The sequence below is a fragment of the Malus domestica genome, chromosome 15 (genome assembly GCF_042453785.1).
Source record: "Malus domestica chromosome 15, GDT2T_hap1".
NCBI lineage: Eukaryota > Viridiplantae > Streptophyta > Magnoliopsida > Rosales > Rosaceae > Malus > Malus domestica.
In genome coordinates, this window is record NC_091675.1 from 15,779,995 (window position 1) to 15,893,913 (window position 113,919).

General features: G+C 37.4%; 11 protein-coding genes and 3 long non-coding RNA genes across 28 annotated transcripts in view; 8 read left to right on the forward strand and 6 right to left on the reverse strand.

The window, feature by feature from the left end:
• LOC108169416 (NAC domain-containing protein 75-like) overlaps window positions 1–2,186 on the forward strand; it is a 9,024-nt gene extending 6,838 nt beyond the window's left edge. For 11 of the 12 annotated variants that reach the window (XR_011576364.1, XR_011576365.1, XR_011576369.1 and 8 more), the window contains one exon: window positions 1–2,186. This exon is cut by the window's left edge and continues 1,371 nt beyond it. Coding sequence is in view for 1 of the 12 variants with exons in the window: in XM_070814236.1 (XP_070670337.1) it covers window positions 1,534–1,538 (5 nt within the window). In the remaining 11 variants the exon portion in view is untranslated. The other variant, XM_070814236.1, reaches the window with a different exon arrangement.
• A 29,911-nt stretch (window positions 2,187–32,097) lies between these two features.
• On the forward strand, window positions 32,098–32,922 carry LOC139192272 (uncharacterized). The gene is made up of 3 exons (XR_011576315.1): window positions 32,098–32,236; window positions 32,587–32,657; window positions 32,791–32,922. It is a non-coding gene; the product is annotated as an uncharacterized lncRNA (long non-coding RNA).
• Window positions 32,923–33,350: 428 nt separating this feature from the next.
• On the forward strand, window positions 33,351–34,186 carry LOC139192273 (uncharacterized). The gene is made up of 3 exons (XR_011576316.1): window positions 33,351–33,504; window positions 33,862–33,942; window positions 34,099–34,186. It is a non-coding gene; the product is annotated as an uncharacterized lncRNA (long non-coding RNA).
• Window positions 34,187–42,497: 8,311 nt separating this feature from the next.
• On the forward strand, window positions 42,498–48,417 carry LOC103415853 (arginine--tRNA ligase, chloroplastic/mitochondrial-like). Of its 2 annotated transcripts, none has more exons than XM_070814103.1 (18): window positions 42,498–42,629; window positions 42,950–43,024; window positions 43,223–43,359; window positions 43,519–43,594; window positions 43,707–43,808; window positions 43,928–44,143; window positions 44,501–44,581; window positions 44,742–44,825; window positions 44,965–45,069; window positions 45,775–45,953; window positions 46,155–46,239; window positions 46,448–46,634; window positions 46,789–46,846; window positions 47,169–47,238; window positions 47,370–47,459; window positions 47,565–47,633; window positions 47,756–47,857; window positions 48,164–48,417. In XM_070814103.1, exons 2-18 carry the CDS (start codon window positions 43,016–43,018, stop codon window positions 48,272–48,274), a joined length of 1,761 nt encoding a protein of 586 aa, XP_070670204.1. In that variant the 5' UTR covers window positions 42,498–42,629; window positions 42,950–43,015; the 3' UTR covers window positions 48,275–48,417. The 2 variants fall into 2 exon arrangements, with proteins under 2 accessions (XP_070670204.1, XP_070670203.1); XM_070814102.1 differs by having other exon boundaries at window positions 42,500–42,629; window positions 42,954–43,024.
• Window positions 48,418–48,769: 352 nt separating this feature from the next.
• On the reverse strand, window positions 48,770–50,023 carry LOC103415837 (uncharacterized). The gene is made up of 2 exons (XR_011576317.1): window positions 49,334–50,023; window positions 48,770–49,218 (listed from the first exon to the last, which is right to left on the reverse strand). It is a non-coding gene; the product is annotated as an uncharacterized lncRNA (long non-coding RNA).
• Window positions 50,024–51,968: 1,945 nt separating this feature from the next.
• On the reverse strand, window positions 51,969–55,591 carry LOC103400733 (mitogen-activated protein kinase kinase 6-like). 2 transcript variants are annotated; one of them, XM_070814104.1, is made up of 8 exons: window positions 55,260–55,591; window positions 54,734–54,818; window positions 53,987–54,127; window positions 53,027–53,251; window positions 52,736–52,918; window positions 52,415–52,638; window positions 52,282–52,327; window positions 51,969–52,184 (listed from the first exon to the last, which is right to left on the reverse strand). In XM_070814104.1, the coding sequence occupies exons 1-8, from the start codon at window positions 55,343–55,345 to the stop codon at window positions 52,092–52,094; spliced, it is 1,083 nt and encodes a 360-aa protein (XP_070670205.1). In that variant the 5' UTR covers window positions 55,346–55,591; the 3' UTR covers window positions 51,969–52,091. The 2 variants fall into 2 exon arrangements, with proteins under 2 accessions (XP_070670205.1, XP_070670206.1); XM_070814105.1 differs by having other exon boundaries at window positions 52,415–52,583; window positions 55,260–55,579.
• Window positions 55,592–58,247: 2,656 nt separating this feature from the next.
• LOC103400732 (glucan endo-1,3-beta-glucosidase 13) lies at window positions 58,248–61,124 on the forward strand. The gene is made up of 4 exons (XM_008339388.4): window positions 58,248–58,545; window positions 59,280–60,566; window positions 60,658–60,688; window positions 60,784–61,124. Exons 1-4 carry the CDS (start codon window positions 58,488–58,490, stop codon window positions 60,917–60,919), a joined length of 1,512 nt encoding a protein of 503 aa, XP_008337610.3. The 5' UTR covers window positions 58,248–58,487; the 3' UTR covers window positions 60,920–61,124.
• Window positions 61,125–61,359: 235 nt separating this feature from the next.
• LOC103400731 (profilin-2) lies at window positions 61,360–63,220 on the reverse strand. Its single transcript, XM_008339387.4, has 4 exons — window positions 62,794–63,220; window positions 62,408–62,545; window positions 61,962–62,104; window positions 61,360–61,569 (listed from the first exon to the last, which is right to left on the reverse strand). The coding sequence occupies exons 1-3, from the start codon at window positions 62,914–62,916 to the stop codon at window positions 61,970–61,972; spliced, it is 396 nt and encodes a 131-aa protein (XP_008337609.1). The 5' UTR covers window positions 62,917–63,220; the 3' UTR covers window positions 61,360–61,569; window positions 61,962–61,969.
• Window positions 63,221–65,308: 2,088 nt separating this feature from the next.
• Window positions 65,309–66,921, reverse strand: LOC103400730 (profilin-2). Its single transcript, XM_008339386.4, has 3 exons — window positions 66,533–66,921; window positions 65,852–65,989; window positions 65,309–65,664 (listed from the first exon to the last, which is right to left on the reverse strand). Exons 1-3 carry the CDS (start codon window positions 66,659–66,661, stop codon window positions 65,530–65,532), a joined length of 402 nt encoding a protein of 133 aa, XP_008337608.1. The 5' UTR covers window positions 66,662–66,921; the 3' UTR covers window positions 65,309–65,529.
• A 581-nt stretch (window positions 66,922–67,502) lies between these two features.
• Window positions 67,503–71,053, reverse strand: LOC103400729 (derlin-1). The gene is made up of 7 exons (XM_070814106.1): window positions 70,857–71,053; window positions 69,722–69,857; window positions 69,565–69,638; window positions 69,222–69,315; window positions 68,476–68,604; window positions 68,204–68,364; window positions 67,503–67,825 (listed from the first exon to the last, which is right to left on the reverse strand). Exons 1-7 carry the CDS (start codon window positions 70,871–70,873, stop codon window positions 67,705–67,707), a joined length of 732 nt encoding a protein of 243 aa, XP_070670207.1. The 5' UTR covers window positions 70,874–71,053; the 3' UTR covers window positions 67,503–67,704.
• Window positions 71,054–77,059: 6,006 nt separating this feature from the next.
• On the forward strand, window positions 77,060–79,667 carry LOC103400735 (uncharacterized). Its single transcript, XM_008339392.4, has 2 exons — window positions 77,060–77,789; window positions 78,764–79,667. Exons 1-2 carry the CDS (start codon window positions 77,194–77,196, stop codon window positions 79,422–79,424), a joined length of 1,257 nt encoding a protein of 418 aa, XP_008337614.3. The 5' UTR covers window positions 77,060–77,193; the 3' UTR covers window positions 79,425–79,667.
• Window positions 79,668–86,327: 6,660 nt separating this feature from the next.
• LOC103431530 (acid phosphatase 1-like) lies at window positions 86,328–88,981 on the forward strand. Its single transcript, XM_008369695.4, has 3 exons — window positions 86,328–86,984; window positions 88,303–88,512; window positions 88,605–88,981. Exons 1-3 carry the CDS (start codon window positions 86,593–86,595, stop codon window positions 88,780–88,782), a joined length of 780 nt encoding a protein of 259 aa, XP_008367917.1. The 5' UTR covers window positions 86,328–86,592; the 3' UTR covers window positions 88,783–88,981.
• A 492-nt stretch (window positions 88,982–89,473) lies between these two features.
• On the reverse strand, window positions 89,474–91,147 carry LOC103431529 (leucine-rich repeat extensin-like protein 6). The gene has a single exon (XM_008369694.4). The coding sequence runs from the start codon at window positions 90,889–90,891 to the stop codon at window positions 89,689–89,691; it is 1,203 nt and encodes a 400-aa protein (XP_008367916.3). The 5' UTR covers window positions 90,892–91,147; the 3' UTR covers window positions 89,474–89,688.
• A 5,087-nt stretch (window positions 91,148–96,234) lies between these two features.
• On the forward strand, window positions 96,235–99,985 carry LOC103415839 (phosphatidylglycerophosphate phosphatase PTPMT2-like). Of its 2 annotated transcripts, XR_001787613.3 has the most exons (8): window positions 96,291–96,580; window positions 96,718–96,940; window positions 97,494–97,616; window positions 97,975–98,068; window positions 98,172–98,254; window positions 98,370–98,459; window positions 98,595–98,988; window positions 99,371–99,985. XR_001787613.3 is itself a non-coding variant. In XM_008354124.4 (7 exons), the coding sequence occupies exons 2-7, from the start codon at window positions 96,740–96,742 to the stop codon at window positions 98,859–98,861; spliced, it is 858 nt and encodes a 285-aa protein (XP_008352346.3). In that variant the 5' UTR covers window positions 96,235–96,580; window positions 96,718–96,739; the 3' UTR covers window positions 98,862–99,239. The 2 variants fall into 2 exon arrangements, 1 of the variants encoding a protein (XP_008352346.3); XM_008354124.4 differs by lacking the exon at window positions 99,371–99,985 and having other exon boundaries at window positions 96,235–96,580; window positions 98,595–99,239.
• The last annotated feature ends 13,934 nt before the right edge of the window (window positions 99,986–113,919 follow it).

A 113,919-nucleotide genomic window follows, 5' to 3' on the forward strand; every position in this document is an offset into this window, starting at 1 on the left:
TCGTGTGTTTAACTATTTTGGCTTCTTGTATACCACAATCATCATTTAATTAACAATCTTTTTAACCACAAATATGAAGTCGATTTAATTAACAAAGAAAAACAAAAATAATTAAACACGCAACCTTTACAGTTGATCCATAAAAAATGAAGTTAAAACCATTCTCGAGTGAGTCATCAGGCAATCTAGCTTGGTGAAGATGACAAGAATGCTTGTTTTCGTCTTCCCAAACTTATCCATCTTTGCTAAAAGACTGTATAGAAACCTACAGGGGTGGAAATGAGGCAACATTTCAAATACAATTTGAGGTTCATTGTTTAACAGAACAACTTTTTATAAGTTTCCAAAACAAACTGAATTTCAACTTCTTTGGACATTCCGTAAACAACACAGAGTGTTCTCCTTTACATAACTAAATTAAATCAACTTAAATTAAATATAAAAAAAAAACACAATTTATCTACTCAGCATTTTCTTTAAGCTTTGGTTCAGAAGAATCCACGACAAAAACAATAATATCGACTTGCTCCAAGTCAACAGTCGATAACTCAACTATGCCTATGTTGTTTCGCTCGGTGAAAAGGGATATCTCCATCTTAATTTTAAATGCAAAAGAAACAAATGAACAACCCTTCCAGCAATCAATCCAAAAATTTACAGACTAGTATTTTAATATAAGGTAAAAATTGAAGGCATACTAGTATTTTAATAGAGGATTTACCAATGCCTTGCATGCCAATAATAAATAGGTGAGTGTGCCCACACATATAGATTTCAGAATCATCTAGGGCTCTGTAATTAGATAGAGCAATGGCGGCTAAAAAACCCATAGTGCTCGTGGATCCTCCTTAGCAAGGTACTTGGTTTGCAAGGTGTCGTGAATATGTCTTCGGATGAAGATCATAGCAGTGGTTTTCTCGGCTTCGCCAACCGGGTTGTCCGTCTCATCTTCAATAGCAGGACGTAAATTCTTTGCAGTGAGATGGAGCTTCACATCTTAGACCTACTTAAGTTAGTGTAATGGAGAAAAAATCAATCCATTCACATAGGAATAGAACATTCAGTTTTTAAAGACATGTATTGGTTTAAATTTGGAAGAAAAAACTTCAGGTTTTCATGGATGATGTTTTTAAGGAAAACTTTATGTTTTCAAACAAGACATGTTTTTAGAAACATCAATTTTCGAAATAATTATGAACTTCAGGTTTATATATTCTCACAGACAAACACAAATATATATACAGAAATATGCAAATAGAACTTCAGGTATATAATTATACTTGAATTAATTATTTGGGCTTCGGGTCAAAATTAAAGTGTGGGTGAAAAAAGTATAAAACCCAAATTGTCTAAAAAAAAAAATAATGAAGTTGGGGGCCCAAAAACATGGCCCAATGCCCATGGGTGGGCTAAGCAAATTGAAGTCGTGTGTTGAGTACATAAAGTTATATTTATATGCTCTCTTTTACTTAGGTTTTTGACTTAAAATCTCTATGCATCACAAGGTATTTTGTTGTTTGTATTGTATTACAGGATGAAAGTAAGGGCTTGAAGAAATCATCTTATTTTGAATATTTTAAGAGCCTAGAATGGATAGTTTGAAGCCCAACTCGCCCAAGACCAGACCATGGCCCACAAGTGACCCAAGAATCGCCAGAAAAAGGCCCTTGCAGAACGGCCAATTTGCGAGCTTTGCCTCGAAGTGCTCAGAACGAATTAGAAAATGGGCCATATATGGTTGGAAAATCCTAGAAGTCTTCTTTCTGATGGTCTTTACAGCTTGTGATTTGGAGGTTTCGACAAGAAGTTATGACAGAATAAAGAGGAGCTGTGCAGTTACAAATTCTGATAACAACTAGTTTTCTGTTACTCCTATACTAAAAGCTGATCGTAATGAGCTATAACTGACAATCAATTTAAGGATGTGAATATGTCAGATGTTAGAAAATTCCTAAGTCTTTTAATAGGAGAAAAATGCATAGAATCAGAAGGAAAAAGAAGAGGTGAAAAAAACACAGTATCTGTTGAGAGCATGAGTCTTCAGCCTTGAGCAGTTTCTAAGTTCTAGCTTTCCTAACTTTTTATGTATTTTGTTATGTTTTTAATTTAGTTTATGGATACTTAAGGCTGGTTTGAAGCCCTAGACATGATTGAATTAATGTTATGATGCAGCTTTGGTTTATCAATTTCATTTGCAAGCTAGAATCAGTTTTCTGTTTCAATCTCAAGCACATATTTTCAAGCTTAGCTACCTTGTTTATGTTCCTTTCTGTTGGGAATGATAAAGATGACTGTCATATCTTCTTTCTGTTAGGAATGATAAGGATGGTTGCTTTAGTTTATCAAGTTCTAGGATAAATGTCATGTTCTAGGATTCATGTGATGTTAATAATCATCTTCGTTCTTAATTAGTTTCTAGGTGCTAAATTTGAGTATATGTCATGTTAGATTGCATCTATAAATATAAGTTTTATGTATATGACATGCAAAGTAAGAGAGGATTCATACAATCCAGTTATATGCCATGCTAGATATGTAAACATCTTAGTTGTGCATTTAAAAGGGATAAGTTAAAAGATCATATCACTGATTCAGAAATGTTTAGGGGAAGGCCTTTGTTTATTTGAAGTCAGATTTAAGTCCTAAAAATGTTTCTAACCTATTTCATGTCTTAGGTTTATTTTTAGATAGTTCTAATTTTTCCCTTTTCTTTCTGTCTTTATTTCTTTTCCAAAATTACTCAAACCCCCCATTTTAAGTCATAAGGAGTCTTTAACTAATGCTAATTTGTAAAAGTCAAAGGTTATACTAATTTGTTTCTCAGTCCCTGCGGTTCGACAGCTTTACTTGTACCGCTATATTATCCTTATATTTGCACTCGAAAGAAACTTCAACATCATGCAGCCCAGGCCCAAGAATGGGCTGGAATAGGCTCGAGCATAGCATGCAAGTAGGCCCAGCATCACAAAATTATTGGGCTGCAGGCGCAAGCCCAAAGCAGAGGCCCGAGAAGGGCTCTGATCTAGTGTGATGTGCGATGCTGGCCTGAGGGTTCGATGCCCAAAAACTGATCCGGTTAGTGTTTCATGGGCCGAGTAGTAAAGTCAAACAACAAGCCCAAAAAGGTGATGTGCGATGCTCGGCAATCCTCGAATCAGCACTAGCAACCCTTAGATCGAAAGTTCAGGGAGCCTTGAGAAAATTGATTAAGCAAAGGAAAAGTATATTATTTCTTAAATTTTATGTTTATGGTTGAGGGCAATGATCTATGTCAGGTTAGATAGTTGATTTACAATCCTTGGTGCAAAGTCATCGCACTTTGCCACATATACAGCTTTGTTATACTTTATACTTTCATCAACTCAAAATGTATAAACTTAAAGCAATAACCTCCCAGTTTTTCCATTGGATGATTACAATTATTTACATTTTGGTAATGCTTCTTTGAGGCATAAGTCATTGGGGATAAGTTTCTGTCACATTTTCTCAAAAGTTTAGTTCTCTTACCTCATCTGTTGGGGTAGTTTTTGAGCGGGAGATTCTTGGCTATCCTCAAACGAAACATTCCTCTCCTTCTATTGGATATGGGCCATGGTAGCAAACAACAAGCCCAAAAAGGTGATGTGTGATGCTGGCCCGAGGGTTAGATGCCCATTAAGGCTCGGGTCTGGAAAACCCAGGGCACCTCAACGATGTTAGGTGTTGGATTTTGAACCAGAAAACTCTCTGGTGTCGCTTCAGGCGACTTCCCTCGGTCGTCCACGACACGACGATGCACGGGGTTTCAATCAGATCCCAAAATTTGGACAGAAACCTAAGTTTCAATGTCCCGAAAGGTGGGTCTGAGAAACCTTGAGGATTCAAAGAATCCGTCGAAAAATTCACTAATGTTCATTGATTTTTCTGAGAAACCAATCGTCTTTGACGATGGTTGAGTCCCAAAAAGCACGACTTCAGGTTGTGGATATCCTAGTAAAACGGTGGTGAGGCCATGGACTACGGGCGGCACTGGGTGCTGGCTTCGTTGCCAAAACGGTGTCGTCTCAGATGGAGCATGGGTTCGGCTCTAATGCATCGCGACCCAAAGAAAACTCGTGTGAGCTTGGGTATGAGCCACATGTCATGGGTTCGAAGAACCCTAAGAGTTTTCCATTTTTTTCTTCTTTTTTTTCAATTAATTCAAAGCATATATAATTTTAATGAATAAACATATATTTGATGCAATTCATGACAAATATCAAATTCACATAATTCAACAATTATGAATAGAATGCATGCACAATTTATGTAGAATCTAAAATTCGAAAAACGTAAAGTTGGGTCATGCATTATGATGAATGTTCATGTTATCAGGGATGCAAAAATATCGAGATAAAAATCGTTGTTTTGGAAGAACATGATTACGTGATGATATGGATGAACTGGTTTAATGTAGAAAAGCTTCCTCGTCAGATTCCTAAGCACAGAGGTAGGAGCGTGCTGATAACGTGTTGTGGCCTATATTTAAGGGGGTCGACGACATAAAGAGATAATGGAAAGAGATGTGTTTGTAGGGATTTGTAGAGGAATGTGTATTATTCCCCCACATAATGCCTTTATTTATAGTAATAAGGAAGAGAATAATGTAGGCATGTAAATTTCGTTGCATACAAATTATGCATCACAAAACTCCATATGGCATATGACTCATTACAAATGGACAAGTCATCAATGACATGTGGCACAAATCAAGCAAAAGAGGTAGAAAACTTCCCAAAAACTCGGCAAAACAAGGGAGAATCCCTTTTAAATTCGGCAAGGGATCAAAATACTCTCGAAATCGAAAAGAAAGTTAAGGTATCTTCATAAAACAAGCAAGAATTGAAGATTGCTCACAAAATAGGCAACAAGGCCTTATAATTTCGGCCAAGGGAGTATAATGGCTGAAATTAAGACACAAAACATCCCTAAATTCTCCCATGAACGAATTAGGACATGAATCAAAGCCAAATCAACTCAAAGGCAAGCCTTGAGAAGCTTATAAATACAAGGTCCTCTCACAAGCATAAGGGTCGAAAAATCTCTACACATAAGAACCTCTACCAAACCTTTGAAAACTAATGCGCTGCTAAAATTCTCTTCGAAGAACATTCAACCAAAGCCGAAGCACTTCCTTGAAGAATCAATAAGCGGTCGTGCCGATTCCTTTAAGACTTTGTTGCAAGCTTATAAACTTGTAGCAACGTTCGTTTCAAGATCAAGTCGCCAAGACCCTTGAAGCAACGAAATCCCGCATCAAACACTACCCTTTACCGCACCCTTGAGGTGAAGATCATCCACGAGTTGTTTTCAAGCTCAAAATTTGAAGCAATTGTTCAACTGTTCGTCAGAGATCAAGTCATCACAACCCTTGGATCAACAATCACGTATCTACATCAAATTTGAAGACTGAATCAGAGGAAAATTGTAAATAGAGATTGTAACCTACAAATTCAAATCAATACAAATCTACTTTGTACACGTGTTTTTGTTTCATTGGATACATAATTTTTGTGTTTACAAATTTGGCACGCCCAGTGGGACATATCTGCCTTTCATCTTTGTCTTCAAAATCCGCAAAAAATAAATGGCACCAAGAAATGATCAAACTGTTCCCGCTACCAACGCGAAGAACAAGTATAAAAACACCTTGAGAGAGCTGGAGTATAAGACCTACCCTTTTCCAAACTCTGACATGGCTGCAATGCTAGATGACCCGTTGGAGAAAAAGGTGATCGAGCTACCTGAGTGCAAACGCCCTAAAGAGATGAATCGCGTTAACGATCCTAGGTATTGCAAATATCATCGTATCATAAGTCATCCTGTTGGCAAGTGCTTCGTCCTCAATGAGCTCATCATGAAGCTGGCACAACAAGGGTAAATTGAACTCGACCTTGGAGACACAACCGCAACACACACTACTGCAATGGTGTTTGGATCATTCAATCACATGCCTATCCAAGTAACGCATGCTTATTCTCATCTATACCCAAGCCACACGACACCTTCTACACAACCATCGATGGGGGCAAGTGACCAAAATGCACTTACCGACGATGAAGAAGGGTGGACACCGGTGACCTACAAAAAGACAAGGAAGCCAAGACCACAAGCCGTAAAGCTAAAGATGGAACAAGCGAGAAAGCACCGCCGCTGCAACAATAGGAAGCCCAAGAGAAACGTAAGAGCTGCTAAGCCAACTTACGATGGGGAACATATGGAGCAAGAGTCGTGCATTCCTATCTCATTGCACAAGTACTTCCGAAATGATTTCTTCCAACAATGCACTACCGCTGCTTGTCATATGGTTAAAGTAGAGATAGAAGAGCCTTCAAAAGGCAAAGCTATCGTCGTCAAAGAAGAGAAAACTCTTACGCATGAAGAAAGCATGGCGTTATACTTTAGCATTGATGAGACACTGCAATTGCCCAAAGAGATAGGAAGAGCACTAATAGCGGTCTTGGCGAGTCCCGACGTCCACAAAGCATGCCATTTGACAACGGTTGATGTGAAATATTCTAACACACAAATTAAACCCTATTAAGATAGTTTTAGTATATGAAAGTAGTGATCGTTCTAAGACGGGGATTAACTAGGGCTGCTAATCTACACAAATATGACTCAAAAACACAAAACTAGACTTAAAAACACTTAACTAGACTCAAAGAACTCAAAACAAACTAAAAAGACTCAAAACAGCAAAAAACAATCAAATAGACTCAAACTAGACACTAGAGGGTGAATTGGATGAAAATTGATTTTAACTTGACTCAAAATACTTAAAAACACAAATTGGACAGATTCTAACTAACTTGACACGGCAAAGTAAAGGGGATTGGGTTTTTTGACGAAATTTAAGTAAAGACAAAGTAAATTAAGGACTTAGACAAATTAGACACGAATTTGGGGGAAATATGGGTGATTGGCTAGTTAGAGGGTTCTTCTCCACACATGACACACTTGCATACAAAACGATTTCTAGTTGTTTTTCCAATAAACCATGAACCTCAACGCCCCAGATTAACCGTGAAAAGCACTAATTAACCCTCAGATTTTCCTTAAGTCGTTGAATTGGATGGACAACGCAGTGGCAACCAAATTATTCTTCAATAGTTCCCTACATGACAGCATAATAGAGATACAATCAAAGATCATTAAGCTTTGTGAATATCATAAGCATTGACAAGGCATCGTAACTACGAATAGCATGATACTCCTGCCAGGAATTCACTTAACGCGATCGTGACTAGCAACCTCCACTACTTATAAATATAAGTTCATAACTATTAGGTGAAACTCCCTTATATTTTAGCATCAAATCCCTGCATGCAAACTAAGTGTGCACCCTTAATCAACAAACAAGAATAAGTTCTTAATCAAACAGTTAAGTAAATTGCATTCACGATTCATGAAATCACAACTGGAAGTAATCAATTCATATTGCAAATATGTTCATGGCTTTGAATTTCCCCCTAGCTAAAACGAGTTTAGCTCCTCATGTTCGCAATTAAACAAAGACAATTAAATTTAAACATTAAAACAATGGATAGAATACACCTAGAAATGCTCCAACAATCCAACGTCTTGAATGGCAAGCACGGCTCCAAGGGTCTCCTCTCCTTTCTCCTTGCAAATCTGCGGCACAATGGGATGAATGTGTATGGGTGTATATGGCACAAAATTGTAGTGAATGGTGTAGAGAAATATGGTAGAGGGTGGTGATTTGAATTGTGGCAGAAAGGATGTATTTATAGGGCTAGGTGCGGCACAATTCCTAAGGATTAGGCTAAGTTTCTGAAATCAAATTGGGACAAGGATTGTGTAACCAAAACCCAAGTGGAATTGGTTAAAACAATCAGAAACCAAAGGGGATTAGGATTACACATCAAAAACCATCAGGAACAAGGATATAGGGTGCGGCACAACTAGGAAAAGGGGTTCTAGAAGGGGTTGGGGCGCCACTTTTGTAGGGAGATGAGATAAGGCTTCTAGAATCTGAAATATGTATTTTAAATGCATAATTATCCCTTATAAATGGCTAGAATTAAGGCACAAACTGATTTGGATAAGATAAGATTGGATAATGCTAGATTAGGAAAGGATAAGATAAGATAAGGTTAGTTTGGATAAGATAAGGTTGGATAAGGTTTTGGATAATGACTCCTTCTTTTGAGCTGATTCCTTATCTTCTTTGTCATTGATTTATTTCTTCACTCTTTTCAGCACATTCGTAGCCTCTTGAACTTCAAATTCGTCCATCCATCTTGCTCCACTCATAAGCTATCAATTTGGTGCCCAAAACTGCCTCAAAATGCTCCAAATTACATTTTCTTGCCAACTTTGTCATATGGACCTACAAACACACGAAAATAGCTTAAAACACTATAATAAACACACGAAAATACAAGAAAACAAGCTAACTAAGTCGCATAAATATGCTCCTATCAACGGTTGGATTCAATAATTTGTACAAAAAGCATGCCATTTGATCTCTGGTCTTGCATTCTATGATGGGCTCATAAAGAGAAAGAAGAACCCTAACTTTAATTAAGATAGTTTAGGCATACTGGAGCCTGATACACAACATATACTAAACATAAATGACTGCTCGGAAACATGAAGGCTATCCTAATAGTTGGGAAATAAATCCGAAATGTCATTTTCCGAACCTTGTTTTCGGATTATACCACAATGCATCACACAAATGTATATAATTTAGTCACATGCTCATTATAAAAAAAAAAAAAAAACAATGTAATGAGAACATAGGAATGTAAGGAGAAAACTTGTTATGAAATGGTCATACGGAAACAGTCCTTAACCTTCTTCTCTATTTTTTTTTTATTATCCTTTTTTAATTGGTTTATCACTATAAAAACAGTAATTTTCAGCACGCATATACATCTTATTTAGATTTTTTTTAATACAGTTTTTTTTACTAATTTGCCTCAAATTTTTTTTTTTTATTGTGAAAGAAATGAAGGGGCATTTTTGAAATTTCAGAATGCTTTCCCACATTTTTTTTTTTAAAGAAAAACTAATGAAAAGAGTTTCAATACTTTGAAAACTAACTAAAAACCATGTAATTTTTGTAGGCCTAATTTACTGAACTGTATTTAGAACTAGAGAGGGAGAGGGCCGGCAGTAAGAGAGAGATGTAATTCTAAGGTGTGTGTTGTATCACCCCATTGTGCTTTTATTTATAGTAGTAGGATAGGTTAAATCCTTACCCTAATAGGATTACAACTCTAATACGATATTAACTACTAAAGGGAATTTTCAAAGATATAACTAGATACACTAGGATTTATATAATCACATTCCTAATCCAATAGGACTGGAACACTCCCCCTTGAGTGTGTAAATACTCAAACAAAACATTGCATCAGATCTTCAACAGATGTGGTAGAACAGTTGATGAAGCCGTCGGCACAACGGGTGAATGAGAGTCTCTAATTTAAAATAAAGTATGCATTGGTAGTAAAACTCACAAAACTTCGCTATGGTAAAACCTAAGGTAGGTAAAACCCCATAGACTAAGAAGAAACGTGAGAAGTTTGCATAATGTCTAAAAGAAACATCAAACGGGACGAAACTAGCGAACTCAATAGAGATGATCATCCTATGATGGGTGCCTCATCAAGACCTCGTTAGGTAGCAAAACCTCAATGGGAAAAATGCTCTTAATTGTAGGGAAAAAAATACACTAAGATCAAGTGAGTATGCTTCTGGATACTCCCCCTAAGTTAGACATAACTTCCAAATAAGAGAACTACAAGCAATTCAACTCAGATAATTTACGCATACCAATTCCTTGAACGAGCTTCTAAAAAGTAGACTTGGGCAATGACTTGGTAAAGAGATCGTCCAGGTTATCTTGGGAACGGATTTACTTGACTTCAATGTTGTGATGTTGTTGTTGCTGGTGAGAATAAAAGAATTTCGGCGCTATGTGTTTGGTGTTGTCTCCCTTGATGTATCATTTCTTTAACTGCTCGATACATGATCATTGTCTTCAAAGATCGTCGTAAGAAGGTCAATGACTGAAGTAAAACCACTAGTGCTTCGAATATGTTTCATGACTGCTCTCAACCAAAAACACCCACGCGAGGCTTCATGTAGGGCGAGAATCTTAGCATGGTTCGAAGAAGTCGCAACCAGTGTTTGCTTGGTAGACCTCTAAGATATAACGGTGTCTCCAATGGTAAAGATATAGCCCGTTTGAGAACGTGCCCTATGTGGGTCAGATAGATAACCAGCATCTACGTAACCAATGAGGCGGCAGCTCTTCTCGAGGATTCATGGGTGTAGAACAAACCCAAATCCATCGTAACTTTAAGGTAGCGGAAAATGTCTTTAACACCATTCCAGTGTTTGCGTGTAGGCGCATTGCTGTATCTAGCCAAAAGATTAACAGCGAATGAGATGTCGGGTCCAGTGCATTGAGCCAAGTACTCAGGTATGTAACTTCAGGCTCCAAAATCTCTTCTTCATCCTTATTCGGACGGAAGGGATCTCGTTTAGCATCTAGAGTTCGAACGACCATAGGAGTACTCGAAGGTTTCGCTTTATCCTCATTAAAACATCGCAACACATTTTGGGTGTAGTTCGATTGATGTACTAGGATTGAATACGAACAATGCTCGATCTTCAGGCTGAGACAATATTGAATTTTCCCAAGATCTTTCATCTCAAATTTCGATTTCAAGTGAACGGCAATTTCCTCAAGCTATGTATGAGTTCTGATAAGGTTCATGTTCATGACTTCTTGATGAACACGCATAGGCATAATTCGTTGTTCACGTAACCTTGACTTGTCAAATATTCACTCAGATGGTTATACCACATCCGCCTGATTGTTTCAATACGTAGAGTAATCTCCTCAATCTAATCGAGAGAATGTTCCATGGTCAAGAACTATTTAAACCAGTCAATGAAAGTCATTCTGGAATTTTCATGTAGATTTTTGTATCTAGATCCCGAGATACATGGTTACCATGTCCATAAGCTGCATATTCAGTTTTTCAAAAAACTACCAAACTGATAAGGTAGCGGAATGTTATGACGTCCATTACGGGGGAATATGTCTCCTCATAATCAATCCCAGGGCATTGGGAGAAACCTTGCACTGCGAGGCGTGCTTTGTATCGCACCATTTCATTCCTCTCATCACGCTTCCTCATGAAAACCCACTTATAGCCCACGGGTTTCACATGTGGTGAAGTAGGAGTTACAGGCCCAAACACCTTATGTTTCGCAAGCGAATTGAGTTCGACCTGGATTGCTTGTTTCCAGTTTGACCAATCCGTTCTACGTCAACATTCATCAACGGAATGTGGTTCAATGTCATCACTAAGCATGATGTCAGAAGCAACTGTATACGCGAATGCATCATCAACAATCATCTCATTCTGATTCCAAACCTCATTCAAAACTGCTTAATGGACTGAAATTTCATGATTCTCGAAAGGCCGATTGGTCTCGTCCAAGTTTTTGAAGGACGTTTGTACAAAGAAAAAGAAGCTTGTGGATTCCGAAAAAGTGATTCTAACATAACAGTGCAGCGCGGTCTTATTGCATAAATTGCCCCCCAAGAAGAAAGATCCAGGGAGTTTTACTATCTCTTGCACCATTGGAAATTGTAATTTTAAGAGTACTGTAATTGATTTAGGTGCTAGTGTAAACTTAATGCCTTATTCTGTTTTTAAATGTTTAGGTGAAGGTGAGCTAAAACCAACCTCCAGCATTATTCAATTGGCTGACCGTTCAATTACCTATCCTAGAGGAGTCATTGAAGATGTTATTGTGAAGGTTGACAATTTATATTTACCGGCTGATCTGCTTGTTTTGTAGCAAGCTATCTGCTTGTTTTGTGCGCAGGCCAAGTTAACAGCAAACCCTTGTCTCATTGTCGTGAAGGTTAGCATCGAGTCCTATCTATTTTCTCTGCCTATATTTTTTCTTTATTTTTATCAATAAGTTATATTTGTTGTATACAATCAGAATCTGATGCATGTATAGTGGAATTGCTTACTTAGTAGCTCTTAGAAAGTGATGTTTCTGCTTGTTTGTAACTGGATAATATGAAAGCAACCTTCGAGCATGTAAATTGTCTTATAATATCCACCAACACGCACCACTAAATGGGATATTCTTACAATAGTTTCAGAGAAGGCGTTTCATTGCAACTTATTCGCGATTGGGTTGGAGAGTCTTCTATCTTAATTTGTTGGCTAAACCAAGAAATCGTTATTTCGGTTTCTGGTTTACAAAATTATCATTTTAATTTTAAGAAGGTATTTTGGTAAATGGGATATGATGTAGGATATTAGGGCTGTTCGTCTCCTAAAATAGGGCTCTTAATGAATGCAGAGGTTTGGGTGAGGCCATAGTCTGATATATCGATAATATCGACGAAATATCGAAAAATATCGATGTCGATAATTTCGCTCACACTTCAGCAATATTTTGTCAAAATATCGGTGTAATATCGCTAAAATATCGATAAAATAGGGCTCTTAATGAATGCAGAGGTTTGGGTGAGGCCATAGTCTAATATATCGATAATATCGACGAAATATCGAAAAATATCGATGTCGATAATTTCGCTCACACTTCAGCAATATTTTGTCAAAATATCGGTGTAATATGGCTAAAATATTGAAAATATCGATGTAAAAGGGTGAGGCCATAGTCTGATATATCGATAATATTGACGAAATATCGAAAAATATCGATGTCGATAATTTCGCTCACACTTCAGCAATATTTTGTCAAAATATCGGTGTAAGATGGCTAAAATATTGAAAATATCGATGTAAAAAGGGAGGAAAAAAAACACAAAGGGGATTTGAACCCCTCCCATTTTACTCCTCCAACATCGTAACCACCATATATCACTTATGTTTTAGTGATAATATGCTAAAATATTTATATTTATATGAGTGGCATGTTAACAATTACATGCAAAACTATTTTGGGGATTTATCATTTGATGAATACTCTTCACAATAAACTTACTCTACACATAGAGATGATGAAGATAATGAAAATTTTGAACCTCATAAGAACTTTATGTGGTACTAAATCACTCATGTATCTTACCATGCAATGTATAAAGTGTAAAATATTGTAGTAAATCATTATATATAAATGATTATGGTGTGTTTAATCTTTTTTTCATTAATTACTACATATTTTCTACACTCATAGTGTTTGCCAGCTCGCTGTATAATCAACTTAAATCAGTTAAATCCATCATGTAATGCATTTCTTTCTAATTTTTTTTGATAAACTAATAGATAATTGACTAAATAAACATTCTCCAAAGTTTCAATAAAAATTTCCAAGTTTTTCTTACAATTTCCGTGGTTTTTATTCAATTTTTATCGATATCAATACTATCCCGATATTTCCATGTTTTTTTACTACCGATATTTCCGATATCATCGATATTTTATACCATGGGTGAGGCTCAAAGAATGTTGGGTTGATCTTGAATGGAACGAGGGTCCTGTAAAGTCGTTTCTTGATTATGTTGAACGAGGGCCTTGGAACGATGGAATACAATTTTGAATCCTTTAAATTGGGAGCCATTTATTAGAATTTGCGCAGTTGATGAAACAGGAAGTAAGGTATGCTTGCAGATTATATAATACAAGTATGCTTTTCTTTATTTTTTTCAAATCTATCCCATCTTGGTTAATACTATAGGCACTTTTTGAAGTGCCTACTGCCTCTTTATCATGTCCTATTTTGATTTCCCTTTGTAATTCAACATAGTAATTAGATTAAACTATGATTTGTTCTATGTCAGTGTATATTTACACTGTAACTAATGTTTTTTTATTGCTGGATTGCTTAGGTAGCCATTTGTGGAGAGCTTATCCAAGTGCCCGAAACATGTAATGGTTGAGGACAACAAGATTTTCATTAACTTTTACCTTTTGAAGAACTCGACAGTGATATTCTGCAACAATATCAATTAGCGCAACTCTTCCCCAACATTTTTCGTTTGTTCCATATGCAACAATGAAAATAGTTACGTCACCATTTTCTGAACTACAACAACTATTTATGGAACTACATCAATTAAACTCACACTATTTATGAAATGAACCAAAGTAACCCACATTGTGTCTGGAAGGTAACAAAATAAACACTATTTCTGAATTTACAGCAAAATAACTAACACTATTTCTGAAAGTAAACCCAAATAATTTACATTATTTTTGGAACAACAATAAAATAACTAATACTATTTCTGAAAGTGAACCAAAATGACATATTATTTCTAGAACTACAACAAAACACTCACACTATTTATGAAAGCGAACCAAAATAACTCACACTGTTTATGTAAGAGAGCAAAATAAACACTATTTCTTGAACTATAACAAAATAACTCCAATTATTTTTTAAAGTGAACCACTAATTCTTGAATTATAACAATATAACCGACATTATTTCTGAAAGTGATCCAAAATAATTTACATTATTTTTGGAACTACAGTATAATAGCATACTGTTTTTTAAAGTGAACAGAAATAATCCACACTATTTCTAGAACTACAGTATAATAACCCACACTATTTTTTTAAGTGAACCAAAATAACTCACACTTTCCAAAAGTAAACCAAAATAACTCCATTTATTGTGGTTCGATTCGATTTTCGGTTCGACGGTTTTTATGCCCACCCCTACGAAAGCATACTCAACAGCCTTCAAATGTTTGGCAAGCTCTCGAACATAAAAAAAGATTAAACTTTCAATGGAAGCATCATATATTTCTTTACCATTTAGCATAGAGATGAGTTTACGTGAGTCAGACTCCAAAATTACTTGTTGGTATCCCTTCTCAACGCAGGCCCATAAGGCCTCCCTCACCGTCATAGCTTTGATGGCTAAACTGGAGGCTGCCCTCACTCCACCACGAACTCCTCCCAAATGGAACCAAGCACCGCTGTTTCTAATCACTCAATCTCGTACCACCAATCGCCATCTCTTCTCTCCATGTACCATCACAATTAACCTTCAACCAACCAAATGTCGATTTCCTCCACACATCTATCTCCCTCGTATTCTTTTCCATGGTGACCTGCTCCTCTCCACCCTTCTTTTATCCTGATGCAATTCACTCCTTCCATTGGAGGTCTAGACTGTTGAAAGCTTCAAATGGGATAAGTTTCTTGTTTATTAAATTGAATTTGAAGAGTAATATTTTTAGTTTGTGAGAATTGTGGAGAGGAAAAATGGAAGTAGGGATAGAGAGAGGAAAAATGAAAATGGAGATGGTAGTTCTTGAATTAATTATGTCATGACATGAGTTTTAATTGGGAGAATGGTTGGTTGCAAGAAAAAGGGAAAACTTGGAAATATTGCCATTTTAGAGATCACCTATTGAAATATAACCTACATTTTTCATTTATTATAAAACTAACCAAAATTGAAGTTAAAAAACTTATTGCCCTTAGTTTAAAACCTTCCATTGCTTCCAGAATCGTGGTGTTTCTTTTCTAAGTCTTTGTCCCCATTGTTTTTTTTTTCTTAAACAAACTTTCCTCCACAAAACGCACCAAATTAGTCTTGAATAAAATATAAACAGTCCTAACACGGCAAATATAGATAAAGTAAAAAATATGATCTCATCACTTGTCTGCCTTAGAGACATTTGCAGTAACTTGTCCTTTGAGACCACCAGTCCCCCTAGCAGTAATGAAACCAACCTTCTTCCCAGGAGAAGCGTTACGCCATACTCTTGTAGCCAGTCCAATAAGTGATGATTACCTCCTCCATGAGGATGCTCGACTGGGTTCATAGCCACACCACGAATAAGTTTTCAGAACACTTTTGTTAGTTTTGACTGTTTCTTCATCTAGTATTGTAGTTACTGCTTGGCGTGATCACTTGGTTCAATTACATTTGGGTAAAGAGAAGTTTGTTGGTGGCGTTTCAATGGAGATGAGGAGTCTAGAGACAACATAGGAGTGTTAAGAGAAGGTTAAGGGTAATTAAGTCTTTTTAATTCTAATTTTGGTTAGTTTTATAAAACGAGAAAATGTAGGTTATATTTCAACAAGTGATTTAAAAAATGGCTATATTTCTAAATATCCCAAGAAAAAGAGTTGAAAATTAAATTAGTTTTGGTTTTATTTGACTTTTTGAGCTTGATGGTGTTCGTGGCTGGAATTTCCGCTGGGGATGTTCCCTAGCCGACGAGTACACAGCTCCCCGAGAGGTTGGCACCGATTGATACTTTCTGTCGGGCTTCTGCTTCACTGGCGGGCTTATCGGGCAAGGCTTGTCGAGCAAAGCTGAAAGAGAATGACAGAGTTAACTTTGAAATGTGCCTTTGTCGGGCCTTAGGTGTAGGCCTTGAGGCTCACAATCAAGATTAACTTTTTAAGTGCTCAGGCGTGCCACTACCATCTTCAACATGGCAGATGTAAAACAGACGTCGAGTTTTATTTGTATATATGCCCGAGAGGCCGTGTTAGTCATGACATGTGCCTTTGTGGGGCCTTAGGTATAGGCCTTGAGGCTTCCCGTCAATAACTAACCTAGTACTCGAATATATAATGTTTGTTTCATTGTCGCACAAAGTATTATGACCGTTATACTTTTGATCATCGAGCCCGAAGAGCAAAATGAATCCAAATATGTGCCTTTGTAGGGCCTTAGATGTAGGCCTTGAGGCTTCCTATCAGAATTAATTCTATACTCAAACATTCTAGCCCGAAGAGCAGAATGAATCCAAATAGGTGCCTTTGTAGGGCCTTAGATGTAGGCCTTGAGGCTTCCTATCAGAATTAATTATATACTCAAACGTTCTAGCCCGAAGAGCAGAATGAATCCAAATAGATGCCTTTGTAGGGCCTTAGATGTAGGCCTTGAGGCTTCCTATCAGAATTCATTCTATACTCAAACGTTCTATGATAATCATAATATAACAGAGATAAAACTAAGGAATTAGTCGATTACTTGCGCCCCAAGTAACTTCGGACTTCTTGTTATCAAAGACTGTCGTGGATGGGTTAAGTCCACATAAGGTTCTTTTTTATGCCTTGAGACCAAAGACTTTTGAATGATCAATCTTACATGCCCGAGGGCTTAGAACTTAGATCTGATTTAAACTGTGAAGACATATTCAGATCGGATCCAAGAGCTGAGAAGTCTTTTAATCATCAACTTACTAGAAATAACTTGGATACAACTGGAAGTATACAACATACTGCTAGATTAATGAATGAAAAGACAAAAACAAAGAAGGTCGGGCAAGGTTTCACCTTGTCGGGCAAGGCTGATCGTCTTGCAAATTCCTATCTTTGTGGTTTTATCAAAGGGGTTTGATAGCTTAGAAATAGGGGTAGGGATATGAGTTTACAGAAAGAAATCGATACTACAACAGGTTTTTAACAAGGTAGCAGAGCTATTACAAAGGCTTTTAGTGAGGGTTTATCCCGAGAGGGATGAAGGCTTGGTGCTGACTACAGCTTCGTATGCAAATCTGGCTTGAGCAGAGTTTGTGTATTTGTTTGTTTGATTGAGTGTCCTTATCTCTGATTTCTCTTTCTTCTTTTATAGACACTTCGGCTTGGCCTCCTGTAGGGGTCATCTTGCCCGAATGCAGCTTGAAGGGTAGTGACTCATCAGCTTTTTACTTGTACTGCCATTGTAAAGTACTTTTGGGCTGATTAGATGGCTGGTCTACACCACTTGGCCTCTGAGTAAGTGAGCAGGTAGTCCAAATGAGCTGCACCAAGTCAGAAAAGAGTCTTTCCTGCCTTCTGGGCTTTGGCTCGGCTTCGGCCATCTCTCCTTCTAGGCCTCCCTTTGGGCCAGCCCCTTCTTGAGCCCAAAGTTCAAGTTTTAATCCAAACAGATGGTAATTTCATAAATACTGCGAAGTTGTATTAACAGATTTGAGTTAACATCAACAGGAGCAAAGCTGGAAGAAAGATTTGATGTTACAAGTTGGGTTTTGCTTCAGCTCGTGGGATTCAATTGATTTTGGCATGTTGTATGTTACTTTTATCCTTTACATTAAATTCCAAGACTTTTTTATTAAATAAAAGTTGTAGATGGTTTTTGGTTAAGAAAAGATTGGCTCAAGCCCTTTTCATTAAAGTTATGCATCTGAACTTTTGAATTACGTCCCAAAAAGAAATAAAGAGGAAAGGGAGATGGCCTTGTAACGGTCAAGAATGAATAGAGCTTACCCTGATATATGGTGGCATCCAATTGGCTAAGGTGATTTATCTGTAGGATAGATGAGGATAGAATAATACAAAAAATATTAATTATTAAATAATATCTTAAAATTATCTTAAAAGTATTCTTGATTGGACATGATTGTGATTCTTTATTTGTTTGAGTTGATCGGGAGAGTGTTAATGATAAGATTTGGTAATTAATCATATATTTAATGTTTTGACTTTTCTCGAGCTTTTAGGTTGTTATTCTCAAAATATGTGTGGCTTTGCCCATTTAATGAGGGTATTCTCATCTTTTTTGGGCTCCATAATTTTTCTAATTATCTTTGGCTCAAATAGTGCATTACTAACTGCTTCGTGATTAGGTGCACCTTTATTTGAGCTTGTTATTTGTGAGTGACGAGTACGATAGATATCTATTATAGTTTAGATCAAATTAATTACTCATCACTTAAAAGGAGAATATTGTTTTAAATAAATAGAAATAAATAATACGAAAACTGAAAATAAAAAAGAATCATCAATTAAAAATGCAATCCAAAAGGAATATTAACACTATGTTTGGATGTAAAAAATTTTAAATGATGGAAATTGAAATGACAGGATTTGATTTTCTAAAATTTGTGAATTTTATTATTTGGTTAACCTAAAAGAACAATGGAATTGAATACATAATTTGTTATTTTTAAACTCTCAATCATAGAAATTGGGGAATGACACATATTTACATGGAATTTAAACTTTGGAATTGGAGCTCCCAAATTCCAAGTTATTTTTCCACACGGAAATTCTAAATTTCTATGTTTATGAATTCAAACAAGGGAATTTGTGCATGTCAATTTATAATTTCTGACTTTTATCCAAATTCCAAGTTTATTTTCTTCATTCAAACAAAGTGTTAGAGTAAGATCCTTAATGAACAGATGAAGAAATATATACTTAATAAGCCGATCGGGACAATATTGAATATATAATGGGTAAGGCAAGGTGGGATTATACGAGTAAGAATCCCGATTGAACCAGGAATCAGGAAAGTTATGAAGATACTTACCAGTTTGAGAAAATATACAATTTGAGTGAAGAAAAAAGTAACATGAATTATATGAGTACATATATATATATATATATCAGTATAAATACTAATATATAGATATGCATCAAAGCAATAATATTCAAAGCATTACGTAAATTTTGCTTTCTTTGTTCTACGGGTGGTACTAGTACTGCAAACTTAATTTGTTTATTATATACAGATTACGTAGCGTCGTAATTGATGTTTGATTTATATAGATTTTGCAAATTTATTTTCTGGAGATTAACGATATGCTTCATGTTTGATTGATTGCAGAGTGGTAAGTAGTTGATCAGTTATACGGAGAAGAATATGTTAGAACAATTCTTCGTAAACTGCTCCGTTCATAATAGATTATCAACGCTGTGGTCATAGGCTGTTGCGGCTCCAGGTCTACTGTCCTCTTTTGTGTGTCTTCTTTATGTCTCATTGCTAATATTTTGACACATGTCTTCTAGCTTAACTTAGTTTCTATCTTTGTTAACTTTTTAATTAACATTTAAAAGTAAAAAAAAAAATCCAAAATAATCTGACTGTTGGGTTATCGAGGTCTGCAAATCCAAAAATAGAATTCTTTATGTGGCTGTCGGGTTACCAACGTGAGCAAACTTCTTCCCAATTTTTCTCCATCGTTGTACTGCTTCTTCACTTCTTTCCAGGCCAGCTCTGGTTGAACTTGGATTATGTCCAGTTGAAACTTGAAAACAAGCTTACCATGAGACCCCATATCATGCCAGTGCCAACATTTCTCTACCAAATATGCCAAAAGTTGTTGGCTGAAGTCAAGGAGAAGATCACGGAATATGGATTTGCTAAGAGGTGGTAGAGTGAAAGATTTTTCAGGTGTGAAATCTCATTGTATTCTAGGAGTCAAGGATTCTCTCGGAATTCTGGATCGAAGAAGAGGTAGAAATTGTTTAGTGAAGACGAAAACGATTCGAAACAGTGGGACAAGCATACTGGGTGAAGAGTTGAGTAAGCGAATGGAGGAGCTTTATTCATTATCAATTGTGTGTATGTTGCTGTTGTTATTGTCGTGCAGAAAATCTCACTTTGAGGTGACTGAGATTACAACAAATATGAAATCACCCCTCACAGTTATAGTGCTCTGTGTTAGAGTATATAGTCAAATAGATATGGCAGTTAGGATTGTTGCTAAGTGTTAGATTAAGGTAATCTTCTATATAACTGTATCATTGTAACCATTGAATCAATCAAGAAAATACAAATGAAATTCACACATTCTCTCTCTCTCTCTCTCTCTCTCTCTAAACCTTCTCTATTTTCTTCTTCTTCTTCCTTTGCGACCTCTCTATTCTCTTTCTGCATATTGCTTAACATGGTATCAATCGCCCGAATAGCTTCGACCGCTTCTTCGATTCTGGTTTTCTGTGCTTTCGCTTCATCTCTTATCTCTCTGTGATTTTCTGGGCGTTTCTCTTCCTTCCTTGGTCCTTCACTTCGGTTGGCTGGTTCTTGCACACCAAGTGTTTGGTTTTATTCCTCAGTGAAAATTCTTCACAATGGTTACTGCTTCTCAACTGCAAATCTTGCAGTCTCCGATTACTGGGTTGATTTCTTCTGTCTCATCCTCTGTGTCGGTTAAGTTGGATGCTTCCAATTATCTTCAATGGCATTTTCAGATGCAATTGCCACTCGAAGGTTATGGGATCATGAATTTTGTGGATGGTTCGAGTTCATGTCCTCCTCAATTCTCGTCTACCTCTTCTAGTGATTCTGACATTTCATTTACTGGATATAATTCAAGAGTTGAGTCTGATGATTACAAAGTATGGAAGATGCATGATAGGGCACTTATGCATCTCATTACTGCAACCCTATCCTCTTCTGCAATTTCTTGTGTTATTGGTAGCACAAGTGCACGGGATTTATGGGTTAGGCTTCAAGATCAATTCTCTGTCGTGAGTAAGATTGCAATCTTTCAAATGAAATCAAATCTTTATACCATCAAGAAAGGCACTGATTCTATGACTCAGTACCTGCAAAGAATCAAGGAAGCAAGAGATTTTCTTGCTGCTGCTGGAGTCACATTTGCAGATGAGGACATTGTTATTCTTGCTCTTAATGGCTTGCCATCTGAGTACAACACCTTTAGATGTGTGATCCGTGGTAGAGAAAATGTTATTTCTCTCAAAGATTTTCGATTCCAATTGCTTGTAGAGGAAGTTTTTGTTCAAAACAATTCATCAATACCATTCCTCTCTGCTATGGTGGCACAGGATCAAGGACAGGGTTCCAAAGTCTCAATACCTGCCAATTATAGTCATGGATCATCTGCGTCAAATGGCTCTACGCAAAATCTGGGTTTTAAAGGCAATGATCATTCTAGTTTATATGCCAGTTCTGGATGCAATGGAGGCACTGGACACAATCAATTCTTTTACTCAAAATCAAAGGACACATGCAAGTTTCAGTATAATCAAGGCCAAAGGTATTCTAATCCTAAACATGTTGTACATGATTTCACTTCACAGTTTAACAATGGAGTTTCTTATTCTACAATCACTTGCCAATTGTGTGCTCAACAAGGTCATAGTGCAACTAATTGTATTTACAGAATCACTGATTCACCTGAGCCATGTCAAATCTGTAATAGAAGGAACCATAGTGCTGTCACTTGCTTGTACAGAAATATGACCTATTCATCTACACCTCCATCTCCATATCCTAGTTCTCTACCACCTGAAATCACCACACATTAAATTTGTTCATAGAATGATCATTTTGATGCTGATTGTCTCTCAGCTTCTAGTAATGTAGTTGTGGGATTTGTTGGATATCCAAATGTGGGAAACAGCTTATCTGAGCAGCATAAATCAGACTTATCTGAGACTGAACACTTTGTAGATGATGAAGGTGAAGACGAGCTAGAGCTTGATCAGGTCCTCGAAGACTTCAATTCATTTGACTTAGCTAATGGGCTGGCTACCACAAAGAAAGTCACTGTCAGACAGCCCCATGCGCCCTATAAACAACACAAACATCATGAAACTCCTTTACAGAGCAATTCTAATGTTGAAATTCATACAGCTTATGATCGCGAGTCTGGTTTTCTTTCTCACTTCATTGTTTCAGAAGATGACATGTGTTTAGATGATGCAGAAAAACAAGTTTTGGAATGCATTGACAAGGAAAGCGCAGACTCTCAGTTGATTTCAGTGGGTTTACAATTGTGTATTCAAGTGATATTTCCAGTTCTTAACTCTGACAACAAGGCGAAAATTGGTGTTCATACTCAAACTGTTGTACATGAGTTTCGAGGATTTTATGTACTTCGGTTATGCAAAGGTGGAAGTATATTTGATATTCAGTTAGGCTACCATATGAGAATTTCTGATAAGGGTGGGGGCACCAAGTCTACACTGATTTGGTTACTATGGTATACACAGTATAATGGTAAAATACAAGGATTGTTCAGCCACAAGCTTCAAGAAGGATCCCACTTGATCAGGTCTGGAGATGCTACATGGGAAAACTTGGAATATTTTGCTATAGCTATTACAATTGTAGTTATTGCTGTTCCAGAAGGTTTGCTTTTGGCTGTGACATTGAGCCTTGCTTTTGCCATTAAGAATATAGCCAAATAGATAAGGCACTAGTCAGGCATTTGGCACTATCAGCAGTGAAGAGATACTCTACTCTCTAATTGCAACAATCTCATGCTTGAACCACCATGAGCTTACGGGGGGATGTTAGAGTATATAGCCAAATAGATATGGCAGTTAGGATTGTTGCTAAGTGTTAGATTCAGGTAATCTTCTATATAACTGTATCATTGTAACCATTGAATCAATCAAGAAAATACAAATGAAATTCACACATTCTCTCTCTCTCTCTCTCTCTCTCTCTCTCTCTCTCTCTCTCTCTCTCTCTCTCTCTCTCTCTCTCTCTCTCTAAACCTTCTCTGTTTTCTTCTTCTTCTTCCTCTGCGACCTCTCTATTCTCTTTCTGCATATTGCTTAACACTCTGTATGTCCTTTAAATGCAAGAACTGATTTGTGACTCGAAGAAAGCTCTTGCAGGGTTCGTTTGCTTGGTGTCAAACGAATTTCACTCTAAAAACAAAATAAAATTCTTTCTATTCAGTCAAACTATTTTATGAGTCATCAGAAAATCACAAGAATTGATAGTCGCTACTACTTTCCAATCATCAAACCAAATAAAATTAATCTTTAATAAAAAGTATTAACTGAAACTTTAGTCCCAAATCAGAGTAAATTCGTTGAGCATTTTTCTCATAGCATCTTGCACTTTCATATCATTATCATGAGTCTTTATGGTGCTTGTCATTTGAGAGCTGATCCAAGCCTAAATCCTTCTTTGGTGCTTTTCATATGCTTCGGTTCCATTGGCTTCACATGGATTATTTTCTCCGTCCATGTCTTTGAGGAAAAATGAAAAATACAATGAGAGTCAAATTTATATATGAATAAGAAGCAAGAAAACTATAAATGATTCAAATATATATACACATATATATATATGTATATATATCCTATACCTGATTCGTTGCTTAACTTCTCAAGGATAAACTATAGAGAAAACGCAGTACAACCATGGAGAAAACGAACTCCTATAAGAGCTTGTTTTCAAGTTTCAACTGGACAGAATCCAAGTTCAACCAGAGCTGGCTTGGAAAGAAGTGAAGAAGCAGTACAACGATGGAGAAAATTTTGGAAGAAGTTTGCTTATGTTGGTAACCCAACAGCCACAGAAAGAATTCTATTTTGGATTTGCAGACCTTGTTAACCCAACAATCAGATTATTTTGGATTTTTTTTAACTTTTAAATGTTAATAAAAAGTTAACAGAGTTAGAGATTAAGTTAAGTTAGATGACATGTGTCAAAATATTAGCAATGAGACACACAAAAGGGGACAGCAAACCTGGAACCGTGGTCATATAAAGAAGCGCCAACATATCGGACCTTTGGCCAAATCGGATGTTTTAAGGAGAATCTGCCTGGTGCTCATGGACCATATACCAATTATAATGCCCCGGGGGGGGGGGGGGGGGGGGGGGGTTCGCTTACAGCTTCAAAGAGTATAGTTTATCACCCGGCAAGGAAGGGCTACCGTGATTTTGACGAAACTTTTAGACAGCTTAAGGAGGAGTTAGAGTCGAAACAGGTGCAACTTCAGGCTCGAGGACTACTTGGAGGATACAGGAAAATTAAGGGGTGGTGTTCTTCTATGTTCCCCAGGTTAGTTATTTTATTTTATTTTTGTTTTTTTGGAGAAACCCCAGGTTAGTTAGTTAAACTATATATAATTCGAATTAATTACCTTAATTAGTTTGATTCTACCTATTTTTTTAATCAATACATTCGATATTATTTACACTAAGGATTGGGGAGTGGGCTAAACGACACAATGGATTAGCCATAATAATTTGATTCAAATTCATATTTGGCGATAATTGAATCTAAAGTCTCTCAATTACAAGTGCAGAAGAATAGCACTAGACCGTAGTACTAAGTAGCAACTTGATTCTACTCTTAATTTTGTACTAGCTAGTACTCAAATGTACAATTAAGTAGCTGATTAATACGATGAATTTATTTCTTGAAGGATGCCACTGGAGAAGACAGATATGGAGCCACATTTAAAAGCTCTCGAGGAAAAGTTCATCGCCAAGGAAGTGGTATATTTTAATTTCATGCACGCAGCTCTTCTAGTGCTATATATGTATATAGATGTAATTAATGTTTCTTTACTACTATGATTAAATTCCCATGATCTTATGCTAATGATGCCCCGACCGATCGTCAAGTCTTTCCTCTCCCTCTCGTATTGATGATATAATTGAGACATGCTGATGAAATTGGGGTTTCACCATAAAATTAATTGGTAATATGGGGAGTAGCCCAAGACCATATAAGCACATAGCAAACCCTCACCGATGTGGGACAACTCTCAACACGTCCCTGTATGTGTAGCGGATTTTCAAGCTTACACGTGAACAACAACTAGGTGACGTGGAGCGCGTGTAGCCGTTTGGCTTCACACGAGGACAATCCGCTCTGATACCATGATGAAATTGGGGCTCCACCATAAAACCAATTGGTAATATAAGGAGTAGCCCAAGACCATATAAGCATATAACAAACCTTGTCCCTCACCAATATGGTACAACTCTCAACGCATGCATCTATCTATTTAGTCGAATTTGAATCTGCTTAATTAATCGTCTTCAAATCTGTTTAATTATTTTTTCTGATTAATGGCTTAATAATTTCCTAGGCCAAGAACATAGCTGAGGAGCTTCGTGAATCAGTGGAAGCTATTCTTGAGGGTAAAAAGTTGGCTAGGTGTTAAACAATATCTTCAGCCGTGAGGGTATATATGTTTTCTATTTAATTAATTAGTGCTAATCTTCATTCCTTCGATTAATCAACCATGCACTACTTAGTCATTATTTTTCTATCTAATAATCAACATACTGTACCTGTATGCACGTTTTACATTTACGTGTGGTATATGTCACAACTTAAAAATGTTGGAAATTGGAATCAAGAGTTAATTAGTGAGTTGATTTATTTACTAGATTTACTTTCCTAATTTTGTGTCGGTGAAATATGATTTGCAATCAGTTTTTCTTTATACTTCTTTGATTTGTTAACAAGAAGACTAATATTATCAAGTATAAATAATTACTACAGGTAACGATGGAAGAAATTCTTGTTCACGCTTTAACTCCTAAACGATGTTACTCTATAGTGGCGCTACACCAGAAAAATTATGTGCCTACCACTTCAGATATCCGGAAAACATTTTTTCCGACTGTCCCGCAAGTTTTCATCGACAGTGTTGTAAACCATGGTGTAAAGGGATCTACCACTTCGGTTAAGTGAAATTATTTTTCTTGTACTGATTAATTAAGCTCATGCATGAACCTTTAAGTAGTTTCCTCAATGAAATGGTTTTATTTACAAATTGTACTTGATTAATATATATGCAGGGTCAAACGCAAAGATGTAATCTATACAGCTGGTTTAAAGCATCCTGAAAATTTGATAAGGAAGCAATCCATGAGGCCGTTATAGGCGGGGAACTTCGGTAATTTGTGTTGTCGTATCCAGTCCAAAGCAGGTAATTAATTATTCTCTTTTTATTTTAATCAGGCAGCGTATTGATTAATTATTTTTTTAATACATATTAGTATAAAGAATTAATTTCAATACAGTGTCTTGTTCGCTTTTGGTACATAGTTACGATGACGTTAATTGAACTCATGATCTTGCATGCATTGTTGTGGTTATGGTGTAGGCTGCAGTTGCACTGTTGACGACTTACTTATCTGGAGCAGAGACTTTTATTGGTGGCAATTTGCAAGATATTACAAGTGAAGGACTTGAATATATAACATACCGCCAAAAAGCTGGTGATCAATCTCAAATTACTAATCAAGAAACTCCTGAAATAACACGCGACGGCGATTTGTTTGTGTTTCAGTATATTACATACAATGTTGGTTGTTAATTTAATTTGTATTTTCATCATATTCGACTAAACTTTATCGTGCATGTTTTTGGAAAATTTCGAAAGTAAATTTGTCAAGTAGTCGTTAATTTCGACTTTGCTTTAATATCATCCTAGTTTCTTGCCACGCATGCGGCAATTTTCTCTTTAATTTAACGTGTTTACTTTGCTCTTTAATTTTGTTTTAAATATTTTCTACTTTTTTATTTTAAAAATTTAAAGAAAAAAATTGCCAACTAGTGGTAATTTATTTTGTTATGTTGGATTTTTTTAATTAAATATTTAATTTAAGAACTTCATTAAGGAAGTGTACTTTTGGGATTCACCCTTCCTCCTCAATTTGCCGTCTTGGTTCCAAATTTCGCTACCCCGACTTACTCAAAATCCCTGAAATCCCAAAACCCAATTTCCTCCGGCCAAAGAAATCGCCATCCCCCTTCAACCACAAAAAAATTCCCGACAAAATTCGGAACAGAAGGTCCTAATTTTCTCAGAAAAATCTCAAATGGGGAAGACCGGACCTTTTGATCTCAAAAAGCACTTTGCTTTCTACGTACAGAGCTTACCACAGCAACCCAGTCAACATAGCGATTTGCATGCTCTTCGTCTAGCCGATCCTTTTCACCTCTCTATTCATCCTCTATTTCACGCCCTCGCTACTCAATTTTGGGGTTTGCCATCGACTATATGTAAAGTTATCTGAATGGCAATGTTGGTTTACTGGAGGAAGAAATTAACTAATAAATTAATCCAACAATTTTCCTCTGTTACTAATGGAATACAAGAAAAGACCTCTTGAAGCTTTCTTAGAAATAATAGCTTTTGGAGAAAGATATGGTGATTTGTGACCATCAAAACCGCCACCAAAGCTCTTGCATGCCTTCATTCTCTTCCTATAAGGTGCCACCCTTTTTGCAAGGCGTCACACTTGCTAGGGTTGTGAAGGATTATGACTTTCCTTCATAACATTTTGATAAACCTCTCCTGCATAAATGTAAGAAACCCTAATAAACAAACCATATAATAATATGGAAATTTATATAGTACTAAATGGAAAATCATCAGCGTAAACAGAAAAACCATCTGCTCGGCTCCTTACTTGATAGGAAGATGCATCATTAGGTCAGATAGTTCGTAAAGCGGCCCGTTCGACGACGTACGATGATGTAGAAGAATTTGAAGAAGCATCCTCCACCAAGTCAGATGAAGATGATGATTCCATTGAGCTCATAGAATTCTCCATGGAAGAAGGTTCAAAAGATCTTGAGTCATCACAAATATCTTCTTCGTGTTCTTCGTTGAAAACCCAAAATTCCTTTCTAACTTGATGAGCATGATTTTCTTCTCTATTTTGATCCTGATGCCCTCATTTCTCCTTCACGACGACCCATTTCTTGCAATCTTAACGTTGAAGATTCTGCAGAACGATACAGTACAATTTTCCAATAGGTTTCTGTTCAAGGGAGCATATATATATAAGCATCTCTGTGAGTGTGTGTGTGCGTGTATATATATATGCCAAAAATCTTCCATAAAAGACTTGGCGGTGTTGCGTTTATTAATGAGGAGATGGATAACACTGACTGTTCTAGTTATATTTTTGTATTAATTTTAATTAAATATAAGGCTTTATCCCAGATTTTGTCATCACATCCTTGAGGAGGAAGGAAACATTCCATTTTTGGTTGCAACCCCTGCAATGCATGTCCCATGTACTCTACCTCTAATCTAAGTAAAGGGTAAAAAACTTGCACCAAAGGTAAAATCATTTCATTGACCAATTTCAACATCGTTGAATCTTCATAGACTATAGCGTGTGCGAAATAACATCTCCTTATTTTAAACAGCCAGAATATTGACGGGAAAACCAACACAAACATGCACGTATAGTACTTGTTATTCAATTTTCCATTAGGAAAACTTTATTTGACCCAATACTTGTTTCTCTTACATGCAACCAACATTCTCTCTACGCTACTTATATTAATTTATTATTATTGGTGAGACTAAAATTTATCTCTGAACTCAAACTTTCATACAATAATTAAGCTTTATCTCCGTAAGTGAAATCGGTTTCTTTCATGGTAAGCAGAAAGCACTGCATACACAACTCACAATCGCGCATGGAATCACTTTCCCAACACTTGATCAGGGAGAAGTTTGAGGAGCACCATTCTATTTTGGTTCTACACATCCCATGCACCCTAAAGCTAATCTAAGCAAAGGGATGAAAAAAGTACTAGAGGTAAAAACTAAAAAGTATATGATTCTCACAAAACAAATTTCAAAATCATTGAATTCGCAGACACTGAAAGAGGCTAAAAGATATACACTTGTCCTTGTGCTGCTGAGGCTTTCATCTCTAATAAATTATTTTCTTTCTTATGTCAAGAAAAAAAACCTTAATTATTTACCCAAAAAAAATAAATAACCAAGATTTATTTATATATTACATTTTACCATTTTAATTTTGAGTCATCTAACAAACTCGTTCACCATTTTTAAAATTACAATATCAACTTAAGGTCATATAATTCAACTTATGAGAAGAGAACCAAGTAACTGGATTCCATCCATGTTGGTCCTCAAGCAATTTTTTTTTTTTTCTAGTAATCAACAAGCACCAGATGACAACATGGACAACACACAAGGAATCACTTTTCAGACTTTGCAAGAAATTCACATAATATTATTGGTGAGCAAAACAGTCGATCAAAAGAGTGCAGTAGATGTGACTCCCCTAAATGACTTTCTCCTTGGATCTGCAGATGGGCCGTCAGCAGTGGCCACCTTACGGACCCTTTCAGCCTCAAATGAACGACACGTCGGATGTTGTGCTGCGGCAGCAGCTTCAGCTTGTTGAGTCATTGTTTTCTTTGGCTTTTCTAACCATTTTAGCCTCTGCTTCTGCTTGTGATGCAGCTTGTGCTTCTTGTGCTTCAGCTTCTGCTTGCTGCTCCAGTGAGGTTGCCTACCTTGCCTCTCTCTCTCAATAGCATTAGCAACCAATTGATTCTTCGTCCATCGGAGTCCTATTTGACTTTGAATACAATTTTTGTATGCGTCCATGCATATGTGCTGCTCGCTGCTGAAATTTAGGTCCTCCTTTTCCAGCTGCATAGAAATGGTAAGTTAGAATCACGTATATTCACAACAAAAATGAAATAATTAAAAGCATAACATATTTGTTAGCAATTGAAATGTGTCAAATTAACTTATCACCGCAAAATTTCGGAGCAGGGATACCTTTAGAAGATCATATTGTTCGATTAAAATTTTCAAAGCTTCATGGGCACCATCCATGTTACCCATTCTGATAAAACCCTTTAGCCTGCTAGAGTATTGCACCATTGCCTCGGCACCTAAATTATTGGATGCTTTTAATAGCACCTTTGTGTGGTGCTTTGCTGATGCAAGGTCCGATTCATATAAGGTATGAGTCTCCTCTGCAACCTTAGCTATTGAAAACTTTGAGGTGGCAATGAAATCCTTGGCAAGGTCAAGGAATTCCTTTTTTAGCACATTACTGCTAAACTTATCATTGATAAGCACCTGCCCAAAACACATAAAAGTATTCAGTATTTAGAAAATCAAACCACGGAAAATAAGTAATTCAAGTGAAGATATATACAAAGGCCATAAAAAACACTAGCTACAGCTTACATTGTTCTTCATCTCTTTCATTAAGTTAATTGATGTAGCAGCTACTTGATCAACAAAATTGAAAAGGGGATCCTAAGTTGGATCGACAACTTGAATTTCGGATGTCGACATAGAGAGGACGAGAGAACAATAGAGAGAACAATAAGAGAGGGAGAGAGAGAGCAATTGAGAGAGAGAGAGAGAGAGAGTGTGTGTGTGTCAATGTAATGTGATATATGAATATCATGTGTTAGGAGGAGAAGAAGAAAAATTTGGATTAATTACCATATAAAAGTTTGAATGAGAGTTCAGATATATATATTAGGGAGTTGTTCGAGGAGGAAGGAAGCATTCCATTTTTGGTTGCACAAAAGCCCTGCATGTCCCATGCACTACCAAATTTCCAAAGCAAGTGAGCAAGATCTTTTCAACCGTTGACCAGAAAACTGAAGCCATTATCAAACTTCGATAATTCTACTATGCACTATGTAATCATTAATTAAGCTCATTCATGCATGCCTGCACTCATACCTATACGAAGTTAGTGGGGCTAGCCCACCATATACGTGTATGAGTGCACCATCTAGTTCTCTTGGCTGCCTTTGTGGTCTTCGACAAATTTTTCGATCAGATCCTAGTCAACGGTGCTGGTGACAATCGGAGGCAGAGGCTCCCCAACCACAACCAAATTTTTAATGTTGAAAGAGCAAACGATCAAGAGTTAGACAAGTTGCAATATAGAGGAGGAGGGGAGAGTTTGGAGAAATAGTCAGATCGCAGTCGGCTGTGCTGGTTATAACTGGAGGCAGAGGCTCTCCAACCACAACCAAATTTGTAATGTTGAAAAAGCAAACGATCAAGAGTTAGACGAGCAGCAACACAGGAGAAGGGAAGAGTTTGGAGAGAGGGTGAGTCCCGCATCTGACACGTTAGCAATTAATAGATAAATTGACATATAAGGAGGAGGAGGTATGACAATGCAACGAATTTAAAAGTTGATATATGACATTACAATGTTCAAAAAATGATATATGAGTTTGTTATGTGACCCAAAATTGAAGTGATAAAATATAATTTACCCTTTTATTTATTATTTGTGGGTGCGTGGAGGTTTTTGATTGGTTAGAGACAATCAGATAAGGACAATTAAATGTTGTATTTACGCTTCGTTTGAAACTGCTTCTTTAAAAAAAATATTGTTTGTAAGCACTTTCAATAAAAGCACTTCTATTAGACGTAAATTCGTAAAAATTAAAGTGCTCTTGAAATGCTTCTTAGAAGAAGAAATAATAAGTTTACCCCCAAAAGTACATCTAACTTGTTCTCCCAAACATGGGTGAAAATGCTTGTGATGATCTAAAAGTCCTTAAGTTGATTAAAAAAACCAAAAATTGTACTTGGGCTACAAGCATAAACAAAAATACATCTGAACTTTTTCTAGGATTGCAGTGTACCCCAAGTCCAATTTCAAAGTCCACACTCTAAATTTCAGTCCAAGCAGCTTTACTTGCCAAAGCCCATTCAACGTGTGGGACCATAATCTACTGTTTACTGACTTGGCAGCGTCCCATTGGCCAAGCAAAGGGACTTTTTCTCCCAACTTGTAAAAATTCGGCCACAAAAAAGACGAATATATAAACAGTAACACAGAAAATAATCGAGGGAAAACAAAAAGAAAAAGAAGAAAAAGGAGTAATATGTTAGGTACTCACTTAAACCTGATTGCGCCGATTTCTCCTTCCCTCTGTCGACTCTCTTGTCTCTACCCCTCTCCTTCCCTCCCCACCACCGGTGAGACCTCTTCTCTCTCTCTCTCGCTCTCTCTCTCTCTCTCACTCTTGTTTCTATGTATGCGGGCACTGACAATATATGTCTCTGTGTGTATAAATAAATAAATAAATATATATATATATATATATATATAGGTTATGTAAAGATTGATGCTTTTTGTTTATTCTACTCTTTCATAAGTTCATGAATACTGAACCCAGTTTTGTGCTTATCACAAGATTTATGCTTTTAATGTTTTTAATTAACCCAATTTTTCTTTGGTTTTTTTGGGTTTTCATTAATTTGATTTGAGAAGTTCGAAATTCATAGCTTTTGTTGTAATTTGATGTGGTCATTGTGAAACTAGACAGACTTATTGAAGGTAGCATCTAGAAAGCTTATTTTTGCAGCAAAGTCCCACTCAGTATCGACAATGGCAACTGTAAGTTATTCTTTTTACTCATAACATTTACTTTTTACCAATTTTTCTTTAGCATTTTGTTTGTGTGTTTGTCTGTGAGAATATTCTTGCAATGTGTAGCTTGTATCTGAGTTGTGGCTGTTTTTTGGCTCAGGAAGAAGAGAATGTGGGAAATGCAAAGCAACAGTTGGCAAAACTGTTTGAAGTATCGCTCAGGAGAATAGTCCCCGACGAGCAAGATGTCGCGCCAGTGATTGCTGCTTCAACTGGGAAGTTTGGCGATTATTTTTTTTTTTTTTTTTTTTTTGAATCTAGTGTCTCCGGGTCTTTGACCCGACTACTCACTAGGCCACCCGTCTGACCCCACAACATTTGGTAGGTAAGAAACTCTAGCAATTGCTAGGTGAGTACCTTGAGAGGTGTCGAATCCCAGACCTCTTGGTAACAAACCAAGGGCCTGACCATTAGACTAAACACTCTTAGGTAAGTTTGGCAATTATAAATGGTACATTATAGTCTTTAATTCTAAATTGTAAACATTAGATTTATTTTTCAACTGTAAATTATACTAAATAACTTATTTATTCAATTGTTTTGGTGTGGGCAAAGTTCTTACTTTATTGGACTTAACTGTGAATAATTGTTGGTGCAGAGAATACAAAAGATGCTTATTGATGGTATCGAGAAATGGGCGCCACAGCTACCAATCAAAAAGGCTGCGGTTGACTTTTCCTCGCCTAATATAGCTAAAGAAATGCATGTGGGTCACCTAAGGTCAACTATTATTGGGGATACGCTAGCCCGTATTCTCGAGTTTTCAAATGTAGAAGTTCTTCGACGAAATCATGTTGGTGACTGGGGGACACAGGTGATGTATTCATTTTAGGTAATGCAGTATGATAGCATATGTAACTAATTCAGATTCCAAGAGAAAAAAATTGCTAAACTTGGACATTTCAAGTTTCCCCACCATCTAACATTTGGCACTTGCCTTTTCTATATACGCACCCAGGCACACAGACACATGTTATGTTCACATACACGCATCTAGGTGTTTTTATACCCTTCATTAGTGTAACTATCACAACCTTCTGAAGCTGGGAATACAGCCAGTAGGTAGATATTATTATGTCTTTCTAGCTCATCGTTCAATGTGCTTGGTAGAGATGCACTCATTTTTCCAAGCACTAAGATGTGGCTCAAGTAAGTTCTGTGTCTATTGCAGTTCGGTATGTTGATTGAGTTCCTTTTTGAAAAGTTCCCAAGCATAGAAGATGTTAATGAATCGGCTATTGGTGATCTACAGGTGAGGGAAAGTTTTCTCCTTACATTTTAGTCATTTGAATGCTTATGTTGTATTATTTTATCATGTGCATTCTTGTTTGGTAAACTTTGGCATTATGAATCAGAAAATAAAGTGAAAATGATTGTTAGTGACTTTAAACGAATGGTGTTTTGTTAGGCATTCTATAAAGCATCAAAATAGAGATTTGATGATGATCCTGCTTTTAAGGAGAGAGCACAACGGGCAGTGGTTTCCCTTCAGGTGAGTTATGCATTTTTAGATGTACAAAGAACACGAGGTTGATCTCTCTATCCATGATGTTAGAAAAAATTAAAAAGTTCTATGAATGGGTACATATAAGATTAAAAAATTTCTAATTTTTTATAAAAAAATTAATAGCTACAAACTTATTTTAATTTAATTTTTATTTTTTGGAAATGTTTTGAGTTGAAAATTAATTAGGAGTTTAATAAGGATGTGAGTACAAAAAAACTAAATCAATTACTAATTTTTATTTTAAAAAACTATGTAATTAACATGTAGTTCATTAAAATATTAATGCTAGGGACTTTGATCAAAATTTAAAAACTAATAAGGTCTCAGTAAAAAAACGATAGAAACTAGAAACTAGAAACTGAATACTAATTTTTCCTTAAATTAAAATGCTTTTAGTTGAGCTTAAGGGATTTTAGTTGGCTTGTTATTAGCCCTAAACCCTAGAAAAAGTAAAAGGAAAATAACAAAATAATATACTAGCACCTTTTTTAGCACATTACTGCTAAACTTATCATTGATAAGCACCTGCCCAAAACACACAAAAGTATTCAGTATTTAGAAAATCAAACCACGGAAAATAAGTAATTCAAGTGAAGATACAAAGGACTTAAAAAACACTAGCTACAGCTTACATTGTTCTTCATCTCTTTCATTAAGTTAATTGATGTAGCAGCCCCTTGATCAACAAAATTGAAAAGGGGATCCAAAGTTGGATCGACAACTTGAATTTCGGATGTCGACATAGAGAGGACGAGAGAACAATAGAGAGAACAATAAGAGAGGGAGAGATAGAGCAATTGAGAGAGAGACTGTGTGTGTGTGTGTCAAATTGTCAATGTAATGTGATATATGTATTGAAACCGGTTTGTATGGATGGGTTGTATGTATGAGTTGTCATCTTCACTATAGCTTGTCATTCACCAGTCACTTTTCATAGTTTGTCATTCACCTTACATCAACCTTTCTCCATAACTTGTCATTCACCAATCACTTTCCATAGCTTGTCATTCACCTTACATCAATATTTCTCAGTTGCTTGTAAAAGCTTCTTTACTTGTAATTTGGTTTTTGCTTTTCCACTTGTTAGGGCAAATTTTAGGGATTGTGTTTGTGTAGTTATCCTACAATCTATTGTAGCTTTCTTTTGGCTCTCTATAAGAGTTGTCTTCACTCTCTTGTAATCTTTATAATAAAATATACAACAAATATTGAAACCAAAACTCAACATGGTATCAGAGCAGGAACCATAGGGTCCTAACTCTGTTCATTTTTCTTTATTTCTTCATTTGCTCATCATCGATAGAGATGGCAGAAGAAAATGTGTCTAGTGCCGACAGTGCCTCATCCTCCTCCCCAAACTTAACCCAAAGGGTTGAGAACAATCCAAATCAACGACTTTGCTCAGTGCTACTGAACGAGTTCAACTACCTTCCTTGGTCAAGAGTTGTGTCACTTGCTCTAGGAGGAAGATCGAAGCTAGGGTTTATCAATGGAAGCTCTGAGCCCCCAGAATCCACTTCACCAACTTACGATGCATGACATGCTACTGATCAGCTGGTCATGTCCTGGTTACTTAACTCCATGGAGCCAAAACTGTCTAAGCTTTTCAGCTACTCAGAGTCTTCCCTTCTCCTATGAGAGTCTGTCAAAGACATGTATGGCAGCCAAAACAACTCGTTCGCATCTTTCAATTGAAGAAGAGTGTGGCTAGTTAAAGCAAGGTGATCACTCATTTGTTCAACACCTTGGAAGTATGAAATCCATGTGGAATGAACTCGATATGTATCGTCCACACACGACTGATTCCGCTGTGCTACTGAAGAGGGCTGATAAAGACAAGGTGTTTCAACTTTTAGCAAGCTTGGGAGCGGAGTATGAAGACCTGCGTAGTCACTTGTTAATGACTCAAGAGCTATCCTCTTTTACCAGTATGTGTCATGCAGTCCAGAGAGAGGAAACTCGATGAAGGGTGATGAACGTTGAGCCCAAATCCAACTCTGAAGCTAGGGTTTTCACAACAAATCACAAAGCAACTGGTGATAGGGTGCTTGGCAAGAAAGCAGACTAGAAATGTTCTTATTGCAACATGAAGGGACATTTGAGAGAAAAATGTTGGATTCTTCATCCGGAGTTAAAGCCTAAGTTTGATAGGGAATGCAGGATGATAAAAGATGGGAAGGGTGGAGTCACTCCAAAAGCATTTCATTCAGCTTGTTCCTCAACTGATGGGATGGCCAATTTCTCAACAAATCATGTGTCCTTGATCAACGAGTTTGCTATTTTTCTTCAAAAGAAGTAAGGAAGCATTGATCATGATGAAATGACACCTGAAAACCCTACTGCAATGCTAAGGAAATTTGCTAGATTCTTGGCTGACTCGGAGAACACATCGAAAGGTAATATTCCAGGTATTATCAGTGCCATTTCCACTGCTCTTAATGCAAATGTTACACATGATTTTTGGATTATTAACTCTGGTGCCACTGATCATATAACTAATAAACCCTTTAGTCTCCACGATTTTCAAAGAACTATTGATCCAATTCATGTATTTGTTGCAAATGGGAAAGGGGAACCTATTCTAGGGAAAGGAAAGATTAGATTGCTAAGTGAGCATACTGATTTCACTGCTCTCTATGTACCTTCTTTTCATTTTCAGCTCTTGTCAATAGGAAAAATCACAAAAACCTTAGACTGTCTTGCCATATTTTCCCCTCACAATGTTGTGTTTCAGGACCGAGTTACTCAGAAGAAGATTGGTGAAGGGTTCTTCTTGAATGGACTCTATTATCTCTCAAAGGAGTCAAATTTTGTCAAAAAACTCAGTGTCAACTTAAGTCAAGTTCAGGAACACCAACTCTGGCATCAATGCCTTGCCCATCCCTCAGAACATGTGATGACCAAGTTGTTTCCCTTTTTTTGTAAAAACACACTAGAGTGTGAAACTTGTCAAATGTTAAAAGCCACTAGACTTCCTTTTGTTTCCTCTAATTCTAGAACTAGTAAACTTTTTGAGCTTGTTCACTCTGATATTTGGGGTCCTTCTTGTGTAGAATCCTTTGATGGGTATAGATATTATGTTACATTTTTTGATGACTATTCTAGAGTAACCTGGTTGTATCTTTTAAAACTTAAAAGTGATTTGTTTGATGTTACTTTCACAACCTAATCACCAATCAATTTTCATCTAAGTTATATATGTTAAGATCAAATAATGGTACCGAGTACACTTCCAATAACATGAGTAATTACTTGAGCAATCATGACATTTTGTATCAAACTAGTTGTGTTGGTACACCACAACAAAATGGTGTGGCAGAGAGAAAGAATCGAGACTTATTGGAGAAGACTCGATCATTTATGATCCAAATGAATGTTCCTAAGAAATTTTGGTCTCAAGCCCTACTCACTGCCATGTACATCATTAATAGACTGCCAACTCGGGTGTTGAATACTAAATCTCCTTTTGAAGTCATGAAGGGCAGGTTTATAAACTTGTCTCACCTCATGACCTTTGGTTGTACTTGTTATGTGCACATTCAAGCTCTCCATCGGGACAAACTCGACCCTCGAGCTGCCAAATATGTGTTTATGGGATACGCCAGTTCTCAAAAGGGTTACAAAGTATACAACCCTAACACGGGGAAGCTGGCAGTCTCTAGATATGTGCGATTTGATGAATATTCACCTTATTTCCACAAAGGGTTGGGGACTAATGCTAATATGGAAGATCTTATGGACCTATTCACTGAAATTCATGAAGTCACTCCTGCTCATATCAGCACTGATAATTCTCAACTCACTGAGAGTGTAATTGATGCAGTGCCAAGCTCCTTTGGACCATCAGAAGCTCAACCAAATCAGCAAGCTATAAGTGCACCAAGAAGAAATCCTATACGAGATAGACATCCATCAGTGAGGTTACAAGAGTATGTTACTTACACTGCAATGTATCCTATCTTTGCAGCCATTTCTTATCATAGATTCTCATCTTCTCATACTTCTTTCCTTAACAAATTGTCCCACACTTTCGAACCAAGGAATTTTCATGAAGCCATATGCATGCCTGAGTGGCAAGATGCTATGACTAAAGAGCTTCAAACTCTGAATGACAACCAGACATGGAGTGTGGTGGATCTTCCAAATGGCAAGAAGGTCGTGGGAAGTTGGTGGATATATAAGACCAAATTCAACTCCAATGGAAGCATTGAAAGACACAAAGCACGGTTAGTAGCTCAAGGCTTTACTCAAACCTATGGCATTGACTATAAGGATACCTTTGCTCCTATTGCCAAAATGAACACAGTGAGGGTATTGTTGTATGTGGCAGTCAATAATGCATGGCCCTTATTCCAAATGGATGTGAAGAACGCATTTCTTCATGGGGATCTTGAAGAAGAAGTGTACATGAAGTTGCCTCCTGGTCATCCAAAAGAAAATGAACCCAACAAGGTCTGCAGACTTCACAAAGCCATATATGGTCTCAAACAGTCCCCTCAAGCTTGGTATTCGAAGCTTAGTTCAGTCTTTTGAAGCTGCAGGGTTCAAAATGAGTCATGCTGATTCTTCTTTGTTTGTTCGAAGTAGTATTGCTGGCAAATTGGTTGTGCTTATATATGTTGACGACCTAATTATTACAGGTGACAATATAAGTGAAATCAAGACGCTTAAGCAGTCACTTCACCAAAAATTTGCCATTAAAGACTTGGGGCCCTTGAAATACTTTCTTGGAATTGAGGTGGCCCTTGAAATACCTCTTCAAAGGGATTATTCTTGAATCAAAGAAAGTATGTTCTCGATCTTCTAGATGAAGCTAACATGATGGAATGTAAACCAGCTCGGACACCCTTAGCTAGCAAACTTCAGTGGCATGAAAAAGGTGAACCTCTCTCGGACCCTAGTGTTTATCAGCGAATGGTTGTGAAACTTATTTATCTCACCATTACTAGGCCTGATATCTCATATTCAGTTAGCCTAGCCAGTCAGTTCATGCACTTTCCTACTCTAGTTCACTGGGAAACCGTCAAGAGAATACTTCGATATCTTAATGGCTCAGTAGGAAGAAGGATAATTATGAAGAACAATGGCTCAAATCACATATTGGCCTACACAGATGCTGACTGGGCTGAAAATACCCTTGATCGAAAATCCACAACAGGTTTTTGCACATTTGTTGGAGGGAACCTTGTCACTTGGAAGAGCAAGAAACAAACTGTTATTGCTCGATCTAGTGCCGAAGCTGAGTATAGGGCTAAGGCAGCAACAGCCTGTGAACTCATATGGTTGAAAAGTCATCTTTCCGAGCTCGGATTCACAAGCATGGCACCTATGTCCTTGTATTGTGATAACCAAGCTGCCATGCACATTGCCTACAATCCAGTATTCCATGAAAAGACCAAACATATTGAAGTTGACTGCCATTATATTCGTGCTCAAGTTCAATCCAAGGTGATAGACACCGTGTTCACACGCAGCCATGATTAACTTGTTGATTTATTCACAAAAGCACTAGACTCTACTCAGTTTCAGTGTTTGTTGTGCAAGCTTGGATCAATCAATCCCCTTGATCCAGCTTGAGGAAGTGTATTGAAACCGGTTTGTGTGGATGGGTTGTATGTATAAGTTGTCATCCTCACTATAACTTGTCATTCACCAGTCATTTTCCATAGCTTGTCATTCACCAGTCATTTTCCATAGCTTGTCATTCACCATACATCAACATTTCTCCATAGCTTGTCATTCACCAATTACTTTCGCTTGTCATTCACCTTACATCAACATTTCTTAGTTGCTTGTAAAAGTTTCTTTACTTGTAATTTGGTTTTTGCTTTTCCACTTGTTAGGGCAGATTTTAGGGATTGTGTTTGTGTAGTTATCCTACAATCTATTGTAGCTTTCTTTTTGCTCTCTATAAGAGTTGTCTTCACTCTCTTGTAATCTTCATAATGAAATATACAACAAATATTGAAACCAAAACTCAACAATATGAATATCATGTGTTAGGAGGAGAAGAAGAAAAATTTGGATTAATTACCATATAAAAGTTTGAATGAGAGTTCAGATATATATATTAGGGAGTTGTTCGAGGAGGAAGGAAGCATTCCATTTTTGGTTGCACAAAAGCCCTGCATGTCCCATGCACTCTACCTCTATTCTATAGACAAACCAAATTTCCAAAGAAACTGAGCAAGATCTTTTCAACCGTTGACCAGAAAACTGAAGCCATTATCAAACTTCGATAATTCTACTATGCACTACGTAATCATTAATTAAGCTCATTCATGTATGCCTGCACTCATACCTATACGAAGTTAGTGGGGCTAGCCCACCATATACGTGTATGAGTGCACCATCTGTTTCTCTTGGCTGCCTTTGTGGTCTTCGACAAATTTTTCGATCAGCTCCTAGTCAACGATGCTGGTTACAACCGGAGGCAGAGGCTCCCCAACCACAACCAAATTTTTAATGTTGAAAGAGCAAATGATCAAGAGTTAGACGAGTTGCAATACAGAGGAGGAGGGGAGAGTTTGGAGAAAGAGTCAGATCGCAGTCAGCAATGCTGGTTATAACTGGAGGCAGAGGCTCTCCAACCACAACCAAATTTGTAATGTTGAAAAAGCAAACGATCAAGAGTTAGACGAGCTGCAACACAGGAGAAGGGAAGAGTTTGGAGAGAGAGTGGGTCCCGCACCTATCACGGTAGCAGTTAATAGATAAATTGACATATAAGGAGGAAGAGGTATGACAATGCAACGAATTCAAAAGTTGATGTATGACATTACAATGTTCAAAAGACGATATATGAGTTTGTTATGTGATCCAAAATTGAGGTGCGTGGAGGTTTTTGATTGGTTAGAGACAATCAGATAAGGACAACTAAATGTTGTATTTATGCTTCGTTTGAAACTGCTTCTTTAAAAAAAAATTGTTTGTAAGCACTTTTAGTAAAAGCGCTTCTATTAGATGTAAATTCGTAAAAATTAAAGTGCTCTTGAAATGCTTCTTAGAAGAAGCAATAATAAATTTACCCCCAAAAGTACGAGTAAACTGTCGGTTTACCCCCTGAACTTTCACCTCACTTTCGATTTCCCCCCTGAACTTTTCCATTGGAAAATTAAGGACTCAAACTAAATTTTTTAGCCAATTTGCCCCCTACCGTTAGTTTTTCATATATTCCATCCATATTTCCGTTAAGTGAGACCATGTGCACAACATGTGAGGGTAGTTAAGTTATTTCACTCTTAAAAATGATTAAAAAACTAAAAATAATAAAAAAAGCAAAACTTTCCCTCTATTTTTTCCCGCTAATTCCTATCCTCGATTTTATTTTTCCCTCTCATTCCTATGCATGAGAAATGACATATGGTGTTATTGTCTACCATTTTTATTTTCTCTAACAAATTAATAATTTGACAAATGATAATGGTGCTATTGTCTCCAAAACAGTGCATTAATATAAGAAACCCTAGTCTTTTTTATGGACATGTTTCTTATATTAATGCACTGCTTTGGAGACAATAACACCATAAGCATTTGTCAAATTATTAATTTGTTAGAGAAAATAAAAATGGTAGTACATGCTTCAAAAAAAAGATTAACTTAGCTACTTATGAAGACAATAACACCATATGTTATTTCTCATGCATAGGAGGAATGAGAGGGAAAATTAAAATTGAGGATAGGAATTAGCGGGAAAAAATAGAGGGAAAATTATTATTATTTATTTTCAGTTTTTAATCATTTTTAAATTGAAATGACTTAACTATCCTCACATGTTATGCACATGGTCTCACTTAACGGAAATATGGATGGAATATATGAAAAACTAACGGTAGGGGGCAAATTGGCTAAAAAAATTAGTTTGAGTCCTTAATTTTCCAATAGAAAAGTTCAGGGGGGAAATCGAAAGTGAGCTGAAAGTTCAGGGGGTAAACCGACAGTTTACCCCCAAAAGTACATCTAACTTGTTCTCCCAAACATGGGTGGAAATGCTTGTGATGATCTAACAGTGCTTAAGTTGATTAAAAAAAACAGAAATTGTACTTGGGCTACAAGCATAAACAAAAATACATCTGAACTTGGGCTTTTCTAGGATTGCAGTGTAACTCCAAGTCCAATTTCAAAGTCCACATTTTAAATTTAAGTCCAAGCAGCTTTACTTGCCAAAGCCCATTCAACGTGTTGGACCACAATCCACTGTTTACTGACTTGGCAGCGTCACATTGGCCAAGCAAAGCGACTTTTTCTCCCAACTTGTAAAAATTCGGCAACAAAAAAGACGAATATATAAACAGTAACACAGAAAATATTCGAGGGGAAAAAAAAAAAAAGGAGTAATATGTTAGGTACCCACTTAAACTTGATTGCGCCGATTTCTCCTTCCCTCTGTCGGCTCTCTTGTCTCCACCCCTCTCCTTCCCTCCCCGCCACCGGTGAGACCTCTTCTCTCTCTCTCTCTCTCTCTCTCTCTCTCTCTCTCTATGTATGCGGGCACTGACAATATATGTCTCTGTGTGTATAAATATATATATATATATAGGTATATGAAAAGATTGATGCTTTTTGTTTATTCTACTCTTTCATAAGTTCATGAATGCTGAACCCAGTTTTGTGCTTATCACAAGATTTATGCTTTTAATGTTTTTAATTAACCCAATTTTTCTTTGGTTTTTTTGGGTTTTCATTAATTTGATACGAGAAGTTCGAAATTCATAGCTTTTGTTGTAATTTGATGTGGTCATTGTGAAACTAGACAGACTTATTGAAGGTAGCATCTAGAGAGCTTATTTTTGCAGCAAAGTCCCACTCAGTATCGACAATGGCAACTGTAAGTTATTCTTTTTACTCATAACATTTACTTTTTACCAATTTTGCTTTAGCATTTTTGTGTGTGTGTGTTTGTCTGTGAGAATATTCTTGCAATGTGTAGCTTGTGGTGCCGCTATCATGTTTTGCGCAGTAATCGAATTTTCGGGACAATTTAGCTGTATACTTGTATCTGATTTGTGGCTGTTTTTTGGCTCAGGAAGAAGAGAATGTGGGAAATGCAAAGCAACAGTTGGCAAAACTGTTTGAAGTGTCGCTCAGGAGAATAGTCCCTGACGAGCAAGATGTCGCGCCAGTGATTGCTGCTTCAACTGGGAAGTTTGGCGATTATCAATGGTACATTGTAATCTTTAATTCTAAATTGTAAACATTAGATTTATTTTTCAACTGTAAATAATCTATATTATTTGTTTCTGTCACTTGAAAGATATTTCAATTTGTAAGTCATGCTTTATACCTACTTCTATTTGATGGGTAAGTCCTTCTTTGGTGCAGTAACAATGCCATGGGTCTATGGTCTAAAATAAAAGGAAAGGGGAGTGAGTTCAGGGGCCCTCCATCTGTTGGGCAGGTACTAACGTTCACCTTTCCCTTACTTCTCTACATTGAACTTAGATAGTTAGGGTTTCTATTTAGGCTTTGAGTTGATAGCATTGAATAATGGCTGGGGTTTCATTTTATAGGCAATCATGAAAAATCTTCCTGATTCGGAGGTCATAGAATCTTGTTCTGTAGCAGGACCTGGATTTGTGAATGTTGTCTTGTCAAAGAAATGGTTGGCTAAGGTATTGTTTGAACTTTTCTGTGACTGTAAATTATACTAAATAACTTATTTATTCAATTGTTTTGGTGTGGGCAAAGTTCTTACTTTATTGGACTTAACTGTGAATAATTGTTGGTGCAGAGAATACAAAAGATGCTTATTGATGGTATCGAGAAATGGGCGCCACAGCTACCGATCAAAAGGGCTGTGGTTGACTTTTCCTCGCCTAATATAGCTAAAGAAATGCATGTGGGTCACCTAAGGTCAACTATTATTGGGGATACGCTATCCCGTATTCTCGAGTTTTCAAATGTAGAAGTTCTTCGACGAAATCATGTTGGTGACTGGGGGACACAGGTGATGTATTCATTTTAGGTAATGCAGTTTGATAGCATATGTAACCAATTCAGATTCCAAGAGAAAAAACTTGCTAAACTTGGACATTTCAAGTTTCCCCACCATCTAACATTTGGCACTTGCCTTTTCTATATACACACCCAGGCTCACATACACATGTTATGTTCACATACACGCATCTAGGTGTTTTTATACCCTTCATTAGTGTAACAATCACAACCTTCTGAAGCTGGGAATACAGCCAGTAGGTAGATATTATTATGTCTTTCTAGCTCATTGTTCAATATTCTTGGTAGAGAAGCACTCGTTTTTTCCATCACTAAGATGTGGCTCAAGTAAGTTCTGTGTCTATTGCAGTTCGGTATGTTGATTGAGTTCCTTTTTGAAAAGTTCCCAAGCATAGAAGATGTTAATGAATCGGCTATTGGTGATCTACAGGTGAGTGAAAGTTTTCTCCTTACATTTTAATCATTTAAATGCTTATGTTGTATTATTTTATCATGTGCATTCTTGTTTGGTAAACTTCCTTTGGCATGATGAATCAGAAAATAAAGTGAAAATGATTGTTAGTGACTTTAAACAAATGGTGTTTTGTTAGGCATTCTATAAAGCATCAAAACAGAGATTTGATGATGATCCTGCTTTTAAGGAGAGAGCACAACGGGCAGTGGTTTCCCTTCAGGTGAGTTATGCATTTTTAGATGTACAAAGAACACGAGGTTGATCTCTCTATCCATGATGTTAGTAAAAATTCAAAAGTATGGGAGAATGTGTTTTGTGTTTCTCTTCATAACTTGGTTGTGGTTCAACTCAATTTGCAGGGTGGAGAACCCAAGTACAGAAATGCATGGCTGAAAATCTGCGAAATCAGCCGTAAAGAATTTCACAAGGTCTATGAACGCCTTGGAGTTCATTTAGAGGAAAAGGTATGTTCTAACTTTGCAGGATATTCTTATGGCAGGCTATTGATATTCTTGTATCCCTTTGAATAAGAAACAACAAGTTTACTGAAATTAGATGCAAAGTAAAAAATATGAGACGGCCATGTCTGTAATTTGCATACAGAAGCTTTTATAATAGCACTTCATCTTTTGCACGTAAGCTTTTCTAATGAGTGAGACATTTGAAGATTAAGTACTATTGCTTTCCTCCTAGATTGTGCACTACAGGAAAACCTGGTTTGGTCCAGCAAGTTGGTTGGTACTTGTAGTACTACGTGGTTTCAAGTTACAACAAGATGATGCCATATTGAAACATTATTATTGCAAGACACTAAAGATGAATTTCGTTTATATTTTGATTGGCCAATAGCTGTGATGAGAATAATATTTAATAACATTTTAAAGTTTGCCCTTAGCTGTGCATTTGCAGATGCAACGTTGATTATAAAGTGTGCATTGCTTCTGCTATTGTATACAATCTACTTGTGATATAATGTTTACTTTTGTGCCCTGAATTATTGAAAACATTGGAATCATTTATATTGAAATGTGGTTGAAAACATGGATTATTTTTGTTTGTAATAACTGTATATAGTATAGAATATTTGTTGGAAATAATTTTGCATCTTTAGGTGCTGAGAGTAAGCAGTAAAGTCATATATGTTCGTTTTTACTTTTCGTTTTTGACAGGGAGAGAGTTTTTATAACCCATATATTCCTGGGGTTTTAAAAGAATTGAGTGATAAAGGCTTAATTGAGGAAAGCCAGGGTGCTCGTGTAATCTTTCTGGAAGGGTTTAACATCCCTCTTATTGTTGTCAAGAGCGATGGTGGTTTCAACTATGCTTCAACTGATTTAGCAGCTCTTTGGTATGGTTTTTTTTTTTTTTTTTTTTTTTTTTTTTTGATAATTTTCATGGATTTTATGAGTCAAAGCTATTACGTTATGGCCAGTCATTTAGCCTTGTTTCTTTGCTATAGTTCTTCGTGATCTTCATACTGTGCCCCTTTGAGAGTAAGTTGTCATTCTTAGTTTCTTACTGACGTTTCTACCTGCAATGTGTTGTATAGGTATCGCCTTAATGAGGAGAAAGCGGATTGGATCATATATGTTACTGATGTTGGCCAGCAGCAGCATTTTAATATGTTTTTTGAGGTACGTTGCTAAAACTGTGACGTGTCTCTGCATACCCTGATTTGTGGTGTTTCGTTCATTTTCTGGTCTATGTTATTGTTGTAATTATTTATCACGTAGCATAAATCCTCTTATGTGGTTTCAAGTTCATGTTCTCGCTTCTAAGGCTTACGGTAATAGTAATACGATGCAATTATATGGTTGGACATAATTTGATGTTTTGTTTCAGGCAGCTAAACGTGCAGGTTGGCTCCCAACTGATGGCGCCTTAAAACCAAAGGTTACCCATGTTGGTTTTGGTCTTGTTCTTGGAGAAGACGGAAAACGCTTTCGTACTCGCTCTAGTGAGGTGGTCCGATTGGTTGATTTGCTTGATGAAGCCAAGGATCGTAGCAAAAAGGTTCTTGTTGAACGTGGTATGATATCCTATGACCTATGTTCAAACATATTCTGAAGGGATGTAGAACATATCCTGAAGGGAATTGTATTTATCATCTTATCATAGATTAGTATTCCGTATCTCCTAACCTCTAAATCTTCTGAAGTGGGTAATTATGTTTTAAAATTCAGGCTGGACTGAGCAGGAGCTTAATCAAATTGCTGAGGCTGTTGGTTACGGTGCTGTTAAGTAAGCTGCCTAAACTCTTCCAAGTTTCTCCTGGTTATGTTGTAATTATTATCTTCATAATGGATGGGGTGGGATAGCCTAGGTAAATTTTACGATAACGTATAAACTGTGACTACTGCCCCAGATTTTCTGCATCCTGAACGTGAATGGATATATCAATGTAGTATTTCTTGAAGAAGCTTAGGAATGGTTAAAAACTCCATGGTATCCATTTACAAAAACAATTAGAGAGAATGTATATGAATAATTGCATACTTAGTCCAGCCCGTAGATTGTTCCTAGAATGGGACTTAATTCTTTTATATTCTTAATGTTTTGACAGGTATGCTGATCTGAAGAACAATAGATTAACCAATTACACGTTTGATTTTGATCAAATGCTAAGTGATAAGGTGCGTCAACTAGTATTTGGCGAAGGCTTTGCATTAAGATTGTTCCTGACTTGTTCTAATTACTAGTCCTATATGTATTAAACTATGTTACTAATGCTTTCTGTCCTACGGTTCGGAAACTACTTGAGCAGGGAAACACTGCTGTTTACTTACTCTATGCTCATGCTCGGATCTGTTCCATTATAAGGAAATCTGGCAAAAACATAGAAGAATTGAAACAAGTAAGTTCAGCTGCATTTTTCCACATCGTTACCTGTGCTTATTTATTCCTATGCGCCACTGGAAACTGGTGGATGGGGTCTGATTTTATTTTTTATTTGAAACAGACGGGGGAAATCGTGTTGGATCATGACGGTGAGCGTGAATTGGGGCTTCATTTGCTACAGTTTTCAGAGGTATGTGCATGCAATAATTAAACTGATTGTTGTCTTCCTCGTGTCCTTAGCTCGAGTCTTCGTTGATTACTGCTGTAATGCATGTGGAATTCAGAGTTGTATTTTTCCTCTTCACTTTTCAGAACGTGGAGGAGACCTGCACTAATCTATTGCCGAATGTTTTGTGTGAATACCTATACAATTTATCAGAAGTCTTCACCAAAAAATTCTACTCCAATTGCCAGGTACACCCGTCTTTGTTTGTCTCATGCTTTACGCTGATGAGTATTGATAATGTCACATTTCTGGGATGAACTGAAGCCAACTTTAAACTCAACGATGGATCATTATTTAGCACCAAAACCTGAGAGCCTACTACGTAATAATATAATGAAGTAACCAAATCGTTGTTCATTTGGCTTGCCTCACTAGGCTAGGAAAACAGTACATGCCTAAGCATATACAATGAAATTTGGTGAATGTACATGATGTTTTGTTGAATACAATCCTGACAATCTTATTCATCTTCATTGCATTCTAAAACTTTGCAGGTTGTCGGGTCTCCCGAGGAAACGAGCAGGCTCTTGCTCTGTGAAGCAACAGCCATTGTGATGAGGAAATGTTTTAATCTGCTCGGTATCGAACCGGTTTACAAGATATGATGGACCAAAATAGTGTTGTAACCATTTTAGTTAACGGGGATATTTGAATGCTTGTTTTCCGTTTGCACTGTAAAATTGTAATCAGATCTTCAGTTGATAACATTTTTGGTGAAAAGTGTTAATGTTATTTTCTTTAAATTACATTTCTATCTTTCCAAATTTCAGAGTTCAAAATTTGAAAAGAAAAAGGACTAAGTGTTGAATTGGAATTTTCTTCTCACACACGACTTGTGGTTTCGTATCTCACCAGAAAAATACAGCAAAACGTCATCATTTGTAATTTCGTATAAAAATAGATAAAAATCGAAGGCTATGATTGATTTGGTACGAATCATGTGACTCCCATAATTAAACCTTTGCATTAAGTTTCATGCTTCCATTTTTCTTATTTTAATTTCTCTTGTTATTTTGTGTAGTTTGATTTTTATTTGATTTGTTCAATTTAAAAACTACAAAAATAAAGGAGTGCAAGATTTAAAAAAAAAAGAAAAGAAAAAGAGCATAAGCATTACTTCTTTAAAACCCAAATCGAAATGCGAGTCATTTTTTTTATCGGTTACAAGATCAAATCCTAACTCTTGAATACAAAAAAACCATGCCAAATTTCTTATATGTTTTCGCATAATTAGAAGAAAAAAAATTCTGTACAGAGATGGATAAATTAAATAAAGCTTAATTAACTAATAAATTAATCCAATAATTTTCCTCTGTTGCTAAGGGAATACAAGAAGGATCCTCCTCCTCTTGAAGCTTTCTTTGAAATATTAGCTTTTGGAGAAAGATACGGTGATTTGTGACCATCAAAACCACCACCAAAGCTCTTGCATGCCTTTATTCTCTTCCTACAAGGTGCTACCCTTTTTGCAAGGTCCTCTAAGCTCGTCACACTTGCTAGGGTCGTGAAAGATTGTGACTTTCCTTCATAACATTTTGATAAACCTCTCCTGCATATATATAAGAAACCCTAATAAAAAAACCATATAATAATATGGAAACATATATAGTACTAACTGGAAAATCATCAGGGTAAACAGAAAAACCATCTGCTGGGCTCCTTACTTGATAGGAAGATGCATCATTAGGTCAGATAGTTCGTAAAGCGGCCCGTTCGAAGACGATGTAGAAGAAGATGAAGAAGCATCCTCCACCAAGTCGGATGAAGATGATGATTCCATTGAGCTCATAGAATTCTCCATGGAAGAAGATTCAAAAGATCTTGAGTCATCACAAATATCTTCGTGTTCTTCGTTGAAAACCCAAAATTCCTTTCTAACTTGATGAGTATGATTTTCTTCTCTATTTTGACCCCCAGAAGCCCTCATTTCTCCTTCACGACGACCCATTTCTTGCAATCTTAACGTTGAAGATTCTGCAGAACGTCAATACAATACAGTTTCCAACAGGCTTCTGTTCAAGGGAGCATATATATAAGCATGTGTGTATGTGTGTGTATACGTGTATATAATATATATATATATATATGCCAAAAACCTTCCATAAAATACTTGGTGGTGTTGCGTTTACTAATGAGGAGATGGATGGGAAGAGATCCCCTCCGGATCTCTCCCACCAAATTCTAAGGATTCGGAGATCCGAACCTTTTAAATTTGATTCAACCGTTATAATTAATATAATTTTTAGAGGATTCTTTGTTTGTATTCATTTGATCAAATTTCAAGGATCTGAATCTTCGAATTAAATTTTAATTTTTCTACATAAGGCTTTATCCCAGATTTTGTCATCGCATCCTTATGGTCTAAATTTATTTGCTTTCCCATACTACAAGAAATAAGGATAAGCTCCAACTTGGTAGAAATCCAAACCTGAGTCACCATCTTTAGGGCAACTTTTGCCTCTTAAAGTCATGACAGATTCCCTATTTACCCGTTGTTAATTTCGAGTTTATCTTCGATACTCCATAAGAGATGAGTCAAAATTTAAAATTCAAACAAAAAAAGAGAAAAGATAAAGGGTTAAATTTTTTTCAAGACAAAGTGAGAATATTTTTTATAGGTTTGACAGTAAAAACGTTTAATTTGCATTCAATTTAATGGGGGTAGAGTCCAAAGATTTCAATTGTCACACTTTAATTTGTCTTGGACGCAAGTTTTTACTAGGGAAAACCCTTGTTTCTCCACATAAATGGGAAAAAATTCTTGCTTCCTTCTCTTGTACTTTGACCTTGAAAATTCTGTTCTCTAAAATTTCTCCTACCATGCGTAAGGACGATACTTACCTGTTTTGGAGTGATATGAAAAATATTCTTATTGTTTTCGTCACGTAACAATTCACACGATAAAAAGTAAGTACAAATTTTTCGTAATAAGTATTTTTGTGAGCTTAATTATAATAAAGAATTGTACGAATATATTTTTATGATATATTATTTGAATGAAAAGAAGGAAGACTCTAAGTTACCTGAAATAACAAAGTATAATGTTTTAGCTAACTTTATTGCAATTTTTAATGATAATAAGGGATAAAGTCTAATTAAATTATAAGATTGGTTGGTTTTTTAGTGATTTTGTTTTGTTGACAAATGATAAATTTTATTAAATTAGTTATCAACAGATCTCAAATCTATGTTATCATGTAAAAATTTAATATTCTTTTACCATGGTAAATCACCACTGATTTTTTATTGATGAAGTTAATAATTATGGAGAGTTTTGGGGTTTGGTAAAGAAAGGGAATGAGGATAAGGACCAAGGGAGGTTGACTAGGTAACAGCTCATGCTGATTGGATGTGTGTTTTGATGGGCACTCAATCTCCCACCACATGCTTCTTCTGCTTCTGCCAGTACCATGTTTATCATTCTTCTTTATCTTATCCATGTCACTTGTAAATCTCCTTATCACAAATAAAAATAAAAAATAAAAAACTGAAAAAAAATTTATTTTGGGTCAGGATTGCCAAATCTGTTGGACCTAAAAAGCCCCTCTATAATTTAATGGTTTTTTTTTTTTATATAGAAGCCCACAGAAAAACCCTAGATTGGTGGCATTGCTGACTTATCCCCATCCCCCCACCACGGCTTCTACCTCATCTATCCGCATTCTTCTTTTCTATTTATAGAAGAACGGGACTTTGGCTGCTGAAAAATCAGCAGCAGTCCTTATTGATGATCAATTACAGTTGGACACGTGTTCAGATTGTTTATTTTTTAATTCAACTTGAACACGTATCCAGTGCTTGATCATCAGCAAAGGTTGCTACTGATTTTTTCAGCAGCGAAGTTCTTTCCTTTATAGAAAGGGTGTTTAAGTATGAAAATATGAATGAGGAACTGGTGTGACATCATCTTGTTATGGTATGGTGAAGACATGGAGCTTTGGTCTCCTTTTGTTCATCATACTACCTACTTTTCCTTGAATCTTGATTGAAATCATGGGATATAGCATGATATTGTAATTTTGGAGACATTATATTAAATATAATTATATTAATATATGAGAAGATTTTGAGGAAGACATTCCAATCACGTCATCTACAAGCTAGCTCGAATAGGTGAGGCTACGGAACCCAATTGCAAGAATTCCTACTTTTTGTGAGAGCTGTAGTTGCCCTACGGATAACGTAATCATGCTTTCTTGCTAAAGGTTTTCGTGATGGGCCTCACAAGAATATGAACCAAACAATGGCAAGCAAGGCATCTGCCAACTGAAGATTATTCTCAATATGCAAGGACAAATATTTTGAATGAAAAGCTGTAGTTACTGCAGGAGAATTCATGTAATGGTTTGATCAAAACTGAACACTGATACGTATGGGGGAAAACAACGTTGTTATTCTCAATTGTTACATTGCAGTGACATACTATCTAGCAAAATTTACAGGAGGTTCTAAGCTGCCAACCAGAATCTCGAGATCAATGTCTTTGTCTTCGAACTTCTTGATGAACGGGTGACTCTGAAAGGATTAAGTGAAATCTCTATCAAAATTATGACCGCGAAAATAAAACCCAAATTTTTTCAAAACAAGAAAAGAAAAACAGCGGCTTACTAACCAAAAGGTCCAAACATGATGATCTGTGTTGAGGATCCTTCTGTATGCTGCAAATCGAATAAGAAATATAAAGAGTCACATTGCAGTGGATTTGATATGTAAAAGGTGAATAGTGCAAGTAATATGTTAATTACCAGGCAGACACAAAAGAACAGAACTCGGGGGAGAACTGATCCGGAGGAGCTGAAGGTGGTGGACTTTCCACAATTGCCTCCAAAAGCTCATAAAAGCTTGGCCAGCTTTGTTGATCTTCAGATTGCATGTAAGGAAACCTCCCGATAGCACACTCCAGTACCACCAAACCTAAACTCCAAATATCACAGCTATAGTCATAAGTACTCCCGCTAATTCTCTCCGGCTGAAAGACAATGTAATGTCATAGTTTCATGAGTCACGTTCAATGGTTTTGGGTAATTACATGTGAAACAAAAGGTGGGGAAAAGAGGATTACTTACCGACATGTAATTGTAAGTACCAACAAATGTGTCTCTTAGACCCATAGAGCTAGCTAGTGAAGCACTCACACCGAAATCAGTAATCTTTACCTGCCCTTCATGGTTTACAAGCAGGTTGGACGGTTTTATGTCTCTATGTATTACATGCTTTTTGTTATGCAGATAGACAAGACCTTGTAAAACCTGATGCATAAGTATAGATCTTTGAGCTAAGGGTAAAACGGGACTTCTTCAAAAGGGTTCCGAGTGATTTAAGAACTGACATATAATTTAAAAGATACGCTCGTATACCTGTTTACAAACGACTGCAAGATATGGTTCAAGAATTGTATTAACTTGTCCGATCACATCTGCAAGAGATCCCCGATTCATGTATTCTAACACAAGAGAAATGGCCCCGTTGTGATAGAATGAGTGGTGACAAACCACCACATGTGGACATTGTGCTGCTTGGTTTATTTTTAGCTCCTGCACAATCTGTTTACGAATTTCCTCTTGTATGTTCATCTGGATCACCTGGAGAACAGAATGAGAAAGAAATCCTAGTAAAACAGCTATGAGAGATATAACTCCACAAACTAAGAGCCGCAATGTCCTAATTGCATCTGATACTCATCGCATCAACTTTTTACTCGGAAGGACCAGCCACATTTATAACCAAGATAAGAGAACGATGCCATGCAAGTATTAGGGTGAGAACTGAAATAGTTAACGAGGATCACAGTTCTAACAAGCAATAACTAAGAGGTAGATATAACTGGACAGAACGGTACAGAAGAATCTCATGCTCTTCTTTCTGGGAAGGGAGGATTAAAAAAATCCTATTGGTTGCAATTCCCCCAAGTCTTTGCTAAAACGATTTTCATAAACATCAAAATTTCTTTATTTATTTCAAAGAATTGCCAAAATAAGTGAATGAACTATAAAGTGCTTTTTTCCCCTCTGTTCATCACTAAATTGTTCTGGTATGCATAACACATCAACTCTCTTAAGTTAATATCCATTCCACTTGAATCCTTAACTAAATCAAACCTTTAGATTACAGAGCAATGTTAAAACATCTATTACAACTGTAATCTGCACATAAGCCTTGTGGTTCAAAGAGAAAATTTCTTCTCATACCTCATGTGAGACCAGACTATATCAATTTGAATCACAAAAGAAACAGATCAAATATGACATAACACGATAAAGGCAAGTACATAAAGGATAAGAGAGCAGTTGTCTTTGCTAGACTGCTAGTCCACTGACCTTCAAGGCGAATAGTGTTCCGACCCATTTATGACGAACAAGTTGTACTACACCACCACTTCCCTTCCCGATAACTTTGATAGTCTCAAGGTCTTCCAATGTAATTTCAAAGTTGAGCTCCTTACTGTCAGAAGATTGATCCTACATACCAAACAGGCAATTAATCATATTGTGTCTATACACCATATAGTAAACATGAAAATTTATTTATTATGAAAACATTCAGAAGGGCATTTCTGTGCAGACAAGAGCACATATGTACATCAAAATACAAGAACACCGAGCGTGTGTTCATGGAAGCATGCAAAAACACACACCAACATAAAAAGTCAGCCCTGATAACTTAGGATGCAAAATCAATCCTCGGAGATTTAAAGCATAAGCATAGGACTTGTGAACTTTCATACTTATAAGTTGGACATGTTCTGGATGAAATCAGAATCTCCATCCAAGAACATTAAACTCAAATGATGATGTTGAAATAACTTGGAATTCAAAAGCAGCTCCTTATCATCGCTGTAAATTCACCAATCATGCTTCTGCAGTGGGAAGCTTAACAAGATTAAGCCTAATTTTTTCCGGGTGGAAACCATTAAGGTCTCCGAATTTCATCACCCCTAACTACCAAATTTGGGATGAGAAACATATCAAATGATCATAGGTAACTTACAAACAATCAAACGGTTCAACATCAATGTAAGATCAAAGATAAAAAATAAAAACATGGAAATCTGAAATTAAACTTACTGGGGTCTCCTTCTCTTCAGATATAAGCCGCAATCCTATCTGGTTCAGAAGCAGATCGCCGTCATGAAATGTGCCACTGGCAGTCCTGAAATTCAACAAAATACAGCATTGTCAAAGCTGGGAAATTTCATAACAAACCTAAATACAAAGAGGACTTTCCATTCAAAGGGGGTCAATTTAAGGAAGTTAATTTATAGCATTAGGTAATCAAAACTTATAAAATCCCAAATTATGAATTTTTCCAGTTAAACCCAGAAACCCAAATTATACATATTCCCAGCTGATACTGAAAGACCTAAACTTTAAAGTGCAAAAAAATTTCAAGATTTCTTTTCTTTCTTGAAAAGCAACTTTCTTTGCAATTCCCTCCATTCTCTCAGAGAACCCAAATGAAAAACCTAATCAAGAATTGAAATTTAGGACAAGACGGATGAAAGATGCAATCTTACACACAGAAGAGAGAGAGAGAGAGAGAGAGAGAGAGAGAGAGAGAGAGAGAGAGAGAGAGAGAGAGAGAGTGACTGACAGAAAGGACTTGATGTTGGCTTCTTGAGCTGGGACATTGAGCTTCAGCTGCTTCAAGTTCAAATTCAATGGCGTCTTAGTCTTCATCCTTGGTGCTATTGGACTTTGAACTGGTTGCTAGCTCGGATTTCAGGCAGAGACTTGGATTTTTTCAATTTTGTGGAGATGGCCCAGATGGGTTTAATTGAATGAAAGTAGTAGAGAAATTCAAACGATCAGACCGCGAAAACTATATGAAAATTTGTTTACTTTTTGTTTTTCTTTCTGTTGTAATTAGTCTTGGAAATTCTATTATATGTTGTGATGGTATTAGCTTTTAAAAACAAGAACTATACTACTGTCAGTTGTTCACGTGTTATATACGAATTTGAATATCATTTTAATTACATTCTTATTATATAGTCAATTATTCACGTGTTATGTATAAGCGAATCTTACTTTTATCACATTATCTTAATTACGCCCTTAAGTTTTTTAGTGTTGTGTTATAATCAACAAAGTACAACTAAAATTTAAGTTATAGAATATTTTTTTGTCATGTTATGGTCAGTCACTCACTGCGATGTTGATAATTTTTACACTCATTTCTTTGTCAAACCAACAGTAATAGTAATAACCTTAACAAATAAGTTTGAAACCCAACTTCTTAACGAATTCAGTAAACAATACAAATTACAAGTACAAATGATAAACGATCAATTCCAAATTTTTCTTTATTTCAATATCCTTTCTGTGAGATTGCAACTGAAACATCCGTAAGAACGGGACGAATAAGAACGTACCTTTACCTAAATAATGCGAAACCTTAATTTCATCCTTCCAGCCTAAGAAATGGTAATTGTCTTCCAAAGTTGACGTTCAATTATACAAGAAAAAGAAATCTTTAGTTTCAGTCATGGATGTTCACTTGTTTTTGAAATACTTAGGTAAGAACTAGTTTCAAGCCATGAATGTTCATTGTTAAGTATCTCGAAATATCTTAAGAGACCTCCTCGTTTTACAAAAGACCTCCCACTTATAAATTAAGCAGAAAATAATTCATTAAAAACCTAATTAAATTAGACAATCAATGACTGATTTTGAGGTGTAAAAAATTGAACATATATCATTGTGGATCGATCCATGTCGAAGAGATGGACACGATGATTCCATATATATGGTACCCGGATAAGTATATCGCCTTAGACGAGGAGCAGACATAATTAATTAACCAACAAAAGAAACAAACTATCAAGAAAACTTAATATGCTAAACAACAAAGCTTGAAGATGGTGAAATAAATTCACTACATATAATACGAAAATGATATCCGAGCTACTACAGTTTCTTTTTTCCCTTTCTATTCTCCTTTAATTCATTTAGTTCAAAATCCAAAAATTAAAAGAAATGTATATAGTAGGCCATTTCTCTTTAATTTAAGAAAGAAAAGTTAAGAAACCTTACATAAGTTTATAACGAATTTGGTTATTTTTTTATCGCTAATTAATTTTGAGATAGAATCTGAATTATTGTCACGGTATGAGAGTGATCGAGTTTGCTTACATGTGCCTCATGTAACTCATTTAAAGTAATACACGCATTAAGCATAAAAATTTATTACACATAGTGAGGTGTGCCCCCGTGGGGGGAATTATTCTTTTTTATATATATATACAAATAACATATTATAACGTAAAAAGAATGCTAGCAACATTCTCATTTGGATATTCTTGTTCTCCCTCTTAACTCTTCTTCTCATCTACAATGTTGAAGGATTATCTAAACCGTCTATTTCTTGGTTACCATTTAACGATCATCTTTGCCAAAATTTAATTAAACCCGAAATTGTTTAGTCATATAGACAACCCATGTTTCTCATTTCAGTACTTAGATTTAACAACATTAATCAAACGGTTAAAGGATTTATGATTTGATTGATTGAAGAGTTGATATATAAAGGATGATATAGAAAAGAGATGATTCTGATCATCAAACAACATAGCATAAAAAAGTCAAGAAAGTAAACGAAAGGTTCAAGCAAAAATGTTATTAACATTTCTCATAACATACGTGTAGAAAGAGGACTTTTTTTATTAACATTGTAGGAGAAACTTATAACGGTATCCGACACTTGTGCCAAATGGTTTTTCACCAATAAAAATTTAACGTTTAAATATTATTTTCTTTCTTTTTAATCAACTAAATGTTAAATTCGCAAAACCACCCGACACATCTTTAACCGTAGGTTGAAAATCTAACCGTAGGTAGGTAGATAGGTAGATAGTTGATAGATAAACTACAAAACTTGTAGTATATGTATAGTTCTCCTAGATTTACCTCTAGCAGACCAAAATCCAAAAAGCAAGAGACAAAGATATGTTTTACCAGCAGATATCACTTTTAACATTCTAATATTCTATATATACTGGAAGTAAGCAGAATCCCTTGCTGGAATGGGACCGTTTGTTTGGCATTTAGCAACTACATACAGAAACCCAACAGTAGCAGCTTAGCCAGCATCAGCACTACATTTTTAAGGATTAAAATAAACCGTGGGAAACAGAACCAACCACACAGACATGCAAAGTTACTTCCGGACCCGATGCCTTTGAATTAAATGGATTTTATACTCAACTGCCAAGTCCGGTCCTTCTGCTGACACAAGCATTAATAACCCTGAAAAGCTTCTTCCCCTGCTAATAACTGAGCTCTAAACCTATACCTAATAATAAAGAAAATTCCTAGGTTTTCCGGAGTTCGGTTATATTTTAAGGAATTTTAACGAAAAGTTTATAGTGCTGTTCATTTTAATAAAAAATTATATTTTTATATTAAAAAGTTAATCTTGATACTATTTATTTTACTTTTTATTTTATCTTTATTGTTAAATTTAAAATTTTTAAATCTTTTTTATTAATTTTTCTTATATTTTAACTGCTAAATTTTTTTTTTATATTTTTAAACAAAAATTTAGCGGTTAAAATATGCGTTGTAACTCGAGAAAGTCCCTACCTATACATACGTAGAAGCGAAAGTGCTTGCTAGCTTACCTTAAGTTGATTCTTAGGTGCTTTCACTATTGAGCTCTGAGAAAACACACGGATAGAGAAGAGGGTTTTGGGAAAGTGGAAAAGGACTAAGGTGCCGTTGCCATTCACAAGAAGGAATAAGAACGTTGAAGAGATTGCTTGGAGCTCAGAGAGGAAGGAGAAAAGCAGAAGCCGTTTGAGAAAAGAAAGAAAAAGAGCAAATGGGAAGAGGGTTCTTCCGGCTTCTCTTTGCAACTTCACTGCTGCTTATACTTTTGGGTTCGTTTTTCTTTCTCGGTTCTTCTTATTTATCTCTGTCGTTTTTTGCTTTCTTTCTCTTTTGGTAGGCATTGATGATGGTGTTTGAAGTGCTTTCAGCTGGGATTTCTTTGTTCAACAAGTGGTCTTTCTTATTTGGCTTCTTAGTCATTGGATCTTTGTTTTCACAAAGTGCTTTAAGAGAAAATTCACACACATTATGCACAAACAAAAAGGAAATATTGGCCATTTAGGGATCTTTTTTCTCATTTTTCGCCATCGTTTTTCAATAGAGTGTAAAGTTCATGTAGGAGCTTAAAATAATGATTTTCTTTTTTATTTGCTCTGTTTTTATCCTTTATTCAAGTTGTTGGGGGTTTTGAGGACCCTATCTTGTTTTGGTCATTTACAATACGATCTGATACGAACAAGTATATAATGTGGTATGGTCACTTGGAAAATATTCAAATTTGAAATTTGACAAGTTGAAAGGGTTCATTGCTGATGAAGCATTTGTTCTTGAGAGGAAGCGATTATTCCGTAAAATGTATGTTGACATTGTTTAACTATCACTAGGAATTGGTTAAGGGACTTGGGAATACTGTTTCGGGTTTAATGGTAGACGTTGGCTGCTAGACGACTATCCGTTGACGGCCATACAATCTTTCAGTTGGTGTTTGTATATTTGTGTTACCAGACATTTCCGAAGTTGAATGAATATTCGTTTGTTTGAATCTTGTTGATCTTCGTGACAGATGTTTGCTGGGGAAGTACTATTGGAATCTGCTATGGAAGAAATGCTGATGATCTTCCTACGCCTGACAAAGCGGCGCAGCTTGTCCAGCTTCATAACATTAAATATGTTCGGATTTACGACTCCAACATACAAGTCCTCAAGGCCTTTGCAAACACTGGCGTTGAACTTATGGTTGGGGTTCCGAACTCGGATTTATTGGCGTTTTCACAGTTCCAATCCAATGCAGACACCTGGCTCAAGAACAGCATCCTTCCTTACTACCCAGCAACGAAGATCACATACATAACGGTTGGAGCTGAAGTTACTGAGAGCTCCAGTAATTTCTCCGCCCAAGTAGTGCCGGCCATGAGAAATGTCCTCACAGCCTTAAAAAAAGTTGGTCTGTCTAAGAAGATCAAATTATCAAGCACACATTCCCTTGGTGTTCTGTCCCGATCATTCCCTCCCTCAGCAGGGGCTTTTAATAGCAGCCATGCGTCTTTCCTGAAACCGCTGTTGGAATACCTCGCTGAAAACCAGTCGCCCTTCATGGTTGATATTTATCCATACTATGCTTACAGAGATTCTCCAAGCAATGGCACTTTGGATTACGCTCTATTTGAGGCATCGTCAGAAGTTATTGATCCGAACACTGGTTTGCTATACACTAACATGCTCGATGCTCAGATTGACGCTATATATTATGCGCTGATGGCCCTGAATTTCAAAACAATCAAAGTCATGGTCACTGAGACAGGCTGGCCTGCGAAAGGATCGCCTAAAGAGACAGCTGCAACTCCTGATAATGCCCAAACTTACAATACCAATTTGATTCGCCATGTCATCAACGATACTGGTACTCCCGCAAAGCCTGGAGAGAGGCTGGATGTGTACATCTTCTCTTTGTTCAACGAAAATAGGAAGCCAGGGTTGGAATCTGAGAGGAACTGGGGGCTATTTTACCCGGACCAGACTAGCGTCTACAACCTGGATTTCACTGGAAAAGGTTCGGTGGATATGACTACAGGGACTAATGTTACCAGTTCAAATGGAACAACAACAACAACAACATGGTGCATTGCTTCGAGTAAGGCTTCTGAACTCGACTTGCAGAATGCCTTGGATTGGGCTTGTGGTCCTGGGAATGTGGACTGTAGAGCTATTCAGCCTAGCCAGCCTTGTTTCGAGCCAGATAATACAGTGGCTCACGCATCGTTCGCATTCAACACTTATTACCAGCAAAATGGGGCTACTGATATTGCTTGCAGTTTCGGAGGCACAGGGATCAAGGTCGATAAGAACCCAAGTACGTGTTCACGGATCCAAACCCTGCTTTTAAACCGGATTTCGTTTACAGGTCTCGCTGAAAACTAACTAATCTTCCTCCGCTTGTGCAGGCTATGACAACTGCATCTATATGACTACTGGGTAAGTTTTATACAGACAAAAACCCCACGAATTCAGTTTGTCAATTTTGCACTCCATATATACCAAGCTTTTCTTCTTTTGCAACTTTCGTACAGGAGCAACAAAACCGTATCAAGTAATACGACTGCAATATCTTCTACTTCCTCTTCCACGAGGAACGGAGTTCAAGCATGGATTTTTAGTTGCCTTCTGGTGACTTTGATGTCATTCCTTTCCGCGGAGACCAGATAATGGCGATCGGCGACTCTTGTGTTCCGGTGATTAGCGTAATGCAGGGAGCGGTGTTGGTTTGAAAGTTGTTGCCCCGTTTTCAAGGGAAAGAATTGTAATTGCTGAACATCAAACTGCTCCCTAAGTTTTGTATGATAGCGTTTGTCGTCTGAAGATGGGATGACGTGAATCGCATATTTTTGCAGAGGCTTAAGTTTGAACTAAAGATGTTGCATCTTATGTTTGAACTTCACACCTCGGTTGGAGAGGACGAGTCGATGTAGCTACGATATACATCTGCAATGTGTCAAGGCAATACCAAAGTTTCATGCATACACTTCGGTATTGCCTCGACACGTTAACCGTGCCTGTAACTTATGCCACCACCACCTCAACTGAAGCCGGAGACTACACTGGAAACTAGTATCTTCAAATCATGCAAATCAATTTTCTATAAATCATGATAAAAATAAATTTTCTATAAATCATGCAACTCAATTTGCAATACTGAAATTCATTGGGCAAGTACCTCGCTTGAAAATCATACAATACAAATCGTCAAAGAAGTACAAAGACAATAACACAAAGACCATAATCATCATTTCTCAAGCACCAAATATCGTTTCTGCACGAGGTTCCAAAGCTAGCAATACAGGTAGTTTTTCTTCTCACTGCAGCAAAACATTTTCGGCAGCCAGTCAGGATGAGTAGATGAAAACTTCTATAGAAATCAAGAAGATTTACCTAACCAAAAGCATAAGAACTTGCCTAAACTAGGATGCACCATGGTCGTATTACCACTCTTAAGTTGTGAGCATTACCACCATGTTAAGCGTCATTGGATGAGTTTAAATTTCCAGATTTATGTGGCAAATATAGTAAATCAAACTCATCTAATGGTTATTAATGTGATGAGATGAAATGTTCACCGCTGCTTAAGGGCGGTGAGCAAAAATGCACATCCAAACAAGCACTGCATCTGCATATATTTTATATTTTCCAATGGAAGATCTTGATTGGCTTGTCGGCAAGTTTCTCTCAAGTAAAAGAACAAACAACATACCAAGGTAACTAGAGACCCTGCTCAACGAGATAATCCCCAAGCCTCTCAACAACCATGTTGCATTGGCCAGGAGTCATCGGCTCATCATATATGCCGATCAGCAAAGCCATAGTGCTCTTCTTGACAGTGACACCACCAGGGCCCTGCAATTAAAGTGACACAAACCCAGATCAAAAACCATGAAAACAAAAAATGAAGGGAAATACGAACAATTACTATAAACTTTCAATAAAAATAGCAATGGAGCAACAGGAACATCCAATAACGAATCACTTGTTATATACCCGGGTTACAATGTTGAGGATCACAAATTCTCATCTCCATACATGTTATGTAACCAGTTCAATTTGTGCGTATTTCCCGAAACCAAAAGACATAGGCATGAATCATGCATGTGGTTTGTAAGTACTGGAAACGCATGGATCAAATTAAGCGATAAATAGTACCTTCTTTCCTCGAATCACAACTCCTGGTTCACCCTGGATCACCATGTATTTGGTCCCTCCAAGATACAGCCCGGTCGGAGCAAGTGAACCCGGTTCATTGAAGTCATTCATAATGCCAGTCACCTCCTCAGGCTTCAACTAATTGTCCCAAACAATAACAACCAAAACACTAATCAATCAATAATCAAGCACTAATCTTTATCAAATTACGGCATCCAGCGATGTGATTATATAAAAACCCAGATCAAAGATCGCACAAATCGATTTGTTTACCGGATCAAACTTTGACTTGCCCACGAAAAATCTAAGCTTTAAGCAAGATGGGATTATAAAAATTGACATTTTGAGGTGTTTTATAGGAAGAGAGTGAAAAAAATGATGGGTACCTGAGGGAAGGTGGCGCTCTGGGCCCAGACGCTGCCGTCGTGGCCGATGATGGCTGCGGCGGAGAGGTGGTTGCCTTCGATTTCGCACATCAGATGGTCGTCGACGTACGTTTGCCAAGACATGTTGTTGCTGTTTTTTGAGGTTTCTCGTAGGTTTTTGTGTGTCTGGTGGGATTTGCTGCTGATCGGAGGTTTTGGGGTGTCTGCGGAGGAAATTCAGCCCTCGTTTCAACCCTCAGTCTTCTCTACTCACCAGCCAGCGCACCCAGTTTTTAAATACTTTTTCTTTTTCTAAATTTTCTTTTATTTTTATTTATTTTTTGTCCGAAGGGTGAATCTCTTTAAATTCTGAATATTTTTACCTTTTTTTCTTATAAAAATATTAAGAATGTATTAAATGATTTCCCCCCTTAAAAAACAAATTTAGGAGATATTATGTGTTCAATATAACTTGTAAATATAGTTGAAATTTGTGTGATTATTAAGGACTATATTACTTCTTTTATCTCTGATATTGTGCAAATTATCTCATTTGTAATATAATTGCAACTTCAAAAGTTCTATATTTCTTAGAATTTAAGAATACGAGAGCTCTCAAATGTGGGATGGAAGATACATAATTAATGTCAGGTGAGACGACGCTCGAATGTTAATTAATTATAGAGTTCAAACCATATACTCACATGACAATGTCTCGTATCTTTCATATGATATTTTTTTTAAATGGACCCGTTGATAATTTTGTTACGACAATCCATTTTTTCGGAGGTCGGGAAGACTCACACCCTGACCATCATCGTGTAATTCACCAGTGTCATAAATCAAACCGATGACGTGTCGTGTTGAGTCTAGGTCTGAAATTTATCCTCAACCACTGGGTAATCCCATGATAATTAGTATCTTTTATGATAATGTGCATTTTTTGGGTAAGTTAGATGTCATATCCGTTTCATATCAACCCCACATGCATGAATAAATGCATGAAATTGATGTAACACACCCACCCTCTTGTGTGCATTTTGCTTATATTTCTTTTGCAAATGCAAAAATAGCACATAGGAAATATGCCAAACAAATTGATCCCATTGGCATGAGTATGAAATTTAGAACATTAAACTAGTTTAGGTTCTCTTAGAGCATCTTCAAATAAGTTGTCTATTTACTGGTTTAAAAACAATAAAAACATTTGAATATACTATGCATTTAATGTAAGGCAGGTTGAGTGCCTTTGGTAAAAACAAATAATTGATTTGGCCCCTATGCTTCATGGCGTTAATTTTGACGTCTAAAGTCCAGTCTTCTTTTACACGTGAGCTTTTGGTAATTTGGTTGAAGTAAAAGAATACGTCATTTTTTATTATTTTATGTTTATGTTATATATATTTTTTTAATACATCGATATTTTTACATTAAGGGGAGAGAGAGTTCGGCTAAGTCACATAATGAGCAACCTAATTTGGTATCGAATTTGTCATCTACGAGATTCGAACCTAAGACCTCTCACTTTCAAGTGAAAAGTAATACCACCAGACCGTAGTACTGGGTGGCGTTTATGTTATATTTTTTAACATCTTCTTTGCTATTTTCTCTCCAAATCTATTCATTTTTTTTTTTTTAAGAAATGCTTCACACCAATTTGCTCCTACAATATAAAAACCATGATCTTTGTTCTTTCCCACCGACGAAGCTTAAAGCTACAAAAGGATAAAATAAATTATGAAAAAAGGCCAAGCTTAGGAGAATCTCAGTCCATCCTAGTCTTACTCTTGTTTGTTTCTTTCTGGTAAAAATACTTCTGATTTGTTCATCTTTTTCTTAACCCTAACAGTTAACTTAGATTTTCTGTTTCCCGTCACTTTCCCAAAGGAGAATTCTTTCTTTTTTAATTAGCTAGGAGATATTCCCTATGATCTGTGAGGACATGCAGCAACTTGCAATATCTGAGGTCCTCTTATTTCTGAGGAAAGCATGGCAATCCATGATGGTGGATTTTCCCACCGTTAAAATAAAAAATGATGATAAATATTCCCTTGCCAGCAAAACCATTAATCAAAAGCCAAAATGGGAGGATTTATTCTTTGAAGACCATTGGTTACCAACTAGCAATGTGACTTGTAAGTGCATCAATGACTAAGAATTGTTTTACGCAATTGGGATATCACATCTGCAATATATTAAGCGTATGACGTATTGTTATATCAAAAAGTTAACATGGTTGACGCATATTATTAATTTAAAAATATTATTAAAATAATATTTATGTTATAAATAAATTTCTTTCATCTCGTCGACGCGTCCTTCTTTATATGCAATGCAACTAGTAGTTTGATTCATTATTGTACCAAACATGTCGAGCACATCTCATGACTTTTGTGAGAAAAATAAAAAACCAAATCATAAATTCACAACCAGCGATTCAAATATGTGCTGGCAAGCTTTTGCCAGATAAAGATTCTTTAAGAAAAACCACAAGAGATTAAGGGAAATACGGAGGGAATAAAAGGATACAAAAATATATCATGAAAATATAGAGTTTATGCAATATTCAAACAATTTCAAACATCAAACTGCTTTTAGTCCTTGTCACATGGTTTGTCTGCAACAACTTCACCACCAGTTTTTAGGGTTTTGGATGAAGGAGATGCAAACTGGGAACCAAAACCCCAAAACAAAAAGAAAAATAAGATCCAAAATTGAATGCTAGGAGATCATGAACATGGTAGAATATTATTTAGCCTACAGGCCCTGATCAACAAGGTAATCGCCCAACCTCTCAACAACCATGTTGCACTGCCCTGGAGTCACTGGTTCTTCATAGATTCCAAATACTAGAGCTTGCCCAGTTTTCTTTATGGTGATTCCTCCAGAGCCCTAAAAAAACCAATTACAAAGGATATCTTAGTTTAAAAGTTGTGCAATAAGTATGTGTAGTCCGATTATGGAACCGACAAAAGAACAAATTGTTGATATGAAATCGATGATGTGTTGACATCATTATAGTTTACAACATGTATTGATACGTTATTGATACATTATCGACAATATGGGAGGCTCGTACCTTCTTTCCACGAATGACAGCGCCAGGCTCTCCCTGGATTACCATGTACTTTGTGCCTCCAAGGTGCAAGCCAGTTGGAGCAAGGTGGCCCGGTTCCTCAAAATCCTTGTTGATACCAGTCATCTCCTCTGGCTTAAACTGCATGTGAAGAATGATATATAATGAACCCTAATTAAATCCACAAGCACATGCATTTCTGTATGAAAAAGATCAACCACAGATTCACAATGCTGCATGTGTAATCAGCTACATTGAACACCAACCAGCATACAATAAGGACGGCCATATAAGTATATTACGTTGTCAAATTGTGAGCACATACTATTGATCATGACAAAATATGCTTGAATGTGTGTCTCGCTTCACATTAGGACAATATAATCATATATTATGTGGCAATAAGAAATCAATATCTTATGATATTTTGAATGTATGGATCAGATGAAGTAAAGCATGTAATGCAACTATGTTGAACACCAAACAACATACAACAAAAACGATGATAATATACTATGTTGTCAGATTGTGAACATGGATTGTTGATCATGACTATGCAAGCTTCGAGATGGTCTCTATTCACAGTGTGACGATATAACCAAATATTATCTAGCAACACAAGTCCAAAAAGAAAGCACAAGGGAAGGCACGCAAATAGTGAAAGGTAAAGAGGTAGGGTTGGACCTGGGGGAAGGAAGAGCTCTTGGCCCAGACACTGCCATCAAGACCGATGATGGCAGCGGCAGTGAGATGCTGTCCCTGGCCGTCAATATCGCACATCAAGTGGTCGTCCACGTAAGTCTGCCACGACATTTTCGATTACCTCTGATGTTGTAGTGCAAGAGTCTGCCTTGTGTTATGCTTGTGTTCTTGTTTGTTGGTGTACAGATAGCTGTGAGAATTTTTCTGAAGGAAGAGGTGATTTGTTTGTTTGGTGGAGTTATTAATATTGTGGTTTGGACTCCATTGGGGTTGGCTTTGAGAAAGCAAATTATAAACAGAGGGAGGAGAGAGAAATGTGGGGGGAGGGGAGAGCCTTGAAAGAGAGAAACATGGATCTCATCTGATGGCTCACCTCCATTCTCTCTCTATCCTTCATATTTCATGCTGCCACGTGTCACTTTATCCTTGGTCTTTGCACTGTTTTGACCATTTTTCCTCTGTTTCTGTTGGAGAAATATTGCCATTTATCCCAAATCTCCTCTCTCAAATCCATCCATCAATTACCCTGCCAGAAATTGGCAACAGAAATGCTTTATTCCCTCTCTCTCAAATCTCCAAACTATCCCAGAAAATTGTACAACCAAGAACCAAAAGTTGTTTAATGTTGTAGTTCGACTTTGGAATATACGTATGTTCTTCAATCCGTCAATATAACATAGATAACACATAAATGTCATTGTTGCTACTGAAATGCGTAAACACGCTGTTGATGCATTTTCAACAACATGTCTATTCTTTATTGAAGAACGAATATTTTGCGCCAAGAATTTCTAATAAAGGTTGATAACAAGATTATCACATATCATCTGTTGGATCAATTGATATCAAAAATTTGAGGCCTCGTAATTAAATTCAAACATATGGTGCACCGAGAACGAATTAAATTGGTAAAAAGATTTGTAGCATTCGTAGCAACTCAAACAATCTGTAGTTTGTTTGAAATATTCTTCATTTCTCTTCACAAGTTCAACAAACTATGAAAATGTATCCTAATGGGGAATTTTTACTACAATTGCAACAGTTAAGGCCTTTATGACCAAATTGCTTCCTTTCTGCTTGTTAGTTTCGGACTCCACAAAAAAGTGAGAAAGTTTAAATGATCTGAAAAATCTCAGCCCCATTACAGGTCGCAATCATTCGCTAAGTCGATAAGACCTCCCTCTGAAAGCCACACCAGCAGCAGCTGGGGCAGGTTCTTGGGTTCGGCTAGTTGGTGGAGGAGCTCCTATCCTCCATCTTGCGACTATTTTACGTCTGTGCAGTATCAGTTAAGGAAATCTTTATGTGCAAACTACATTCAAGTGAGTATGATTAGTTGACGAAAGTGAGAAATCAATTACCATGTGGTAGACTGCCATTAGTTTTGAAACAGTACCGCTAAAGCATGGCGATGACCCAGAAAAGAGAATGACAACTAACACTGCCATACGAGGATGATTATGATACATTTACTTAGGTATGCTAATGTGGATATCTGACTACAAAACTAAAAACTTGACTACAATGAGCTACAAGTAGAATGCAATAGAAACAGATAATATGTGATAGAGAATGAATGACAATATGATAGCTTCGCTTTTGCATGAATTTACTTTGCAATTTTAAAAAGTAGATGAATAAAAGTAAGGATACACCCATCTTGGAGTCTGTAATATGTTCTTTCCACCTGCCAATGGATGCAACACAGTCAAGAAGTAAAACAGATGTCCGGCAATGATTCCCAGCAGATCTGGCATAATTGGGGAACCAAAGATGACGTCCAAAGCAAGCATTGCCCAAGGTAGATAAAACGCCTGCAATCACAATATACAGATTGCATGCACCATTATGAATACGGTAGATGTAGATAAATTATAAAAGAGAAGCACCCAAGAGAAACTTTTATTGTATACCAATGTGCATACCTTAAGTTGCACGAGACCATATATGTTGATGTTGGCATTCGGAAATTCTCTACTCCAAACATAAACAAGCATGAACACGAGAGATACCCCCAAGAAAGGAGAATAGAAAATAGGGATAGCAGATAAAACCTAAAATTTCAAGACAAGAGTAAAAGGTGAAAACAGGATATATGATTGGCGTACAATTCAATGACAATAAGATCCTATCAAGCTACACTATATGAGACATTATCACATGAGCAGCAACTTCCTTAAGTTTCAAACTTTCAATAGAAGATTTCCCTATCATACGAAAGGTTGTAATAATAGACTGAACACGAGAGATACCCCCAAGAAAGGAGAACAGAAAATAGGGATAGCAGATAAAACCTAAAATTTCAAGACAAGAGTAAAAGGTGAAAACAGGATATATGATTGGCGTACAATTCAATGACAATAAGATCCTATCAAGCTACACTATATGAGACATTATCACATGAGCAGCAACTTCCTTAAGTTTCAAACTTTCAATAGAAGATTTCCCTATCATACGAAAGGTTCTAATAATAGACTGACACTGAACAGGAAGATGAAGAGTAAAAACCAAGTAAATCGGCCTTTTGAGTTCAAAAAATCAATTCCACTTTAAATTCTAGACAGCTTTTGAGATTGTAAGTTAGCCTGGACACCACAGAAAACCGTATTTGACCTTTTCATTCAGAAGAAAGAGATTAAATTGCAAAATATGATGAAGATAACTCACGCACCAACAATGTCGTGGCTCCAAATACCATCATCCACAAGAAATCTGCTGTTCGTCGATCAAATGGTCCCTTTTCAAGTTGAACCCCATATCTTGCTCTGTAAAATCATTAACATTTTCATATTACTGCATGATTAATTAAGTTCCCTTATTGAATCCATTGATCCAATACTTAAAAGAAGAACGAATCTATCTCCTATGCTGCATAACAGGGAAAATTGTATGCTTTCTAAAAGGAGAGGTACCACTTTGCTGCAAAGGCACAAAAAAAGATACAAGAGTATAGACTGTGACAAAGATCTATTTTCAATTCATCTGACTAGGTATCCTATAGAACTATAACTTACATCATCAGAAGGCGGATTCCAAAGTTGACGGAGAAGTTTCCAAGGAAAAAGAAGTTTGTAAACAACCTCCAAACCTACAAAGAATGGTGAAGTTAAAAATCCAATTGATATCTTAACAACTATGCACAAATCTTAAATTATCTGATGGGATACATACCTGGAAATGCAAGAATACTAGTTTATGTACTAATGCAATACTTTTCCAATCATAAAACCCCAATTGAAAGGCTGTAGTTGCAATTACACAGAGGGTACCATAAGCCTTGCTTATGGGTGGGAGTGACCGATACCATCTGAAAGAAGCAAACAATATATGGTTGTAACTTGTGATTGGAGCAACTGTATCTTCAGGAAAACAATAAGATGCACAAGATAGCTGGATGATCGTAATCAATCATTGTGGACAGGAGCGGAGCCATTCATATGAAGATAAAATCATACACAATCATACACTATATTGTTATCAAATGACTAAACCACTTGTTGATATGCTAATTTCAGCCGGAAGTTATACACCCATAGCAATGCCTAATTCAACTCATCCAAAGAACAATATACGGCTAAGGTGATATATGACTTTTGCTTCAACATGCTGCCAAGTAAAAGAAAATCTGAAGTTGGGTTCTTTTTCCTATACCCTAGTTTTACTGTTTTGAGGGAAAACAATAACAGATGCTGAAGCAAGCTCGATTATGATAATCCATCATTGCAAACCGGAGCAGAGCCATTCATATCAAGATAAAATCATACACAATTTATCAATCATACACTATATTGTCATAAAACGACTAAACCGCTTGTTGCTATACTAACTTCATCTGGAAGTTACACCACCCACAACAATGCCTAACTTATATCATCTGGCCAATCCGCAATCACAAAACCCCGATTTCTTCGGGTAGCAACTCAAAGTCTTCAAGGCCATGAAACCAGTGCAAACACACTAACAAATTTAGTATAACCAACACTAGCATCTCAAGGATTCCATTTAAGAATTGGGTTTATCAACTTTCCAAAAAAAAAAATCTGGGTTTATCAGATTGTACATTAACACAGTTGAATTCAAGTCTAGGGTATAAAATTGCTGCTAAATCATAGCTAAACAAAAACACCATAAAATGCAACCTGAAGCAGGCTAGTACAATGTAACAGCACCAAAATCAAAACCCAATATATTAATTCAAGTATATTGGCAGAGAAATATACATATGTATACGTATATATCACAAGAATAATAATCCATGAATCTGAGAACGAGATAGAAAGAAGAAAGAGGAGGGTATAAGTATTACTCGGCAGGAGAAGACATGGCTGACCCAGAAAGAAATTAATTTGAACGGTTACCCAGTTGAGATCTCTCCTCTAATTCCTAATTGCTCGGTTCGACCAAGTAACTTCGAATTGAAGGAAAGGGAAGAAGAGGTTTGCTCATACAAGAACGACGACCCCAGAAACCAGAAGCTTCTCTAAGGCTATCGCTTTCGTGCACGTTTTTTGGTACTCGCCGCACGCGCGAACAGCTTGCAATTGGGCCGACTATGTGCATGTTTGGGTTAAGGCCCTATGGGGCTGGGCACTGACCCAAAGGTTACCGTCTGGATGTGGGTATCTGGGCTACTGAGTCAAAAGGTTACTAACCCAAAAGTTGGGTTCAATATGGGGAAAAATAAAACAAAATTTACGTACATAATAAGATTTGGGGTGTGATATCTACACTCCATTTTTTACTTCTCACACACCTTTTTAATTTCCGGTCGTTGGATCGGATGAATTGAAGAAGATCAAGAGATAGAAATCAATAAGGGGTGTGTGAGAAGTCAAAAACGGTGTGTGGATAGCACACCCCTAAGATTTAGTGGCGGATTCAAAAAAAATTACTTGGTACAGATATGCATCTTGGTCTCGAGTTCTTGCCTAAATTTCTTGATGGGTGGATTTTAGCAACGGTGGGGTCAGAGACATCGAGGAGGGAAATTTGGGTGAAGTGAGTGAATTTTGTGAAATGTTGTTGAAATGGAAGAGAAAAGCCGAAAATGACTACTGGTTTAGGTAAAAAAGAGGCTACGCAACCTCACGCCACCCTGCCTTGCCCAACTGATGCGTGGGCAAAATGTAGTCATCTACGGAGATTTTTCGAAGTCTGGGTGGGTAGCTGCGCACCCTTGCCATTGAACGGGTCCACCCTTGTGTATCTACATTAGAGCGAGTGAAGGCTATTATTACCCTGCTCGCCATTTTACTACTCATGAAGTTGCCCAGGACTACACTGACGTACGTGGTTGTTATGGGAAGCAAGGTATTGGGCAAAATACTTCCGCAAGGGCCGAGGTAAGGCAAAGAAAGAAGTAAAGTGTTGTCCAGACTTAGGCATCTGTTCTAGCTTGAATTAATCATTCCTCTTCAAAGTCAAATTTTGAAAGCTTATTACATCTTACCCCAGATACTGTTCATGAATCCGCCACTGATAAGATTTGATATGACAATGCCATTTCTGCTATAAATTATTGACTGACGAGAGAAAAGTTGCATGAAATATTTTATATGCACGTACATCTTCATCATACGTTTCACCTAATTGATCATTATGCAGAGGGTTCTAGAGGGTCCTAATTCATCGTTAAGAATTAGTTAGTGTTAAATTTCCATAATTTATGGTTTGCTTTTGGAAGAAAATCATCACTGCACCAGTCATGGTCCTGGTGGACCAAACCAGACCTGCCCATCTTCCTAATAGATTATATATATATATATACACACAGAGAGAGAGAGAGAGAGAGAGAGCCCAAATGACCTGTCTGCTGCTGCTGCCAACTTCTCATACATTGATACCTTCTCCAGCAGCACCATGCCGCTTTGCTCAAATGCTTGCCTGGAAATGTTACCAGGAAAAGACCCCTGAGTTGGTTTTTAAATATCTTGATCTGTGTCCTTTGTGGATTCACCAAAACTTTGTTTTGTGTCAAAAATACAACCAAATGGATTGTCCCTATGTGCTTTTATAACGTTATCAAACATCGATTTACATGCCAGATTTTTTTATGCTTAGGATCCACCATACAGTGCGTTTGATTTTCATGTACTACACGTTTAATGTACACTAGCTTGCTAGGCCATGCGATTTTCACACTTTTATTTTCTTCTTCTGCACTCTAATTTTTTCCATCTCCACTTCTTCGGGTTCTCTTGTTTTTCTCTCTTCATTCTCTATTAAATTGTACAATTCTAAATCTAGGAACAAAGGAATGAATGGTAAAGAAGTAAATAGGAGGGCAAAAATTATGACTTCCGTGATAGTGTTACCTACTGATAACGTCAAAAGTAGTTATTGTAAAGAATTTGTTTTCCTTTCCATGATGAGAGTTCAACTTTCGTTCAGTTTCACGCTTAAATATAAGGAGAATTTGGTTTTAACATGCATTGATATTCAAGAGAAAAGTTTTATTACTCTTGCGTTGCTTTGGACATGATGGTAACTCTAATGCATGATACAATATCTACTCTCACATTTTGGTGATAGTTCGACTCACATATGATTTCACACAACTAAAACCACTCGATGCTGACCTTCACAATCACAACAAAAGTTCGACTGGTCTTGCTTTGGACAGATTAACACCCGTAACTTCTATGAAGTGACAAACCTACTACCTAGTTCGCTTAAGTAATTACCCCTTGGATCTTAATTAGTGGATGAAATTAATTTTGTAAACTCAGAAGCCTCATGATGCTTCTTGTCGTTGCAACACAAAGCAAAGCCAGCCGACAGAGTGGTACTATATTGACAAACATTGTCGTTGCTATTGCCTATTATTTTTGGCTAATAATTAATTAAGGATGTGGGATTAAAAGTTAATATATGAGGAGAAACCATTATTATATAGCTTTATCGGAGTGAAACATTTGGTAGCGTAGCAATGCAACAACCATCATGGTTTGAATGAGACAGTGCCAAGCAATCAAATGTGGTATGCCTACAAGCTTGCTCCCCACAGATTTAAAGTGTGCCCACCCGTGACGAATTAGATAAGGTTAATTACTAGTGAAAATTAATAAAAAAAAAGTTTCATTAATCATCTATTTAATCTAGTTATTTACCTTTGTTATTTCTATTGTTTGGCAGTTTGAAAATGAATTAAAAAAAACACTTTTGTTCGTAAACGCGATTGTTAGAAGTGCTTTTTGAAAAAATATTCTAAAGTGTTTCATGAAGAAGCATCATCTCTTAAAAAAAAAAAACACTTCTACTTATATTAAAAGGACTTTCAAAGAGTTAGTAATGGTTTTAGTGTACTAGTGGGATTATGGTATTTTCCAGCGAGTTCTCTCTTATTGTTCTGAACAAAAAAAAGAGTGTGTTTAATGAAGAAATAGTGGTTGATGATCGAAAATTGATGTGTTGTTTTGCTTGCTTAAATTTTTAATGCACGTAACAATTAATTCCAATAATATATAAGTTTTTTCAAACCAAAAAAAAGAGTTCAAATCTAGAAACCTCCCCCACTAGCAGTGGTGAAGCCAGAATTTATCGGAGGGAGGGGCGAACTTCCGGCAATTTGTAAACCCAATCTCAGTGAAGACATCACTTCGGCATTTCCCTCTTCATCAAAATCACACTTGAATAGATAGCAATAACGGCAAAATGCGGTATCTTTTACTATACTATACTCCAACCACTTAAAATTATCAAACCAACGGGTGACAAAACATCGATTATTGCTAACTTTTATGGGCATGATGTGATCTTTAGGTTGACAAGGATTGTTTTGGAGATAATGTCGGCGAATTGCTTCACGATAATTAGGTGAATAATCAAGCATTCAATGTCTATGTCCAGGGTTTACATGAAGATTAGACAGTATTTCATCCAACTCAGTGACCTCACTTTGTTGGGAACTACCCGGAATACTCGAAGAAGAAATATTTGGAATATTCGAAAGAGGACTACTCGGAATATTCGAAGAAGGACTAGCCGGAATATTTGAAGGAGGATTTAAGCTGTTTCTTATAGTATCGTTCCATTGTTTAACTGTATATGAAAAAGAAAAGAAAAAAGTCTTAGACTCTTAATTCTAGAGTAAGCTATACTATAGTCAATATGAGTACTAACTAATTAAACCAACAATTCAATTAATCAATACCAATATTCATATAAATTATTTAATACACAAAAATTCAATTAATAGATTATATATCAATAATCAAGAATTCAATTTTTACTCTAGACAATAATTTCATTCATCAATAATCATTCATAGGATTCATATTTATATGCAAAAATCAATAATCAATAACTATATTAGTGTATTACTCTATGATTCTATATTAATTAACTAAAATTTTGTATTAATTAATCAATTAGCGTTAGAGATAATATAAATTAGAAAGTTAAAAAATTTACCTAAAATTGAGAGAGAAGTGGAAAACCAACCCATCAGGTTGGCTGCTGTGCTGAAGGTTTTCAAACAGTGGGGTGGTTTTCAAAAAGTGAAGGTCTACTTTGAAAAATGGAAGGCACGGGGACAGTGGTCCCCTTTAAAATTTTCTATTTTTTTAAGCAATTAACGAAACGGCATCGTTTGTTTAAGGATTTTTCTTTTTTTTTTAAATACTAAATGAAACGGCATGAGGGATTTAAAAAAAAATTCCATAAGTTGCTGCTGTGCAGCAGCAAACCCAGAAACCGATCCACAGATTACAGTGCAGCTATTCATTCCGACGAGACCAGAGGGGCGGAACCACTTTCATGGGCTTAATTTCCGGCAAGGGGAGGGGCGGCCGCCCCTCCCAGTCCCTCTGTAGCTTCGCCACTGTCCACTAGTGACAAAATGGATTAGAAGAAAACATTCCAAGATACACGAAAAACATTGCCTATGACATTTAATTAAAATTGACAGTGGAGAAATTAATTGTTTTTTGGGGCCATGCATGCACCTTGAATAAGACTTAGTAGTGTCCACCTTTTAATGTTGTGCACCGATTATAATTTTTGTTGTGAAATCCCACCAATCTTTTGTCCACTTGTTCCAATTTTGCTGAATTGGGGAACTTGATTTTCTTCAAATTGTCTTTGAATATAACCAGCCACCCTGTTTTGTCCAAATCCCAATCAGAAAATATTCTTAATTCATGATATATTAGAAGAAAAAGTTAAAAATATGACACAATATTTATGACATTTAATTGTCATCATACTCGAATACACAAATAATTCAATGCGCAATTAACGGTTAAAAATGTTAATCACATTAAAAATGAAATGATTTATATGAAACAAGAATATTAAACTTACAGCATTTCACTTCAATTATATATCTACACTGTGCAAGTTTATCTCTTCGACCGTCACTTCGATAGCATTGTAAAGATTATGTCCGTACTATGTAAACTGCTTTCGTCATAAACAAGTGTCCTGAGCGCCGATTAGACGGTGCCAACAAAACCAAAGGCCACGTGGGCAGCCTTTACTGCTCGTTTATTTACGGCGCGTTGTTGTCCAATCCAGGTAAGCTTTTGAATGACGAGGTGGTGTGACAGCCTTTACCAAGCTGTGCCTCTGACCCCACTTGACTCTCTTGTGGGATCCATTTCTTTTTCCTTTACTTGCTCATTTGCATTTTTTCCTTTACCCCGTCGGGCCCGTCCTTCTTTTCTCTTTTTTGTATCATCACTTTTTATGTCTTGGTCAATCGCCAACTCAACTTCAATTGTCGCAACTCAATGTTAATCCAAAGGCTTTTTCAAAAGTCGGATTTTTTATAAATTCTTGTCATTTTTTAATTTTGATATAATTTTTATAATATTAGCGTAAAAATTAATGTTAAATTTTGAAATGATAGAAAGTTTATAAAGAATCTCATTTTAAAAGAGTTTCTTTTGAATTTGGATAGTGCTAGAGAAACTAAATTGGTAGACAAAATTTTGTAAATTAAGGGCTAGTTTGGTATTGCTGTATTTTGAAAAAAAATTGTTTCTGCTGTGTTGTGAGAATAATCTCATTTTGCTTCTTCACGTTTTCAGCTTTTTTCACCTAAAACTGTGAAAATAAGTTGTTTTTAAGTGTTTACCAAACACCTTTTTTAGCTCAACTTTTTTTATACCCATTTTTTATAAAAGCATCTCAATATCAAATCAGTACTAAATGACATGGAAATTGATAATTGAATTATGACTGAAACGTTGGTAAACGTGTTCATTTCTATTAATAATACATCATTAATTTGTAAATTTTATTTACAAATTTAGTGCATTTAGCATTATCCTTAGCATTTCTCTGATATCCAAGACAAAGACTTTTAGGAAGCAAAATAATCCACCAATTGTAGTATAAAGTATAATTAAAAGGAAAATTGAAGTAGAAAAACATCTCCTACCCCTCTCCAACCCCTCCAACCCTTCCAACTACGACCTCACCTGGCGACAATACAATACAGAGAATATCCACTCCACAATACAAACATAAAGATAAAACGGAAACCAAAAAGTGAAAAGTTAACAATGGTTAGTTGGTAACATGCAAGCAATATAATCCCAACAACACAACCTCCACTTTTCAGTCCCCTCACTCCTAAAAGCTGTCTCCTCCTCCTCCTCCTCCTCCACTCCCACTTCTCAAAAACTCTTAAACTTTCAATGGATCCGTGTCCCTTCGTACGGCTCAATGTCGACTCTCTTGCTCTTAAGCTCCCCCACGCCACCAGACCCGCCGGTCCGGGAGTCCACTCCTCCACCACCCCTTGCTTCTGCCATCTCAAGATCAAAAACTTCCCTCCCCAAACCTCCATTGTCAACCTCTCCACTTCCACCGGCGACTCCCCGCCGGAATCCTCCACGTCCGCTCCCGGCTTCCACGTGGATCCCACCATGCTCAGGAGGCTGGCCGGGAAGACCGTCGCTCTCCGGGTCTCAGTTTATACTGGTCGGATGGGCCAGACGTGCGGCGTTACTAGTGGGAAGTTGCTCGGTCGAGTCCAACTTAACATTGACTTGAACTCGGCCAAGGCCCACTCAACCGCGATACACAGCGGGTGGGTGAAATTAGGGAAGGACTGCGACAAGCCCTCCGCCAGGCTGCACTTGATGGTTCGAGCTGAACCAGACCCCCGGTTCGTTTTCCAATTCGGAGGTGAGCCGGAGTGCAGCCCGGTGATTTTTCAGATTCAAGGGCGGGACATACGACAGCCCGTTTTTAGCTGCAAGTTCAGTGCGGACCGTAACTCCAGAAACCGGTGAGTTTTCCTTTACTTGCGGTTCTGGCGCACTATAGTCATGAGTGATTGACTTGAGCTAACGTGAGCCCTGAGTAGTGGTTAACCTGAATGCGTAAATTATTCTCTTTTTTCTTTTTCTGTGTTTCTTTTTTGGGTGAGTTACTTTTTTATCTGTGTCGTTTTTGGCGATTTGGGTTTTGGATTACGCATTTTTGGGGTGGCAGTATTAGGTGGCGTCCAAGAGTCACATGCCCAGTTGGTTCAATTTTTAGGATTTTACGTTCTTTCTTCATGCTAGTTAGTGCCTCTCCATGTGTTTTCTTTTTTGAATTACTTTCTTTTTTACTAAATTGAGTTAGTCGTCCTGATAATGTTAACGAGAAATACTTTAAAATAAAACGATTGAAAAAAAATACGCAATACTTGTAATGGAACATTTCACCTGGTTTGGATATATCTTCGTCGTTCTTGTTCAATCTTAGCAGACTGACTGTATATATGGTATATTGAATTACTTAACAATCACTCATTAACGGTTAAATATGGCCGTCAGATGTCATTCCAACAGATCTGACAAACCGAACAAGAACATGGATGTATTGTAGCCAAGTCCATGAATGTCTGGTAAATTGGTTGCTTGGCTTCAAAGATTTTGCTGTTAATTTTCCTGCTTCCACCAGCCGAGAATGTTAACTGAAGCAAAACACCAACCAAATGATTTGAAACAACTTGGAAGTATTTTCGAACTATTAGCGGTAGTTGCGTTGCATATCCAGTCAAACAGAAAATCCTCAAACTGTATCTTTCATAGTCTGATTAGATTCCCTCCCATGTGCCTATGTATTTGGTCTCAAATTCTACATGTTCTGTTTAAGATTATATTCCTGTTTTTGATAGTTTCCTTCCTCTGCCCTAATCCCTATTAAACAAATTAATTAAACTAATATGATCATAATGATTAATTAATTCTTGATCTTGTGTGGAATCTGCAGATCTCTCCAATCAGATTATACCACCATTAACAATAATAGAGGATGGATGAGAACATTATCTGGTGAAAAGCCATGGAGGGAAAGAAAGGGGTGGATGATAACAATTCATGACCTATCCGGCTCGCCTGTGGCGGCCGCTTCCATGATCACTCCCTTCGTACCCTCTCCGGGCACTGACCGCGTATCCAGGTCAAACCCTGGAGCGTGGCTCATCCTCCGACCCCATGGGTTCTCAATCAGCAGTTGGAAGCCATGGGGCCGTCTTGAGGCATGGCGCGAGAGAGGGCCTATTGATGGCTTGGGGTACAAGTTTGAGCTTGTCACTGACAATGGGCCTAGCAGCAGCATTACCATTGCCGAAGGTACAATGAGCGTCAAAAAGGGCGGACAGTTTTGCATCGACAGTAGGTTAAATAGAGATTCAGGTTTGAAATCGAGGTCACCCGTGAAAGGTTTCGTGACGGGGTCAACCGTGGAAGGCGTAGGAAAGGTTAGCAAGCCGGTGGTACAAGTCGGAGTGCAGCATGTAACTTGCATGGCTGATGCTGCTCTTTTCGTCGCGCTTTCTGCCGCCATTGATCTCAGCATGGACGCTTGCCGGCTGTTTTCTCATAAACTCCGAAGGGAGCTCTGCCATGATGAGCAGAATTGCTTCTCCTAATTAAAACTGGTTTAAATCTTAATTTTCTTACTAATTCATCCTCTCTGCCGCTGTAACAACCAATTAGTTTTTACTAAGTTTGAGCACTGAAATATGCATTTTTTATTTTATTTTTAATTTCATTTTTTCTCCACATTCTTTGATTTGATTTTCCTGGTTTTGATTCTGCCAGTGGTTTTGGTGTTGGTTACACCTAGTAAATGTATTAGGGAAATTTATAATATTACATCGTTCTGTGACCTATATACAAGAAACTTTCAAATAATATAGGCAAAAAAAGAGAACTGTTTGTAATTTTATGGTTTATTGTATTTTCCAGAGGAAATTGTAGCAATCCCTCAACTTTAACCTAATTTGAATAATGATCCTCAACTAAAAATCCGTGACAATTGGTTCTCTAACTCATCCAAACATGCAATTGTGGTCTTTTTCGTCAACTTCGTCAGGATTTCCGTCGAAATGAGACACATGTCATGCACGTGAGGCTAAATCAAGGGCCAAATATAGAAACCCAAATAAGAAAGTTGTAGCAATGGTCCTTCAATTTTAATTCAATTGGAGAAATTGTCTCTTAAATTTAATCCAATTATAGCAATGACCCTTTCACCATGACTCATTTTGACGGAAGTTCTGACGGAATTGATAAAAATGACTATAGATGCATGTTTTAATAAGTTAAGGTACCAATAGTCACAAAGTTTTAATGAGTTATGGACAAACGATTTCCTATGAATCTTAAAAACAAAAAACAAAAAACAAAAAACAAAACTCAAATATCATCTACATCACCTCGGTATCCAAATCTATATATCCACATTACTAACACAAAATCAATATCAAATCCATCCACATTACCTATACATTTGGTATTAAATCCGTCTACATTATCTACATATTTGGTATCAAACTCATCACATTACATACACGTTCAATATCAAAATGAATAATGAGAACCTTAGCTATTAATTGAACCCATCAGCTCAATATGATAAGTTTTTAATAAAAGATCATATAAGGGTGTATGTATTTTTCCTAAAATATTATAATGCAAGGGGTTGAAATCTACTTTTCTGTTTAAATTGCTAGGCTATAGAAATTAGCTTAGGATTGTGCTAAGTGTCATGTATTAGATGTGTGCCATGTGTTACAAGTGTATTAGATTAGTTAGTTATATGGGGATGTATTTATATATAAACAAGTGATGTAATAATTCATTAATCAATATAGTGAAATATTGAAGAAATACACTATCTCTCTCTCTACTTTCTCTCTCAAAACTCTCTATAAGATTTGTTAACATGATATCTTCATCGGTGACGGTTAACTCCTCCTGTTGACGACGATCCTTATGCTTTTGCTTCTGCTTGTATCTGTCATTGTTGGTGTTTCTGTTCACGTCTCTGTCACTCGTTGTTGTTGTTTGTACTTTGAAGCTATGTCGGTGCTAAGTCGGTGCACGAAGTCGGTGAATGAAACCCTAATTTCTTTGGGTTTTCTGTAAGTCGGTAGTTAATTCCTTGATTCTTGCTTCCTTCGGTGACGATTGTGTTACTATTTGTTGGAATTGTAGTTTGTTGGTATTGATTCTTGATTCTTTGATTGTCGATCTGTTGGTTTCTTCTCGTTGAAGCAAAGTCTCTCGTTGATTGGTTGTGTTCATATACAATGGTTACTATTGCTCAGTTAGCGCTCACTCAGTCACCGATCTCTTCGTTGATTCCTAATGTTGGAAATACTGTGACTGTGAAACTTGATGATTCCAACTATGTTACATGGAATTTTCAAAATGGAACTCTTGTTAGATGGCAATGGGAATTCTTGGGTTTGTTACTGGTTTCATTCCTTGTCCAAATAAGTATGTAGATTCTGATTCTGCAGATGAGATTGTCGAAAATCCATCAGTGATTATTGATGTATACAAGGTTTGGAAGATTCATGACAAATCTTTAATGACTCTTATCATTGCCACATTATCCACTGCTGCTTTATCTTGTGTTATTATCTATTAAAGTTCCAGAGAAATGTGGACTAATCTCAAAGAAAGGTTCTCTAATATGACAAGAACTAGTATTGTTCAGATGAAAATTGATTTACAGAATATCAAGAAATGACTAGAATCTATTGATTTGTATCTGCAAAGAATTAAAGATTGTAGAGACCAACCTGTTGATGTGAGTGTGCTGATTTCATATGAAGATATTGTAATTGTAGCTCTTCGAGGTCTTCCTCCGAAGTATAATACTATTAAAGTTGTCAGCAGGGGAAGAGAAAACCTTGTTTCTTTTAAAGAACTTCGATCACAGTTAAGAGCTGAAGAGTCTACATTGGAAGAAGTGATTAAGCAAACTCCTGCGATGACTGCCATGTTTGCAAATTCTCAAAACTCTGGTTTTAAGGTTGGTAGTTCTTTTGGATCAAAGCCATATCCTGAAGTTGGTACTCAGACTGATTGTCATTTTCAACAGATGCCTCAACTTCACCAGATGCCTCAATTGCAACAGATGCCTCCATTTCAACAGCTGCTTCAATTACAACCAGTTCAACCAATGCAATTTTCCCAATTGAATGGACCATTTGCATATGTGACTCAAAATGGTTCAGGGACATATAACAACTTTCGAGGTGCTAATTTTAAACCAAAAGGCAAAGGGAAAAAGTTTTATTCTAGTCATCCACAATTTTTTCAGCAACTTTTGGTCCATGGTTCTTCATCATCACAACACACCCTCTACAACATCAGTCTTTTCAGCAACTGTGCAGTTCAATGCCAACATGACAAGTGTCTCAACCATTCTAATTTTGTCAAATTTGCAACATAAAAGGTCATAGTGCTCTTACTTGTTTTCAACAAGGGTGTCAGATATGTCACTAAGTTGGTTATACGGTGCAACCTGTTTTGACAGAAACAATTCTCCAAGTCCATCTATGCCTATACAACATACTTTTCCATCTTATTCTCAACAGTTTCAGTCTTCACCTTTTATCATGCCTCTCAATGCATAGAATCATGTCATGTCTGGTTCTACTCAGGCTCCCAACATGATGGCTTCTTTTTCTTATAATCCTGTTATGATGATGTCTCAGCTTGTGCCCTCTTGCAATGACTACATAAACCAGTGTTTCTCTTTCTGCATCCCAAATTGAGTATTGGTTGCTGGACTCTGGTGCTACAAATCACATGACATTTGACTTGTCTAATCTCTAAATGGCTACTCCATATTCATCTTCTGATACAGTAACTGGAGCTAGTGGTAAAGGTTTGCATATTGCTCATATTGGCAAATCAACTATCACTTCAGTCACATAATTTTCATTTAAAGTCTTTCTTACATGTTCCCAAGTTGTCTCAACATCTGCTCTCTATGCATCAATTATGCAAAGATAATAATTGTAGGTGTATTGTTGATGAATTCTTTGCGTGCATACAGGACAAAGTCACTCAGAAAATTCTCTATCAAGGATTGAGTAACAATGCAGTTTACCCAATTCATGTGATCAAGACTTCCAAAGCATCTCTAGTAGCTTATATAGGTCAGAAAATAAACTTTACACTTTGACATTGCAGATTGGGTCATCCTACCAATTCATTCACTAAGGTAGCTCTTAGTAAAACATATGACAACCCTCACACTTGTACTGCTTGCCTGCAAGGCAAGTTTACTAGACTCTCATTTCCCTTAATGGCTTCAAAATCTATTGTTCCTTTTAAAATTATTCACTCTAATGTCTAGGGACATGCTCCTAGTATGTCTATAGAAGGTTATAGATATTATGTTTCATACATTGATGAATGTACCAGATACACCTTGATATTCCTATTAATGAATAAAGCTGCTGTTTTTGAAACTTTTGTTCAATTTCAAGCTTTTATACAGAATTCGTTTTCTACAAATATCAAAATTTTCCAGAGTGATGGTGGGGAGAGTATGTGAGTGCTTAGTTTCAAGCTTTTCTTAGAAGTAAAGGTATTCAACATCAAAGGTCTTGTCCATACACTCATAAATAGAATGGCCTAGCTAAAAGAAAAAATCGCCACATTGTTGAAACTGCCATAACACTTATTCAACAAGCATTACTACCTTCATAGTTTTGGTATCATGCTTGTGCCGCAACTATTTACCTCATCAATAGGATGCCCACCTCTATATTGTCCATGCAGTCGCCATTTGAGATATTGTATCATTCAACACCTAAACTAGATCATTTGAGAGTGTTTGGTTGTGCTTGTTATTCTTCTTTGAAACCATATAGAACTAATAAGCTTGAATCTAAAACCACTACCTGCATTTTTTTTGGAATATGCAGCACAATTAAAGGGTTTTATTTGTTATTCTCTTCAGGATCATAAAATCATTGTGTCCAAACATGTTTTATTTGATGAACATGTGTTTCCTTGATTCCATAAGATCTCTAGCTCTCAGTCACCTAAACCTTTGGTTGTGCATCCCACTACTTTTCATCATCCACCACTGGTTCCTATTCCTTTCCCATAACTGTTTTATCAGTCTACTTCTCCAACAAATGTTACTCAGTCCTACTCTCAGTCAACAAGTGACCTTGTCTCTACTGGTGGATCTCTACAGTTGGTTCAAGACTCTACCTCTACATAAGTGCCTCATTTTGAGTTATATCCATATGTGTCCATGTCTCAAGCACCAGAGTTACAACATGTGTCTTTATCCTCAGGAAATGTTCATCCAATGCAAACTAGATCTAAGTCTAGCATTATCAAGAAGAAGCAAGTTTTCAATGCTCATGTGCAAGAAGATTCCTCTGTTAGAGAGCCTCAGTCCTACTCTGCAGCTTCTAAAGTTGTTCACTGGAAAACAATTATGCAAGAGAAGATGGATGCCTTAGTTCAACAGGGCACTTGGAGTTTAGTTCCACTTCCTCCTAATAAAAATGTGTTAGGGTTTAAATGGATATATAAAGTTAAATAGCGTCATGATGGTTCGGTTGCTCGCTATAAAGCCCGATTAATGGCTAAGGGGTTCTCTCAGGAAGCTGGCCTTGATTTACTATGAAACATTTAGCCCTGTAGTTAAACCTACTACAGTGAGGCTTATGTTATCTCTAGCTGCTTCAAAAGTGTGGAAACTGAAACAAATGGATGTCAAAAACGTTTTCTTACATGGCTTTCTTGACAAAGAAGTCTTTATGGCTCAACCACAAGGCTTTGTGGATGTTGATCACCCTGAGTATATTTGTAAACTTCAAAGGTCTCTTTATGGCTTAAAACAAGCTCCGAGAGCTTGGAATGAGATATTTACCAAGTTTATTTTATCTTTGGGGTTTCAATCCTCATATGCCGATCCATCATTGTTTGTGAAGTCTACTGGCTAGTCCATTGTTGTTCTCATTTTGTATGTTGATGATATAATTTTAATTGGGAATGTTGAGAGTCATGTTCAAGCTATGATCAGTCAATTGACCAAAAAATTTGATATGAAGGATCTTGGTCTGTTGCACTATTTCCTTGGCTTACAGATTGAATATCAAGCTCAAGGTATCTTTGTTCATCAGTCCAAGTATATTACAAATCTTTTGCAAAAAACCGATATGCTTCATTGCAAGCCTTGCATCACTTCTTGTCATCCTAATCACAAGTTACTAAATCATGGTAGCTCTTCTGTTTTGGATCATAGTCTTTACAAAAGCATATTTGGAGCATTACAGTACCTCACCTTCACATAGCCAAACATTGCGTATTTAGTTAATCAAGTGTGTCAGTTCATGCATTCCCCTTCTAAAGATCATTGTGTTGCTGTAAAATGGATTTTGAGGTATTTTCGAGGTACCATTAGTCTCAGACTATGTTTTAGACCTGGTTCCATAGATATTAAGGCATACACATATGCTGATTAGGCTGGTGACCTGAATGATAGGCATTCAACCATTGGTTTTGTTGTGTTTTTAGGCTCTAATCCGGTTTCTTGGAGTTCTAAGAAACAACATACAGTAAGTCGGTTCTCTACAGAAGCTGAATATCAAGCAATGGCTACTACCATTGCTAAAGTAGTGTGGATTCAACAGCTACTCAAGGATATGCATCTTTCTAGTTCATCTATTCCCCTACTACAATGTGACAATATTTCTGCCATGGCATTGGCTACTAATCATGTGTTACACTCCAAAGCAAAGCATATTGAAGTTGACTGCCACTTTGTGCGAGAATGTGTTCAACAAGGCACAATTTTCTTGTAGTTTGTCTCTTCTCAGTTCAATGTCCATTGTTCCAATCTTATGCTCGATTCTCACCTCCATAAGATTGAGAGGGAATGTTAGGCTATAGAGATTAGCTTAGGATTGTGCCAAGTGTTATGTATTAGATGTGTGCCATGTGTCACAAGTGTAGTAGATGAGTTAGTTATATGGAGATGTATTTATATATAAACAAGTGATGTGATAATATTAATTAATACAGTGAAATATTGAAGAAATACACAATCTCTCTCAAAACTCTAAGATTTGTTAACATAAATTACTAACTATTTATCCAATAAAATGGCAAAAACAAAAAGGAAAGTACTACCCAACTAAAGAGAAAAACCATTTCGCATGATTGTATTGGTCTCGAGGTACTAGGTTCACCTTCATGAATGCATCGGATATATGCACTATCATGACTTATTATACTTTGTTGTGAGTAACAAATGTTCATTTTATAAAACCTGTGAATGTGATTTATTTTCTAAAATTTGATTGCTTTCTGGTGATGAAACCAAAATTAATTGTTTTTATAAAAATTGATGTAAAATAATTATAGTTTTTACCGAAAAATTAAAAACCAAACTAAAATGCGGTAAAATTTGTACGTAAAAACTCTCGGGTTCGGATAAAAGAGGTGTTATCCACACATTTATTTTTATTTTTTTCATACTCTTTGCTAATTTATGTCATTTGATTTTCTTTAATTCATCTAATCCGACAGTCGAAAATTAAAAAAATATAAGACAAATAAAAAGAGATTGTATGGATAACAATCATAAAAGAACCAGACAAAACCCCCCAAAATATAAAAGAAAAAACAAAACAAAACAAAACAGTTTATCGTTTAGAAAAAGAAGCTCTCGGAGTCTCTCCCTCATCCCTCCCTCTCGATTCTCAATCCGAAACCAGAAAGCTCTTTCCGATTCCCGCAAAGATCTTTCTGGGTTCAGCAAAATCAATGGCCTCCGTCCGCCATCGCCCTCTCCTCCTCCTCCTCATCACCCTCCTCGCAATCCCCACGTCCTTATCATCCCAATCCATCATCCAAATGCCGAAGAAACGACACCGCGTCTACGCCTCCGACGACAGCCTCTTCTGCGACAGCTGGAGATTCTCCGTCGAGACCAACGACGCCGGGACCTGGTCCAACATTCCGTCCAGGTGTGTCGGGTTCGTCCAGAACTACATGACCGGCGCCCGGTACCCGTCCGATTCGGCGGCCGTCGCGAATTTCTCGCTGAGCTTCGCGAAGGGGGTGACGATAGGCGGCGATGGGAAGGACGCGTGGGTGTTCGACATCGATGAGACTCTGCTTTCGAATTTGCCCTACTATCAGGCACATGGATTCGGGTAAGCTCCAGTCGATCACAACCGTCCGATTTGCTTTGATTGGTTTTATTTTTACTGCAGATTAAATTGTTGTGGGTTAGGAATGTTGGGCCTTTTGTGGTTGTTGTGGAATATACACGTGATTGATTCGTCATTGGCAGGTGGGATTAGCTAATGGGAGGCCGCCACCTAATGCATACTAGGGTGTAGGCCCCACCCAAAAGCAGAAAGTGTGATGATCTTGATCTAATTTTAAGCTTTGCATTTAGCTAATGACAAATGGCCAATTTTGATGAGGAAATATGGAATGATTGGATTTTGATTGTGAAATTGTATGTTTATAGAATTTAGAAGTTTAGATTCATGCATAAGAGAGCCTTTATTAGGAGAGAATGTCATACCTCTGCAGTTTGCAAATATATTTTTTAGTATCGGTAACACTCATGTCACGTGATAAGGGCGACTAATGCAAATGATAGACTCAATGGATTTTCTACTTTGTTACAGGGCATTCTTTGTAGCCTTCATTTTGGTTTGTTTGTTTGTTGATCATTTGGTTTGTTAACTTATAAGTGATGATGCTGCATATAACTTTTTAGTTTATGGTCCACATAATTTGGTTTGTGCCAAAGTGATACCTTGCACATTGTGACTTGTGACAAGGCAGAGTGAAGGTCTAAATGGGAAGAAACAGTGTGACTTTTAGCAATTTAGAGTGAGAAGGAAGTAACTTTTAGCAATTTGGTAACATTATAGGGTTTAGGATTTGGAGAAAACACTTTAAACCCAATACTTTAGTGGAAAACTTAACAGATGTGGTAATGAGGGAAGGGCACTATAGGAAATTTAACAACTTCAAATCAATTAGAGCAAAACTAGTGGATAGATAAGTCATACAAAACTTATCGGGGTGTTTTTTTTTTTGTTTTTTTTTGTTTTTTTCTCTAATTTACACGGGGTAAGGGGAAAGGGAACATATAGCTGAAGTATGGGTAAGGTAAACAATCTTATTGTGTTATACAGAACACATTTATGCTGCAGATTCCAGTTTTTTTTTTTTCTTTGACAAACTGGGGTTGCATAATCATCACATTGTTCACTGCCTTCAAGTCCTCTAACCTCCATCGTAGCAATGAGAGTTCAACTGAAAACTCTCTGTTTTTCTTTGTAATTTTCGATTTCCCAACGTCACTCTTAGCCGGTATAGGTCTGGTTTATGTTCCTTTAACTAGAGTGAGTTATGCAGGATTCTTAGAATACATCAATGTTTTTAGTTGTCTTAATTGATAAGTTTTCCATACGATGAAATTTGACTGGGTCTACATTCTTTTGGACATAGATCAGAGACGTTCGATGAAGCATCTTTCGATGAGTGGGTGGAGTTGGCTGAGGCCCCTGCTCTCCCAGCAAGTTTAAATCTATACAGTCAGCTTGAGCGGTTGGGTTTCAAGATTTTTCTGTTAACTGGGCGGAGCGAATATCAGAGAAATGCCACCGCGAAAAACCTTCTATTTGCAGGTTACAACAATTGGGAGAGGCTGCTGCTGAGGTACATTGCGCTAACTTCATTTCTTTCCTTGTCTTTCTTCGTAACTTGGTAGTAAAGACTGTTGATGTTTGGTTAATCCGTTAATGATACAGAGGACCTTCTGATCAAGGAACACTTGCCACGGTCTTCAAATCCCAGAAGAGATCGGACTTGATAAATGAAGGTTATCGAATTCATGGGAGCTCGGGAGATCAATGGAGTGATTTGGTGGGTTTTGCAATTGCTCAACGATCCTTTAAACTTCCAAACCCAATGTATTACATTGCCTAGCAAATTACCAACATTCAGCAATTGTCTGTAATATAATTACATTCTTGTATTTTCCCTTAAGTTCAATTGCCACAGTGATTAAAATTGGTTGCCATCGTTCCTTTACTAATCCGGCGGTAAGCCAATCCAATCCGGATAAGCCTTGTATTTGTATTCATCTTTTCAAGTGGTATGAAAGACAGCATGATTTAGAGTCGCATATGCCCTGTTTCATTTGATTGGGATAAGTTGGTGCAAACACTCGTGCCAGGAACAGTCGCACACTCGTGTAGAGATGATCTAGCCAAGTGCGCACGCGAATGATCCTACCATTTTTTGTGCAAAACTTAAAGACTTGTTTATGAATGCGTCTGAAGAAAACACTTTTAGCGCTTCAAACACTATTATCAACTTCTATTGAAAAACTTAAGTGCACTTTAAAAAAATACTTGGACGTGCTTGCTTCTTCATAAAGTGCTTATACAATCCATAAGCGCTTTTAAGTTTTCTGTCCAGACGGAATTAGAAGTGCTTTTGCTGGTTACGACAACTAGGTAGAAACATTCAAGTTCTCAGATATGTTTGTTCAACAACGGCAAAGACAAAGACGAAGGCTTTTAATTATATGAGCACTGGATTGGAAATGCCAAAACAAGATTTTCAAAAGTTGAGATGAAGTCACGTGACACAAGCCGATAAACATACATGGGAGTGCGGCACAAAAAGGTATCACATAAATTCCATAAGAATGTCACATGACAAACAGAATCAAACCATTTTATATATCCCACTGTTTCTGCTCACGATTCTTCCATTGCTCAAATCCAAAGCTAATCATGAAATCTGCTTTTTAAAATAGTACTTCTGGGAATCTTTGTTAACAAAACATTTGTCTGGATGTTACAGAAATTAAGCTCTGAAATCTCCTTATGGAGAAGACGATGGGTAGCGGGACCCACAGACCAGAGGCTTGGACCCCGGAATTCTCAGGCAATTCAACCCGCCGCCCGGAATCAGAGAGCATTCCGGCTGCGGCCGCTGCATGTTCCGCCCGGGAATGCAATTCAGGGAGAAATCAAACCACACATTCCGGTCAGGCAACTTCGTACATTCCTGACTAAACCCAGAAAAGAAATTGTAAGCAACGGTCAGATTCTCCAGGCTTTTCAACGAACACACCAAGTCCGGCAGCACCCCCGACAGCTCGTTGTGCGCCAAGTTCAGAACTTCGATTTCTTCCAGGCAAGAAATCGTGTCGGGAAGATGACCCATCAGGGAATTATAGCTTGCATCGAACACCTTAACGTCTGTGAAGATCCCGACTCCTTCGGGAATGCAGCCGGTTAACCGGTTGTTGAGGAACAAAATCTCTTTCAGTTTCGTCCCCATGAAGCCGAAGCTGGCCGGGAGGTTTCCGGTGAACTGGTTGTTTGCGAAATTGATGACGGAGGCTTGGGAGTTTCCTAAACTCTCGGGGATTTCGCCTTCGAAATTGTTGTTGTTGAGGAAGATCGCGTCGAGTTTTTGGTTGAAGAGTTCGCCCGGGATGGTGCCGGAGAAGCTGTTGTATCGGAGGTCGAGGTAGATGAGGTTCGGAATTTGTAATGTGACCGTTGGGAAGCCGCCGGAGAAGTCGTTGTTGCTGAGGTCGAGTTCTTGGAGGGCGGTGAGGTCTCGGAGAGTTTCGGGGATTTGGCCGGAGAATCTGTTGCTGTTGAGGTGGATGAGAGAGAGTTGAGAGAGTAAAGAGAGCTCTTGGACGAGATTGCCCTTGAGATTGGCGTGGTTGAGATCTATGCCCGTAACTTCTTGAGAATCAGGTGAGCAGAAAACCCCTTTGTAAGAACACACATTCGGGCCGACCCATGAGTCTAGAATCTTCGATGGGTCGTCGGAGATGGCGGATTTCCACGCCTGGAGGGCGGTGAAAGCTCTCTCGAGGCCTGAAGGAGAAGAACCAGACGGGACCGGGGGATTCCCGTTTCCATTATTGATTCCTCCACCAATCCAGACACCGCCGCCGCCAATAGGGCCGACATTGACACCAACTCCTCCGCCCACATTAATCCCAGCTTCCGTGGGGATGGCAATCAGTAGGAGAAGTGCAAGAAACCACCACCATTTCTCCATGTTTTTTAGTGGAGAAAACACACTAGTGCTTATTTGCTGGGTTTACTTGTAAAGTTGTCCAAATATATTTGGTCTTGAACGACAGTAAAATGTATTGTTGCCTTTGAGATACCACTGCGTGACATTTTTGTTCACATGAAAGTGTTCGTGATCAAGGTATATATTATTATAATAATATTACTGTAAAATAAAAATGATCATAATCAAGATACTGTTGTTGCAATGACATTTCCCATGGGACAAAACTGTTTTAATTATATATATTTTTTATTAATGTTTTAGTTTTTGTTTTAATGTTCTGGTTGTTACATTCCACTGTACATATGTTGACTTATGTTATGAGTGAGTGATTAAGTGTTATCATCATTCAATTTCATGGTGATAGAACAGGCTGGTCAGTTTCTTTTGGTGACAGAGAAGTTCTGGTCAGTAGGCTGGTCCATTAGTAAACCGACCAATATAAATGAGCAGGGGTAAATTAGTCTATATGAGCTTGTGTAATGATATGATTTAGGTCCTAATCATTGACAGAAAGCAGAATTGAGAAGGAAATAAACATTTTGGGTGGCTCATAATATTATGAATCAGTACACGTAGCTTGATCTTTTTAGCCATTGATTAGATGGGATGGGACAAAGTTCAGATACCTAATGAATTTGTAGCCTTGTATTGTAGCCAGGCTCAAACTTATTATTCAGATGATAATATTTACTTCACTCTATTCATTTACTCTTTCTCGGTGTCTAAAACACCAGATATTTTGGTAAAATTATCTGATTCTGACAGTTTTCACCAGGTGAGATTAGTCCAAAATCAAATGATGCTAAGATATAATTTTTTTATTTTTATTTTTATAAAATGTCATACAAATGAAACGTAACCAATATTTTCTTTAAAACGCTAAATGTTACGGTTTACGCCAAATATGCGATGGTTTAACGCATTTCTAAATGGCACAACTGCTCATACTCCTATCACTTAAACTAGATCCCAATCTATAGAGTAATCTATGGCTTTTAAGTTTTAACCTAGCTTGAGCATATCAGGTTCTTCATTCCCAGTTGATCTTGAAGTGAGTTGGGATCATTTGCTTGGTTGCGTGAAGAGCACGGGAGTTTTCTAGACTTCTAGTGCGCACCAATGTATGGTATACACCTGAATCCTTAACATATCCAGCCCTCTATTCAACTGAGGTAGATAAGTTTGCACTATTGTCGGCATAATATTGAACATGCAGTGTGGAACAAAAAGGGATTCATGGTGAGAACATGAATCAAAAGGCAAGCGCGTGCTCTACTATTGGATGGCAGCTAGCTTCTATGGTACCAAATTCAACTGTCTCACTATAAGTGGAAGCCCTGCAAATTAGTTTTATTTATAAAAATCTTGGCCACAAGAATTTAAGCACCAATTTTTCCCTATTCATTTGCGATGCCTATTATTTGCAGTTTCCTTGATACGGTCGGTATTTTGAAAAAATCAGAAAAACTCTTGAATTTCGGATAACATCGACAAATTTGGTCGATATTTACGACATATCGGTTAAATATTGACAAACTATCTTTTGACATTCTCTAAAGTTTCATTTTAAATTTACAAATTTTTGAGCCAATTTTCATTATTTCCATCGAAGACAATATTATATGGGAGCTTTATATATAGAGACGAAAAAATTTACTATATTTCAAGAAACTCCACTAGTTTTTAAACATGTCAAGGAGAGACAAAAACATAAAAACAATTGAAGCCCAGCCAAAAAACATGAAAACAATATTTTAAAATACTAACCATACTCCTAAAATTTTAGGCTTTCAATAGAATCCAGCTTTCAAAACTCCAACAAAATTAATATGTGTCATAAGCTCAACCTATCTTCGACTATTTCTGCAGAATTAGTTTTGAAACTATATTTAGAATAAGTTTGTATCATTTATTACTGTAATCAGTTCAATCAGTCATTGACTATTTTTGCATAATCAGTTTAATCTATCTTTGACAATTTTTGCATAATCAGTTCAACTCATCCTCGACCATTTGCAGAATTAGTACAACCTGTCTTCAACTATTTTTGCATAATCAGTTCAACTCGTCCTCGATCATTTTTGCAAACTTAGTTGAACTCGTCTTCGACCATTTTTGAAGAATCAGTTCAACCCATCCTCAATCATTTGTAAAATCAGTTCAACCCGTCCTTGATTATTTTTGCAGAATCAGTTCAACCCGTCATCGACCATTTTTTAATAATCAGTTCAACCCGTCATCGACCATTTGCAGAATCAGTTCAACCCGTCTTCGACTATTTTTGCAGAATCAGTTTAATCCGTCATCGACTGTTTTTGCAGAATTAGTTTAACCTGCCTTCAACCATTTTTGCAAAATCAGTTCAAACCGTCTTCGACCATTTTTGCATAATCAATTTCAAATACATGTAAAATCAGTTTTGTATACTTTTTTTTACTTTAAAAAAATGCAACTTTCCTATTCATGTGATGGAGGTGAGGGTTACGGAAGAATCGAGAGCATCGTGGAGCACGAAATTGAACTAGTTTTATATATTTTATAATAGAACCAGTTTGTATAGTTTTAAAAGAATTAGTAAATGGGGAAGCCTAGTTTGTGTTGGGTTGGGTTAGATTGATTCTTGGTATTTGTAAGTTCCAAAGAATTTACTTTTTTTTTATCAATCAAATTAAGTTCAAAGTTAATTAACATCCTCCTTCAACTTAAATTAATCACTATGTATTAATTTAATTTCTCTTGTGCAGGCTCCATCACGTGTTCAATCTTTTGAGAGTTCATTGAACAATGTCCAAATGTATAAGAATATAAGATTGACGCTTGTTTTCTAATTTGGTCTTTTGTTTACTTGGATCGATTTTTTTATCCTTTTAAAAAATTTGAGAGCATATTTTATGTACTTGATGAAACAAATAAATCTGAAATACGTTTTCTAAAATCTCCTTCCCAAGTGTAAATATAATTGTTTTAGCTTTTTGTACTAGTTAACCTCAACTAATGATGGAAAGCTCATTCTCACGGCAAAAAGTTGTAGATGCCCAACCTGCACATACTACATCATCTCTTTAAACCTCGAAAAACAAGGCACCTAGGTGGCACGAACAACTCCAATGATGGATAGAGAAGTGTGAAAAGATACAAAAAATAAGGGCTATTTTCGTAAGTTAAACTTCAAAGAAAAAAAAAACAAATGATGTTATCTTTAACATTTATTATTGTTTGCCTCTCCTTGAAATATTTAAAAAGTGTTGTCTCAATATAAAATTAAGTATTAAAAGTATACTCTATGTGTAATTTTTTCATATTATATCTATCGATATTTTCATAAATTTACATATTAATATTTCCAATGATACCGATATTTTAAATACTGTTAATACCCAACAATATAAAAAGTAAAAGAAAAAAAAGAAGGATTCAAGGCAGCATGTGAATATTAGGTAAGCATCAAGATTTTTTGTGACAATAAATAATATCATTCCTATGAATTATTTTGGAATGCAAGGGATGTTGGGGATAAAAAAAAACTAATTGTGTGAAACCAGGTGGATAGACTTCTAAATTGGCAAACCTAAAACTCACCTGTATCTCATGTGCTTGTGCTCAGTTGGGGTGGGAATTTATGCCAATTCTCCGATTGCTCTAAGATCTTGATTCATTTACATTTATGGAGTGGAAGGAAACACAACTAGACAACTCTCAAAATTATATCAGTTGTCAGGTACTTATAACTCACGTATGGTTGGAATTATTTATTTATATATTAAAAGGTTTTAAGTTCGAATGTCCCTCCCAAAACATCCATGTACATGAAAAGATGTCAAAATACATAACTTGGGTCTTTTGGTTTGGATCTTTTGGAGGTGTTTTGAGATGGAAAACAGCAAATTTGGACTCTGAAATGAGAGTGAATTTTAAGGGCCCAAAATTGTACTTGTTCAGAACTTTCATTACAATATTTGGACTGGGCTAATGCAACATGGCTAGGGCCTAAAACAAACAGAACAATCTGGGTAATTAGGGTTTATTCAACTAATTAATCAAGAATTGACCAGCAACCAGTCCAAATTGTGATCAACTAATCACTCAATCAGTGTGTGCATAGAAGTCAGACAGAGTTTTGAAGATATGGAACAGATGGTATCTGTTACAACATAAAATATCCATCTAACCAATTAAATCCAAAATGATTATGTTTTTTATTTGTCGATCCAAAAGGATTATGTTGGATGAGGCACATATATACTTCTTCAGAGTAGTTTGACTAATCCTTCATGATGTCTATGGAAAAAAAAAAAAAAAAATCTCTTCAGAGTATTAGAGTAGGTTGTCCTGCTTGTGAAGCTTAACGACCATATATACTTCACGTCACCAATTTGTATTGTCCACGTACTAGGCTTGAAAATTCATCACATGTGACGAGACATGTTGAAAGTATTAATTCTACATCGGATAAAGAAAAGACTTGTATACACTTATAAGTAATTGAGTTATTCCAATGTTACCAATTGGTTTTATAATGAACTCCAACTTGTGAGTTATACAATAACCTACTTGAAACTGCATTTTGACTCCTTGCGATTTATTAAAAAGTAATAAAAAATTTCTGTTGGGGTTTAGTTTTGAAGTGCAATTTCTGTGTTTCCGAAGTGAATGAGATTCATGTGCCACCTACTTTGCATCCGAAAACTCCCACTTTCTTTACTTTTGAGACAAATTGTTCGACAAATTGTTGGATCCCCTCTGAGAAACGGGGGACCACTACTCTCGTATCAACAAAATGTAACCCTACCTAGCTACCCTTCATATGCATGGTTCACGGTTGAACTTGAAGCTCCCTCTTTGCAGTCTTTTTTCTACTGCCCACTTCACATTACTAATAAAATCTAAGAACAACACTTCAGAAAATACTACAACAAAGACTTAGGGGAGGGAATGCCGAAATACGACCTGAAACGCGGAACCTCTTTCAATATTTAAAGAGTATAGTACTATAGCTTCTGTTTTTTTCAAGATCAATTTCTTCAAGCACAAACGTTGATTACAAGATTATTTAAAATGCAACTCATTATCAATGATGAAAGTCAAATCCACGTCGAAACACGCTATTACACTCTTAAAGCTTGAAATCAAAACAAAAAAAAAACTTACTAACTTGGAGATTAAGTTAAGCAAACAAAGAAATACATCACTTATTCCTTAACAACTTTCTTGGTCATGCTTCCATCGATTTATTTACTTTTTGCTACCAAAGGGCGCCAAATTAACCCATCTTTTCCTTTATTAACTAACCACTTTAAGACTTATCCTTTTGACTAACAATTCGGATCACCCACCAGTCACCGTCAGACATATAACCTTCCAATGGCATTTAACATAATAAACTCCCAACTCCAGCCCCGATTTATAACCACTACCAACCTCTATTTCCCAGATTTTGACTATTTACAATTTCCTATTTCAGTTACCAGAAATTATTCGCATACAAAATCCAATTCCTTGGCATCTAAAGTTAAACAGTGCACACTCTTTCTCTAACTCCCCAAATTTAGAAGCCCACCTCTCTAATTTCCCTAATTTCCGTTTTCCCACCCCCAAAAACCCTAATTTTCCATTCGGGATCGGCCCCCAATTTGCCGGTTCATTGCAATTTCGCTCCTTGGTTCCCCAGGTATGTAAATTTTTTTTTTGTTTTTTTATTCGGAAATTTATATCCCAATTGCGAATTAGGGATTCTGAAATTCGGAATCTTTTTGGGGATTTTCTTACCTTTTGTGTTTTCTCATTAAATTTGGATCTGGTGGTTAGGGGTGTTTGTTGTGTGTGCGAAATGAAGATCGAGGAACTGGAGGTGGAGTGGGATTGCGATCGGAACGACGGCCTTTACGGGAGGCAGATAGTTGGGGTTGACGACGCCAAGCGAGCACTCGTAGGAGCCGGGGCGCGGATCCTCTTTTACCCGACCCTGTTGTATAATGTGCTGCGGAACAAGATGGAAGCTGAGTTCAGATGGTGGGATGAAGTTGACCAGGTTTTTCTTTCTCGATTTTGTTCAATTTATATATTTTTGTGGTTGGGTTTGTTAATCCTCTGTTTGTTGACCTAGAAATTGTAGGAAAATTGATTTCTTTTTTTTTTTGTTTTTTTTTGTGGATTATAATTTATATATCTTTGTTATGTAGCTACGATTTGTTTGGTTTCTGAGAAAGTTGGTTTCGAAAGAAGAAACAAGTTTTGAAATTGATCAATTTTGCAAGAATTTTGTATGGGATCGGAGAATCAAAGATATGTGGCTTATTATAGGGATTTGTTGCTTTCCTTTTCAGAATTATTTGTTGTTTCAATCAGTTTTCTCACTTTCTTGGCAATCAATCGAAATTCGGGATAAGAAAAATTTTGAAATTTTGATGTTTTCAGGACTACACAAAAAAGGATTCTTGCATGTTGCTATTACATATTTGAATAGACCGGGTATATGTATGAATATCGTCTTTGATTTGTTGTAAGAGGTGTACTTGTTTGGTAAAATGTATTTCTTTGCTCATTCCGTGGTTTTTAATGGATACGTGGTGCTGTTCTTTCAGTTTGTTCTCCTCGGTGCGGTTCCATTTCCCAAAGACGTTCCCCAGTTGAAGCGGCTAGGTGTTGGTGGTGTTATCACTCTCAATGAACCTTACGAAACTTTGGTTCCGACATCCTTGTATCGTGTGCGTTACTTCTCTGCACCATATGGTTGTGAATTGCTACTACCATGTTGGAAATATAAATATTTTTTTTCTTGGTTCTTGTCCTTGGATAATATGATGTAACGAAATCATTATTTCAAGTTTTTTTCCTCTAACGAAAATATGTTTTTAAATGTCTAAATAAGGGCAGGTTTGAAATCACCTTTATTTGATCTAACATATGAGATAGGGAACCCCCAGATTAGGATTTGAAACTAGAATGATTCTTTCTATTTGTTTTGAGATGTTTTATTATCCTGCCAATAAGAAGAGTGAAGTGCATTTAAATCTTCTCAATCTGGACCGTACTTATTCGTTTAAGATGTTTGATGGTTTTCAGGCCCATGGGATTGACCATCTTGTAATTCCCACGCGAGATTATCTATTTGCTCCTTCATTTGTTGATATTGACAGGGCTGTAGAATTCATTCACAGTGAGGATCTTATTCAACTTCAATATTTTGCTAGTTTGTAATTTATTAGCTTTCATTTGTAGAACTGTTAATTTAATTATTTAACCTTGGTTCCCGAACACAGAGAATGCATCCTGTGGTGAAATTACTTATGTGCACTGTAAAGCTGGTCGGGGAAGGAGCACAACTATCGTGCTTTGCTATTTGGTAACTATCTCCTGCTTTTCAAAGGTTGCTGGTTGCGTTAGCTGAAGAGTTACTGATGATGAGCCCTTGTCAACCTCTAGGACATTATAGGATTGAATTGATTTGCTTTCTGCAGGTGAAATACAAGAACATGACACCATCTGCAGCCCTAGACTATGTCCGGTCTAGAAGACCACGTGTGCTGCTAGCCCCCTCACAATGGAAGGTATGTGTTGTAGTTCTCTTTTGTATGTATGCATTTTGTTATAATCTGGAATCTTCTGTCATTCGTTGCCGACTGATTTTATTAATTCCCATTCTCGTACAACCTCAATCACCATTTTCTGCTGTTTCTTGGCAGGCTGTTCAAGAATACAGCAGATGTGGATCAACTACCGCAGCATGTTCTCCCTCAGGAGATGCAGTTTTAATTACCAAAGATGATCTTGAAGGGTACCATGGAACTTACGACGACACTGCTCATAAGCAGTTGGCAATTGTTCCCAAAATGGTGAAAGTCAGCCCCATGATAGCTAGGTTATCATGCCTTTTCGCATCCTTGAAAGTCTCAGGAAATTGTGGACCAGTCACGAGGCGGTTGTCTGTGCCGGAGCCACGTGCTTGCTGAGCTCTCCCACATATCATGCAGGTGTCGAGAGTTGTTTGCTTGTACAGGAGCACAAGCACGATGGGAATAAATAGAAGTTTTATGACGCGCCAATGTTTCTGGTCGCTTCATGTTTACAAGAGAGAAGGTAAATGAAGAAATTAAAGAAAAACAAAAAAAACAAAAAAAGGTTTCGGCGGCTTTCTTCAAGATTGTGTATAACGCTCTGTCAATGGCTGAGGAATGTATTTTGGAGCTTCTACATGTACATTACACAGCACGTCAAATTTTCTTCCTTTTTTAATGTAATTTCTTCGTTGTTATATTTCCTAGTTTGTACCAATGGCACACTATGTACTGCTGCTTCTGCATTTAAAGCATCACTGTTTTGCTTTTTAACCTTTGGTGGTGTTGTGTTTTGCTTTAGCAACTTGTGCCAACGGTGAAACTTGTAGGCAGCTTCAAATTTTTACGAGGTTTCTTTCTTTCTATTATACATTGGCTAATGTCAATGTTCTGAATGGCGACAGGTCTTTGGGAAGGTGAGGTGCCATAAACTATGGTACGGACAGTGGGGGACAAACTGATGCCTGACCTCTGTATACAAAGCATGATACTTTGGAACAGGTTTACCGTCACGTGGTGGTTCTATTCCAATAAACAATGACAAGTGTAAGGTACGTGAGACCAAATACAGGGGGCGTGTTGGTACGGCCGCATGCACGTGGTTTGGATGTGCGGAAGCTAGAATTTTCCACGGACAATGGGTTACAAATGTTATCTTATGCTTAGTTGTGAAAGGCATCGTACAGATGACATAGTCATGCGCCCTACCTAAGATTTTCCTCTATTTGAACATATGCAATGGCCAACTATTGTAGATGTAGAGTTGGACCATTTTGATATTTTTCACATAATGGGTGGGTCTTATCTGTCGGGCTATTTTACATTGCTAGATTGTTTGGATTATTTTATAGTGATGGGGATCTTGTGATTTACGGATTCCAGCCCCAATTGGCCCATCCATCAATACCCAATTGGCTCATTCCTTTGTATTCAAGTCCGGCCAATTGACCAAAGCAATGTGCTTATTCATTTGTATTCAAGTTTTAATCTTTTTGCATGAATTAAAACAGCTAAGAATATATAGTTGAGTTCAGATGTACCAATAATCCTTACACGCTATGCAATTATCGCCGGAGGAGCAAGAGCAAAAATAGAGACATGAAAAGTGGGTGGGGGTGGGAGAAAGGTGAATTTTATGCTAACATTGTTTTCAACGTAGAACTCCGCCTATGTATCTTACATTGCCGGTCCCAAGCCCGGATAAAGGAGGAGGGGGAGGGCGTCAGGTAGTCGACAGCCGGCACTCCATGATCACGTCGAATCCTTATGAAAATGAATCCAGAACAAAATCGCGCTAAAGCTAGGGCGTCACCCGTAAGTGGCGCGCTGTGTGGCCCGAGCACAGTGATAAATGAGCAAGGGTCGCTGTATCTCCATCGGCACCCGGATGCAGTGTTAAATGAGCAAGGGGGCCATAGAAACTTCTTTTCGAACGACTCCACTCAAAATTGTTTGGGAGCATATGCTCCTATCAACTTTACACGGGACACACAAAAGAAGTACTTTGATCTTATTAGACGGGGGAGGGTGAAGAAGCTAGGACAGAAGGGTAGAGTTCAAGAGAGCAAAATGCGTTTAGGAACGTGGAATATAGGAACCTTAACGGGAAAATCTATGGAAGTAGTGGAAGTTATGGTGAGGAGAAGGATAAATATTATGTGCCTACAAGAAACTAAGTGGGTTGGTAGTAAGGCAAAGGATCTAGAAAACTCAGGGTTTAAACTTTGGTATTCGGGCACAAATAGAACGAGAAAAGGTGTTGGCATCATCATGGACAAGACCTTGACACAAGATGTTGTAGATGTCAAGAGGGTAGGAGATAGAATCATGGCAATCAAGATTGTAATAGGACAAGAACTTATCAATGTGATTAGTGCGTACGCACCTCAAGTAGGGTTGGATAAGAGTTCGAAGGAGAAATTTTGGGAAGACCTTGGAGACTTGGTGCAAGGAATTGCTCAGACGGAGAAGTTATTTATAGGAGGAGATTTAAATGGACACGTGGGCAGGGAGACAGGCAACTATGGAGGTTTCCATGGTGGCCATGGTTTTGGGGAGAGAAACGAGGATGGGGAAGCTATCTTGGATTTTGCAATGGTATATGATCTCTTCTTAGCCAACACCTTCTTTAAGAAGAGAGAAGAACATGTGATCACCTACAAGAGTGGGTCGTCAAAAACACAAATAGATTTTCTCCTAATGAGGAAAGGAGATCGTATAACTTGTAAGGATTGCAAAGTTATACCAGGAGAGAGCGTGGCTAATCAACATCGCTTGTTGGTGATGGATGTACATATCAAAAGAGTGAGACAAAAGAACAAGACTTGGAAGTGCCCAAGGACTAGATGGTGGAATCTAAAAGAAGAAAAACAAGTCATTTTCAAAGAGAAAGTAATCACCCAGTGTGTGTGGGATAGAGAGAGGGAAGCTAGCCAAATGTGGGATTCCATGGCTAGTTGTATTCGAAAAGTAGCAAAAGAGGTATTAGGAGAGTCCAAAGGTTTTGCCCCACACCAAAAGGAATCTTGGTGGTGGAATGAGGAGGTACAAACAAAGGTGAAGGCTAAGAAGGAATGTTGTAAAGCCTTATACAAGGATAGGACCGATGAAAATGGTGAAAGGTATAGAAAAGCGAAGCAAGAAGCGAAGAAAGCTGTGAGAGAAGCTAAGTTAGCGGCTTATGACGATATGTATAAGCGACTAGATACCAAAGAAGGAGAGTTGGATATCTATAAATTAGCTAGAGCAAGGGAAAAGAAGACAAAGGACCTAAACCAAGTGAGGTGCATCAAGGATGAGGATGGAAAGGTTCTTGCTACAGAGAACGCGGTTAAAGACAGATGGAAAGGTTATTTTCATAATCTTTTCAATGAAGGACATGAAAGGAGTGCTTCTTTAGGGGAGTTGAGTAACTCAGAAGAGTGTAGAAACTACTCTTTTTATCGTAGAATCCGGAAGGAAGAAGTGGTTGTAGTTTTGAAGAAGATGAAGCATAGAAAAGCAGTAGGCCCAGACGATATACCAATCGAAGTGTGGAAAGTTTTGGGAGAGACAGGTATAACATGGCTCACTGACCTTTTCAATAGGATTTTGAAAACGAAGAAGATGCCAAATGAGTGGCGAACGAGCACTTTGGTGCCTATCTACAAGAATAAGGGTGACGTACAAAATTGCATGAACTATAGGGGTATTAAGCTAATGAGTCATACAATGAAGCTCTGGGAGAGAGTCATTGAGCATAGATTGAGGCAAGAGACACGGGTTTCGGACAACCAATTCGGGTTCATGCCAGGGCGCTCAACCATGGAGGCAATCTATCTCTTACGAAGATTGATGGAAAGATATAGAGATGGGAAAAAGGATTTACACATGGTCTTTATAGATTTGGAAAAAGCGTATGATAGGGTCCCAAGAGACATTCTTTGGAGGATTTTAGAGAAGAAAGGAGTACGAGTAGCATATATCCAAGCTATAAAGGATATGTATGAAGGAGCAAAGACTGCCGTAAGAACTCATGAAGGACAAACCGAAAGCTTTCCCATAACTGTAGGATTACATCAAGGCTCATCCTTAAGTCCTTACCTTTTTGCGTTGGTAATGGATGAGTTAACAGGACATATTCAAGATGATATTCCTTGGTGTATGCTTTTCGCAGACGATATAGTGTTGATAGATGAAACTCAGGAAGGGGTAAATGCAAAGCTTAACCTTTGGAGAGAAGTGTTGGAATCTAAAGGTCTTCGCCTAAGCCGATCAAAGACAGAATATATGGAGTGCAAGTTCAGTGCAAATGGAGGCCAAAACGAGTTAGGGGTGAGGATCGAAGATCAAGAAATACCAAAGAGCGACCGTTTTCGTTACCTAGGATCTATCTTGCAAAAGAATGGAGAATTAGATGGAGATCTCAACCATAGAATACAAGCTGGATGGATGAAGTGGAAGAGTGCATCCGGCGTGTTGTGTAACCGCCGTATGCCACTGAAGCTCAAGAGAAAATTTTATAGGACGGCAATAAGGCCAGCGATGCTGTATGGCACAGAATGTTGGGCGGTGAAGCATCAACACATACACAAAATGGGTGTAGCGGAGATGAGGATGCTTCGTTGGATGTGTGGGCACACGAGAAAGGATAAGATTAAGAATGAGGATATCCGGGGTAAAGTAGGAGTAGCCGAAATTGAAGGCAAGATGAGAGAAAATCGGTTACGGTGGTTTGGACATGTGCAACGAAGGCCTACTGACGCTCCGATTAGAAGATGCGACTATGGGACAGAGGTTCAGGGCCGAAGGGGTAGAGGAAGACCTAGGAAAACTTTGGAAGAGACTCTAAGAAAAGACTTAGAGTACTTGGATCTAACGAAGGACATGACACAGGACCGAGCACAATGGCGTTCTAAGATTCATATAGCCGATCCCACTCAGTGACTTGGATTTTCCAAGTCTCCAATCGAGAAGTTTTCCTCACTCGGGAAATTAAGGGAACTACCCCAACCTACATGCTCCACTTAGAAAGCTTCAACATACAAGCTTCAACAAAAGAAAATTCAAAGAACTTAGCGAAGAAGGTTTTGGTGTATTTAACACAATACGTTGAAATGAAGGAAAACTTATTTATTGATATCCCCGATAAGCTACAAATGTGTACATATACATGAGTCAAAATAAACAAACAAGAGGGAGCCTTCACAAGGGTTGCTTAGGAGAAGTCTCAGCAGTCGGTAGAGCCCCAGAAAGAGAAGGCACCGGAGGGGGATCATTCGGAACCTCAGTACTGGACAGAACCCTAGAAGGAGGAGGCATCAGAGGTTGATTATTTGGAGCTTCATTACGCGGTACAGCCCCAGAAGACGAAGGCAATAAATGCCTTTGGAACAAACCCACAAATCTCTGATGATCAAGTAAAACCTGACCATCAGTTTCCTTCATCTGGTCAAGCTTCCTCTTCATGTTTGTAGCATAGTCATGTGCGAGCCGGTGCAACTGTTTATTCTCATGCTTGAGCCCTCTAATCTCCTGTTTGAGACTCATCACCTCAGCCGCCAATGATTCAACTTGGCGGGTTCGAGCAAATAGGCGTTGGGCCATATTAGACACAGAACCTGCACACTGAACACTGAGAGCCAGCGAATCCTTAACAGCTAACTCATCAGACCGTTTGGAAAGTAGTCTGTTATCTTTGGGAGTGAGAAGGTTCCTGGCCACCACCGCAGCAGTCATATCATTCTTCATCACGGAATCCCCAACGGTAAGAGGACCAGTAGGGGAGACGAAGGATGGGCGCCATATGTTGTCTGGAGAAGGCGGGGCTGCCTCTTCAACAAGGTTCAAGTCAAAACGACGGTCGGAGGGGCCAAACATTTTCAAAGGTGTTGAAGAGAGAAGAGGTTGGACAAATCAAGATCTTAGAAGTGCAAGAATGGAGCTTCTACTGGTGGAGATTCAAGTGTGCTTTGGAACTTAATGCCAGCCCCTATAAAAATCTGCACTCGACGGATCTTCAGAAATCGAAGAGGCGCCTGCTCAGAAATCGAAGAGGCGTTTGCTTTCTCAAAAGCTGGGCTGCTTAGAGACCACGAGGGTTGATCTCAGAAATCGAAGAGGCGTTTGCTTTCTCAAAAGTTAGGCTGCTCAAAGACCACGAAGGCCGATCTCAGAAATCGAAGAGGCGCTCGCTTTCTCAAAAGCTGGGCTCCTCAGAGACCACGAGGGCCGATCTCAGAAATCGAAGAGGCACCTACTTTTCCAGCCTTGTCAGCACCTGTCACACGCACACTCAGCTTTGCGGAAATTATGGGCATTCTGTCGAAGACTTCTGAGGAAGTAGAAAACACATGAATCTTACTGTTCAATCACCCACTTCCCACACGCAACAATAGCTCATGGGTACCACAGATAACTTTGCCAAAGTTCTCTGCCAAAATTGAGCACGTAAAGCTTGCAGCTCCCACTACATCGCTCTGACCAAGAAAGGTAAAAGAATAGCAAAGAAACAGCACTAACAAAGTTTAGACCCATAAATTTTGAAGGTCTAGCTACCTTATTATTACCCACAAGGGTAAAGGAACAGTACCACTGCTGGATAATTGGAAAGTCCCTGTGTGTCAACCTCTGTGCTTCGTGGCAAGGTAGACTAGCAAACATGCCCAACCTTTACTCACACTCGAGAAAACACTACCAATAAGATTGCTTGCTCCAAAATCGAAGAGGCACCGTCCTCCGAATCTCGAGAGCCAGACTTCCAACATGACTACTTTCTCAAAAATCGAAGAGAGGGTAAAGGAACAGTACCATTGCTGGATAATTGGAAAATCCCTGTGTGTCAACCTCTGTGCTTCGTGGCAAGGTAGACTAGCAAACATGCCCAACCTTTACTCACATTCGAGAAAACACTCCCAACAAGATTGCTTGCTCCAAAACCGAAGAGGCACCGCCCTCCGAATCTCGAAAGCCAGACTCCCAACATGATTAATTTCTCAAAAATCGAAGTGACACTACTCCCCGAATCTCGAGAGCCAGACCCCCATCATGATTGCTTTCTTAAAAATCGAAGATGCATCGTTCTCCGAATCAATCGAAGAGACGCTCGCTTTCTCAAAAGCTGGGCTGCTCAGAGACCACGAGGGCCGATCTCAGAAATCGAAGAGGCACCTACTTTTCTAGCCTTGTCAGCACCTGTCACACGCACACTTAGCTTTGCGGAAATTATGGGCATTCTGTCGAAGACTTCTCGAGAGCACAGACCACTTTTTCAAAGTGCTCTGACAGAGTTAAAACATGTGAAGCTGGCAACTCCCACTACCGTGCTATGACCAAGCAGGGTAAAGGAATAGCATTACTACTTGTTGTTAGGGAGACTCCTATATATGTCGACCTCCATCCCCAACGGACAGGCAGACCTGCAAAAATGTTCAACCCTTCCTCATATTTGAGAGGGCACTCCCAACGAAGCCTTTCGAAATATTCAGCTTTCTTTCCCCCCGATAATACCTTTGCAAACAAGCTATACTAGAGCAAGAATATCTCATATCATCAGGGTTAAAAGCAAGAGTATCCCATATCATGCTTTTTCCCTGTCTTTTCCTTTGGCCTTGTTGTTACCTGCAAGACAAGGAGAAAGAGAGCAATCAGTCAGCACTTGGAATCAAGCTTCCAGCCAGGAACTGACTGCCTGGAACCCCTTACCTGATTACTTACCTGGCATTGCTCTCGAGTACTCATCTTCAACATCTTATGTTTCCAGGGAAGATACCGCATCTGCTTGAGGAACAGATAGGGCAAGTGCGAATGATACAAGGAAGCATGTGGAGACAAGCGTAACAGCACACGTGCCGATACATCCATTACTCTGTCAAAAGCAAAAGTATCCCATATCAGCAGGGTCGAACGTACTCTAGATTTGATGGACTTGTTTTGACCCTCAAATTCTTCAGTCGGTTCTGGAGGAAACCAGAAAACCCTCCAGCTCAGTTCAAGAATAAACCTGTGGAAAGTTACTTCTTCAAAAGCAAAAGTATCCCATATCATCTCTTCTCATCTTTCTTCTCTTTATCCTTCATGCTGCTGCAAGATGGGGAGAAGGTGAACAATCAGCCGGAACTCTGATTGCTTACCTTGTCTGTCACCTCTTTCAGCAGATCCCCTAGCTCGGCGACTTGGGAGACTCCTACTACATGGTTTGTATCGCGCTTGACCAAGCCTGAAACTACAAGTAAGCTTCAAGTGAAATTGATACATTACCTTGTGCATCTCCACCAGTTAAAGATACCACCCCTGGATGGAGGAAGAGTACTTCTAGAGAAGATGCCACATCTACCTATGAGACAGATAAGGCAAGTCAAGACGATACCACACTCCGATACTTAGAAGTTTCGTGATTACGAGATCATTCTCTCACAATATTTCCTAATGTCATTTGTACTAAATCATTCACTTGTACTCACTAAAGGAGAGCTTGAACCTATGTACTTGTGTAAACCCTTCACAATTAATGAGAACTCTTCTATTCCGTGGACGTAGCCAATCTGGGTGAACCACGTACATCTTGTGTTTGCTTTCCTATCTCTATTCATTTATATACTTATCCACACTAATGACCGGAGCAATCTAGCGAAGATCACAAAAAGCGACCGTTTTTGCTGCCTAGGATCTATCTTGCAAGAGAACGGAGAATTAGATGGAGATCTCAACCATAGAATACGACCTGGACGGATGAAGTGTAAGAGTGCATCCGGCGTGTTATGTGACCGTCGTAGGCCACTGAAGCTCAAGGGAAAATTTTATAGGACGACAATAAGGCCAACGATGTTGTATGGCACAGAATGTTGGACGGTGAAGCATCAACACGTACACAAAATGGGTGTAGCGGAGATGAGGATGCTTCGTGGGATGTGTGGGCACACGAGAAAGGATAAGATTGGGCATGAGGATATCCGAGGTAAAGTAGGAGTAGCCGAAATTGAAGGAAAGATGAGAGAAAATCAGTTCCGATGATTTGGACATGGGCAAAGAAGGCCGACTGACGCTCCGGTTCGAAGATGTGACTACGGGACAGAGGTTCAGGGCCGAAGGGGTAGAGGAAGACCTAGGAAAACTTTAGAAGAGACTCTAAGAAAAGACTTAGAGTACTTGGATCGAACGGAGGACATGACACAAAACCGAGCGCAATGGCGTTCTAGGATTCATATAGCCGACCCCACTTAGTGAGAAAAGGCTTTGTTGTTGTTGTTGTTGTTGTTGTTGTTGTATTGTTTTCAACGTAGGGTTTTTTCATTTAGTGTACGCGTAAGTGTGGACTTAAATGGAACCCTAATTTAAATTTCAAGCCTTCAAAAGTCAGGGTTATTTGGCCAGGAATCCGTAAAATCTCATTGTGCAGTCTTTATGGTTGATCTAATGTGGGTTGGTAAGGCTGTCTCTGAGATTTTGAGGGCCTGTATGAAATTTATGATACGATGTGGTCATAAACATCATCTCCATATCGACCTGTTCCATTCCTGATCCGATGTCCTATCTTTCAGCGAGTACTAATGATGCAGATGTCCCAAATTCAGTACTATAAGTTGAGCTATTAAGGGGTCTAAGTTCCGACGCCGAAATGAAAGGAGCACCCAACCCTTTATTTCTTAGGCAAACGTCCATGGTAGTTGAATCACCTACTTATGATGAAGATGGTATGTCTTGTTTTTTTTGAATCATCAAACACATTCCTATATGTATTGATTATGCTTTGGTGTGGGTGTCTGGGAGATCATGGAGCGTTCTATCCGGGGCTAGGTTCCCTCTAATCGCTTTGAGCGAGGGTAGGGTAGGATGCTTTAGTAGTCTGGTCACTTGGCCCTGTTGTGTAGTTGTGCTCCCATAATCCTCTTTTGTCCTCGCTACTGCCATTACAACAAAGATAGGTTTTAGTGCATTGGTAATTTTTAGTTGCTCGGAAAAATATATGCTTTCACATTGGTCCTGTCTGATCTCACCTCGTTAATGAATGCAGTCGATGCCATAAGGAACATCACTACTACGTATCAAATAAAAAGAAACTGGGCTGGTGATCTTGTAGACCTAAGAATTTCTCTTGGGAAGGTCTAGAACGCAACTATATCACTTCGCTTGCTCGGATTATTTCCCTATGAGTCCTTCTGGGGAACTAGTTTTCTTACAATTCTTTGTCCTTGCAATTTCTAGCAAAATTGCCCTTTATTGTGATTGGGAACTTGAGTTCAAGCAATTTGAATTGGATAATAGCTGCTTCCATTGCCAAGCTGTCGTCGCTCGAGTCCTTGTAATTGTTCTTCACCTTGGCTTCCATAAAGAGTCATCTTGCTGAAGCTATTCACTTTAGTATCCTGCAGAACATACTAACTATAATGCTTTTTGCCCCGGAGATTTGTCGAACAATAACTTAACCAGGCCAACGCCTCTGTTCCTGGAAGAATTGAAGTTTCTCAAATCCCTGTAACCGTAATTAGTCCGTGATGATATACTTATTTGACGCAAGAATTCCATTATTAAGAGTTGAGGGCAATCCGCATTTGAACCTTTGCAACTCTTGAAACAGATTTCTTAAAACAAAAGAACATCCGCATTTACATTGCGGACTCGAGAAAAATTCTGCAGTTATCTTTTTAAATCATGAAAAGCGAGGTATTTATCTGTAGGATGACATTATTGAAGAGGACATGTACGTTATGTTTCTTCGGACTTGTTGCTTTGCTTTTCCAATAAGCTGCTAAACTCTTTATGCTTTTGTAAATAATGGTCTTTCAACCGTTGAATCCTTATCAAACGACTGACATCAATTTTCAAAGATGACCGTTTCTATTTCCATTCTTGTAAAAAATACGATTGTCGAGTTTTAATTTGTAAGAACTTCAAGACAAAATTCCAACCCTAGTTTTTTATTCTGTATATATCCAATGTAGTAGGGTTTGGAAGAGCAAACAAATTGGAAAAAAAGATTAAGCATGCTAAAATGTTGTTTTGGCAAAAACTTTTTCTGCGTGTAAAATGAAATTGTTATAAGTGGGAAGTGGCTTATCATTTATTGAGTTAGAAAAGTATTATTGATAAATATTAAAGCTAAATGCCATGGAAATTGGTCTTTTGACGGTCTTTCTACAATTTTTGCATAAAAGAACTATAAACTAAGAGTTATAACTTATAATTTTTGTGAAAAATGCAACTTTTGAGTTTGGATAAGATCATTTGTATGTGTAGTATGAAAAATATTAGTAATTTAGAAGAGATCATACCATTTATTAAGTACCATAAGTTAATTTTATTGAATTCTTATATTGTAAAACATAAAAATAAAAAATGAATACTAGCGAGGCCCATAACAGATATCAAAAGCCATAACATATTTTCGGTGGTAAGAACAACCCTGAAATGTTCTGTATGAGTTTTATGCAACTCATATGCAGCAAAAATTTCATGAACATAAGTTTAATAATGTTTTTCCAAAATTGCAAATATCAACTAAGCTAAGAGTTATAATTCACAATTTTTGTAAGAAAAATACAATTGTTGCGTTTTAATTTGTAAGATCTTTTGCTTGTGCATTAAGAAAAATGATATTTATGATTTATGGACTTGAGGCCCATGGTGCAAGACCCATTGAGCCCCATATACTACACTTCAGTTTATAAGCGTTATTGTTACAAATACGTCAATAACAACAACAACAAAGTCTTTTCCCACTAAGTGGGGTCGGCTATATGAATCCTAGAACGTCATTGCGCTCGGTTCTGTGTCATGTCTTCCGTTAAATCCAAGTACTCTAAGTCTTTTCTTAGAGTCTCTTCCAAAGTCTTCGTAGGTCTTTCTCTACTCCTTTGGCCCTGGACCTCTGTCTCGTAGTCGCATCTTCTAACTGGAGCTTCAGTAGGCCTTCGTTGCACATTTCCAAACCACCGTAACCAATTTTCTCTCATTTTTTCTTCAATTTCGGCTACTCCTACTTTACCTCGGATATCCTCATTCCTAATCTTATCCTTTCTCATGTGCCATCCAACGAAGCATCCTTATCCCAACCAGACCCATTTTATGTACTTGTTGATGCTTCACTGCCCAACATTCCTTTCCATGCAGCATCGCCGGTCTTATTGCCGTCCTATAAAAAATTTTCTTTGAGCTTCAATGGCATACAACGGTCACACAACACACCGGATACACTCTTCCACTTCATCGTATTCTATGGTTGAGGTCTCCATCTAATTCTCCATTCTTTTGCAAGATAGATCCTAGGTAGCGAAAGCGGTTGCTCTTTGGTACTTCCTGGTCTCATATCCTCAACCCTAACTCATTTGGGCCTCCATTTGCACTAAACTTGCACTCCATATATTTTGTCTTTAACCTACTTAGGCAAAGACCTTTAGATTCCAACACTTATCTCCAAAGGTTAAACTTCGCATTTACCCCTTCCTGAGTTTCATCTATCAACACTATATCGTCTGCAAAAAGTATACACCAAGGAATATCATCTTGAAATGTCATGTTAACTCATCCATTACCAATGCAAAAAGGTAAGGACTTAAAGATGAACCTTGATGTAACCCTACAATTATGAGGAAACTTTCGGTTTGTCCATCATGAGTTCTTACGGCAATTTTTGCTCCATCATACATATTATTTATAGCTTGGATATATGCTACTCGTACTTCTTTCTTCTCTAAAATCCTCCAAAGAATGTCTCTTGGGACCTTATCATACACTTTTTCCAAATCTATAAGGACCATGTGTAAATCTTTTTTCATATCTCTATATCTTTCCATTAATCTTCGTAATAGATAGATTACCTCCATGGTTAAGCGCCCTAGCATGAACCCAAATTGGTTGTCCAAGACTCGTGTCTCTTGCGTCAGTCTATGCTCAATGACTCTTTCTCAGAGCTTCATTGTATGACTCATTAGCTTAATATCCCTATAGTTCATACAATTTTGTACATCGCCCTTATTCTTGTAGATAGGCACCAAAGTGCTTTTTCGCCACTCATTTGACATCTTCTTCGTTTTCAAAATCCTATTGAAAAGGTCTATGAGCCATGCTATACCCGTCTCTCCTAAGACTTTCCACACTTCGATCGGTATATCATATGAGCCCACTGCTTTTCTATGCTGTCTTTTTCAAAGCTACAACCACTTCTTCCTTCCAAATTTTGCCGTAAAAAGAGTAGTTTCTACACTCTTCTTAGTTACTCAAATCCCCCAAAGAAGTACCCCTTTCATGTCATTTGTTGAAAAGATTAACCTCTCCATCTATCTTGAACATGTTCTTTATAGCAAGAACCTTTCCATTCTTATCCTTGATGCACCTTACTTGGTTTAGGTCCCTTGTCTTATTTTCCCTTGCTCTAGCTAGTTTATAGATATCCAACTCTCCTTTTTTGGTATCTAGTCGCTTATACATATCGTCAAAAGCCGCTAGCTTAGCTTCTCTCACAGCTTTCTTCCCCTCATGCTTCGCTATTCTATACATTTCACTGTTTTCATCGGTCCTATCCTTGTATAAGGCTTTACAACATTCCTTCTTAACCTTAACCTTTGTTTGTACCTCCTCATTCCACCACCAAGATTCCTTTTGGTGTGGAGCAAAGCCCTTGGACTATCCTAATACCCCTTTTGTTACTTTTCGGATACAACTAGCCATGGAATCCCACATTTGGCTAGCTTCCTCCTCTCTATCCCACACGCATTGGGTGATTACTTTCTCTTTGAAAATGACTTGTTTTTCTCCTTTTAGATTCCACCATCTAGTTCTTTGGCACTTCAAGGTCTTGTTTTTTTTTTCTCTCTTTTGATATGTACATCCATCACCAACAAGCGATGTTGATTAGCCAAGCTCTCTCCAGTATAACTTTGCAATCCTTACAAGTTATACTATCCCCCTTCCTTATTAGAAGAAAATCTATTTGTTTTTTTGACGACCCACTCTTGTAGGTGACATGCTCTTCTCTCTTCTTAAAAAAGTGTTGGCTAAGAAGAGATCATATGCCATTGCAAAATCCAAGATGGCTTCCCCATCCTCGTTTTTCTCCCCAAAACCATGGCAACCATGAAAACCTCCATAGTTATCTGTCTCCTTGCTCACGTGTCAATTTAAATCTCATTCTCACGTGTCCATTTAAATCTCCTCCTATAAATAACTTCTCCGTCTGAGTGATTCCTTGCACCAAGTCTCCAAGATCTTCCCAAAATTTCTCCTTCAAACTCGTATCCAACCCTACTTGATGTGCGTACACACTAATCACTTTGATGAGTTCTTGTCCTATTACAATCTTGATTGCCATAATTCTATCTCCTACCCTTTTGACATCTACAACATCTTGTGTTAAGGTCTTGTCCAAGATGATGCCAACAACATTTCTCGTTCTATTTGTGCCCGAATACCAAAGTTTAAAACTTGAGTTTTCTAGATCCTTTACCTTAAGACCAACCCACTTAGTTTCTTGTAGCCACATAATACTTATCCCTCTTCTCACCATGACTTCCACTACTTCCATAGATTTTCCCGTTAAGGTTCCTATATTCCACATTCCCAAATGCATTCTACTCTCTTGAACTCTATCCTCCTGTCCTAGCTTCTTCACCCTCCCCCGTCTAATAAGATCAAAGTACTTCTTTTGCGTGTTCTGTGTAAAGTTGATAGGAGTAGATGCTTCCAAACAACTTTGAGTGGAGTTGTTCAAAAAGAAGTTTCTATGGCTCCCTTACTCATTTAACATTGTATCCGAGTGCCGATGGAGATACAACGACCCTTGCTTACTTATCACTGTGCTTGGGCCACACAGCGCGACACTTACAGGTGATGCCCTAGCTTTAGCGCAATTTCATTCAGGATTCATTATCATAAGGATTCGACATAACCTAGGAGTCCCAATTGTTGACTACCTGATGCCCTTCCTCTTCTCCTTTATCCAGGCTTGGGACTAACAATGTAAAATAAACTTACACAGGCGGAGTTTCAAAAAAATTAATTCCAAGCGCTTCCAAGAACTACTATGGAAATTCAAAAATGGTTTTTTTTTTTGAACTTTTTTATGAAACGTTGTTAAAAGGGATTACTTAGAGTTATAAAGACACTTCTAAACATACCCTTAGAATTATAAACCAGTTCTTTTGTTAATGCAGTTTCTAATTTTTGCTACATATTAATCATCTCTTGTTTAGCTAGTTGCCTAATTCCATAACAGGCGTATGATTGATTTGAAACTCTTTTCCATCACATACATGTACATGCTTTCCTTCCAATCGATGTTTCAAGACGGTCTTACATACGTTATAAGCACTCAAAGTTTGGCAGTTTATACATGTCTCTTTTCAGTCTTATCCAAACCCTATCCTAGGATATATACAATTAATATGATTAATTATTATTAGAGCATTGTTTTCAACATCCATAAGCCCTACATTCTATTATTTGTCCAATGGGACGCTGCCCATTCAGTCTGTACCAGTTA

Coding starts and splice junctions, on each gene's coding strand:
- LOC103415853 (XM_070814102.1), top strand. CDS start 42,536: ATGTTAGGTACCCACTTAAACTTGATTGCGCCGATTTCTCCTTCCCTC. Junction 44,582..44,741: donor CGGCTATTGGTGATCTACAG/GTGAGTGAAAGT, acceptor GTGTTTTGTTAG/GCATTCTATAAAGCATCAAA. Junction 47,460..47,564: donor ACATAGAAGAATTGAAACAA/GTAAGTTCAGCT, acceptor TATTTGAAACAG/ACGGGGGAAATCGTGTTGGA.
- LOC103400733 (XM_070814104.1), bottom strand. CDS start 55,345: ATGAAGACTAAGACGCCATTGAATTTGAACTTGAAGCAGCTGAAGCTC. Junction 54,819..55,259: donor GCCAACATCAAGTCCTTTCT/GTCAGTCACTCT, acceptor GTTGAATTTCAG/GACTGCCAGTGGCACATTTC. Junction 52,919..53,026: donor TTGCAGTCGTTTGTAAACAG/GTATACGAGCGT, acceptor CTTATGCATCAG/GTTTTACAAGGTCTTGTCTA.
- LOC103400732 (XM_008339388.4), top strand. CDS start 58,488: ATGGGAAGAGGGTTCTTCCGGCTTCTCTTTGCAACTTCACTGCTGCTT. Junction 60,567..60,657: donor CAAGGTCGATAAGAACCCAA/GTACGTGTTCAC, acceptor CCGCTTGTGCAG/GCTATGACAACTGCATCTAT. Junction 60,689..60,783: donor TGCATCTATATGACTACTGG/GTAAGTTTTATA, acceptor ACTTTCGTACAG/GAGCAACAAAACCGTATCAA.
- LOC103400731 (XM_008339387.4), bottom strand. CDS start 62,916: ATGTCTTGGCAAACGTACGTCGACGACCATCTGATGTGCGAAATCGAA. Junction 62,546..62,793: donor AGAGCGCCACCTTCCCTCAG/GTACCCATCATT, acceptor TGGGACAATTAG/TTGAAGCCTGAGGAGGTGAC. Junction 62,105..62,407: donor TTGTGATTCGAGGAAAGAAG/GTACTATTTATC, acceptor CTTTAATTGCAG/GGCCCTGGTGGTGTCACTGT.
- LOC103400730 (XM_008339386.4), bottom strand. CDS start 66,661: ATGTCGTGGCAGACTTACGTGGACGACCACTTGATGTGCGATATTGAC. Junction 65,990..66,532: donor AGAGCTCTTCCTTCCCCCAG/GTCCAACCCTAC, acceptor CTTCACATGCAG/TTTAAGCCAGAGGAGATGAC. Junction 65,665..65,851: donor CTGTCATTCGTGGAAAGAAG/GTACGAGCCTCC, acceptor TGGTTTTTTTAG/GGCTCTGGAGGAATCACCAT.
- LOC103400729 (XM_070814106.1), bottom strand. Junction 69,639..69,721: donor TAGTATTCTTGCATTTCCAG/GTATGTATCCCA, acceptor CATTCTTTGTAG/GTTTGGAGGTTGTTTACAAA. Junction 69,316..69,564: donor GGAATCCGCCTTCTGATGAT/GTAAGTTATAGT, acceptor ATGATTTTACAG/AGCAAGATATGGGGTTCAAC.
- LOC103400735 (XM_008339392.4), top strand. CDS start 77,194: ATGGATCCGTGTCCCTTCGTACGGCTCAATGTCGACTCTCTTGCTCTT. Junction 77,790..78,763: donor GACCGTAACTCCAGAAACCG/GTGAGTTTTCCT, acceptor TGGAATCTGCAG/ATCTCTCCAATCAGATTATA.
- LOC103431530 (XM_008369695.4), top strand. CDS start 86,593: ATGGCCTCCGTCCGCCATCGCCCTCTCCTCCTCCTCCTCATCACCCTC. Junction 86,985..88,302: donor TATCAGGCACATGGATTCGG/GTAAGCTCCAGT, acceptor TTTTGGACATAG/ATCAGAGACGTTCGATGAAG. Junction 88,513..88,604: donor TGGGAGAGGCTGCTGCTGAG/GTACATTGCGCT, acceptor TTAATGATACAG/AGGACCTTCTGATCAAGGAA.
- LOC103431529 (XM_008369694.4), bottom strand. CDS start 90,891: ATGGAGAAATGGTGGTGGTTTCTTGCACTTCTCCTACTGATTGCCATC.
- LOC103415839 (XM_008354124.4), top strand. CDS start 96,740: ATGAAGATCGAGGAACTGGAGGTGGAGTGGGATTGCGATCGGAACGAC. Junction 97,617..97,974: donor TTCCGACATCCTTGTATCGT/GTGCGTTACTTC, acceptor GATGGTTTTCAG/GCCCATGGGATTGACCATCT. Junction 98,069..98,171: donor GGCTGTAGAATTCATTCACA/GTGAGGATCTTA, acceptor TCCCGAACACAG/AGAATGCATCCTGTGGTGAA.